This window comes from Anguilla anguilla, chromosome 7 (genome assembly GCF_013347855.1).
Source record: "Anguilla anguilla isolate fAngAng1 chromosome 7, fAngAng1.pri, whole genome shotgun sequence".
Classification (NCBI taxonomy): domain Eukaryota; kingdom Metazoa; phylum Chordata; class Actinopteri; order Anguilliformes; family Anguillidae; genus Anguilla; species Anguilla anguilla.
The window spans coordinates 37,063,873-37,208,051 of NC_049207.1; the positions used below are offsets into that span (position 1 = coordinate 37,063,873).

The following is a 144,179-nucleotide window of genomic DNA, read 5'->3' on the forward strand; positions in this document are numbered from 1 at the left end:
AAATGTTTAAATTTTGAATACAAACTAAGCACTTAGGTAACACTTTTTAAACACATGGACATGTTGAAGAGAACACTGCACCGGGTGACACCATCAGAGGGGGGTGACAGCAAAATGACTGGCAATAAATTTTTTGTTCAGCGACGAGTTGAAACAGCTAGTTTCTCCGATGCAGTTTACTGCCGGTTGATTTAATTAGCGGTATTAATGTGAGGAGAAGCGCTTTGTCGTTTGAATGCATAACACGCAATTCCTTGCGCCCAATCCCACCTTTTTTTTTTGCCTCAGATTTGACATAAAACCTTTTTTTTTTTTACTTCATCAGTTGTGCGCCCTTCTCTGGATACAGCGTTCACTGAATGAGTAATAGCATCCCATGCATCTTTTTTTGGTGTTATTTTATATCCACTACTGACGCTACTAAATATGACAGGTCGTTTGCTGTTCACTTCCTGCAGCAGTACCTCCACTTCAGAACTACTGAAGTTTTTCTTACATTTGGAGTCCGGTGCTCCGCCATCTTTAGATTTTTGTTTGGGCATTCTTGACTTCTCTTTTAGGAGGACAATGGGATTCATCATTATAAGAACACGGGTGCGAACAATTCTGCGGTTTAAGAACACGTCATGAATCTGACGTAGACTTTTCTTAGGACCTTACGCAAGAACAAATTTAAGAAAAAACTTAGGAAGATATTGGTGAATGAGGCCCACTGTTCTCATTCAAACTTTGTGTCACATCAAATTGTCTAATAACAAAAGTTGCCTCATGCATGACACTTACATGACTATATGAAACTTCTGGTCAATACCTATAGAAGGGATATTCCTCCAGAAAGATATGTTTATACTTTGTTGTCAAGTTCATTTTACAAAATGTATGAGTCCTTGTATGCTTGTGATTTCAAATAAATACTGAATTTATATTCTAATCTTAATTCATCACATCAACAGAAGAGATTACTGCTCGCGGGTCTAAAAAGATGCTTGTAGATTGGTGGAATCCCCCACACTCTGTGTCCCGACAACAGTGGATCCTCACTTATCTTGATATTATTTCTATGGAGGTATCAACAGCTCGCATTCATGGAGCTAAAGGGAATACAATTGAGGCTTGGAAGGAAGCCTATCTAGCTGTCAAATCATTGGTACAACCTACAGAGTGAGACGGTTATATATTTAGCAATGCACCTTTGTTCATGTATACTAATGTACACCACTCTATACTGTTTATTGTATGCATTTAGTTTTATTATCATTGTTTTATATGCCACCATTTCAGGAGGAGGGGGCTTGTCCTCCTCTTTTTATTTTTTTTTGTTTGGGGTGTTGCGGGGTGGGGGAGAGGCACAGACATGTTATCCTATTATGAACAATTTTCTCTGTAATGTATGCCCTACCCACTCATTTTCTGAAAAAAAAAAATTGTTCACAAAAAAAAATAAACAATACTGAATTTACAATAAGTACTGTACATACATATATACACACATATTCAATACACTGGCGGACTGGGGGGGGGGGGGTTGCCCCCCTTGCTGCCCCCATGGTTGAAAAAGCGTCGCAAGAAAATTTGATAACGTGTCTTAATGAGTGCCCTTCTAATGTTGAAAACGTTATACAGTGCCCTATAACGGGCCATTACAATGGTCTACACTTGACGTTCCCTATGGGTACCCTGCCAAAGGAAAAGGGTGCCGTTATAAAGTGCCCTCTATGCCGCCCCTACATGACAGTGTCCCAAAGGGTGCCCTTTCCAGTAGAGAAAATGGGATGCAGTGATGTATAGGGTACTCCTCAGGTGAGAAAACATCATGAAGTGCCCAATTAGGTGCTCCTCTAATGGAGAAGTGCCCCTCCAGTGGATAAAATGTGATGCAGTGCTGTAAAGGGTGTCCCTACATGCGTGAGAATGTGGGGAAGTTTCCTAATGGATTCCCCTCCAGTGGAGAAAACGTGATGTGGTGGCATATAGGTGCCCTTACAATGGGATAAACTTGAGGTTCCCTACAGGTGCCTTTCTGATGAAAAAAAACTCATAAAGTGCCCTCTTAGATGCCCTTCCAAGTGAGAAAACATGATTCATCATAGATTTTTGCACGCTGGTGGGGCCCCATGTCGTGCAGTAGGTGCCCTTTTTATTTTTTCGCCCCTGCCCTTCAAACGGCCAGAGTCAGCCACTGATTCAATACTTAATTATCCCCCTGGGGACATTTCCCTAGCAGCACGTAACACATTCGTTCACATTTATAAACAGACTTTTATACCAATACACATACGATCATTCTTAAATTACATGAAAGAATTTAGGAAACATTGGGCAGCATCACTTTGGAATACAGTTTGTTTAATGTGTTTGATGCTAAGATAGCCAACATTGTTTTATGTAACTTGGCACAATTTTGATATCAATTCTTTTAATGGCAGGCCTTTAACTTAACTGGGCATTTTTGTATGTTGAAAACGGGGTTTTATGTGTTTTACTCAGCGTTGCCTGTCGCTACCGTTGCTAAATATATCGCTTGGCTGGTTGTATGGCGTGTTTTGTTGGCTCAATTAATCACAGGACACATACAAGCGCGTTACAGTCATACGTATTATCTACTATTCAGTAACGTGTTTGCTGTAAGTGGGGAGTGGGTAGTTACATGCCGGGGTCTGAAATCGTGTGGCGCACCGCTGTACACAGTTTGGTTAGCCGAAAGGCATCGGTCAGAACAACCACAGATGAAACCAGTTGCTACTTTAAAGGGACCCCGACGAGTAGCAGTTGCACGTTAAGGCTATACATTCAAGGATCATTTCAATAGTTCATAACTGAGAAATGCGTTGCGAAAGCGTTTGGTCTCGCTACTCATGAAGATTAAATAATACATCCCCTTCTGAGCGCGAAACGGAGAGAGGATGTTGATACATATCAACAGTTCTCTGTCATTGATGATAGTTTCGCTACTGAAAACAATGCGCAGGTTGAGGTACGCGTTCTGAGTCATTTATCCTTTTTATGGTTACAATAAAAATTGTAATACGGAATTATACTGCTAAAGACGATATTATTCTGCAGAACGAGCGCACGGCCTTCCGGATTCATCACAAGATTATGAATGGGTTCGTTTTTTCACGAGTATCCAACAGACTTTAATGTCGGATGTTTATTTACACTGTGAAGGTTGTGTGCAGTACGGTGATATAAGTTAATACGTATCAGTGTTGGGAAGATCATGTTATAAATTATTTTATATGTTGAATAGTTTTAGACATGCTGCCCTGTGAAATAGGCCTGCCACATTAAACGCAGTTCCGCTCTTCTGCTACAGCGGTGCGTAAAAGACACTGAGACAGTAATTTGCAACGAGAAGAATATTTCTTCGGTACATGCACATTCATTCATAATTATTTTGGTGAAGCCGAAGTACAAGCAGGGCAACCATAGATTAAATCAGTTCTTAGTTTAATGCGATGTACACAAGTACAAGCTGTGATGAATGGAGTGTACCTGCCACGCCCACGTAGTTTACCTGCCATGCCCACATAGCCTAATTTAGCGCACCTGGATGGACGCCTAACTGAGTGCACCTGACTGGACGAATTGCCCTGCAAGAGAACAGGACTGAATTAATAAAAGAGGGACTCTTTCATGAGGTGAGGGTGCGCTAAAACTGAAGAAAGCTAGGGGCTCTGCCGTTTGTGAAAAGGGGTTGCAAAGATCGTAGACTTGCACGGAGACCGAATTCCTCGAACTGCACAGATAAGTGTTCTGCGTTACCTGCCTTGAGTCGCTCAGATTGCTCTCTTCTGTTTTAATCTATTATTATGATGTTTTAGCTTAATAAACTGTATTAGCAATATCCTTATTTTAGCATTTTATTGGTCATGGTACAGCTTAGCCCTTTGGCCAGGGTTAACGGCCAGTCCCCACCCCTAGCTGCTCAACGAGGCCCATAGTTGAGGCAAAGAGGAGGAATAATTTAGGCCACCTTGATCTGCGTATTGTGTGTGTACCAAGTTGCCATCTTATAATAATAAATTATTTTGTGTATTTACTAAACTGATTGCCTGGACCTTGTATTGTTGTTCGCATCTCTCCATTGTCATAAAAGAAACGGCTCGTTGCAAAGCTTAACATTAGGACTATATACTTTCAGGGATCGTTTCTTTCGACTAGCTTATAGTTTATTACTGAGAAATGCAATTCGAAAGTGTTTGGTCTCGCTGTGTGCGATGACTAAATTATGCATCCCCTTCTGAGCGCGAAGCGGATGGAGAATATGAATATATAGGCTATCAATCGTTCTCCATCATTGATGAAGGTTCCGCTTCTGTGAAGTAGGCGGAGGAAGATGATGCGTTTTGATTGGTCAGCTTATTTATGGTTACAATGAAAAAATCATAATAGGAATAAACGAACAGATCTTTTAACAAACCGTGTTTATGAGAAAAACATACTGACTGTCAAGGCCCTTTGATTCGACTACATGGGATACATTTTTTGTGTAAATCTACTACAGCTGTGTATCGAAATCAATGTCTCCTCCCCACGTTATGATATTTACCTACAGAATATTAATTCCAAATTAATCATAAGATTATGAATGGATACTCGTGGGGAAAAAAACGAGCCAAGAGACTTCGGAGTGTAGGTAGCCAATGTCCGTTATAAAATATTTAGGCTAGATTATGGACGTTGTGTGTAGTACGGTGATACCAGCTAATAAGTACCAGCGCTGGGAAGATCGTGTTTTGAATTACTTTATATGTTAAATAGAGTTTTAGATATGCTCTGTGAAATAGGCCTGTCGAATTGCATGCAGTTTCTCTTCTACCACGGAGGTGCGTAAAAGGCACTGAGCTTTGCAACGGGAAGAATATTTCTGCGGTACATTCACATTAATTCAAAATTCGTTTGAAGTCGAAGTCCATCGTGCAGGGCAACCATAAATTAAATCAGTTCTGAGATTAATGGCGGGACGTACACAAGTACAAGTTTAAAATTAAGATTATGCTTTCGGGGATCGTTTCTATAGTTTGTAACTGAGAAATGCGTTTTGAAAGCGTTTTGCCTCGCTACCCACGACGACGAGGTCAAGCATCTCCTGTGCGCGATGTGGGTGGAGAATATTGATTTTTTTCAGCGGTTTTCTATCATTGATGACCGTTCCGCTTCTGTAAAAGAATGCGGAAGAATGGGATGCGTCCTGAGTGGTTAGGCTGTTCACGATTTAAATTAAAAAGCGAACAAGACAGGGAATATATGATCTGATGAAAACACATTTTCAACGTACAAAAATGCCAAGTTACTAACACATACAAACCACTATCTTTAAGTCATTACTTCAAATCTAGACCTGCCATTAAAAGTGTTGATATCAAAATTGTGCCAAATTACATGAAACAATTGTGCTGGTTTATCCAGGCCTTGAACTTCCCAGGTAGCCCTGATTTGTCCACTCCCGTCAGCCATGACTCCAACTCCTTGCTGGTTCTCTAGAGTGATGTGGTGTCCTTCATGGTGCAGTCAAAGACCTTGCATAGGCTCTTGAGGATCCCGTTTACAACCTCATCACATCAACTGGAGCCACTCTCTCTCCTTGTTAGCTGCAGGCCATCGTAGATAGAATCTATGCACACTAAAGAGCACACTTACGCACATTCGAGTCCTGACATGTTTGTGAAAAATAATTGGTTATTGCGTTTTATTCAATTCTACAGTTGTATAATATTATAGGTTTTAATTACAATAATATTTTGTATCATTTATAATATTTTTTTATTTTCATTATTTTACAGAGCATTAAGGTGCCAGGTTCTGCCTCAGAGGGTGGTTGCCTCAGCGGGAGTAAATGATAAAAATCAAACCATTGTAGTGACCTTATTTTTGGGGGTTTCAATTATGAAATGTTTGGTCTATACTGCAAAAGCAAATGTTTAAATTTTGAATACAAACTAAGCACTTAAGTAACACTTTTTAAACACATGGACATGTTGAAGAAGGGAACGTCACTAGGGGGTGACACCAAAATGACTGGCAAAATGCAGCGACGGGTGTACTCCGATGCAGTTTACTGCCGGTTGATTTAATTAGCGGTATTAGTGTGACGAGAAGCGCTTTGTCGTTTGAATGCATAACACGCAATTCCTTGCGCCCACTCCCACCAGTATTTTTTTTTTTTTTTTTTTTTTTTTGCCTCAGATTTGACATCAAACCATTTTTTTTATTTCATCAGTTGTGCGCCCTTCTCCGGATACAGCGTTCACTGAACGAGTAATATCATCCCATGCATTTTTTTGTGTTATTTTATATCCACTACTGACGCTACTAAATATGACAGGTCGTTTGTTGTTCACTTCCCGCAGCAAAACCTCCACTTCAGAACTACTGAAGTTTTTCTTGCGTTTGGAGTCTGGTGCTCCACCGTCTTTAGATTTTCGTTTGAGCATTATTGACTTCGTTCGCTCAACTTTTATTTTCGATTGATGTGTGTGCACACGGCCTACAGTCCAATGCCCTTTTATGGGGATTGGCGGGGCGTTTACCTATGCTAATTAGGAACAACTGGCACACGCTTTACACTTACGAGGACAATGGGATTCATCATTTTAAGAACACGTGCGAACAATTCTGCGGTTTAAGAACACGTCGTGAATCTGACATAGACTTTTCTTAGGAATTTTATCAAGAACAAATTTAAGAAAAAACTTGGGAAGATATTGGTGAATGAGGCCCAATGTTCTGACTCTGTGCTTGGGGTGGAGCCTGAGGTTCCCGGCACTGTGAGGTGACTCCAGGTCTGGCTCCTCCTGCATCTCACCAGGTATTGCTCCTGTGCGTTGCACCACTTTCTCTCCACTCAAGCATCTCATCTTGTCCAGGCGGATCTTCAGATCACGTGGGTTTTTTTCAAACTATGCCACATAAACATACGGCACTCATGGTCCATACTCTGTTATCTTGGGTCGTTGCCTGAGTGTCTGTCCAGTTGGGATGCTCATCCTCCCCCCCTCTCAGGCACCCCTGGGGGCATTTCTCTAAGGGTTTCCATAGCTTGTTTGTTGTCCTTCTCGGGAGCTGCAGTTTCTGATGCTAACCCTCCCTGCCCCGGGTGCCGTCTCTCCGAGCTGTCCGCTGTCACTCCAGCTGTCACCACATTATTCGTGGTAGTCAACCAGCCTGTTCCTGGACATCACTGGCTAAGCCAGACTGGACTAGTTCATTTCACACATTTTGCAATGCACTTGGACACATCATCAGTGATGCAACCTGGGGTCATGGGGTGTTTCAGGTCTTTCAACAATTATGCACCCTCACCCAGGTGACCCAGCCAGAGTTGATCAGGCCCAAGCTTGTGTCCATGTAGCATGTATTGTCCACGAATCCCCCCTCTTGATCCACAGCCATTTGACGCCCTCTCTGCAGCCTCAGTGGTGTTCTTGATGGCTTTCCTGCTGTGCAGTCCTGTAATGCTAAAGTGTTTGAGGGCCCTGTGGAGAGACTGGCCTGCAAAGCCTCTGCAGCCCACCTCTATGGGAACACATTGTGCCCTCCATCCCTTCCTCCGGCACACGCCAACCAGGTCCTCATACTTGGCCCTTTTCCTCTCATAGGCCTCCTCCATCTGGTCTGCCCAGGGAACAGTCAGCTCCAGCAGGACCACATGTCTTGATATTTCAGACATCAGGACCATGGGCATGCTGTCCCACCAAGGTATAACTTAGCGGGATGGCATACCTGCCACCCCAATCTATGGCTCTGGGTAAAACAACATGGAAAACAGCACTCCTCAGTGATGTCATAAGTAATCAAGCCCCATTGTGTAGGATGATTTAGCTTGGAAATCTGTCACATTAGTTATGTTTCTAATGTAGCATTGTATCAGGCTATGATTTGTCAATACAGTGGTCTATCCTCCATATAACTTCACCATTAGTCAAGAACAGTTATTGTTTTTACAGACAGGACCAATGGAACGCAGCGCTTGATGTAAGGACAGGATGTGAAAGTTACATTAAAGCTGCTTGGATGCCTAGACACGCATTCACCTCATTGTCTTCTGCTTGTATTCCCCTCCACGATTCTGCTTTCCAGCTCCACATTTCTGACCATAGGTGAAATCATGCCTGAAAATTATTTTATTTTTTCATTCGGTTAGCAAGCGCATACGGATTCTGTTAATAATCAAGGCTGAGCAGGAAAAACGGATTGTCAGAAGGTCCACTCCGGGATCTTCACTTCACCTTATTCACTTTAAATTCCCCTAGAGGGCGATGCAAGCACAGCCCTCACTTCAAGGGTGTGGGCATTGTGACATACGACAATTAATGCTAATTTATCTAAAACGTATGCTACATCTGCAAACATATGGTCAAAGAAATGCATTTTGAATTGGATGATGAAGCTGCTGAACGATTTTTATTTTATTTATTTATTGTGCATACGAATGGTTTTATCAATTATTGGAACAATAAATGTAAGAACAAACGTGACCATTTATTTCTCAGGGCAAATTAAGTTATGCATCAAATTGCGGCTACGAGAAAAAAAACTGTTGGGAATGTCGCAGAGGTTCACCCACACGATGAAAAGGGTAGTGTTCCTCCGGAATGCCTGCCCTTTTTATAAATCGTGCAGAAGTGTACGCAGTCCCGCACCCGACGCACTGAAACACCAGAGGAATTCCTTTCCAGTTGGAGCTGAATCCACGCTGCATAGCGGGTCGTCCTATTGAGATTCGGCACATCAATAAGCTACCTCAACTCCAACAACCAGTCTGAAAATTACTCGACATATGCACCGGGTTTTTATTTTATTTATTTTATTTTTTTGCTAGGTCACTGAATTTTTCCCCCCCAGAAATCTTAAGAAGAAAGAATCCGTCGTGACGGTAAGTGTTTTAGTGGTCATACAATAAACAATTGGCATAGGCTAATATGATAAAAGTGTAGGCTACTTTAAAGTAGCCTAGTTTAGTCTAAAGAAAGTCTTGTTACGAAACGGTAATAATTAAATGTAATACGTTTAATGGCAAGACCGCTGCATCACAATGTTACGGAATGACACACGTGACAAATTAGTTTTCGAGAAATTATTCTCAGTTATACACGATAAATTTCTTTCTCGCTATGCAAAACTCGCTGCTATACACAGGCGACTAAACTTTGGGAAGTTTAACAGACGGTCTTAATTATTTTGCCACAATCTGGTAAAGTTGTTCAAGTTTAGTGTGCACTTCTTGCTTAGGGCGTCGTAAACTCTAATTAATTTTAATTACGTTGAACATCGTTCTCAAGTAACACATATCACGTTTGGCTATTGTGCTTGAAATTATCATTGGGAGGTCACGTTCCTGCACTTCCTGATATCTAGTAGTGTTCATTATTAGTACCACATGTTATAGGCCTACTTACAATATTCTCACTGTTCTCCCATTCTACTTACATAGGCTACAGTTTGACGGAAAATGTGCCAGTTTTTCTGTAGCTTTAACACACACGTTATTTCTGAAATTTCAGCGTGCATAAGTGCGTTTGGTTTTGAGAAGCATTTTCCCCCAAACAACTTTACTAAAAAAAATTCTTAATCTGATTCATCTTAAATACTTAATGCTATTATGATCTAGAAGGAAAAAAATGTTCTAATGTTGACATTATAATCTTTGAAGAAGCCTTAAACAGGAATTCATTGACCAGACAGATCATCCCAGAGTTGATTTCAGCACATAATACAACCACAATTTGCCTTTGAGACCTTGCATGAACAGTATATTTGGGCCATATCAAATTACATCTGGAGGAGGCTTGAGGCTTATGAGCTCAAATATGAGGCATATTTGAGGCATCAAAAATTCTGTCTTGTTTCCGATTACTTTTTTGTTGCCATTGTTTTTGTAAAGTTGAAGAATTAAATTCTTTTGTTCTGGAAAAGTGAGACATTTGCCAGGGGTAATTGTATTAAATTTGAATTACTGCATGGATTCCATATGGAGCTATAGTCAAAGGTGACAAATGATTCTTTGTTTCAGCTGGATAGCATAATGCTTATGGTATTCCATAAGATCCAGAGATTCCAAAAATCATCAGACTATGTTTCCCACCTCCCTTTTAATCAATATGGCCCAATTCCACTGTAGGATTAAATCCACACTAGCTTTCTTATGCCCCCTTTTCTCTGGTAGTCTGTAAACAGATTAATTCATTATACCCCTTTTTCACTATAGATCTGGAACCAGGCTGACTCATTATCAACAATTCAATAGTAAAAACTGAACTAGACCAAAATCAATGTACCATTTTTTTTACTGCATTTCTATTACAGCCGAGTTAATTCCTTTTACACCTGTTCCATTATAGAGCTATTTTGCATTGAACTACATACTTGATTCCCTCTCTTGTACTTCTGCTGTACAATCATACTATTTATATACCACTACAATGTACACCTATGTTTTAATTATTAATTTTTCACATACAAGTATGTGCTGTCAGAATTTTGTTTTATATCAATTATGGCATTTAAATATGTTTCCTCATATGTAATTATGAGAGATTACTGTTCTTATTTGGGGAAGAAGTAGCTCTGATATAGACTTATATTGATTATTATTGCCAGACAGCTGATGTCACTTCTCCATAGCGGTTATTGCTCTTACCAGTCTTAATCAGCTGCTGATGTTCTCCTGGTACCAAGGGATGCATGTGATTCGACCTCTGTGGCATGGTGGTACAGGGGTGTAAATTAAACCCTCCTCCATTGAATCCTGCCAAAGTAGCATCGTGCTCCAGCTCAATTCAGCTATCCAACACTAATTTCCAGTTCAAACATTACATTCTCACAATTGCAGTAACACTGTTGTGGAGCCATGTTTATGGGCACATCATCATCACATCATAATATTGGTCAAGTATTTTGTCTCATTTGTCTTATTTTTAAATTAAAGCCAAGCTGCTTGGTATATACACGGTCTGTTTTTTATTTTTAGTATTAATATGTGAATAACAGACATCAGTAAGCTGCTCATTTCTATGTACAGTGGTCTTGATATATACATTTTTATCATCACTTTCAGAATTAATAAAGGTTCTGTTTTTATTGATTTTATATGGACTGGTCCATCCGCTGTATCAAAAGTCCCTCATGGCTGATCTTCATATGCACTGTGGTCTTTAAGACACGATGCACATTCCTTCAAGTTTTTTTTTGTAGGCCTAAAAAAAAATTAAGTTGTTTTAGTTCCACGTAGGTGTTCTAAAAGGTCAGTGTGGTCTCCAGGTCATCTCAGGAGAGTATCTTCATTAGTTTGTGGTTGTGTTGTGAGCAGGTATTACCATCCTCGGAATTTCCAGTGTCAACCTTTCTCTGCCAAGAAGTACAGGCAGTGGAAATTCTTCTTTGAAGATACCCTGGAAAAAATAATAATTCATGAGTTGTACACAAATAATGTCCAGTACACATATTTTACTTGTGCAGAGAGAAATTTAAACTAACAAAGTAAAATAATTACTAATTCAGCTAAAGTGAGTTAATTTTATCATTTCAGTTAATAGAGACAGTATTTCACTGTTGTGTACATTTTTATTTCCAGCTTGAAATTAATGTAAAAAAAAAAAATATTAGTATATATGATCAAAAAATGTGACAGACCACCTCTCATGTAACCTAAATGTGGAATCCCAGCAGACACAGTTTCAATAGGTTTTTCAAGTTCACCAAGTCTCTCATAATCACATTGGGCTCATTCACAAAACCTTTCTTAAATTATTCTTACTTTTGTTCTTAAAAATGTTCCAATAAAAACACAACATGAGATTAATGAGACATGTGCAGACCTTTGTTTTTGTGCTGTCAGCAAGGTGAGGATTAATTGAAAAATGTTTTATTTTTTTCGAAACTAAGCAGTTTTAACCATTAACACCCTCATTTGAAGTTCAGCACTTGGCATACCAAACACAAGTGCATCAACAGTTTAAACACTTGACTTATCTAACATGTAAAATATATTTATTTGATTTCATCTGGTAATTATTATCTAAGATATCAATTACCAAATGCCCACTTCCAACTGTTACAAACTTCTTCTTTCCAAGTTGCCCCCCAAAAAACTGACTGACTAAAAAAAAGGCTTCATATTTTATGTAGTGAAAAAGAGATGGGGCAGGGGCATGGACACCCCTCTGACACACAGACTCACACACACATGCAGACACACATTCACACCTCAGATGACCCCCCAGTCCCTGCCCTGTCTTATCTTCAGGTTATGCTGGCCAGGTGTTTTTAAGCTTCCTATGGCTGAGAATGGCCAAATGGTGAATTATGTGTCTGACAGTGCATATCCCAGGTGTATGAGATGATGAATGCTGGCTGTTTGTAAATTCTATACGCAATCCTGTTCATGTGATCTGTGAAACAGCCATGAACAAATACAGATGAGAAAAACATTATGAATGCTGAAATGTTCTGGGAGAAGTTCTTACACACAGTTTATGATCAAATGTGATACACATGTTTTGTGAATGAGGCCCATTGTCTGTCCACTGTCCCACTGTTCCAGGGCTGTGCACACTCAAAAGCATGGACACGAGGAGCTTGGTGTGGTGGCAGTGGTGGAATGTGGCTGTGGTGCTGTATTTATGGGTTTGGGTACCTATGTGCCTGAGCCAGGCCACCCCCTCCCCCCAACAGCAAGGTGAGAAGCTGAAGTTCCGGCTGGCAGGCTACCCCCGCAAACACAACGAAGGCCGTGTGGAGATCTTCTACAAGGGCGAGTGGGGTACCATCTGTGATGATGATTTTACCCTGGAGAATGCACGTGTGCTATGCCGACAGATGGGCTTTGTTGGTGCTACCGGTTGGAGGCACAGTGCTAAGTATGGCCCCGGGACAGGTGAGTGGGAAATGTTGGTGGGGGTTGTTGCATGTGAAAAGAGACATGCCTGATGGTGTAAGTGGAGGGATGCTGGGTGTAGGTGTAGATGGGGATGGTGTAGGTATAGTTTGCTGGACAATGGAGGGAGGAGAATGCTCGGAGGTGTAAGCAATTTACAAATGAACCATGTAACCAACATTTTGAACCAAAATACCCAAGCATCAGGATTCGGGAAGATGTAAGCAGAGGGAATACTGGGAAGTGTTGGCAGAGAGAGGACACTAGCTTTAGGTTCATCCAATCCCACCCCTTCCCAGGGAAGATCTGGCTGGATAATGTCCAGTGCAGCGGCACTGAGAAGAGCATTGAGTTCTGCCAGTCCCGAGGGTGGGGCAACAGTGACTGCACCCACGATGAGGACGCAGGTGTGATCTGCAAGGATGAAAGACTGCCAGGCTTCATCGAGTCCAACATCATTGAGGTAAGAGAAGCAGAGTGCTGGATGGTGTTTGGGCTTTTGGTGGGTGTCAGCTCCTCAAGCAGCGTTTTGCTAAAACATCCTAGGCTGAGTAACCGCTCTGTTTCACATAGCCTCAGTTTGGTTTTGATTATGGCTGGAGTCTGGAATAGTCCAAAGCTTGGTGCATGTTGTTCTGCTAAACACTTTACTGTAAAAATACAGTTTTTTTACGGTGTACTTGTGTTCTGTGGATAAGTATGAACAAGACTAAAACTGCAGTTCTAGGCAGTAGTGCACCAAATGTCCTGAAACAGGTAGTGTCCACTGGCTCTGATTCTGGTTCAGCTTGAGCTTTGTCACAACATGGTTTATCTCAGGGCAGGTTGATTATGTTCTGGCTCAAGAGGCATCCTATCTGAAAAATATACAGAAATTAAGAAACAAAATCCTGGCCAAAATTCCCAATATATTTGGTTGGCCAATTAATCGTTTTAAGAAAAGATAAAAGTTGTCAAAGAATGAAAAGCTATCTGGGAAAAGCAACTGCACTGAATTGCAACATCTGAGGTAAATTACTCCCTGTCTGCTCTTTGGAAGACCATTAAGACAATACAGACTGCTACAGTATATGCTGACTTCTGGAGTCTTCAGTGTTGTGACAACCTTTGAAGAAATCAAGGGCAAGAGTATAAACTGCAATGATTTCTCTGCCCTTCAAAATGGATTTTGGTTAAAGAAGAAATCATCCAGCTAGTGAATATCGCAATGTTATTATTGTGATTTATCAATTTCCTGCTTGGATTTATGGTCATATAAACAACATGGCCAAAAGTATGTGGACACTTGACATCCAACATCTCATCCAAAATTATGGGCATTAATATGGAATTGGTCCACCTTTTGCTGCTATAGCAACTCTTCTGGTAAGGCTTTATACTAGATGTTGGATTATTGTTGCAGAGATTTGCTTCTATTCAGCCAAAAGAACATTAGTGAGGTCGGGCACTGATTGGGAAATTACGCCTAGCTCGCAGTTGGCTTTCCCATTGATCCCAAAGGTGTTGGATGTGGTTGAGGTCAGGGCTCTGTGCAGGCCAGTCAAGTTCTTCCTCACTGTTCTCAACAAAACAATTTCTATATGGACCTCGCTGTGTGCCCGGGGCATTATTTTACTGAAACATGAAAAGGCCTTCCCAAAAGTACAGGATCTTCTAGAATGTGATTGTATGCTGTAGCATCATGATTTGCCTTTACTGGAACTAAGGGGCCTGGCCCAAACTATGAAAAACAGCCCCAGACGAAGGGGTGTCTAGATACTTTGGTCCTATAGTGTATGTATGGAGAAATTATGTACATAGCCGAGAAATCCTGTGCAGACTGAACCAGTTGCTTGCCATTGGGTGGTGTCGCCTTCATTTAGTCAACATGGATCACAAGGTATGATCTAGCAGTGTTAGGACAACACGTACATACATCAGAAAAACATACCTCGTCAGAAAAACTGATGAAGTTATACATTTTCTGATATATATATTTTGGATATTGTCTGAAGCAATTTATCTTAAATACTTTACCTTACACATGAGTACAGTGGCAGTGACAAGCCCTGAAATTAAACATTTGGCCCTTGGAATGCAACCTTGAGGTCCTGAAGTGGTATGTCACTTTATATGCAAATGCACATTAGAAATCACATGTTACGTGTGCTATATTTTATAATTGGCATTTGCGTTGTATCACTAGGGATCACAATTAATTTCTGTACTATTTCCAGGCAATGGTATGATGTCCATGTCCATTCTTAAGAATGCTTCAATACTAATATGAAGAGATGAACAAGGCTGAAGGCTGAGAATCACTAAGCAGACACTTTTCCAGACCACCCGACAGAAGCATTAGTGTTAGTGTCAGGAATTCAAAAGTGCAATATCACCTAGAAGGCACAGAAGGCCTATTTATAATTAATGTGTGTAATATATAGCATTTTATATTTGTACTATATAACACTTGTACTGTTATTCCATTCTCCATTTGACTGCCTTGTACCCATTGACCAAGCTTTCATGAGAAGCAGTGAATGGGGAAAAAAAAAGGAATTCCTTTGATTCAATTCAAGCAGCCTGCGGTCTTTTTTTGAAGGGGGTGGGGGCATGGGTAGGGTAGTCCTGTAAGATTAACTCCTCATAAATAGACAGGGCATGGGCTTGTAGGGCAAGTGTCAGACAGCACTGGGAAGATTTGATGACTAGGTAAACAGTCTGCTTCCGTGAATCAGATTTATGCTTGCCTTGGCGCAACTGCTGTGGTCAGGGCTTCCACCCTGAAAACTCTAGGAGGAGCTTGCACAGTACCTACTTATGCACTACCAACATTTGGGAATAAATTCCCTGCATTTATGTTATTTTCAAGCCATTGGCTGTGAAAACTGACTATAAAAACATGACATTTTTACTTTCAAGTTAGTTGTACTTTGTGGCTTACAGTAAGTTTCACTTTGTAGAAGGTAATCACAAATCAATATGAAGGCTTTTAGCTAAAAGCTTCTCTTCCAGTTACAGAACTTAGAGCTTGTGATATGGTTTGCTTCTGTAAAACGTTTCTACACTCGTCTACACAAAATGCGAATTTAATAGTTCGATTTTGCGAACTTATAATTTTGCTTTTTTTTTTCTTGTTTTATTGTGTTTGTTAGGAGGCTCAAGTCAAACTATGATCATTCTTGATACCTGGTGAAATGGTTACAACCTCTGATTAACCCCATTGAGAGCTGGCACAGGCAGGGCTAATGGTTAAGACTGACATTGTCCACACTGTAATTGACTGGCTCCTCCTTCTCAGATGCAGGTGGATGAGAATCGCCTGGAGGAGATTCGGCTGCGCCCTCTGTTAGACGGAACAGCAAAGAGGCTGCCCATAACAGAGGGCATTGTGGAAGTGAAGTACAAGGTGGGCTGGGCCCAGATCTGTGATGTGGGCTGGACGTCTAAGAACTCCAGAGTCATCTGTGGCATGATGGGATTCCCCAGTGAGAAGAAAACCAAGAAGAATCTGTACAAGTGAGTGGAAGAGCTGGGCATCAGAGGGGGTACATTGCAGAACATTCTGTTAACCTACCACAAACTCAGCTCTGCATTCCTTCTGTCTGGTAGGTAGAGTGTTGTTATAAGTGCATTGTAGCACTGGTATTCTATTATTTCTGTCAGTTTGGAGTATTTTTGTACTCTACCCCATGCCATGTAAGGAGAAGTGGCACTGCTGTGTGAAACACAGTTATAGGAATGCAGTGGATGGGCCTGAAGAGCATTCAAATGTGAATGGCAAGATAAACCTTGGCTTGTGATTGGTCAACTCCTTTAGTGACTGTGGTGGTCAGCTCAGGAGGAAGTCCTGACCATCTTCTGTGGAACCTGGATGCTGATATGCATATACTTTTTATGTTAAACATGCAGGAGTTTTTCCCAACTATGTAATTAGGTGTCATTTGTATAGCTTTTAAGCAGGGTTTTGCATTTGTTGTACTTTGGGTATCCATGATAGCAAATACATTTAAATATTTTAAGTGTGTTTTCGTGTTTTTCCTCATTGGGTTGTCTTGTTTTCCTTGGCCTGTGAATTCTATTGCATGCCCTTTGCTATCCATTTCTATTTTCAGTGTTAAATAAATAGGGCTAGGCTAGCTCAGATATTCTTGAGGATGTGTGCTTCTGGTAGAATATTCAGATCCAGACAGCAAACTTGATTTCTTTCTCTTCTATTTGGCAGCCAGGCAGTTATTCCCTTACATGAACTGATATGTCTAATTTGCTTCTAACCACAATGGCATTGTTTGTCTGTCTGCAAATGTCATAAATGTTTTGGTTTTCCTGGTTTTTTTGGGTAATGAAAAGGATTATTTATATAACTGTCATCACTTAAATGGTCTTTTCTAGTGAACTAGGGAAAGTGGGGAAAGCTATGTATATGAAAACCAAGATCTTGGCACGCATGATTCATTTGCTGAATTTAGGCCCAAGAGGGAGAGCTTTCACACTGAAAAAACTTCATGAATCATTTCATCATATGTAAGTAGAGATCTACTTACCTAACTTTTGAATATTCTTCCCTAAATAGTGAAAACAAATGTACTGTTATTGAAATTTCTCGATTTCTCTCAATTTCTTTTTACTTTTGAAAATAAAAATAATAATTAATTAATCAATCAATTCTCAATTCCCAAATAATATGCTCAGCTTTCTTAGCATTATTATTTTTTAATTATTTTGTTCTAATTCCTTAAAATGTTAATGGTGGTTGGAGTACATATTCTGTGTATTGACCAAATACACACACCCAGCACCCCCTTTTCCATGTCTGCGCATTTGACAACAGGAAGGAAGTGTGTATCCTGGAAGTGTGTGCATTTGTTAAAACTTTCAAGAAAAAGAATGTCTGTGGTTTTCTATACCAGTATTCATTCATACGGGTAAGCAAAGGAATGCCTCTTTATTGTCTTATGTGGTTTATTTTGGTAGTGTGAAATATTTAAAACTTAAGGGAATCAAATTTTTGGACTCACACGCGTTTCTGTATGTGACCAGGTGCTTTTAATTTTTAACACACCAGTATAGCATTCAAGTGATATATGGTGTGTCATGATGAAATTGGTGCTCAGGCCAAAAGAGACTTTCATAAAAGGCTTCTTATGCAACCAGGAATATTCAGATGTGAAACTCAGACTTATGTAACTATGGAGCTGAAAACCTTATGTGGGCTTAAAAATGGAGGCTATATACAGAACTACGAAGACTGCAGACATGCAAGCCCCCAATTCATACACTTCGTATTCTTGATCTTCTTCATCTCTATTAGAAATAAATGCTATAATATAGTGAATGAAGGTATATGCTGTTTTGTCATAGCTATGTTAGCAGACAGCCTTCCATCAGGCTTTAAATCTTTTCCATATGCTGCTGTTGATCCAGGTGCCAAAAGTAAGGAACTGAGGAACTAGTGTGAAACTGAGATGGTGTCCGGGGATGCAGAACTGTGGTCATTTTGGTCAGACATCACATTTTTGTTTTTTTTTCATTAAGATTCAAGTATTTTAGAAATGCAGTCTTTTTAACATGCACGTGAAAATTACTTGTAAACACAAATGTAATGAAACAGGGCTTGAGGAAGGGGGGGGGGGGGAGCATCTAAATGAGAGGGCTTTGAATAGTAGCATGTGACTGAGCTGTGCTTCAAACTTTGTGCATTTATTCAAGAGTATCAGACTGCCGGTAACATACACCCCTTAATATTCTATTCAAAAGCTATACAGAAGACATGATCTGTTTTTGATTTATTCATATTATATATTTCATGTTTTTTGGTTATGACAGAATCCAGACATTAATAGTATTTTTAAAAATAGTAGAAAACGGTTATACTTAAGTTATACTTAAGGCCTGAATATATTTTGTCTTTTGCATGGGAGGGCGTTCGTCCCTCCAGTAACTCCCAGCAGTTCTGTCAGCACGCTTTATTGTGGAGTATATTTATTTTTTATCATAATTTTCTCAAACCCAAACGTTTAAATAATCCAGTTACCGTATTGCAGTTCTGTTTGTGACATTTATAGTTCATTCACAGCAGAATGAGTCACCCTAGAGACTCTTCTTATGGTTTATTTTACAGCGGTTCACTTGTACAGAAATTCTATTCAGGTAGTGTTGCAATACCCTGCAGTTTACTCTGTGGCATAAAAAAAAGTTCTCTGGAAATATTTGTCATAGTCAAGCCTAGTGAATGTGTTTAGTTGCACATTATAAGCACTCATGCAGATAAAATGAAATAGGTGCCTACATCTGAAAACATTGTTATATAGCCTGTTCATTGAAAACATTTTTCATGAAGCTTATTCAGTCTTTTCTGTCGTGACAGTAATAAGGAGAAATATTTGAATATGTTTCAGATGCCTAATTCAAAACAGATCTGTCAAAACAAAGAAGGGACCATCTGTTCAAATTCTCAGATGAAAGTATAAATATTTTTGAATGTGTTAAATACATATGGATAGGGACCTTTCATACAATTTCACAATTATAAGACTAGACTGTAAATCGGTGATGCAGAGCAACAATGGGATTACCTATTAAACACTTTCTTGCTCAGCAACATACCAAGTTCTGGAAATGCAGTACAGTTATTACCATAATTAATACATTTGTGTGAGTAGGTAGTAGTGTTCGACTGCTTGACTAAAAAAAAAAAAGAAAAAATAAACAATTTTATTATTTCTTATTAATAGTCATTTAGAAGAATCCAATAATCCCAGCTGTATGTAACTGATGTAAAAGAAAAATAGTCTCATCCAAGGCTTTTGGAACCAGGGTTCTTGTTATGTGATGCTGTTGGGAGTGATATAAAATATGAAATGAATAGAAGTACAGGTCCATACAACATAGAACATGGAAGGGACCTAACAGATGTACTTCAGAGGCCGTCTCAGACAAGGATCTGGTCTTTTGGAGAGGCTCTCACTAAATGGAAAAACTTGACAGAGGGCCTGCATCTAGTACATAATGGCTAGACTGAGAGCCATGTAATTAACATTTTTACGCATCTTAAAACTCAGCAGTACCTCTGGGAAAATTGAGCAATAACCTTAGCAAACATATCCAAATGGGGGGTCCCAAATGGAAAGCCTATTTTATAGTTTAGTTATTGTTCTTTTTGTCACACCATCTTATCTTTTAAATAATTTGTCTAAATAAGTTAAAAGCCAGCACTTAACATCAGGGGGTGTATAAAGAATGCTGCTGTGACACTCTTTCAGGATTTGTGGATTTTACATATTTGTCCTTTAACCTGGATATTGGGAAATGATCTGTGTGGGAAATAAAAAAGCAATATCATAAACACTATAGAACTGCAAAGATCTGAACTCCCTTCTTGAGACACCTACTACAGCTTGAGATGGTAGAGAATGATGGGGTTATCTCAGCTGAATATTAAACATTGCTACCAACCTGAATAAAATTGTTCCAGTGAATAGGATTGTTTCAGTGAATGAATAATTTCAATTTTAGACATTTACACACTGCTCCCTTGGCTAATACTAATGAGTTTGTTTTTTGTTTTTTGCAAATATGGCTATTTCTCTCAACTCCCTGTTACTTCAGTGTACTATTATGTCCAGTTTGGGGACAATGACCCTGGAAAGTGGTAGATTTACATAGCCTCTCAGCCACTGATCCACAGTATATTAACATTCAAACGTGCATCTTGAGTGTGTCTGGATTCTGTTACAGGAATTATGCCTTTTACAGAATATCCCTAGGCCTCCATGTATCCCGTCTGCCAGACAACTGTTTTCTGAATACTCATCTGAAAGTAGACTCACACCAGCCAGATAAATGCAAGTCCTCCAGTGTGACCCAAACAATGTGTGTGTGAGAGAGAGAGATAGAGAGAGAGAGAGAGAGACAGAGAGAGAATTTTGAGAATTAAAATATGCAGGGAGAGAGGGAGACAGGGACAGAGAAATACAGAAGGCATGGGAGAAGTAAGACATAGGTGGAGAAAGACAGAGAGGAAAAGAAGCATACACTACAGAGATAAATAAAGGACAGCTGAGAAATGGAGTGCAATAGAGAGAAGGGAGTGTGCATCATAGATATCTTCCTTGGCTCTGTTAGTCGTGTAATTGTGTGCAATACCTTCTGCACTGCTCAACAGAAATACATACGCAGTCTGTAAACTCAATAGCAATTTGTCAATTCTAACAAGGCTCGCTGTCTATAACATAGTGGTTGCTAAGCAAAATTGTATTAAAATCCAATAAAATAGAATCAAATAACTATCTATTTGGCGAACCAAACATAAATCAAACAGTAATTAAATATTTTCCTGTTGTTCTATAAAGCAAGTAGCTCTAATGCCATTAACCATGGTATGAAACATCCGACAGATTAAAGCTGAAACAGCTTGATACATGCTGTTATTGTAGCCAGTTGGCACTATTTTTCTTTATTGAATCCTTATTGCTAGAAGGGAAATGACCTCATCTTGCTAATCAGTAGAGGATGCTATACAATTCCATGCTTTCATGTCTCTGGAGTACTTTAATCTAATTTTTAGAGAGGGTAACCGAGGGTTACCCTGCTGTTGTGAGTCTACTAATTTGTGTGCAGGATGCAATAAACCAACTAGTATCATCCAGGTTTACATGGTATTACACAGTCAAGAAGGCTTTTTGGGCCTTGCTGTGAACACACTGTTCTTGTGCATAGATGGGCCTGGTTTCAAATCCAGACCACATCAGTGCTGTGCAGGCTGATACACAATTGTTGTTTCTTCCCGCTTTGTACTCCGGTACATTGGATTTGAAATTAAACAGTGAATATGAGGTTAAATGCAACTTTAATTTAAGGGTATTTATGTCCATATTCACCGATCCATGTAGGAATTACAACCCTTTTCATACATAGTACCCCATTTTAGGGGACCAAAGGTACTTGGTCAAATGAACACATTCATCATTTTTAGGACTTTTTTTTTTTAGGTTGTAAATCATTTGTATTTGATGACTGCATGAAGTCTGCAACTCATGGACATCACCAGATGTTGGGTATCTTCTCTGGTGATGCTCTGCTGGGCATGTACTGCAACCATCTTCAATTCCTGTTTGTTTTGGGAGATTTTTACCTGTCCTCTTGCTTTCAGCAAGTGAAATACATGTTCAGTTGGCTTCAGGCTGGGTGATTGACTTGGCCAGTCAAGGTCATTTGGCTTGTTGGCCTTGAAAAACTCCTTGGTTGCATTAGCAGTGTGTTAGGGCTAATTGTACTGTTGCAAGGTGATGCGCTTTCTGGTGATTTTTGAGGCATTTAGTTGGAACTGAGCAGATAAGATGTTTCTGTTTCAGATTTAATCATGCTGCTGCTTTCAACTGTCACATCATCAGTAAAGACATGCCAAGCCATAACACTACCTTCACCATGTTTTACAGATATGGGGCAATGCTTTGGCTCCTGCAGTTCCTTTCTTTCTCCACAATTTCCGCATTCCATCACTTTGGCAGGTTAATACTGATCTCATCTGTCTATAAGAGTTTGTTCCAGAACTCTACTGTTGTTAATGAACTTTTCAGGGATCCCTACTGGGATCACCAGATATGGATGTAAATGTCCTGTAGTACATAGCCAAAAGAAAAGAACAAAAATTGTGTCACTGTCCCAATACTTTTGCATTTAAATATGTATTTGTGTACAGAAATATACTGTGAACTTCATAATATTTGGGGCAATGACATTTTTTTTTTCTTGATTTGGCTCTGTACTCCACAGTTTCAGATTTGTAATCAAGGAATCCACATTTGGTTAAAGTGCAGATTCTTTGCTTTTATTAAAGATAATTTTTATACACATTGGTTTCACTGTGAAGAAATTACAGAACTGTTTATATATAACCTCCGCATTTCAGGGCACTATTCTGTTTGGGATAAATTACTTCACAGGGGTTTCAGATTAGACAGGTGTGTTCAGTTGCTTCCTTAGTGTAGGTATAAATGAGATTTTAATATCTAGTCTCAGTTCTAGGCTTTTTATTGCCTGTTATTGGCGTTTGTCAACAGGTGGACCAGAGTTGTTCCAATGAAAGTCAAGGAAGTCATTATGACGCTGAGAAATAAGTGAAGTCCGTCAGAGACACTGGCCAAACCTTAGGCTCACCAAAATCAACTGTTTGGAACATCATTAAGAAGAAAGAGAGCACTGGTGAGTGCAGTAATCACAAAGTTCCTGGTAGGCTAAGGAAGATCTCTGGTTAAGTTGATGACCGATGACCCTTACTATAACCCCTGAACATCTGGCTGACAGATCTGAAACACTCATCAGGAGGCAGGCGTGAATGTGTCAGTGACTACTGTCTACAGGGTATTTCACGAGCAAAGGCAAGATGCAAAACACTAGTTAACTGCAAAAACAGGATGGCAAGGTTACAGTTTACTAAGAAGTACCTAGAAGAGCATTTATAGTTCTGGAAAATAATTATTTTTGACAGATGAGACCAAGATTCACTTGTATCAGAGTGATAGCATGAGCAAAGTGTGGAGCCCAAAAGGAACTTCCCAAGATTCAAAGCATCACCCTCATCTGTGAAACGTGGTGGTGGTGGTGTTATGGTTTGGGCATGAATGGCTACCACAGGTACTGGCTCACTTTCCTTCATTGATGATGCAACTTCTGATAGCAGCAGCAGAATGAATTCTGAAGAGTACAGATGTACCTTATCTGCTGAAGTTCAAGCAAATGCCTCCTGTAGCATCCTATAGCAAGATGATCCTAAACATACTGCTAAAGCAACAAAGGAGTTTTTCAAAGCCAAAAACTGGGAAATTATTGATTGGCCTGGTCATTCAGCAAGTCTGAATCAAATTGAACATGCATTTCATATGCTGAAGAGAGAACGTTAGTCAACCAGCCCCCGAAACAAGCTGGAGCTAAAGATGGTTGCAGTACAAGCCTGACAGGACATCACCAGAGTAGATACTCACCACCTGGTGATGTCTGTGTGTCACATATTTCTAGCAGTCATTTCATGCAATTCATTGCATTATTCCTGCTGTTCAGCATGTATCTTTTGCTACTTGTATATCAAGCCAGCTGGCATTAACATTACAAAAATAGTGAATTCATTTGTTGTATGTTTGTTCTTGTCCCTGGTGTGATTGGTCCATCACTGCATGGAAATTCCTGGATGGAATGCATGGAAACTACTTTGCCATTGGTTCACACTATTGTGAGAGGGAAAAGCCCTCTCTCTCAGCGGACTGTGAAAACTCTGTCTCTCAGGTGGAGGGGTGGAAGTTGAGGGCAGCAGACATAGCACACAGACTTTACACTGTAATTTCACTGCAGCAGTAGAGGTCTCTATAGCAGTGGTTCTCAAACGCGGTCCTGGGGGACCCCTGTGTATGCTGGTTTCCATTCCAACCTCAACAGCAATCCCAGCATTTTAGCAAGCTGTGAATTTTTTAAATTAGGTTCTTTTCATGCTTTAGAGCTGGGGTTCCAGAATGGACCAGTGTGGCTACACACACCTGATTCTGCTAATCAATCACTAGAGTCATTGCTAAGCACCTTGATTAGTAGAATCAGGATCAGGTGACCCACACTGGCCCTTTCTAGATAAGACTGGGGACCCCAGGACCGAGTTTGAGAACCACTATACCTCTATAGGAACTACTGTACAGGAAGACTCCAGGGTGTAAACCCATGTGTACCAGAAAACAGTCCAGTCAGGAGTTCAGGGAAAACATACAGATCTGTGCTCTATTTATCATGTCTGGCCTGGGTTGCTTGCTTTTTATAGCACTAGTATTTGTCTCAGTATGAATCTTCTGTCTGCAGCATTTTCTGGTGTGCAGAATGGCTCAAGTAAACCGCGAAGCACATACAGTATATGTGACTCCTATGGGAGACAAAGGAAACCTCAATATGTTTGATAGACATAACATTTATACATACACACAAAGCAGACCCTCAGAGATACAAACCTCAGAGCATTCAACCTAACATGAATGAAATGAGAAATACCATATTTATGTCATATCAGTCTCCTTATTATCCACCAAGCAAAAATGTGATCTGTAAACAGTGTCACTTATTCCTTTGACATCTATTCACCCATCCATCCATTCTCTAACCTGCTTATCCTGGTCAGGGTAGCAGGAAATGCTGGAGCCTATCCCAGCAGGCATTGGGCAAGGGACAGGAATACACCATGGACAGGTTGCCAATCTATTGCAGGGCACAACACACTATTCGCCCACACACTCATACCTATGAGCAGTTTAGAGTCTCCAATTAATCTACCTGCATGTCTTTGGACTGTGGGGGGAATCGGAGTAAGCACAGGAAACCCATGCAGATACATAAACTGCACACCAACTGGCTTCCACATGTAATAGGAATTATTATTAATTAGCATTTTTCCTTATAATTATCTATGGTTTTCTTCTAGGTTCCCTCTAACCTGTAAAACACTTTTTGTTTAGCATTTTTGCTTACCCACTGCTCATTTTGAGCATGTTAAATCCAATGTAGGATCATTTCTATGGCTTTTATTTTGGGGACAAGAGAAACTATGGCTATTCATAAGAGATTTCCTTTTAGCAAAATCAGACAGACGTAAGTTGAATGGGTGAATACTGTTGAATGATGTTGTATTATACCCTGTCACAGAGGGATATACTGAAATTGCTGATAGACTCCAAAGAATTAAGGTGACCTTTGGATAGTTTATTGGGCTCTGTGTTGTTCATGGTCGACCGTATTATTACTGCTATCGTATATACTAGGTGTTCTGAAAAACTTTTATTCAGGCTGCCAGACTTACAGAGCAAAAAGTTCATTCTCTTCTCCTGTATATTTCCTGATTCATCGGGGTATGCTTATCATTGCCTCTTAGCAGGACTCCCTGTACCGCTGCAAGGTTTTCCTGCCTTCAGATCACTCTCAAAGAACAGCTGAATTTTCTAGAGGCCAGGAATCCAAACAGGATTAAATGGAGGGCATTCTTTGATGAGTTTCACAAACAGGGCAAGAATCTCTTTCATGAGTGTGCCATGTAACAACATGGCGTGAATGCTACATTCCTAGTTTCCTAATTAGGTTGAGGCATTTTTGCAAAAGTGCTGTTTGACATCAATGTGTGTAGAGACCACATTACATTGTTTGTCAGGCTGAGGTGAACAAGACCAAGCTTAGAACATCTGAGAATTTTCTGAATATGGCTACAGACCTCCAGGATAATGAGTTTTAAATGATGCAACTCCAGTGTTTTCCTTGGAAAATAACTTGAAACAACATGCCAACTATTTTTTATTTTCTGTACAACTGCAGGAAATGGATGTCTAGAGCATTTTAAACAGTTATGTTTATATCTTAAGCTGTAAATGTACTGTGGAGACAGATAGCACCCAAAGAACTTCAACTAAGTGATCCACTAAAATAAATTACTGCATAGGGGTTATCTCACCAGCTACAGTAAATTTACATGCACAAGATGTTTTTAATTTTATTATTAATAAAGGCAGCATATAATGCTATTTTATTGCCTTTAACTAGAGGAATCCATGACACTTTTCTAGGTGACGTGTCAACTTGAACAAAAAGATACAAAACTAAAATATAACGATTGATAGCTTTTCCACGGTGTCTTTAGTGCTGTTTTATTTCACTTTTAATCATTAGAATGTCCCTTGAAAATTTACTCACAGTAATTATTCTGGTACTTTGGCCACAGTCTTGTGAAGTGATTCCCAAACTCCTGTTTGAGCCAAAAAATCTGTTATGTCTCTAAAGACTCACAAATGTGAATATTTTTGTGGATTAACGGTGGACCATCTGCTGCATTATTTTATCCTGAGACCTTCCAACTTTAATTTTATTTTAAAGCATTGCCATTATTTACACTGTCCATTTACGTTAAATACTACCAAATTTAGAACACAAAGAGAGGGTCCTGGCTAATTTGTTGCCACATTGGGAATTAGTGTTGTTCACAACACAAAGACCTATTTCCAACTCGTTTGCGGGTGCTTTTCTGATAATGTTTCTGTCTCTTTTTTGGTTGATTTTGTTTTTGGTTTCAACCAGTAACTCTGAGTGAGGTGTGGCTTACATTAGAGTGAATAATGTATACACTGACTCATTCTAATAAAATAATCACTGGCAGTCTGATGGGATCCCATTGCACACTTGCCATCCAGCCATCTGTCCTCTCAACCACCAGACAACCACACCATTAGAAATCATTTTGACGCATATTGCTGACCGTTCTTTTCTGAGGTCGCTTCATAGGAAGCATATTTGTTATTTTTTTCCATTCTAAATTCTAAATGTTCATTTGAATCATCTGCCCCTGATCTTGACATTGTCTTTGCTAAAACTGGTGAGCAGGTGCTGCACATGAAGGTAGCCTTTAAATTTTAGAGTTTGACTCTTCTGGGTAAATGCTCTGCCAGGTTACAGATTACTTACAGATTAAGGTGAGCCTGCGATATGTAGTGGTATGTCGAGCTTTTATGAATGTAGACTGTGCTTGTACTGACTGTACCCTGGAGTTCCAAAGACCAACAGTCAGCAGGAAACCCTCAGCTCATTTCTCTCAAGTGATTTTCTGTTGGGCTCCTGCAGTCTGCTTTTACACATTGATGGAACATTTTAAAATTGTATGATAAATTAGAGTAAAATAATAATTATATTAATAATGACAAAAATTCAAGACTTATGTTCTGAACATATCCTACTTGAGGTCCTGTGTGGATTTATCCCACAAGATCTGAAATATCATATTTCTCCTTAACTGAATTAATTGGAATGAGCTGCCTTGTGCTTCAGATTTTTTCTTGCATTGAGGTCAATGTCTAAGGTTTTTCTTGAATGGTTTTAAGAGTTTTCTCATTTAAACAAAAAAGAATGTTTTCATAGATGTTTTTGGCAGAACATTTATAAGATTTTCCACTTGCCTTCTTTCATTTCTGTCTGTAATCATTCATATTCTCATTGTCATGCCTGTGTGGTTTATTATTATATTTATCTGTTTAGTCATTGTCATAGTAAATAAGATGCGGTTAGTTTCATGTCCAAATCTCTATACAATGTTTACAGTGTGGGCTCACAAAGTTTCACTGTTTCACTTCTGCAGACAAATCAAAATGAGGGCTACAAAGACAAAACCCAAAGTTATTGGTTCTTCTGCTACCAGGTACTTTCTGAGGGGGAAAACTGAGACCTGTTTTCCCACTAGAGAATGTGTGTGCGTTTCTCTGCGCATGCTTGTGATTTTTGCTTTAGTCTTAACATGACTATTAGTACTAACATTGCTGACACTTTTAGTTGCATGTTTTCTCTACAATGATCTGTGTGTCCAGCATATCAGACAGAGATTTTCATTCCTCTTTCATGGCTCATTATGAATGGCAGATGCAGGCAGCAAAGAGAATGCTTTCATCTGATGCCAACTAAATCTGTGCTTTGGAATGCTTCCAAACATCATGGACAGAATATCCCAGTTGTAACTTTTGTGTGGTGAGCAAATCGACAGAAAAATGTTGAACACCACCTTTCAAAATTTTAGTCCCAACCAAAATTATTCACATTATTGATAAAGAGTGTATAAAATAAACAATACAGGCACTGAGCTAATGTCATATAATATAACAAGTTATCATTTTAGAATACCTTTGTTATACTAAACAGAGAAAAAGATTATAGTCACACTTGAAAAATAAAATTTGGCTAGCACACATCCTTTACCCAGGGCATGCTAAAAAAAATGCATTTGCATATCTCCTTTTAAAGTGGACATTTGCAAAAGTTATTCACATTAGGTGCCATGCTCAAGGAAACAAAAACCTACAGACCTATACCTACAGCCTTCTATCATTGCTGTTTATCTAAATGTTCCTCCTCACATTTCATAGAGGGTGGTCTGAAGGAGTGCAATGAATGTTAATGTCAACAGTTTAATATGGCAAATATAGCACATACTTTCAAAATATATCATCAAACCAAATACCTGTGCTTTGCTGTGGATGAGTGCCCTACGTGCATCAGTCTGATTTCGTCTTGTAAGTTTATTAACCAGAGAATAAATTGCTTACTGATTGCATATAATGCATGTTGACTAGGTACGGTGTCTTTATCCACTACAGCAGACTGATGGGCAAGTTCCATATGATGAGTTAAAAAATGGAACATTTGCATGTTGCATGTTGCATGTTTGGGTATGTTGGAATGTTCTTTCCGAGCTATAATGGCCAGATGAAAATCATATAACAGGGCCTTAGTTTAATGCATGTCAAAAAGCTATATTGTATGTGTACTTGCAACAGCTTCCATTTCTGACTTTTCCTCAAGGAAAATTATTTTGTCATTTTAAAGAACGTTTGTCTTGACATTGACTGTTACAAGGCAATCATGTTCCCTACCTACATGCAGTAAAGCTTTGTTGAAATGGGAATTCTAATTTTCTGTATGTCGGTGTGTGTTTGAAACACAGATGTTAGACACATTTCTATTTGCTGGATGCCTCCCCATGAACTCTTCACTTTAGCTGTCTTCATCAGGAAATGTTTCCTTAGTATTGTGACAGCACTTTCATATATTGCCTTTATTTTTGCTACTTTAGTATGATAAACTTGTAAAAAGCAATTTTATTGATTACTTGTTTTGGAAAATAATACATGTAAAGTAAAATATGTCTTGTCTGTAAACATATCAGTGACATTGTTCTCTAAATATGCCAATAATTTAGAAACTTTGTGGATAAATGTAGTTTGAATTGTTCTCTTGCGAGGACAAACACACAGATTCCGTCCCCATCCAAATTTCCTAATAATTTTTTACCTTTCAGGGAAAGCCCCAAACCTAACGATAGAGCTAAATCTAAGGCCCAAAAGAGAGAGTTGGGGGCAGGCAAAAGTTAATCTGCAATTATGAGACATCAGTTTACCTTGGCAGATCTCCCAGAGCACATGGCGTACTTCTGTTGGCCACTGCTTGCTTTTCCTTTTTCTTTGCTTTGGCCTTTGACCCTTCCCACAACCCCTTGTCTTTTCACCAGAGGACCCTAGAAGATTCAGGCTGGATCCCAATAATTGTTTCTTGTCTGTCCTTTTCCTTGGCCCTTACCCTCATCTACATAAAATACAAATTAAGTTAGAGGATTTGATATGCCTGTATGGATTCAAAAATATAAATAACATCAAAAACATAAATACCTGTTTCATGCATAACTTTGTGTTTTTACAAGGTATATGCTAGCACTGTTTTACATGTTGTTTGTTGCAAAAGACCATAATTTCACATCAGTTCCTGATTTGATAAATAAGATTTATAAATAAATAAATAAGCAAGACTACAAAATGAGGAGGCATACCAGGGGTGCGGGAAGATCTTTTAAAGTGGGGGTGCTGCCACAGAAGTGGTACCGGAATCTTGAATCATTCATCGTTATTTTTATATTAGTTATTTTTATTGTATTTAAATTACATTAAATAATGAAGGAAGCACTGGGTACCATTGCTTTGGATTAGAGCTTGTTTAATTTGTGTGAGTTAAGATAGACAATATTGTTTGTTGTGACTTTTGAAATCAATACTTTTAATGGCAGGCCTAAATTTATCTATTTTTAAGTAATTACTTATAGGCCTTGCATTGTATGTGAGAGTAACTTGGCATTTTTGTACATTGAAAACATGTTTTTGATGAGATTTACTTAAATGGCTATGAATGGTCAAATTGACCTTCATTTATCTTGTCTATATGATTGTATATTTTGATGGCTGCGTGTAATGTTGCAGAAGGACTCCAATATTACATAGCTGCAGACCTGCAGAACAAGCTTGTGGCTGGGTGAAGCCTGCAATTGTAGTACAAGGTTTTAGGGTCTATCTTGTAGTCATGTAGTTGTGTGAGTCGTAGTGAAACCCAGTAGCATTATGTCACCAGTTTCCATACACCTGGTAGGCTACCTGCAGGACCGAATCGCAACAGAGATTTTGGTTCTTCATTTCAGTACGATCTTCGTTTACATCAGCATTGTACAACACTATAGACCCTGTTAGTTTTCCTCTAGAAATGGAAAACTATGGTAAGAAGGGTAGAATAAATTGGTGGAAATAAACAGGGAAATGGTGATGGACAATTTGTATTGATTAGCATTTATAGTAGTTGCAAATATTTAATAAAGGATTTTATGCAGTATAATTGTGCAATTGCTCTTAATTATTGCTTAGCAGGTAATTAATAACTTACAGCCTGAAGTATGAGAAAAAACCAATTGTACTGCTGGTTTCATTGGGCTGTGCTCTTATCGCCTCTTCTCATCTCCCTCTGATGTTTTTTTTTAATTCCTGAAAAAAGCAAACAGTGGTAGAGAATGAGTGAACAAGGATATAAAGAAAGGCATTATGTATTCATATATTACAGGTTTTATTTACACAGGATCAGTAATAAAAGTTACACTTAAACTAAATCCAGGAGGAATAGTTCTGTACACTGAGACAATCTTTCATTATTTTTTAGGAATGAGAATTTGTAGCACATGAACCACAATGTGCTGCTACAAGTGAATTTAGGCTAAATGTGTTGGTCACATGGCAGCACAGTACACTCAACTGAAGCATACAATGAATTAATCTTCTTTCCACTTCAATTATTTTTAAGAATGTAGCTTGTGTTTTTACATTGCCTACTCAGTCAGAGGTGGACTGACCTGGTCTTTTTGAGCCACTGAGGTTTGTTATTACTTTGTGCTTTAGTTGATTACTCAACTGACTCACTTGACCTGGCTTCCTGAGTCTAAATTGATTTTCAAGAGAAAACAAAAACCAACATACTCTGTGGTTTTCCATGTCCTCCAGGCCTGACCATCAGGCTCTAAATGTATGCCAAAAGACGGTAATCTCCATTGCCGTCACAACAGTTTTTATAATAATAATAATAATTATTATTATTATCATCATTATTATTATTATTATTATTATTATTATAATTATTATTATTATAATTATTATTATTATTATAACAGCAACAGCAGCAACAACAACAACAGTCCGTTTTTAACAGTTGGCCCTCCTTTCATATTTTAACCGAACAGAGAGTATAACAGATAATGAAGGGATCTCAGAATGTGCCATGGTGATGGATCATACTCCCTTCCTCCTATATGGCTCGAGCGTAGGCCAAGCTACAGACTGTGCCACAAGTCTCGCCCATAGCTTGCAGTCTGACTTCTAAACCTGCCAACTTCCAGAAGTACAATTTGCAATCTAATAGAATCATTAGAAAAATAAGCATTACTTTTATTTTGTCCAAAACCATTTGTAAAATTAAAGTGTCTTTGCCACAGCCTTTGAATTGATAGTAATGCTTTAAAGACCCTGTGCAATCAAAAACATTGTTTTTAACTGTTATATTGCAGACAAAAAATACAATATTAAGCATGTTTTATTTAGTTGATATTTAAAATACATTTTGTACTGTTCAGTAAACATAGCAGTTATGCCTACATTTTAACCCATCAGCAGTAAAAGTGTTTTTGTCTTTTCCTGTTTGTACATATGAAAATGTAAGTATAAAAAGTTTTGTAGCTTCATCAACACGTGCAGGAAAAAAAGTATTTGCACTGGGTCTTTAAGAATGCAGGCCTGCAGCTCTTTGCTTTTCCTAACACGTCACAAATAAATGCCACTTTCATGACCTGCTTGCTGCTTGACATTAAAATATTATGTATAGAAGTAGTACATTTCTTAGTGTTGGCAACTAAAATCTGGTACTTATCACTTATAGATATTCATATAAGTTGGTGATAATCTTCAATAAAGAAATTATTTAAGTGTCAGAATGGCACAGCTGTTATAGAGATCCAAATACAGTGGTAATTTACCTTGAAAATTGTGAATAAAGAAGCTTTATCATTTTATTTTATGCTTCCTTCTTGTTTTTATCCATATATTTTCTTTAATAGACTCAAGAATTCCAGACAGAATTAATCAATCACTTTATGTTATGTTGTTGTCCAAACTGAATCTGATTCAGTCATAGGACATTTTATGTAGCTTAGCAGTAAATGTAGCATAAAGCATAGAAAATGCCCTGTAACAAATGAACTTATAGACCCACGTAAAGCACTATGCTTGTTATAGCTGGAGGTAAGTCATAATAAGAATCCAGTACATTTGGAATTACATCACTTAAATTTTCACTAACTGTGCAATAAGGGTGAACCAGAAGCCCCTTCTCCAGCATTGTGCCATTCGGAAACAGCCTGTTGGTGCTCTTTATAAACTCTGAACTCCTCTCCCCTATGTCCAGGATGCTCGGTGACCGAGGGCAGGTAAACTACCGCATCCACTCTGTGGCCTGCACAGGAAACGAGGTGCACCTGTCTGTCTGTTCCATGGAGTTCAGCAAAGCCAATGTCAGCGTGCCCTGTCAGGGGGGCAGGCCTGTCGTGGTCAGCTGCGTCGCAGGGCCACAGTTCTCACAGATCTCTGGAAAGAAGCCAAAGATCAAGGTATGCTACATTACATTGCATTACATTTATTTATCCAAAGCGACGTACAATAAATGCATACCGAAGTTCATTGGAAAAACTACAAAACACAGGTCCAATGAAGTACAATAATCATTATGTAACAGTTATTCATTACCATGAACACATTAAGTTCAGTTTATGCAGTAAGGCCCAGTCAGAAAGTTATGGTAAGTCAAACTGGGAGGCATGCCACAACATCAAGATAATGATACAGGTGCAATATAAGTGCTGGATGGAGGTGCAAGCGTAACATGAAAGTGCTACAGGAACAAATTAGAAGGGTACAAGTGATAAGAGCGATTCTAGATTGGGAGTGCCCTGCGGAGTAGTGATAGTCCAGGTACAGTCTGAAGAGATGTGGCGGAAGTTTGGCAATGATCGAGTGGTTCGTGGAGGAACAGAGAGTTTGTTCCACCACTGGGGAGCCAGTAGTTGGGACGAGCAAGAACCATTCACCTGGCTGGCAGGGAGTGCAAGTCCCCCTGCTGCAGCAGAACGGAGTGATAAAGTTGGCGTGTAGGATTGAATCATGTCCTGTAGGTAGGCGGAGGCTGTCCTGTTGGCTGCAGTATAGGCGAGGGTCAGAAGTATGAACCTGATGCTACACCTACACTAGTTACAGTTCAGGTCAAAAGTTTAATACATCTAGACTAAAGATATTCAAACTCAGTTTTTCACAACTCCGCACATTTCATGTTACCATACATTTCTTTTGGCAAGTCAATTAGGGCATCTACTTTGTTTACGTCAGAGGTCATTTTAAAACAATCGATTGGAAACAGATTTATTTCAGCTTTAATTCACTATATCAGAATTCCAGTGGGTCAAAAGTTTACATACACCAAGTTGACTGTCTCTTTAAACAATCTGGAAGAGTCCAGAAATTGATGTAATTTCTAGAAGCTTCTGATTGGCTAATTGTCGTAGTTAGGAGTTAATTGGAAGTTAATTGGCACATGTGGCTGTATTTAAGGGCCTGCCTTTAGAGCCACTGCCTTTTTGCCCTTGATACCATGGGAAAACCCAAGCAACTCAGCCAAGACCTCCAAAAAACATTGTGGACCTCCACAAGTCCGGTTTCTCCTTAGGAGCGATTTCCAAACAACTAAATGTACCACGAGTATCTGTACAAACAATTGTATGCAAATATTAAAATCTTGGGACCACACAGACACTGCATTCAGGAAGGTGGCACAAATTAACTCCTAGGGCTGAACAAACTTTAGTCCAAAAGGTTCAACTGAACCCCAAGACAACAACAAAGGAACTGGTGAAGGAGTTGGAGGTATCATGTACCAAAGTACATGTACTACATCCACCATTAAGAGAATCATACATCATCATGGCCTGAAAGGCTGTCGCGTAAGGAAGAAGCCCCTACTCCAAGACTGGCATAAAATATTCAGAATGAAGTTTGCAGGTGATCACCAGGACGAAGACCTAGCCTTTTGGAGGAGTGTTCTCTGGTCTGATGAAACAATAATTGAACTGTTTAGCCATAATGATCAGTGCTATGTATGGTGGAGGAAGGGTGAGGCTTTTAATCCGAAGAACACCATACCAACTGTGAAGCCTGGGGGTGGCAGCATCATGTTGTGGGGGTGTTTTGCTGGAAAAGCGACTGGAGAACTTCAGAAAATAGATGGCATCATGAGGAAGGAGGATTATCTAGAAAAACTGAAGCAGCACCTCAAGACACCAGCTAGAAAGTTAAACCTTGGTCACAACTGGGTCTTCCAGCAGGACAATGATCCTAAGCATACCTGCAAAGTTGTAACAAAATGGCTTAAAGACAACAAAGTGAAAGTGTTGGAGTGGCCATCATAAGGCCCTGGCCTGAATCCCTTAGAAAATTTGTGGACTGAACTGAAAAAGTTACACCAGTTCTTTCAGGAGGAATGGCAACGAACTCCGGCAAAGTAATGTGGAAGGCTACCCCAGGTGTTTGATTCAAGTAAAGCAATTGAAAGGCAATGCCACCAAATACAAACAAAGTGTATGTAAACTTTTGACCCACTGAAAATCTGATATAGTACATAAAAGCTGAAATAAATCTGTCCCTTAGTTATTATTTTGAAATGACCTCTTATGGAAATAAAGTAAGATGCCCCAATTGACTTAAGACAGGAAATGTATGGTAACATTTGGAATTGTGTGGAGTTGTGAAAAATTGAGTGTCTTTAGCCTAAGTGTATGTAAACATTTGGCCTCAACTGTATAGTAATAAGTACTGAGTGTTACAGTAGAGCAACTTGTTGGATTTTTACAATTTGGTAAAGTTCAAATTTGAAAGTTCTTATTTGCAGTCCTGATAAGAGCATGAATTGAATTTATTAGAGTATAGTCCCTTTGTGTGTAGTCATCAGAAAATGCACCTTCAAACCCACTGCCCTGCATCTGTCAGTCAGACCCATTGATATTTCATATTTTCTGTATATATTTATTTGGCTGTGTTTCAGACAGGGGCACTGTACAAATAGTCATTGTGCATTCAGGAGCAAAGTAGCCGTTTGGGGATTGTTGCATTCAAGTTTACGGTATGTTTTTAAGCATGTGTGACTATAACTGCATTCTGCTATAACAGCAGGTCACAGTGAGGCTGAAGGGGGGCTGGAAGGTGGGAGAAGGACGTGTGGAGGTTCTGAAGAACAACGAGTGGGGCACGGTGTGCGATGACCGCTGGAACCTGCAGTCGGCCAGCGTTGTGTGCAGGGAGCTTGGCTTCGGCACTGCCAAGGAGGCCCTGACGGGGGCACGCATGGGGCAGGGTGAGCAGGACCTGCCGTTTAAAGTGACTGCATCTGGAGAACTCTGTACTTACTGCACAAGTTACAGCATGTTTTAGACTTCTTGAATGGTCTCTGAAGGGTTGTTCAGAATGACTGACTTCAGTATCAGTACTTATAGTTTTTGATGCTGAATGAAGAGATTGATTATTATTATTATTATTGTTGTTGTTGTTAGCTAATGAGAATGCAGTATGTCTATTCTCTAACTGCTCTTGATAACCAGTCAAGTAGCCTATAAATTTAATCATTTAGCACCTCTTAAAGTTCTATGAAGCTCATAATTATCAGACTCTTTGCTAACATTTAGTTTGAGCATGTTTATAACATGCTCTTATTTGTAACTTTTAGCTAATGATTGTTTTGGCTGTAAAATATCTTGTATTGTGTTTCATAGGCCTAGTACTTTATCTTTAGTAACTTTATAGAAACTGTGTCCATATGTATAAAGAAGGCACAATGTCTTAGGATAAAATGGAAAGGGACTTGTCATTCACAAGTACAGACATCAAATGGCACAGTGAGTAGGGGTGGATAAATCTTCATTGTACTTTGAGATGCCTTCAATTTGTTTCACAAAAAAAAGTTTCCTGGGTGAAATGCTCTTTGTCCTTTGTTTGTAATATTAGTTTAAATTCTATTTAGATATAAATGTGAGATGACAGCTGTGAGGTAGAGTAGACTGAAAATAATTTTTCACAGGGCAAGTGGCAGGTGCCCATTATCTGAACCTCAGTGACATTTTGCCCCTACTTGGATTTGACTCTTGGTCCTTTGGACCATTGGCTCCACACTGTGAATCAACCACACAGCTGGGCACAGGTGGCAGGCTTCTCCAGGTGTCAGAGAGCAGAGAACAAGTCCCGTCCCTATACCTCTTTGATTTGTGCCTCAGCAGCTGTTGGAATACCATGGATATGAGAATGTGAAATACCTCACTATACGCATAGACTGGTGAGTCAGCAGTGCAAGAGGAGCACGTGGTGAAATAAAGGGGTGAATGTTACCTCAACATTACCCCATTGGACAAGGAGACAGACAGGACAAATGTGTCGATACAATTCTCAAGTTCAGGAAAGGCAGGCCGCCAGGGTCTACAGAGCTAACCATGGCTGCACAAACACTCTCAGCTACCCGTGAACAGAAGTGAAATATACAGGTATGAGTCAGAGGAGTACAGTCAAAGGTCAAACTGTTTGAAATCAGTTGTAGTTCAGTGTGTGCATTGTTTAATTTGTATATGTAAAAATGCACAATTTTGCTTGGCTTTCTTCTCACCACTTTGAATTATCAGTTGTGCCTGTGAAGTCACTGATGTACTGTCTGCGTCCTCCCAATAACATAGCAGCTCAAGCACTCATCTGTGAGCCAGTAAGCAATTTACTTACTACTGGCCACACAGTACTACACAAGAACTATGGCCAATCAGAGCAGAGGGAAATATATTACTGATTATAAGGGGTAGCCTGATGTTAATTGAGGAACTAATATAGTGTTAACCTGAGGACCACAATATATGCACAAATTATTAATCCATACAAACCAATATCCATGTGAAGCAAACCGATATACATGACAATCAAACAAATATGTGCAAATTACAAACCGATGTATGCGTAAATGACAAATCAATAAACGCACCGGTGACAAACGAATATAGGCGTAAATGACAAACCAACAGAAGCGTCAATGAAAGACCAATGCATATGCATATCAAACCAATACATATGCCAAGCAACCAATACGTTTGTACAGTATATGGATTATTTATTTCCTAAACGGCCCCTCATAACTGCGGGCAGTATAAAACAGAGCCTAGTCCATACTCCAGCTTGACATCAAGGTTATAGAGCCCAGCTTATGGTTGGAGCAAGCATTTATACTGATCAAGATATTTGGGAGCCCCTGGTTTCACTTTTTACTCTTCGGGTGACTAACAAACACTCTTAATGAAAAAGAATTATGAAGTACAGTGTGCAGTGTCTTACTGCATTGGCAGTCCTGATTCTGGGGCTCAAATTCAAGAATGAGAGTGATTGCAGTAAACAGTCTGAAAATATAAAATATAGTCAGTCAGTGCTCACCCTACAACTGTCTATCTTTAGTAAAAATCACATGTCCCTGGCCAAACATCGACATGTACATCACATATAAGTTTTCTTCCGTCAGGCAAACACTAAGTGGGTCCTGAGGTGCTGTGGGCTGTAGGTTCATCCAGGCCATTCTGAGAACCATGTTTAAAGAACATGACCTTTATGCTTTACAAAAAACATTACTGTTTCTTCCACAAGTGGAGACACTTCTCATGGAAAGCTAACCCCCAGAAACGGCATATTTCAGCTTCCTTAACCCGAGGACCGAACAAGGGGACTATTCTAAATTAAGCAGCAGCACAGAACTGGTCTGTTTTCTGCTTCCATTTATACAGACCTCTGTTTATTTGTGCGAGCATGGGGAATGGGGTCATAGATTGCAAAATGCAAAACATGAATTTTATTTTCACATAACCGTTTCTGTGCTGATACACACGCAGTGAGTACGTACTGTACATTACCTTCACTGGCTAACCCCTGTCTACATGGTCCCTTTTCCTAGTAAGAGCACCTCCCAGTAGTGAAATTAAATTCTCACAGTGGTCTGGATAGCAGAATCATCACTGGCATAGCACACACCCCTGCAGCCCTTGCTGTGTATGTGTGTGTGTGTGTGTGGGGGGGGGGGGTGGGGGGGACGACACAGATAGGCCTATAACCGTGAGCTTAGTCATGTTGCATCCAACAGCTGCATCCAAGGTTAGAAATTAGCTAAATATTTACGATATTTAAATATTTAACCAAGATATTTGAGAAAATAAATAATAAATTCAATGTTTAATCTGGGTTTTAATAAAAACCAAGATTTAAGATATAAACTTTTTCACATGGGTGAAGTGGGTGTTTGATCAAATATAATAATTATTTAAAAAATGCCTTGTTTTTCTCAGGTTCCTTGTGTGTAATATTACATCTCATAAAAAACACATTTTCAACGTAAAAAAAATGCCAAGTTACTCACACATACAAGACATACACCATCTATAACTCATTCATTCAGACTGCCAAAATCCAGGCCTGCCATTAAAAATATTGATATCAAAATGACGCCAAGTTACGGTACTTACGACAAACAATATAGGCTATTTTGCCTCACCGAAATTAAATAAGCAATGCAATGCTACCCAATATTTCCTCAATTCTTTCAGGCCATTTTGGTTATAATCTCTGTTCCATAACCATTATGTTACACTGCTGCCCTTGCATTAAAGGGGTGTGTCACCCAAGCTTGGTTCACATGACTCCAGATGATTCCAGATGACCTCTGTATAATCTTATTACTTTTTCAGATGATATTTCACATGCCTAGCCTAGTGTGTTGGGTGGGTATCAGTTCAGGGCTACTTACTCTGGATAAGCATGTACTCGTTGCAGGAAGCACAAACATTGATGGAATGCAGGTTATGGTGGGCCCACCTACTCAGAAAATAGCCTTCTCCTGAACCTTTGTCTGCTTTCCCCTGCTTCAGGTCTTAATGTCTGTGTACGTTTATCAGTCTTCATATTCAGTTTAGCTCAGTCTTTAGTCTCAGGCTTAGCTCAGTGATCTACCAAAACAGACAAAGCTATGCAGAGTTGCTCAGTTCATCTTTGGTTACAATTTTGGGACAGAGGTGACCATTTGTCCTCTATCTCAAATGTAGTTTTGGTCATATTCCTTCTGCTTCTTTCTCTCTTGGCAATTATATTTTTGTGCACTTGCCAAAGCACATTTGCTTTCCCTTTCAAGTTCTATCCATTATAACTTTGCTAATGTGTTTTCAATTAAATGTACTTTTTCAAGCGTGCTGTTACTGTTCTGGGTACTACCACTAATAACAATCTGATTCACTGATTTGCTTGAAAATAGTTTGATTAAGAACTCGAACTGCCCCCACCCCCCTAACAATGCACCAATTCCGGCTCAGCAGTGCTGACATCTGGGTTTCATCTAGCAACATTGAAGTAAATATTTAGTCTGATTGCAGAAATTTAAATCTCTGCAGATTTCTCAATGCATTTTGAACCAAATACATTATTGTTAGATAAGGAATAATGTATTCTGACAGATATCTTAAAATGCATTAAGATTTTTTAAAAACAGTAAAAACAGCACTATTTCAAATACCAGATCTTTGGTGTGACATTTTTGTCATTTCTGTGTTTGTATATGGTAATGCAGCCTACCCTTCCACTATATAGCTTTTTGGGCATGGTGTTTATTGATCATGTTCCATGCAGAGAGTTTACAGTTTTAGTTGTGTTGTGGCGGGGATGAAGTCCTGTGGAGGAATGTCTTATTTGGGTCATGTCTTAACATCTGCAGGACTGGGTCCTATCCACATGAATGAAGTCCTGTGTTCCGGGCAGGAGAAATCCCTGTGGAACTGCCCTTTCAAGAACATCACGTCTGAGAACTGCCACCATTTAGAAGACGCCTCTGTCAAGTGCAACGTGCCTTATATTGGCTTCGAGAAAACGGTCAGAGAGCCACGTCTTGCTCGTTCAGTCTTGCTGAGACTTTGACTGTTAATAGGAGTATTTTAAATGTAGAAATATAGTAGAACTTCATAAATATGAACGAATTGGGAAATTTGTCATTTGGAAATCTGAAATGTTTGTAATTTTGAAAGTTAAAATCATTTCAGTCATTTGTCAGTATGCTACTGTCATTTGAAGTAATGGACCTTAGTTTAAACTAACAGATAATCAACCAGGTAGTAACTCTCATTAGAATGTTCTTTATTTTTTATTTTGCATGGTTTTCAAAATCATGTGTCTCCTTTTCAGTGACTGGCTATCTTTGGCTTCCTTTGCAAACTATATAATCTTGTTCTGAACCTTCTGTTGGCTTTTTTAAATAGTATTTCCGGGTTGATAAGATGAATGCTACTTTCAGTTTTATACCATATGCAATTGAACAGACAGTCTGTATCTCAGAGGTTCTTACCAAGAAAGAAAGTGGGATGTATGCACTGAAGAACAATCTTTGCTTTATTGTGTTTAGCCATTTATATAATTACAAAATTTAAATTGTTTGAAAACAAGTGCATCCTGATGTTAAACCTAGAACAGTGCTAATGGCACTTCACTGCTCGTTGCTAACCTAACAGGATATCTGCAGACAGATATCATACAATAACTGAATCTCAAATGAAAGGAGTCATTTGAGTAAAGTAATCATTAGCATTTTTATATATTCATGTCAACTGGCACCAAAGATATTTGGTCTGAGCCATTCTCCAACTGTCTATATTATTGCTTATTACTGCCACTGTTTTAAAAAAGCAAGCTATAGCATATGGTAACTGCATCATATATTTTCAGGGAAACTATTTTTGTTGCTTCATTTGATTGAATGACTAGAAATGTTTTTCGTTGGACACATCAATCACATTATATACCATTGGCTTTTACATTTAGTAATAGATTACAGTTGACCATCATCCCATGAAATAACCCTGGATCTGTTTCAATTGCTTTTGGAAGCAAAGGTGGCTTTTAAATATATTTATAATGTATGACAGTGGATGTAAGTTGCTGGTTGACATGAAACTCATCTAGGATACCAGAAACGTAAGGGATCTGCATGTCATCTGTCACAGTAGTACTGACAACATGCTCAATGTACTTTTATTAACTGATTAGAGAAAACTAATACTTTGTGGCAATTGAATGGAGAAGGAGGTAACACCTGTAAGAGATGAAAGCTGGCAGTCCTCTGTAACTGTTATAGACTGCAACTGAGCCCTATTTCTCTTTCTTTGACTGTTGGTAATCATTTTCACACAGGCAAAGGTTGTTGTCAGTGCTTCTTCTAAGCTTAACTGTGCTGCATTGTGATATCCTGAGAGATTGCTCCAGTTGCCCCGTCAGTCATTGATCAACTTAATTTGATCAATTAAAAATCTGGAAGTAATGTGTAAAACCATACTGTACAAAATGCATTTTACTCACTTTTAAAAACACTGAATAACTTGATAATGATGATGGGTCACTGGAACTTTCTCCAGGAAATGAAATCAGCACCTGTAATGCATTTGGCTACCCTTCAGTCGTCAAACTGTCAAAATGTTCAGTACCATTTCCGGCTTTCCAGCTGCCTATCCAATATCAAAGTCTTATTGGATAGGCAGTCGCCAAACAGTCTACATTTGAATAACATGCTTACTGATGGTTTGATGGCACCCGTGGCTAACTCCTTCAACCCCCCCGACAGATAAACATCACAGGGGGGCGTACACGCTTTGAGGGGCGAGTGGAACTTCTGAATCCTGACGCAAACGGAACTGAAGGTTGGGGGTTGATCTGTGGAGAGGGCTGGACCACACGGGAGGCCATGGTGGTCTGCAGACAGCTGGGGCTAGGCTACGCTAACGGTGCCCTGAAAGTAGGTAGCCAGGAGTTATCCCCCAGATATTCATACTGCAGAGATTAGCGAGCCTACAGTTACAATACAATTCGGCATAACAGATTGGTACAAAGAAAATGAACCAAAATTAGTCAATATAAATTGGCCATAAATAAATTAAATAATAACTTTCACTTGAAATATCAAAAAAGTTATTTTATATAATAAAATGTGAGCCACGTAAGCCCCCAGGAAAGTGATGGCTGTAGGAGTTCGTCACATGATGTAGTGTGTAATACTTCACCTAAGACCTCAAACCTCATAAGCAGGTAGATACTAACACCTTTTCCCTGTTGGTGAGATGGAAGATCTTTCTCTCAGAGAAATAGAGAGCACATTAATGTTTTCCAGTCTTAGATGTTACAAATGCCTCCCTCAGTGAAGGCATTTTGATGACTGCTTGGCACTCATCCTGTAACTGAACGAGAAGAACTGTTTCTCCTCTGCCTTTACGATCATTATGGACTGCACCTCAGAATGCACCTCCAAGGCTTTAAGTGAGGCTTCTCAGGTGACCGGCTGGCCAAAGTGAATGTGGGGGGGGTGAGAAAGGGATGGGAGGGCTCAGGTCTTTGACACTGACGCCCCGCAGGGCCTCTCAACAGGTCCGGATTGTGGGTGGACGGACGGATTATGAGGGTCGATTGGAGGTTAAGGTGGGGTCCGGGTGGGGCACAATCTGCAGCGAGGGCTGGACCACGCGAGAGGCTATGGTAGCCTGCAGACAGCTGGGGCTTGGCTACTCCCTGCATGCAATCACTGTGAGTAATTTGTGCCCCGCATGCTATCATTGTGAGTAATCTATGTACGGAAAACCAGAAGCATTGCATTTGAATGTTGTGTATCATCACTGCATATAAAGTAGCATGACATCACTGAAAATATCAGAACATGAAATCATTGTGAATAACATACCATCTCCATACTAACATATTTTCCGTACCTGATATCACTGTGTGTACTATACTCACTGCATGACATCACTGCTGTTAAAATATTACCTGCATGCCACAATACTGTATACTTCTAGCATGATGTCACTGTGTAACATACTCCTTGCATGATATCATTGTGTAACATGGTCTCTGCATGAGGTCACTGAGTAATTTGTTGCCTGCTGCATGTCATCAACACGAGTTATCATACTCCCTGTAAAAAAAAATACTCTTCACATGCTATGACCAGAGGAAGTATACTGCCCTCATGCCAAAATAACCAATGGGAACTGCTGATCTCACTGTACTCACCCCCTCTCCAGCCCAACCCCCACGTCCCTAAAAAAATAAATATTGATAAAATTATGTATATATCAGAGTTTGCGGTCGGTTTTTAGCTGGAAAATGTATCAAGGTCTGGCAAATTCCAGTGATTTTGACAAAAGTATACAGCTAAAGAAAAGCTTAAGCTGCACTGAACCTTATAAACCATTCGATTTCAAGTCAGCAGCTGCCTACCCTGATAGACCTGTCCACCTTGGTGAATAGCAAAATTGCTTTTATTAGCCATTAGATTTTTCATCTTTATACAGTATGGGGCGATTCATCTTAATTCAGAAGAAGAATGCTTCAATGATGCAAGATCTGACAGCTGCTTCTGTTGAGAAAGGCACACACACTGCACACACATGGAATGCACGGATACAAATAGTATTTTTTTGACCTAATGCATCCTGCTGTGCAAGACACAAGCATATTTGTATATTTATATATATTAATGACAATTTTTGTTTCCAAAGACGCAAGATTATTTTGCCAGCGAATAAAAATCATGAACTCTGGTATATATCCATCATTGGGTTTGTCATGTTCCCATCCATGTCAAAACCACGATTTCTTACCATGACCTTATAGTGTAATGTCAAGGTAAAGCAATATTTGATAACATTGTGGTTTTTGTTAGATTTCATTGAGTATGTCCTTAGACTCTTAATATCAGAAATTACCTGTCAAAGATTAATCCCCTCTGACCCCCCAGTGCTTATGGTTGTCTCCAAGGAAACGTGGTACTGGGACAGCAGCAACGTGACGGATGTGGTGATGAGCGGGGTCAAGTGTGCCGGGGACGAGATGAGGATCAGCGACTGCCAGCATCACAAGAGCGTGAGCTGCAAAAAGGCTGGAACGCGCTTCGCTGCTGGTGTCATCTGCTCAGAGAGTGAGTGACCAGCCTTCGTGTTTCCATTTTCTTGGTGAAAACTGAAAAATGTCAGGGAAACACTGGGAAAACGTCACATCCGTGCGACATTTTGGTCAGAACTAATTCTGACCTCTTTCCTCTTTCTTTCTTTTCACTGCATCCCAGTCATGGTACTTGAGGGCTGCGGAGTAAGCACATTTAGCATTTTGTATATTAGAATTTTCTGTCATTGTTATGGAGGGTTTTGATTTTAGTTTTAATAAGACATCAGAGGCTAGTAGAAGACTTGAGAACCAAAATGATCTGTTCATTGCAAACATGAATAGTTCATAGTCGATTTCATAGTTTTGCCCTATTTCTCATTGCTTTGAACTTTGATCCTGTAAGTTTTTAAAACCACAAGTAATTTAGGAATGAGGGAAGGTTACAAGGAATTTGTTTACTGTGTTCAGCTGTCCTGTCTTATTTTCCCGACTTTTTACCAGGAACTTTTGACTTGAATCATTGCTGCGAGTTTTCATTTTTACAGGTGCTTCCAGATGATAATGGATTAATTCAGCAAACATATCCACTATTCCTGGATCATTGTGTGTTGGTGCTTTGGTGCTTCATTGTAAAAGAGACTCAACACAATTGCCCTCAGCCCCAGGATTGCCATGATTCCTATTTTACATTACATTATGTTACATTACATTACAGGCATTTAGCAGACGCTCTTATCCAGAGCGACGTACAACAAGTGCATCAGTTCAAAGTGCAGAGGTGCAGAAAAACACACTAGAGTGAAGTAAAGATCGTAGTGCCAGAAGTGACCACATAGATCAGGACTCCAACCCTGTAGGGTAACCTGTTCAGCAAATAAACAAAACAATCCTGCCAAGTAGAAAACTAGCACTGAAATCACATTTGCCTAATCAGAATCAAACAAAACAATCCTGCCAAATACAAAACTAACGAGATTGCATTAGCCTAACTAGGTACATTGAGGTAAATAGAGTAGAGCTAAACTAGAGGCTAGGGAGGGGTGGGGAGAGGTGCAGCCTGAAGAGATGAGTCTTTAGTCTGCGCTTGAAGGTAGTCAGATTCTCTGCTGTTCTGACCTGCACGGGAAGGTCATTCCACCAGCGAGGGGCCAGGACAGACAGCAGACGCGAACGGGAAGTACAGACACGAAGAGGGGGAGTTGCCAAGTGTCCAGAGGTGGCAGAACGGAGAGGTCTGGCTGGTGTGTAGGGTCTGATGATCCTCTGGATGTATCCTGGTGCTGACCCCTTAGCCGCCTGGTATGCAAGCACCAAAGTCTTAAATTTGATGCGAGCCATAACAGGCAGCCAGTGGAGGTCAGTGAGCAGGGTGGTGACATGGGAATATCTGGGGAGGTTGTAGACCAGACGAGCTGCAGCATTCTGGATGAGCTGCAGGGGATATTTCAAATCAGAATTAATTTTCTCTCCTTGTCTCTTTCTCTATTCCCCCCCCCCCCCCCCCCCCCGTCGTTCTGACAGCGGCCTCTGACCTGATTCTCCATGCCCCTCTGGTGGAGCAGACAGTGTACATCGAGGACCGACCCCTGCACATGCTCTACTGTGCCGCGGAGGAGGACTGCCTCTCCAAATCCGCCGCCAAGGCCAACTGGCCCTACGGCCATCGCCGCCTGCTGCGCTTCTCTTCACAGATCCACAACATCGGCCGCGCCGACTTTCGCCCCAAGGCTGGGCGCCACTCCTGGGTGTGGCACGAATGCCATAGGTAAATACGGGGCTCGGCGGTGGCTTGCGAGGGGAGCCAGGGAGGGGTGGCTAGCTTGCCTGTCCCAGCTGCCTGTTTGTGGAGGAGCACTGCATAACTCAACAGCATGACTCGCTCAAAGCATGGTCCGTCCTCTGTCCTCTTTCTGTGGCTGTGAATGTGGTTGCCAGTCAAGCATGTCAGTGAGCTGGAAAAATATCATTTTTATTGTTGTTGTTGTTGCTGTGCTAGCACTGGTGTTGCATTTCTCACTGTGTCTTGAACAGAATCTTCCCTTTGCCCCACCCCTCTTACAGTGGGAAGGGCCAGTTGCAAGAACTGTATTCACCCCCCCCCCCCCCCCATACCTACACAAACAAAAAATATCAAAATAATATCAAAAATTTACTCATATTATTATTTAATACAATACAGCAGGTAAAGAGCTGCAATTAGAAAAATTGCATGCCTGCATCAGAGTGACTACATATTAGAACTGTATATTCTGGACTGCTGGGCATTCCAAATTTAGTGGGGGAAAAAAAATATTGGTTAAAAAATAAAGAAATATATTCACTAATGTTAAAGAAAATCTAAGATGCTGAGTTGATTTCACAAGAATGAAGAGTACACTACATGGCCAAATGTGTGTGGACACCTGACTAAACTATGGCCAATAATATGGAGTTTGTCTACCCCTTGCTGCTATAACAGCCTCCACTCTTCTGGGAAGGCTTTACACTAGATATTGGAGTATTGCAGGGATTTGCTTCCATTTAGCCAGAAGCCCATTTGTGTGGATGGGTGCTGATTGGGCAATTAGGCCTGGTCTCAGTTGGCTTTCCAGTTGATCACGAAGGTGGTGGATGGGATTGAGGCCAGGTCTCTGTTCAGGCCAGTGAAGTTCTTCCACACCAATCGACAACCATTTTTATATGGACCTCGCTGTGTGCCCGGGGGAATTGTCATGCTGAAACAGGAAAGGGCCTTCCTCAAACTGTTGCTAAAAAGTTGGAAGCACAAAATTGTCTAGAATGTCATTGCATTAAGATTAACCATCATTGGAATTAAGGGGCCTAGCCCAAACCATGGAAAACAGCCCCAGACCTAGGTGTGTCCAGATAGTGTATATACAATCATTTGAAAGATTTTGACACTTTTTTGTGAGTACAAAACACACCCAAAAGAGTGCATGTCATTAGCACAGCTTTACTTTGGCAGTATCTTACCATTTGGCATTGCTGTCTTTTGTCACTCTCCCCAGGGGTCTTGTTGAGCATGCACAGTGTCTTTCTCGTCAGTGTTTTTCCCTATAGCATCTGCTGTGGTTGTCTTTCAGTGGCTCGTGTGCTTTTAATTTTCCATATCTGACTCCCCATTGTCTGTTAATGTTTCTTGGGTTTAAAATTTTGTACCTATGAGTCATTTAGACAGCTAAACAGCTTCACGTACATCATTATTGAAATTATTTGAAATGTATTTTATATAAGTGAGAACTTTTGAGTAGCTACAGAAAAATAATGCTAGTACTATTGCTGATTGTGTCCAAGGTCAATGCTGTTGAATTATGTTGAAAGCTTCACCTCAACACATCAGGTCATCATAACATTTCTATAATGTTGCGAAACATCACAGCGATGTTATGAGAACACTGTCAGCTGGACTTCCTCGAGACCCATCTGGTTTCCACTGTCAGCCAAAGTCGGCTCTTTATTTACACCATGCTTTCTGTTCACATCCTGCCTTTAATCTCATTTCATACACGTAGTCACGCTATACGCATATTGCTTATACATCAGTCAGTCTGATTTATACATTTGAAAAAGTTAATATTTGGGGACAGCATTGATTCAGTGGAACTGATTCCAAAGAAAAGATACTGGGAGGGGCTAGTCAACCTTCCTATGTTTAAGGTTTGTCCTTGTGACTAACTGAAGTTTTTATTTATTTATTTATTTATTTATTTATTTATTTACATAACCATCAAGTACGTTTTCCTTTACATTTTAGCATTTATCAGAAATGCTGATAAATGCTAAATATGCTCTTAAATATGAATGTCACCACTTAAGTCATCATGTATATTTAACTGGGAAACACATTTATTTGTAACGTAAGGACAATGGTTTAAATGCAGAACCACAAAATGGCGTCTTTGTCCCTTGCCACACTTTGCAAAGACTGTCTTGATTTGATGCATCTGAAGTTACATTTCACCACACCATTATTGTGCAGTTCGTAAATTAAGAAGACTCTTGGGTACAAACTGGTCTTATTTCTCTTCTATGATTAGTCTGGCAAGATAACATGAAAAGGCATTAGATTTTGCTGGCTTTTCAACAGTGCACAGTAGCAAAAACATATAGATCAATATCAATCAGGACATTTAATTTAAAATGCAGGTTTGCCGCCTTTAAAAAAGCCTTATGTTAAGTTATTATAAGTTATAATGTTGACAGATTACTGAATGGCTTCATGAAATGATTCAGGTAGAATCTGAAAAATGTAAGAGATCACCCTTTTTTTAGTCTTTGTGACCAGTTTTTCCGACATGCCAACCATTAATTAATTAGTTTTACTAAAGTATAAATATAAAGTACCAGTAATTATGTTTGCACAAATTATACAAACAGGTTACAGTATAGTCATATCCCAAAAACCTCATTGACGCAGTAGTCCATTGCCTGTCATTCTAAATCACTGCCCCCTTCTGCTCCTTGAAATGTCTTACAGGCTACATAATATTGTCACTATATTCATGGAAATCATTACAGAAACATTATTAGAAAATGACACGCTAACACATTCATAGGAGTAGGCCCTACTTGTAACTTCCTGTGGAATGTTTCACTGTTTGTGCATGTGTGTTTGCATGTGCGTGCGTGGATGTGTGTGTGTATGTGTGTGTGTGCGTGTGTGTACACGTTTGGTCCCTTAGGCACTATCACAGCATGGACATCTTCACCCACTATGACCTGCTGTCCATCAATGGCACTAAAGTGGCAGATGGCCACAAGGCCAGTTTCTGTCTGGAGGACACAGACTGCCATGAAGGTACTGTAGGATCCTAAGGTTGCAGTGGGGCAGAGGGGGATGTCTTGTTTCTGGAATCCTTCACAGATTGACTTGTCTTTAAATCCCATTTATAGCCCATCCCACCCACTAACGTGACCACTATAATTACATCATTATTAAACAATTCAAGATCAGTCAGTCTGTACAGAATCTACACACTAGCCTGTTGCCCAACCATTCTGTGTATTTTAGGCAGATTCACCAGTATTTATAGTATATGGATTGGCTGGCATGGTTTACTCACTAAAATACAAGCATATTATTTTTATATCAGTATATCTGCACAACCTTAGCAAAACAAAACAGCTAACTTCATAAAAAGCCCTTCAGTCAAAGTTGGAGCTGGGTAGCCTGTCAGTAAAAGTGGGATCGGTGGGACAAAATAGTTGGAGCGCCCTCTGTTGGTAAACCTATCGGAAGTGCCTGAAGTATGCTGGTAACCAAGAACTATTGCACATTTAAGCTGCAAGGAGAGAAAAAGATTTGTTACTTACACTGGGTGTAATTACATGTAAATTATATGTGCTCTGATGCCCTAGAATTGGTCCTCAAACAATTGTATTTTCTGCAATGTCTGTCGAGCCTTGACATTATAAAATCATTATTACTGATTCTGTACTTTACACAAGCTTGCTGCAATTGGATAGGTCTGTATTGATAATGAAATGTAATATCGAGTGCTTGTTTATATAGCATGGATGTAGATACATGTGTCTAAAGTGTATTGTGCCCATGTCACAGGAATTTCGAAACGCTATGAGTGCGCAAACTTTGGTGAGCAAGGCATCACAGTGGGCTGCTGGGATCAGTACCGACATGATATCGACTGCCAGTGGATCGATATTACTGATGTCAAACCAGGAAACTACATATTACAAGTAAGCACTGAGCCCAGAAATCTGATAGTGGTGCAGCAGAAAGTTTGGGGGAAAATTATATTTATACATTCTTCATATGAATACATACTAATAATTTTAATGACATCATTTGTATAGCACATTTTTAACATAGGATGCATCTCAAACTGCTTCAGTGAACATAAGTATAACACAAATGGAGCAAATGGCAGTGTAATAACAGTAAAATAATTATTCCAAAGTAATAGAATGTCAGTGCATCATTTTGTGAATGAAAATGCTGCTGAAAATTCCATCTTAAGCCTGCTTAAATAAAATTTCACTTTTATAAATGAAAGTGGCAGAAAGGCAGTGGAGTACAGCTATTGCAGTGGACTCATGGGCTTGAATCCCATGATTCCATGATCCTCTGAGTGACATTTTTACTGTGACTGGGATAACTAAAGTTACACTGACACAAACTTATCTGTGTTGATAGACTAAAGAGTGTAAATTATTACAGTCAAGGGAAAGTATAGGAGAGGAGGTATGAGATCTAGACTCAAGTACGAGATCACAGTGAGCAGAGTGTTTTTTTGCCTGGGTGTTTGCTGGTTCCCCTCACAATGCCCCTTGATTCCCCATGCTCAGGTGGTGATAAACCCCAACTTTGAAGTAGCGGAGAGTGACTTCACCAACAATGCCATGAAATGCAACTGCAAATATGATGGCCATCGTGTTTGGCTGCACAAATGCCATCTTGGTGAGTAACTTTACAGTGATGGCCAGGGAAAAAAGGGTATACAAGTGATTGAAATGTATACCATGTTAACCACCATAATGGCAATTTGCAAAGACACCGTAGACATAGAAATAGTCTTTAGGGGAAAAAAACATTTAAGAATACCATACAGGTGCCATTACATTTGTGTTGTGTCTTTTTGCAAAAATGTAAGCTGTGAAACTAATTGACCAAATTGAAACATGACAGCGCTGGCTGGAACAAAAGCAAATTTACTTGCCTACCAAATCTGCAGCTTAAGACACCAAGTTTTATTAAGCTCTGTCCAAATATTGTGAGGTTGCTTGTAAGAAAAGGGGGCCATTTCTTCTCCAGAAAATTCTGCTTGGAAGCATTGTTGATAGAAGAATCGTGTGATCATAATTACTGGCGGATGTTTTATGGGTCAAACCAGTGCAAGCCCATCTAAAACTCAATTAAATTTAGTTTAGATCAGTGTAATTCATAGAAGGGGTTCAGTGTATAGGATAATGCTTGTGTTTCACTGGACTGATCACTTGGTAAAACTGGTTCAGCGTAAAGCACACATTTAGTTGCAGCTAAAAGCTGACACTGAGTGGTCTCTTCTTTATCCGCAGGTGACTCATTCAGTGAAGAGGCAGAGAAGAAGTTTGAAAAGTATCCTGGGCAGCTAAATAACCAGATCTCTTAATTCAGCTGGACGTCTTCCTGAGTTATTCTATAGCTTGGAAGTCCGGAGTGGGCGTATTTAAGACCCAGATATGTAGTTTGTGTGGTCTGTGATAGTGCCCAACACTTATCAACTGAATTCAGTTGCACCTCCGACCTGGGACTAACAACCATCAGTCATTCAGAAGTTCAAACACAGAGCGATATAAGACTAGCTGATATGAAATTATAGTTTATTTTTTGTTCTTCTCGCTAAACATGACCCATCACAAATGCTGTGCAATTATTTCACAGTAACCATGTCAGTTATCCAAGTTGTAGTGCGACACTTTGGAATATAAAGTTTTTTTTATTTTTTTTTATATAATTGCCATGCAGCTTTGTATATTCTGAACTAGCTATGAAAAAAACCTGATTTCATAGAGTATGTTCTTATTTTTTTATGAATATTAATGCACAACCAAAATGAAGAATGTTTGTGTGTGAGTTTTATATGAGGATTTTAACCTGTTTTGATTTACAGCTGGGATTGCAATACATCCCTTGGGATACTGCAATGTATTGGAATTTACAGGGTGCATATAAGCACCTCAAGATACCCAACCAGACTGGTGCTGTTTTGTTCCTCATACTTATTTAGTTTCAACGGAGGTACCATTACTATCACGTCTTGGTATTCTGTGGTATATATGTAAACATCTATCAGAAGCTATGAGTAGATAATAAATAATCAATTCATAAATGAAGACAGCTAGTTCATTTAAAAATTTGAATGTTGGACTCAGTAGAAGCAAGACTCTGATGTTGCATTGTGAAACTTACATTCAAACTTCAAATTTGACAGCAGTTGCATTTGTAGTCATGAACACAATGAGGAAAATTACTCAAGGCAATAAGGGTACATTTTGAGACCTCGCTATTACCTTCAGATTCTGACAACACATTTTACATCAATACAGCCCTAATCTGAGCCTTGTATTAATGCTCACAAAAATGAACACGCATGCACTTACACATGCACACACACACACGTTTTCTTGATTTGGCTCTGTACTCCAGTTTCACATTCACATGCGGTTAAAGTGCAGATTCTCAGCTTTTATGAAAGGGTATACATTTTGGTTTCACTGAGTAGAAATTGCAGCACGTAGCACATAACACCCTCCCATTTCCAGGGACCATAATGTTTGGGACATATTAATGTTATGCAAATGAAAGTAGTCGTGTTTACTAATTTGCCACATATCCTTTGCATACATTGACTGCTTGAAGTCTGTGACACATAGTCATCACTAGATGTTGTGTATCTTCTCTGGCGATGCTCTGCCAGACCTGTACTGCAGCCACCTATAGCTCCTGCTTGCTTTGCGGCTAGTTGCCTTAAGTTTTCTCTTCAGCATACCTGCATATGAAGCACATGCTCAGTTATATTCAGATTGGGTGAATGAGTTGACCAGAGAAGAATTTCCAGTTTTTAGCTGCTAAATCTTTAGTTGATTTTGCAGTATGTTTGGGATCATTGTTTCGCTATATCAGATGATGCACCATCCAATGAGTTTGGAGGCATTTGCTTGAACCTGAGAAGACAAGATGATTCTACACACTGTACACATTCTAATACTGCTATCAGCAGTTACATCATCAATAAAGAGGAGTGAGCCAGGACCTGTGGCAGCCATGCATGCCCAATCTAAATACTCCCACCACCATGTTTCACAGATGAGGGGAGAGGTGCTTTTGAACTTGGGCAGTTTCTTTTGGCTTGAATACTTTGCTCTTGCCATCACTCTGATTCAAGCTAATCTTGGTCCTTTTGTCCACAAGACCTTTTTCCATCCTGTTTTACTGCTAATTAGGGGGTTTGCAGCATACAGTGTAGCCTCTGTAGTTCTGTTCATGAAGTCTTCTGCTGACAGCAGTCACTGACACATCTATGCCTGATTCCTGAAGTTTTTTCTGATCTGTCAGACAGTTGTCTGGAAGTTTTTCATCATAATGGTGAGAATTCTTCGGTCATCACCAGTAGAGGACTTTCTTGATCTACCAGGCCCTGAGCTCACCAGTACTCTCATTCTTCTTAACGACAATCCAAACATTAATTTTGGTAAACCTAAGGTTTAGCCTATGTCTCTGGTTATTTATTTTTTATTTCTCAGCCTTATAATGGCTTCCTTAACTTTCATTGGCACAATAACTCTGATCCTCATGTTGACAAATGCCAATAAGTCTCCAAAGGCAATCAAAAGTCTAGAATCAAGGCTAGATACCAAAAGCTCTCTTATACCTGCACTAAGGAATCAATTGTACCGACTTAACTAAGGCAGAAACACGTGAATCCATTTGTCCCAAACATTATGATGCCTTAAAATGGGGGGCTGTGTACAGTAAAAAAAAACATGCTGTAATTTCTACATAGTGAAAGCAAAATGTATAAATACACTTCATTAAATGCTGAGAATCTGCATTTTAATCATATGTGAATTGATTGATCACAAATCTAAAATTGTGTATCCTCCTGAGACCCATAGTAGAATATTTGTTTTTTGAAATTAAGACCAGAGACTCATATCCCCTACAGGGTACAAAAAATGAATTGCTGGGTCTTATATAAATTTTGATTATCCAACAGATTCATTGAATGAGTAGCGTACATTTTACATTCTATTGCTCTCTCTAAATGTAGTTTGATGTCATTTTACCTCATTTTCTGTAGTAGTGTTCCTTTTTGAACTTGAATATCAGTCTTGAATGTCATCCTGTGATTAGTTTCATATCACATTTTGACACACAATACTTGTTTTGGTGTCTTGAGGAAATGTCTCCCATGAAGACGGGAGAACTACCATGGGTGACAAAAGCATCCTACCTTATTTTGTTTGAAAGAGAAAAACAAAACAAAATGATTTGATGAGAATTGTAGCATAGCAGGCCTTTGTAATGTGGAAAAGTCCACTCTGAAATAGTCCATGGTCATTGTATACTTAAGCAGGAATTAAGCTAAATAGCTTCAGTATGTTATATATCCAATAGAACAGATTAATGTAAAGAGAAAGGTAAGCATTGTTAACCACACTGATATTTTAAGAAAATAATATGAAAAAAATCTTGTGATTATGCCACTGCTCATGTTTACCATGAAGTGACTGGTGCTGAGTGGTCTCTGATTACAATACTGTTGTCAGGATTCACTACAAGGAAACTGGGTTGTAAAGAATAATATAATTATATTTTGTTATATTATTATATTATTTTCATTAATGAATGTGGCTAAAGAATCCATTTTTATGCTACTTTTTCGGTGCACGACTTTCAGCTTTGTGAGACCTTAGCATTTATATGAAGTTGATCATTCAGGAAGATGCTAATTCCTTGTCTAAATGTGCATTAAGGCAAATGGAAACAGCTGCAATTTGCACAAAACCTAACTTGGATCTTAGCTGCATTAAAAAGCAATAATTTGGAGTGTCCTGCTGTGTGTCCTTGCTCAGTTTATGTGACATTTTTCAAACAAAAGCAATTTGGATACCCAGTCTTGATGGGTCTTTTGCACTGTTAACATAAATGTGTTTAGCACCACAATGTTAAGTAAATTCACTGCAATATTCTAATGGAAGCATAACCACTCACAACAAAATTCTGAGTGGTATTCAAGCTTCATTATTGCTTTACCTTACATTTTGGTCAGAAAAGGTGGTGCTATGCTATTGTAATCTCAGGTGATCCCAAGCAGAGAGACGTGTGCCCTGTGTAATGTGGAGAATCAGTAACTCGGTAATAAATTGTTCAGTTTGTTCCCCTGGAGAGGTTTACTTCTTTTTACTTTAAAAATCAACAAAACATGCGGTTTGACCACAGGTGCCCAAAAGTTTGCATACTACTGTATGTGCTTGAACAGAAAATGAGCAGATTGAGCAAATATGACATTAAACATAAGCCTTTTTGTTTAAAGAACAAGCTTTATTTGAGATTTCAGTATTTTATTTTTCAATCTATATATCTAGTTTTGCATTGCACCAGTGTGTACAAGGACAGTACAATAAAGCGATACAGGTTAAAGATATGTGCAGTAGCAGAGCAATTTAGCATGGAGTGAAAGGAGAAGTCAAAAAAGTGGCTCACATGATCACTTATTCTGTAAGCATAAGAGATGCCTAACTGGAGCACATCAAATAGGATTTTATGGATATTGTGCACTATCAGGTTTAAGCAATACATTGTGGGAAAGAAATGTATTTAAGATGACAAGCCATCACCACCGTGATGGATCATGTTATTAACAGAGGAAGTACGTGTAGAACTAACAAAGGCCTGACCTTGGCCAAAGTATTACTAATCTGTAGAAGTGTGCACTAAATATAAAACACAAGCAGTAAAAATCTATACACAATGTAAACACAGCTTCTGCCATGCAAACTAGGCCTTTCACAGACGTGTCGCTAAGAATAAAATCCAGCAGGAATTTGGGGAGTTGAATACATGTTTCGTGGCAAAGAAGGGGCGGGACTTAGATGGGAGAAGGGAGTACCTATTTTAATTAAAGAAAGGAAGGGGCTAGGAAATAATGGTTTCTGAGAGTTGGGAGATAATGGTGTCAAGAATAGAACCTAAGAAACCAAAGCGAACAGGTGGGAAGTACCTAAGTTAAGCTCCACAACAGGAGGAGCTGTCAAAAATGGATAAAAAGGAGATGGAAACCCCCGGGGTTTTCAGAGTGTTTGGGGAATGATTGGATGTCTTGTCTTTGAGTTATGAACGATTGTTGTTTGTATTGATCTGTGCAGATCAGCCCAAGTTCCTGTATGTAATTTTTGATTCACCTACAATAAATCCAGTTGCATCAGACTCTGGATTGTGCATAATTTTGAAGAAGCATTCAACAGTGTGGAAGAGAGCGACCCCGGCGTTTTTGGCCCAGGGCGAGGCCTGTTTTTCTCCCCCACAACATGCCTACCAATAAGATCTGATGTGATGTGCAGCTAGTGACAGCTAAAGTGTGTGTAGACAGCATCAGTTCCATGAACTGCCAATGGCCATGCTACAGCACATAAAAAAGATCTGCAAACCCATGTAAAAACCACAGCATTTCACTCAGGTAAGCAGATTTCTGCACTAACGTACCCACAGTGACAAAAAACATCAAATATGAATATCAAAATGTTTATAGTTCACACATAATGCGTTTGTAATACATTGTTTCACAAGCATGCAAATGAGGGGTAAAAAGGCAGCCTTTTTAGGTACAGAATATAAAATTTTACTGTGACTCATACCAGCATCACTTAAAATGTGCAATCTGTTTCAAAATTATGTTATGTATATTCATGTATTTATTTTATTTACAAGTCCATTAGTGTTTAAATTTTTATCCAGTACAAAAAGCCACATTTGCAAAATATTAAAAATGTACTCTCTTCTGTCAATATAATTAAATGTTTTTAGTCAATCAAAAGCTTACAAATCTCCAGTTTCCACACCAATTAATATTAAAGCAATTAGTAGCTGATTATCACGCCAATGTTAGAATAGTGCATTGAAACTGAGTAACGAAAATTCCTGAGGTGCCTAGGTTTAACGGTCAGATTCATCTCAAGCATCTCACTTGAGGAATGTCTCAACACAAGGCCTGATAGTAGTCATTGACAGCAAACTCAAGGCCCACAGCTGGGGCTCATTCAAGAAGCCACAGTAAGTAAATGTATATAAATATCAACAAATATATAAATATCCAGAATCCACTTCCCCTCAGCCTTTTTGATCCACCCTTGTGGAAAGAACATGGTAGAGACAAGTGGCTCAGATATTTGCAGATACTATTTATCAAGCCATTGTCGTTATCCTGTCACTTGATTACAACCCCTATGCATCTGAAGAGGTAGGAAATTGCGTTTCCACTGGAAATACATGAAAACTAAGAAACCAGATGATTTTCAGAAATTTGGTATTGTTAGGCAAGGTCACAGATAAGATACAGAAATGTCAATATCGTCTGTCTTGGTTGCTAATAATATCTGTGAATTAGCACATGCTGTTACTTTTTAAATTATTTGGTAGCTCACTAGTTTGCTGGGAAAATTAGAATAATTTTACAATTAAATGAAACAGGATAAGTAGTTAAAAATCCAGTACTTGACAACCAAATCTGCTTATTCATCCCACAGAATTGCAAATTATACCTCAGAACCGAAGAATGTGTTGTTATGGAATTGGTCACCCTTAATAGACACCGAAAATGGACTGCATACAGACACTACTTCTGTAATACATCTTTTCAGTAAATGAACGCCCAGCACAGATATCAATGCCCACATGGAACACACATCATCTCCAAGATGATTTTTTTGTGTGCAAAGTACTCTTAACGAAAAACACAGGCTGCCTGGATATCTCTGTTATTCTCTGGCCCACTGGCTTCTCTTTTGCCCCATCTTGTTCCCACATTCTTGTCATCTCTCGTGTCACTCAGTCAACTCTGGGGTCATGTGCAGCCTGAGTAGCTCGCAACCTCTCCTCACCACCATGCCAAGGCTGTCGCTGCTTCGCACTGCGCGGTAGACCTCCTCTGCCGTCCGCACCACCGCGTTGTTGATCTCCACCACGACATCACCCGGTTTCATCCCCGCCCTGAAACAAAGGTTCAACACACAGGAGTAATTTCTGAAGTTAGAAATATGAGTCATTCTATAGGTCAGACCTCATATACAGGGGTGGCAGGTGTGATGCATCAGACATACTTCCATAAAAGGAGGAGACGTGTCTCCTCCTGTTGACATAACCCCATTCAGTAGTGCTAGCTTAGCATTTTATGATATGTTGCGCGTTACGGTTCAGGTCCTAACTCAGAGATAAGTTTTTTTAAGCAAAGATTTTGTCTTAGTTTAGTTTACGATAATAACCGTGGTTGTAGCTAATGCTAACACCTGATCAGCTTCTGCTAGAACTGTCTCTGGATGCACCAAATTCACACACGGCCCAAAAGAGGAATGCCACAAAAAACAGACCATGAACTAAACAATACTGATAAACTGTATCCTGAAAATGTAAACACCTGAAAAAACAACACCGTATTGACAACAAAACAGAGGGAACAATGAGGTCTGGAAAATGTAGTAGTCCAGTCCTGCTTGAATTGAACAGAAAAGATACAAGTTGGCACTTTATCTGTCCAATACAAGCGCTGACACTGTAACGCACCGATCGGCCGGGGAGCCCATGATGATCCGGTGGATGAGAATCCCATGGAGGATGTCTGGAAAGGCGGGGTCACGCAGTTTCAGCTCCGAAATGATGCTGGGGAGAAGCAATGGGAAACAAATGGTCACTTCACTGTCTAAACATTGCCCAGATATCTGGATACCAGATCACAATGGAAGACAGCAATGTCACCCCCAGGAGGCATGAGTGTACTTCAAAACTGTGACGTGTCTGACCAATGTTTAGTTGTCAAAACAGAAGCAGAGATGGGAGAAATACATTTTGTGAATGCCAAAATAGGTGGAGCTACCATGCGTTATCTGTGACTCACTGATTTGAACCAATCACTGCTTGCGTAAGAAAGACAAACTCTTTTGAATAGAAAAAGTAGAAAACAGTCAGCATACAGTTGCTTGAACTGCTTTGGGCTTAATGACGCTTTATTCTCCCATCCTCCATCCCTCATTCTACACAGGTCTGCTGCACAAGGGAACTGAACATGACAAACTCCAGCGGGCACCTGTGTCGTTCATAGCAGCTCTCTCTCTTTCTCTCTCTCTCTCTTTCTCTCTCTCTCTCTCTCTCTCACACACACACACACACACACACAAAGACTAAACCAAATGAGATCCACCTGGGTGTAAGCGTCAGCATCATCACTCCAATGTACCGTCGCTTTGCTGCAGACTCTCCCAAGTGAGACTCTAGGTGGTAGTGCGGTGGGGAGGAAAGACAAAAAAATCTTAGTCAACTTTACAAACACAAACAGCATACAATTTAATCCTGCCACACTTTTCTGAACAGATTCCTATTGGAGAATAAAGTATGCTATTCAACAGCAGGATTCCTGACTCCTCTCATGGGGCAGGTAATAATTATATTAAACCCTACCCGCTGTGGGCCCCTTGTGCTGGGATGTCAACATCTCAATTTTCTATAGCAGTGCAACTGAACACCAGGTGCTGCTGACTGCATGTTCTGCAAGTATTTGCTCCGTCCTTGCACTACACCACCAGATTTCACAAATGAGATTACTTCCTGAGTGGCGGTTGCTGAGCAGAAAATAGACAGGGCAGAAGCTCTCCCTTTAAACTGATCATTGGTCTCAACCTGTTTTCATTCATTTTCATTGATTAACAAGTGTGCCACTGATAAATTAAATTCAGGAAAATCAGTTTTAATCACTAAGTACATGTAAGAAAAAAATATACCCACTCTTAAAGACCGTGTTTGCTTTCAATACAACCTTCAATAAAGGATACAAAACCAGCACTTCAAGATTTAAATGACAAAACATTTCATAAATAGTCTCCGAATGAGGGTGCAGAGAACGAAGAAAACATGCATTCGCAATCTTGAATAATGTCAATAAAATGTGCACAATTTTGCAAAGCAAATAAAAATTATTTTATCATTCACCTAATACAAGACTATAAAAAGTTACATTTTATTTGTTTATTCTTTTACAGCAGCAGGAAACAAGACACAGAAACATTTCACACAAATGTTCCCCTGCTGCTGTAAGAGAATAAATACGTGTGGGAACCATGTATTCTGGACAAAATGATGGTATCAGTTTCTCAGTTTATTACCTGCCTAATAGCCTAATTCAGGAGAACTGGCTATATCTGATGATATTGAGTATTTTGGGAATAAATAGCTGTATTGTTAAGGAAATGGAATGGAAAAGACTGAAAACAGATTGAGACCAATGATCAGTTTAAAAGAAAGCTCAGTAACAGCCACTGCTTCCTGGACGAAGGTGGTAAAATAATGAAGAAAGAAACTAGGTGGTGTAGTGCATGGCTGAAGTAAATACGACACTCTGGCCCACAGGACCTGGAGTTGAGTTGCACTGTTTTACATTATTCATATTTCTCTGAAGTGGGCCAAAGTAAATAGGGTTAAACAATAAATGATATTCCATAATCTGACAGTCACTGGGGAAATTAAAAAGTATTAAATCTTTACTGTATTTCCTTACAATTTCTATACATAACATAAAGGGCCTTTCTACATCCTAATATTATTTTGTTATTATAATATCATTACAAAAACAACTAAAATAAGTACTTAGTAAACAGCATAAATCTAGAGCATTAGTAAAAAGATTCATTGTTGTAAACTTTGTTTTAGTTTGAGCAAGTTTACCTGACTTTTTAAAGACTTTATCTGACTATTTTCTATGGCTTTCAAGGATACAGTCACAAAAGCTTTTTGTTCTGCTGTCTACATGAGGGCTATATCCAGGGGTTAAAATTGGGATTTGGGAGGTGGGTGGACCCTGAGATCCGGTGGGAGGTGGGTGAAAAAAGGTACAAACCAATGAATGCCTCAGCTCAAAATAGTTGTATCTTTAATGTATTGTGCACATAATTGTAATTAAGGAAAACAATGTTTTAAAAAGAATGTATACTATTGATGCAAGCTTTTACATAATATATTTCAAGTTTACTGAGTGTCATTAATGCTGAGAATTTTTTTTTACCCACGAAAATAATCGGTCATCCTCCTCTTGTCCTCACTTTTTTCCTCCTTTATCCATCTTTCTTAAACTGGTGAGGCGCAAAACTTTAAACTAATCATTGGTCTCAAACTGTTTCAATTAATTTTCAGTCATTAACAAGCATGCAAACATCTGACTAATCAATTGGAAAGGGAGACAGCTTCTTTGCATTGTGTTAGGGAGATTAAACGAAAAATGCGATTTAGAAAAATCCGTTTTAATCGCTAAGCCGTGGCGGAATCGTCCCCTGATTGTCCTTGAGTATCAATACAATTAATCCACAAAATAGGCTACTCAATACAGCAGTTTTAGCGAGTAGCCTAGGCCATATAGCCTACATTTATTTTCATTTGCAGTACGAAATTGTGCACATTTTTAATCAACATTATTTGCGGATAAATGCACTTATTTCTCCGCAGTCGTATTCATGGCAAATATCTGAAATGCGTAGGCTAGATTGTAAACAAAATTGAAGTGCAGGCTTTGTTTTTGCTGGTTATTCTGAGAGCTAACACGGTAGATAACAGACTGGTGTAACTTGTTTGTTAAGTGTAGACTACTTGTTGATTAAAATGGATTTTTAACGGATAAATTGAATTTATGACTTAATCCCCCTAACATGGTATGAAGACGCTGTGTGTTAGGCTACTTGCCATTTGATTAATCCGATCGTCGGCACATTTGATTATAAAGGAAAATTACTAATGAAAACAGGTTGAGATCAATGATTAGTTTTAAGGAAAGATTTGCGCCCCACCTATTTTCAGCTCACCAGTCGCCGCTGAATAAAACGTTATGTATGTGGGAAATATTCAATCCTAGCTTAGCTGCTGACCAGCAACCTGCTGATTTTGCTTAAGCAATCAAAGTTGCCGTTAATAATAGCCGGCGTTCGTGGGGGCTGTTTATTCACCTTTCTTTAAAATGTTGCATAGATGAAATTACATGTTAATGAAACTACCTACCGCGTCCGCTTCCAATCAATCAAGAAATCAACGATATTTTTCTTTCTTTGCCTGTCTATATAAACGACTGTTCCTCCTGAGTTTTTTTTCTTCTGATTTTGGATTGGTTGAGCGAATAACAGGCTAGAGGGAACACATGGGCTGGAGCCTAAATGGACGGGATTGTCATAGTTATTTGTAAAACTGCCAGTCAAAATTATTTATTTATTTACCAAAGGTGGGTGGACGCCATCCACCCGCGTCCACCCCCAATTTAACCCCTGGCTGTATCAGGAAAAGTGACTGTGATGGTTAGACCAAAAACAATCATAACGGAAGAATGATTGATAAGATAATGAAATGGGGGAATATTGAAGGAAGACCTCCGGGGGTCAGAGAACAAGCACTCACTCTTCCTCTCGGTAGCCCGAGCGAGGAAGTGTCGAAGGTGGTCTGAGGGAATGGCAAAGGAGATGCCTGCTGTCACCTTCATCGTGTTGATGCCAATAACCTCACCATCCTGCAACCCAGATCACACTGTCAGTTTGAGCAGGGGCTAGTGACTCCATGACTGGAGCACTGCCATTCTATATTTTTATATTTTTAAATGGTTAAAAGATAAAAACAGTTATTTAGGGCTACAACTATCCTTTTGGACTTTGGTCAAATCAGCCCTGGACTTCAACTAATAAATCTAAAATCACAAGGTGTATAATTTATGGTATCAGTATTCCTAGTCTATTGCACTTGTTGTACGTCGCTCTGGATAAGAGCGTCTGCTAAATGCCTGTAATGTAATGTAATGTAATATTTAAACAGCTGAATTGATAAATTATGGCATATTTATCACTGGAACTATGACATAAAACTTAATCATATTTTTGTGTATCCCTATTAAGAATTGTGTGAATACATGGTGCTTACCAAGTTAATAAGTGGTCCACCTGAGTTCCCAAACTGCAAAATAACACAACCAGCCATCAATTATCTGGCGCAAACACAAACAATAAAAAAGAAGAAGAAAAACACAATTTCAGACTAACAGAGAGCGTGTCAGAGGACTGGGAACATTCTTTTATTTGGTTAAAAGTTTTATTAAACTTTCACCAAAACATTTGGTATAAAGGAAGCACTCCAACATGAGGAGAGAGGCAATTGTTTGATGAATGAATAGTGGATGAGTTTACACCATAGACATGCATATGTAACTAGACAAGAGCACATGCCATCGGATAACCTAAGCTTGTGAAGCCCCGGAAGTAGGCCTGTACTGTGCATGTTATGGGAAAAACATTGAAGCTTGAATTAAAGTGAATGGGGAATATCACAGTTTTGAAGGCAAAATAAAACTTCCCCGATGGTAATTTGGGATTCATTTAACAGTCATTATGTTTCAAATGAAAAGCGGATTGTTAAAATATGTCATATGTGATAACATGTACATTTTAATAAATATTTTCCCAAAACTTCTGGACTAAAACAACCATTGTTTCACAAATAACAAAGTTTACACACTGAAATTTATGATCAGAAAAAATTGAGAAATGGTTGTTAAGAAATGTATATATTAAAGTATTCATGTACTTTAGTTCCATGGAGTCTTTCAACATCACAGTGAGTGAGTTTTATCACTCTGTTTAAGCTCAGGAACAGATTGATGAATTCACTAATTGCACACGTCTCTACGCTTTTATTTCTTTGGAAAGCACCCTCTTCTGCAGGCTTAATGTTGTAGTTTAAATCTACTACAGTATCCAGTATGAGGACATACTTGTTATGCCTTAGTTAAATGATATGACACTCACGTCAATGGCAGCATCAGTCTGGATGTAGTCCATATTGGAATTGGACAGTCCCAGCTCGCGGCTGCCCCTCTGTGTAGAACTGACAATGCCTGACGTGATGGTGTTCCGCAGGGCGAATGGGCTTCCCATGGCAACCACAAATTCACCCTGTCGCACATCTGCTGATGCTCCCAGGGGAAGTGTGGGGAGGGGGTGCTGGAATATGAGTGCATATCACCTGTTATTCAGTCTCCTCTCTAGTTCATTTTTTTCTGGTATGAAAATGTTTACCGCTTAAATCCCCGGTTACAAAACAGGCTTGCATAGCATGGGGAATTCCAGACACTATGATGTCAACCGAGGCAACACACAGGCAGTGTGAGAGTCATTCCTGCTGAGTCACTGCTTTGTGCCACAACTCAAGCAGATTCACTGTGACATTAGAGGGTTACCTAAACATCTAATCAAAATACAGTTTGTCCTGAACTTTAATTAAGAAATTTAAGCAAGGAATTTTCATTCTGATGACTGTGTAGAATAAATGTTAAATTTTTGTTTGCAACAACTTTAAATACAGAGAGTACTGCAAAGACTAAACCCGATTCCATATTTTAAGATGACACTATAAACAATCCAAACATACAGCAATAACAGTCCAAGTCAAAAATAAATTAATTTGGCTAAAAAGAGAATGAACATTCAAAAATATAAGCTACATTTATGTTAAATAGCTGAACACATTTTTTTTGCATGCTTTTTTGTAATTAAATTCCTTCTCTGTTTTAAGTGAAATCTCTACTATAGGCATTCATTGAAGGAAACTATAGTCAAATATGTTTGGCAGAGTGGCACATTCAGAGTAACAGAAAGTGAAGCATTGCCTACCTGGGCACTGATTTTGATGGTGGCAATGTCTGCAACCTGGTCTACGTCCTGTACGGTGGCATTATATGCCTCCCCATTGGCCAGCCTAACCCGAACTCCCCGTTTATTGGCCACTACATGGGCATTGGTCACAATTAGCCCATCTCTAGTGACAATGAACCCAGAGCCATTTGAGATGGGGACTTCCCGGCCAGAGAAGGGATGCCTAGCATGCAAGAACAACACCAATGCATCAATCAAATTATCTGCAATAGCATTCTTAACAGCATGAGGTAAAGTCTGCCTGATCACTTGCTGATGCTACACAACACCAACAATTACTGGGAACATCTCATCAACAGTATTTAACCATACAGTCATACAGATAGGAATCTATAAAGCAGGGTTCCTATAACCTCTTCCTGGTTTCAGTGTAACCCAGAGACTGTAAAAAATAGGTGTAACCCCTATACTGAAACGTCACAATATGAACACTATTGAGGATTGAGTGCATTTTAAGTAAGATCCTATGTAGCTTAAACATTCTATAACTACAATGTCACAGAAATTAAACAATAAACGAAAAAGCATGAAAGAATGTCGTTTTCGTGTTTACTAAAGCCGGTGTTCACTGAAATTATGTTTTGAATGCGCTTTTATTTTGAAACCCGCCCGGAAGTTACGAGTCACGTTTCACATTGCCGTTTTCTTTGTTATGGTGCTGCATCAACGTGTGTAAGATATTTATCATACATAGAAAGGAAGCCAATCGACGTGAAAAGGAGTGAACTTTCAGTTAGGTAGACTATACTCCTAGCATAGAAACGATATATAGTTGAAAGCATCACAACCCTTGGGATGGAAGTTTAATGTTGCAGCTTAGTGGCGACGCTGTCATAATTTTTTTTCCCGACCGTGAAAACTGGCTGACTTGTTTACATTTTGGACAGATGTGGCTACGGAGTAAATCTGTCGTTGTTTCCGTCGCAGCACTTTCGACACAAGTAATATCGTAAAAATCCTGAAATTTCTTTTTACCGTGAAGAGTGCCTGACCCTCAACCGTCGCGTTTTTTCCCCAAAGATGGTATTTCTAGATAAATAGCCTAAGTTTGCCGCTGTGTTAACACATTTCTACGGTTGCCGGTCAGGCACTCTTCACCGTAAGAAGAAATTTTAGGATTTTTCCGATATTACTTGTGTCGAAAGTGCTGCGACTGAACAACGATAGATTTACTCAGTAGCCACATCTCTCCAAAATGTAAACAAGTCGGCCAGTTTTCACGGTCGGGAAAATTTTTATGACAACGCAATGTAGACTGAAAAATTATAAAATATTAACAGCCCATCAAAAACATTTATCTATGTTATCTAACGTTAAGCTTACAACAGTAGTCAACTAGCTGCCTACACTTTAACTAGATGTGCACGCAGCAGCAAAATAAACCAATGGTAATATTATCGTAATGTTCTAGCTAACTTTACTTTCATATTTAATGGCCAATGTTGTTAGTCAACGTTATATTTTGTACATATTTTGGTGTACGAGATGGCGAGTCTTACCGTCCTATTATTTCGATGTACACAACTGCAGGTGCAGACTTCTCTACAGCATCTGCTATGAAGTTGTATTTGTAACGTGGACCATCGAGTTTAGCTGGGGAAGCGCACTGCGCGGTTGACAGAACCGCTCCAAGAGCAGAACTCTGAGCCGTGAACCTGGGTAGAGTTCTCCAAGTACCAGATGCGGTAGACTGTTCCCGGTCTCGTTGGGAATTTAGTAACAAAGCACCACCAATTCCAATCCCAATAGCGCATGCTGTCGTGAACAACCTGGTCCGACTTGAGCCATTATCACTATCACTTGCTGAAATCACTGGATGTAAACTGTCGTTAATTCCACCAGCTGCGATTTTACTCTCCTGATCACCATGTCCCTGAGTTCGCTGGGGGATTTGAAGCCTCCGATTCCGCGTACATGTCCTCAACAACAGACGATACGTAGAACCCGACATATTCAAAATTGTATGCAGGCTAATAGCTTGGCGCCGCATTCTCTCACTCCGCAACAGACCAGACTGTATGATGAAACCTTCTTGTGATTGGTGGTCCCGTAACGCCTCGACCAATAGCCTCGACACTGACGGTTAATAATAATTATGAGGCAGTGTTACACCCTTCTTTCGTCATGCACGAGGCAGCCAAGGGGAAAACAACGGGAAATCCGCGAAAGTCCTATTAGGGCTGGCTTTAGGCTACTCCCGTTTTCCATTTTGAGTGGAAAGCACCCAAATTTATAAAATAGCGAACCTTCTGTAAACCTCGCCTTGAGAATGGTCTTAAAACGAAAATGTAATTGGGGTGTCTTTCACGTTCACAAGTAAGTTATTACTTCGAAGATAAAAAATAAATAAAAAACATCCGTGAGTAGGCTATAGGCTTAATTACCCGATTTCCTAAACTCCCAACTTTTTTCGACGACTTAAACCTATTGATGAACCCGCTGCTAGGAACGTCGGAGGCATAGGCCGAAGTAAAGGATCAAGGCTAAGTACTGAGTAACAAACATTGATTCCTTGTGTAGAAATAGCTTAATGCGAGCTCATAAAAAGGGGTTTTAGGCAAATTTAATACATTGGCCAACCTAGGCTACTCGACGCTGAAAGGCTGATATCGTGTATGATACTTCCAAGCCAGGAAACTAAATGTTTATATTCCATTAGATAATAGTCTCTTTCCACCATAAAACCTTAAAACAAAACTGTGGAAAGAACTTTTCCTTACAGACAACAGAAATATCATCACCTTTGTGAAAAAAACCAGGAGCATACTTGGTATCCAATCTCATAACCTGCAGAACACAGGAAAACTACAAAAAATAAATACGCAGGCACTATGAAATGTATAGTTTTTATTGGACATCAATACTAGTACCCTACAGCGTGACAGCTGGTGCAACAGTGACATTGAAATAGGATAGAGGACAGTGCAAAACAACAATATTTCATGAGTGGATTGTTGGAAGTGACAGTAAGACACTGGACAGCTTATGCCAGCTCCTCTTCACCCTCTTCGAACTCCCCTTCCTCCTCAGCTGTGGCATCTTGGTACTGCTGGTACTCAGACACAAGGTCGTTCATGTTGCTCTCAGCCTCTGTGAACTCCATCTCATCCATACCTTCTCCAGTATACCAGTGCAGGAAGGCCTTACGCCTGAACATGGCGGTGAACTGCTCTGAGATGCGCTTGAACAGCTCCTGGATGGCAGTGCTATTGCCAATGAAGGTGGCAGCCATCTTAAGCCCACGAGGTGGGATGTCACAGACAGCGGTCTTCACATTATTGGGGATCCACTCCACAAAGTAACTGCTGTTCTTGTTCTGCACATTCAGCATCTGCTCGTCCACCTCCTTCATGGACATCCTGCCACGAAACACAGCAGCTACCGTGAGGTACCGCCCATGGCGTGGGTCGCACGCTGCCATCATGTTCTTGGCATCGAACATCTGTTGGGTAAGCTCGGGTACAGTGAGGGAGCGATACTGCTGGCTGCCCCTGCTTGTGAGTGGGGCGAAGCCGGGCATGAAGAAGTGCAGGCGAGGGAAGGGCACCATGTTGACGGCCAGTTTGCGCAGGTCGGCGTTCAGCTGTCCAGGGAATCGCAGGCAGGTCGTGACCCCACTCATGGTGGCGGAAACCAGGTGGTTGAGGTCCCCGTAGGTGGGCGTTGTGAGCTTTAGTGTGCGGAAGCAGATGTCATAGAGTGCCTCGTTGTCGATGCAGTAGGTTTCATCTGTGTTCTCAACCAGTTGGTGCACTGAGAGTGTGGCATTGTAGGGCTCCACCACCGTGTCTGAGACCTTGGGTGAGGGCACTACGCTGAACGTGTTCATGATGCGGTCGGGGTACTCCTCCCGGATCTTGCTGATGAGCAGGGTGCCCATGCCGGACCCTGTGCCGCCACCCAGAGAGTGGGTGAGCTGGAAGCCCTGCAGGCAATCACAGCTCTCTGCCTCCTTCCTCACCACATCCAGCACAGAGTCGACCAGCTCTGCCCCCTCAGTGTAGTGTCCCTTGGCCCAGTTGTTCCCGGCACCACTCTGGCCTGTAAATAGGTCATTTTATGGTAAGTAATTATACTGACTGTGTGAACTGTTAATTTTACAAGTACATACATTTATTGCAGAGTCAGGACTCTGAATATTTCTGAGCTGTTACTATGTAGACTAGGAGTGCTTAGAATAGGGTTTTTTTCCTTCTGGAACAAAGGTTACTTAAACTTCTCTGTCAGGCCCCAATTTATGAAACACCTACATTAGAGATGTACAGTCTACTTGTGCCTTTCATAGAAATATTTCAGAATTCTAAAATTTTCAATTTAGTTTCATAAATTAAATTAAATCATTTAGTTTCCTCTGTATTTTTCTTTGTCCATTTTGTTTTACATTTTGTGTATTTGCAAGTTAAATTGTGGGAAGTGCTATAGATGTTGTTCTGAAAAGCATTTAATGCACTTAAGTGATCTAGTATCCAGAACACAGTATATTCATTAAAATGATACAAACATTTCACAATTTGCCAAAAGGGCAAAAGCTACTATACTTCATATAGCTTTTCTGAAATTAAATAAGCACTTCGAAGAGGCGTCCAAGGATTGCTTGTAGCACAATGGGGTCAGTAGACCATGGTAAAAGTACTAAATCAATTTAAAAATTAGCACATTAACCATTTCCTTTAACGCAATCGAATGCCCAACAATGTCCTGGAAACAAAAGCCTAGGCAGGTGCAAAATTAATATAATTGTCTAAACCTGCTTTACAGCATTAACCCCACTCACTGGAACTGACTTTAATGCCACTCATTCCACATCCTAATCTGGCCAAATAAAGCCTTGGGGAAATCACTTACCAAAGACAAAGTTGTCTGGCCTGAAGATCTGTCCGAAGGGACCGGATCTCACAGAGTCCATGGTGCCAGGCTCCAGATCGACCAGAACTGCACGTGGCACATACTTTCCACCTACCAGGGCATACAAAGCATCAGAAATCATTCATAGTTAATACTTAAGCAGACATTTTTCGAATACATGCATACAGTACATGACAGTGCCTTAAAATAATTCATCAGTAACATCAAAACAGTTTTTTTATGGAATAATCGTATCCAATCTAAAAATGCTTATTGAAACTGGTGTAACTGGTCAGTCTTACGTGGAATAATTTCAAGAGCTTTAATTTGAGAAGCTGATATGGGATGAAAAACAGATCAATTTAGCAGACCCATCATTACCAAAGGTAAATTTCCCCACCTGAGGCTTCGTTGTAATACACATTGATCCTGTCCAGCTGGAGATCACTGTCGCCATGGTAACTCCCAGTGGGGTCGATACCATGCTCATCACTGATCACCTCCCAGAACTGAAACGATATGACTGGATAATTAGCATGCTGGTTACATCTAGCTATAAATCTGCAAGTCAAAAGAACAAGCTTGCAAATCATAGAATGTCAAGTAACCACAACCCCTCATTCACAGCCAGACTGGGCATGATGATTCCAGATATAGCTAGTTTCAACATTCCAGACGGAACAATATCCTGCGAAACCGATATCAATGCGCCATCTAGTATCCAAAAACGGCAACGGTTTAATTAATCCAACCACTAAACACCAATAGGCAAATAGGTTACGTCAAATTTTTATATTTGAATTCATTACAAAATTCCAATTGACTTAGGTTTTTTATTTTTTATTTTTTATTATTTAATAAAAAACATTTCTTTCGTAATCTGAATGGGACTACTTTCGCCTACGGCTAATTTAACAATGTCTTCAAGATTTTATATTCATTCATCAACTAATAAAGTATACCTACTTCCAGAATAGTAAACTGGGTAATTATTAATGTCTAGTGTCGCACTGACAAAACCCGAAGGACTATCGTATCACGGGCCCACCAGATAGTGCACCCTTCGCTGGAGAACCAGCGGCATCCAGCCGTATCACAACTCAGCGCGCGATTGTTCCAGCGCGGCCAACACCCTTGGATTTGCAGATCGCGGCGTTTCAACATTTTCACGCACTTTAAGAACTTGATACAAAGACTCGGAACGACGTGGCTGCATGAATGAAGTAAATTACCCTGCGGTGTTATTTCATTTTTTAATGATAATTTAAACACCTAATTTATACTGTCATTAACTACAAAATTGACCTACAAAAACCACACAATACATATATACGCATTTCAATTGGCATCTAAAGCATAATAAATAGAACTTTCTGGATATATAACCAGGTCAATGTTTCAATGGATTACGGTCTTCATACGTGTGATTTGAATAAACACGTTCAACAAATGTCATTTTTTAAAGATTTATAAGTACAAACCTTGGCACCAATCTGGTTTCCGCACTGGCCAGCTTGTAAATGAACGATCTCCCTCATTTTTGTTCTTTACTGTGAAAAGCGATCAAATTGTAACGAGATGTATCACCCTTTCACCGCAGCGGTCCCGGGTTTCAACTAGCCTGTAGAGCCACGCTCTTAAAAAAATCCGTTACAATGTATTTCACTAAATCTCCTGACCTCAAGAGGGGTCCCATTGGCCCACAGTTCACTGTGCCCGGTTTATCTTCATTTTAATTGGTATCTGATGAAAGTTCCTCCCCCACATCTCCAACAGGGACGATTCATTGGTTGGCGTTTCGGCAAGACCAAATGGAAGGATGTTATTGGTAGAACGCAGTCCACAAGTGCCGGGCCTGACATCGATCTTGAAAGTAAATTTGTGGCCAGACACGTTTAATGTTCGGCTATAGGGGCCTACTTACGTTCATTCTGGCCAGCTAGTCAGTGCGGAGATCTGCATAGTCTTGCTTGCTGTAACGATAGTTTGTTGAGCCCATTGTGAATGTACGCTAAATTAGGCTAGCTATCGGTAAACCCATCTCATTCAGTGATGACATGGCATTGCGATGATATCCCTTTAATGTTAAGGTAGCCTAATATTTCGGTCTTATTTTGTCGCTGCGAGGCAACACACACATGGCTTATTAGGAGGAGCTAGTCTTTGACAGTTTTTGGTGTAAGATCACAAATGAGTGATTAGATTGTTCTTAAATTAACAATCTAATAATGCTGGTATAGGCCTAACAATCACTACTGGCTGTTGAAAGCAACGGAGTTTGAGAATGCTTAGAATTTTGAAAAACATTCCAAAAACTACTTCCTGTAGCTATATCCGTCCTCCACCGATTAGGCAACGTTTCGTGAATATAATTGTATGCAGGTAGGCTAGCCTACAAAGGGCAACATGTCTGTCACATTTTTACCCATGACCGTAAGGGACATCTATTTATATATTAACAGCTATAGCCTACTGCAGTTCGTAAGTGCTCGAGTTTCAGTCCCGCATCCCTGCAAAAGGTGCAGCTTTACATGCACTGTAAACTGAGTTATGATCAAGGAAGTCTGAATGGTTCGCCCACTGTTGCAAGTGTACCATGTTCAAAGATAAAGTGGTACTACAGCCACAAAAATACGATACGGTTGTCTAACCAGGCCCTTACTGCGGCTACTGCAGTTATTCTGTAGTTCAACGGAAGCATAATGCAGTTAAACTGCAACACAAGAGTATACTTAATGAGTAGTGCATATGAAGTGAATGTGATTTGTAACTACAGTAATACTGCAATTGAAAAAAAACACGTGTACAATATTGCATAATACTGGAGTAATACGATAATAATTACAATCATTACAACTACAGATGGACTGCAGTTATTTTTTGTAAGGGGAGGTCTAAAAGACACTGAATCGCATGGGAAACTATTAAGGTACCTTGCAGTAAAACGCAGGCTCCTGGCCAATTTTAATATTGTATTTATGAATAGCTGTATTGTATGGCCAATCAGCTTCTTTGTCAACGACTTGGCAATAATAAAAGAAAAAAAAAAAAATCACAAAGAATAAACAAAGGAATTAAATGTATGTGGAAATATATTAATGGCATATTGATTTACTTGAAATTCTTTATTCACCTGAGATAATGTCCATGGGATTTAATTAAGCAGCATAGTATTTGAAACGGGCAGAGAATTAACACCTGGTTGTAAAAATGAGAGAGTCAGTTTCATGCATTTACAAATGGTTGGCTTTAATGTCTTAAAAGCTGATACTGTACTTATTCACACCCATCTTTATGACAATAAGGAACCTCAAGATGTACTCCATTCAAGATCGGCCAGGCTGAACCCTGCATATCGGTTTCACACCACTTTTGGACATTGTAAAAAATAACAAGTTTCACGGTCACTGCGTCTTAATACAAACTTACCAAAATAATCTTATTTATAGAGAGAAATGCTTAAAAAGATGCATGCATGGTAACCATGCAAGATATGAAAAAAAAGCCACTGAATTTTCCAGTAGTACAGTATCTCCCACGCACGCGCACACACACCTAACTGAGGTTTACACGAGCATTTCTGTTTGCAGGAATCTGGTCTCTCTCTCTCTCTGCACAGGGGAATGCGAATACAATTCATATCTGTGGCCGTCTTTCTGGAGAAATCCTCTTGTCCGTGCTTGCTGCAGATTCATAGGGCATTTTCCTGATTCAGTCCATGTTTCTCAATGTAACGTCTGGAAAAGATGTGGGGGAAGAACAGTGCTAGTTGAGTACAGTGTTATGGTTTCTTAGTGAGCTGCGGGCAAAATAATGTACCCATCTCTCATCATACATCATCTCAGTGGTCTCAGTGATTTAATGAGCAATTCAATATACAGTCATTGTATTTGAATTGCTTGTATTAAAAAAAAATCATTGGCACGATTGAGTGTGATTGGCACAGTAATTCCCTGGAACAGGGTATTCCCGATTTCTGACCCCCCTTCCTTTCCCAGAGTGACCCTTTTTAAACGTTCTAAAACTTGAATAAGTCTGTTCCATACCGTCGTGCATACTCATACAAGGCCTCTTTCCTCTCCTTCAGGGACATGTGTCTGTCAATGGGAGACTTCCCAAAGGTTTTAGCAGCTGGCTGTGTATAAAAACAAAGCAAAATTACTTTGTTAAACGGAGTAGAGTCAGTTCAGAGCATAGTTAACCTCGAGTAAATAAAATAAAATAAAAATTTCTGTGTGCAATGACGGATAGTTTAGATATTACAGAGGTGTCTGATGACGTGTCAGCTTTATAATGGCTGGTATAGGAGCTTTTGGGAGATCACTGTTTTGGGATATCATAGTTTAAAGCAAAAAAAAAAAAAAAAAAAGCTTGAAGCAACTCCAAAGCAGCTTGTACAGCAATATTCAACTATAATCAAACTCACGCAAGTATCCTGGGGATTGTGTAATGGTGACCCATTAAAAACTGCCTTATAGATTTCTCTACATACACTACATGGCCAAAAAGTATGTGGACACCTGACATCCAACATCTAATCCAAAATGATGGCATTAATATGGAGTTGGTCCACTCTTTGCCGCTATAACAAGCTCCACTCTTCTAAGAAGGCTTTATACTAATTATTGGAGCACTGCTGCAGGGATTTGCTTCCATTCAGCCAGAAGAGCATTAGTGAGGTTGGGTGATTAGGCCTGGCTTGCAGTTGGCTTTCCAATTGATCCCAAATGTGTTGGATGGGGTTGAAGTCAGGGTACTGTGCAGGCCAGTCAAGTTCTTCCAGGCTGATCTCGACAAAACCATTTCTGTATGGGCCGTGCTGTATGCCTAGGGTCATTGCCATGCTGAAACAGGAAAGGGCCTTCCCCAAACTGGTGGGGCACCACAGAAATGTCTATAATGTGATTGTATGCTGTAGCATTAAGTTTTGCCTTCACCGGATCTAAGGGGCCAAGCCCAAACCATAAAAGACCAAGGGGTGTCCACATACTTTTAGTCATATAGCATATACCATGTCTTTCAAGAGAATACAGCTTTCAGAGTACGTGCCAGTATGTGATTTTGGTGAACTAGAAAATGTATTACACAAAACTTTGATCAGTAACTCATGGTCCTTCTACCTAATGGGAAATGTTACAGCATTGGGAATTTCTTTAATATTTAATATCATCCATCCACAGTACAGCAATTAAAAGTGTGAAGTATCATCAGTTTCAGTCAGCTATGGAAACTGATAAGCAAAATACAAAAATGGATTTCTTTCTCAAGGAACTTTAACAGTCATTAGTAAACTACTGCAATGCAAGGTAAACCTCACCACACATTTTGCAGATGAAAAATGTATTACAATTAGTGTTGTCCAAGGAGATGGGATATTTGACAGCTGGTAAAAGGACTGTAGGCCAAGCATACGTGAGTCACCTTTATGATGGAAACAGGTGGGGCAGCAGGGGATTGAGGGCCCCAGGATAATCCTGATGGGTCCCCAGTGGAGGCTTCTTCCAGGGCCTCCTCACTGCACTCCAGCAGGTTGGTGATGGTGGTGTCCACACAATTTGTCCGAACTGCACAAAAATACAAAAACAAAAGAAGGGAATCATTTGAAGGAGCCTCCGTAGCCACCTTCCTCCAATGTTAAAGAAAACACAGTAGGACCCACAGAGCCTAACTGTTATAAAAAAAATAAAAAAAAAATAAAAAAGCCAAGCACATAGTGAATCACTAAAGCGTGGATTCTGCACATGCATCTAGTACTTGGTTTACCCGGAACCTGAGAAGAAACTGACCAAACTACCAAACCATTTACCCCTCTTTCACACATGAGAACTTACAAAACATTCCCTCACCCACTGATTGATATGGACACGTCACTGAAGGCTCAGTTAATGGGCATGGGTCTTAGATCAACACTGCTGTGAATGAGGAAAGCAAGGGGCTGGCTGTTTTTTGGGTTTATTTTCAGTTGTATTTTAGGTTTAACATGCGGTTATTCCGCTACTGAACCGTCCCAAATGACTGGCCTGAAAGTAAACTTTGAGTCACAAACAGGAAGCAGCAGTGAAAAACGGGAAACGACAAACAAATTGTATAGAGATGAAGAAACAAAGCCGTTAATACTCAGGTCCCAGACAGTGACCCTGGATCAGTTCAATGATTTTCTCAAAATGTTTAGAATTCAGCTCAAGGTTAGTCTGTTTCAACCTGACTCCAATGGAGAGCCTGAGCAAGTTTTCAATGTACATAATATTAAATTTAGTGCAGACGACCAATCACAATTACTAATCAAGTACACAGCGCACATTCTAGGGGAGCAGATCCTAGATCAGTTCAAGGATCAGAACTGGAAAAAACTGACAGGAAATGACATACCCAGGTCCCTTGTGATGATGCTGAGTGGGATATCAGGGAGCACCTCCTTCACCTGCCGAGCCATCCCGGCAATTTGGCGGTCCTCTGTCCCAGAACTGGGACCCACTGAACCCACAGGAGAGGTCCGAGGTCTAGCACCAAGATCTGGCAACCAAAGCCCACAATTAAACTCTGTCCAACAACTCTGGTAACATTTTTGTCAATGCTGGATCCAACGAAAAATGCACCTGATTAATTTAATTCAGTGATTTATCATGTATATTTCCCGAAATGGATAAAATTCCAAATGTGAGATTTAAAAAATGTAACTTTATTAAAGCATTTTCTTGGGTTGGTGGTTATAGCTAACGGGTATCCTGGGAGAAAATTTTCTGAGAAAAACTAAGTTATGTTCATATTATTACTGACCACATATTCCCATTTGAATCATGACAACACTAAGTCCAAAGGAAAAGTGCACAAAGAGTGACAAATGTATCAGTTATGTGTATGTGTAACTACACAGATTTACTAATGCAACCGATTGAAACGGCGATAGATTCAGCTTAAGACTATGTTGGATGTATAAAATACTCATAGCCCCTCCTCATTGATCCTCAACTTGGTGTAACTAAGCTGATGGTTTTTCTTCGCCACTTACTCGAGTTTGCTGCCCGAGGCATGACATGTCTTTTCCTTTTGATGTGTTCAGCTTTGTCTGCTTTGGTAAACTGTGTAGACACCACACCCAGCTCAATAGCCAGGAGCTGAAAACAAAGATATAGAGGGGAAAAAATAAAGAAAGACCACAAACCTTTTACATTTCTATAGAGTTCAAAATATAGAGCACAACAGGTGTAAACATGGTCTTCAGATGACGATAGCAAAGGGAAATTGTACAGCTATCACACTCTTGTTAAGTTAGCTGTTTAAGGGTATAACCAGGAAGCCCCCTCCGCCCCAGGCACAAAGGCAGAAATGCTGCTGGAATATTCAACAAGGACATACCTCCTGAACTCTATCGGCAAACTCTTCTGGCGACTCTGGTCGAGACACTGTAGGAAGCCATCTGCAGAGTGGTAGGACAGGGATTGAGAGAGAAAGAGGGAGAGAGAGAAGACCCTTCACCAAACGTACCATCCCCTCCACTGTCTCCCTCAATTGGCACAACAACACTACAGTATTCTCTCAACTGTCCACACTGGAACAAATGCAGGAAAAACTATGGTGTGTGCGTGTGCAGCTAAACCAGAGCACTTCCAGTTCAGACCGCTAACTGGGAGTTGGAGTTAACTGGTACCAACACTTCCTGGACATATTGATGATTAGAGGCCAGTAAGCGCTCTGCAATCTGACTGCTATGCTGCCTTGCATTTCAGCTTTGCTGTTCAGTTTGACCTTTTAGAAGCTGCACAAAAAGAGCACAGCTGAAATTTCACCATGGGAAAAACAGATTACTAACTTCTAGATGGCTATAAATTACTAGCCTGATTTTTCTTTACAAATATGGGACTGGTCAGCCAATCAGCCAGGCAATTGTTTTAGGATAAAGCTGAAATCCATAAATTAATAAAGAATAACTTAAAACAAGAGGTTTAAATGTACAATGAAGTGATTAGAGCCCAGAGAGAAGTCTTTAGTCGGTCTGCGCTTGATGTGTCCAACCAGACATTTTCTCTAGGTTTAATTTTATAGCACTTAAATTGTTCCAGGGAACAATGACACAAACTTGTTGTGTCATACAAGTTGAAAACAACATGGTGACCTACTGACATATTAACAGTGTACCTTTGGTGCAATTTAAGGGACATTATAAATAATGAGAACTGTCACCAGGAAACAAAGCCATGTATTAAAAACATTGATTGCCTTTCCAAAATGTGCTAAGGACAACTTTTTTTTGGCTGTGTCACATGTTGGAAAATGTTCACTTCCAAACAGTTTAATGAGTGACTGAGCTGATAGGATTCCTGTTTCATTCCATAAGAAAATAGAGGTGAAATGTAGGAGAATGAGGGAAGTCACCACATTAGAAAGTCATACATAAAGCAAACTACAGTGCCGTAAAAAAGTATTTGCCCTCATCCTGACTTCCTTTATTACTGCATATATGTCACACTGAATAGTTTTAGATCTTTAGACAAAATGTAATATCAGATAGAGGTTAACCTAAATAAACATAACAAATTTTGAAAATTATAATTTAATTTATTTAATGAATAAAGTAATTAAACACCCATATGCCCCTGCGTGAAAAATGCATTGCCCACCTTTGTACAAAATCAACCAATTAAACTAATTTAATTAAAAAGTAGATTCAGCCGATTGCAGTTGAATCTAAATCTCCCTCACATTGAACCTTACCATCAGAGCAAAGTAATCAGCACAAAGTTTCTACAAGCACACTAAGCCTCAATGAAAGTATGAGGAAAAAACATTTTGAAATCTATATAAATATCAGTGCGGAAAGGGCTACAATGCAATTTCTAAGGCTCTCGGGCTCCCCGAACCACAAAGAGCCATTATCTCCAAATGGAGAACACTTGGAACAGTGGTGAATCTTACCAGGAGTGGCCAGCTAGCCAAAATGTCTCTAACGGCACAGCAACAACTCATCCAGGAAGTCACAAAATATCCCACAACATCATCCAAAGAAGTGCATGCCTCTCTAGCGTCAGCGTAAGTTAAAAGTGGAACTTTTTGGATGACAGTGGTCCCATTTTGTCTGGCGTTAAGCAAATACAGCATTTCACAGTACGAACTTCATACCACCAGTCAAATATGGTGGTGGTAGTGTGATGGTGTGGGGATGCTTTGCTGTCACAGGACCGGGAAGATTTGCTATTATTGAAAGAACCATGGATTTTGATCTGTACCAGAACATTCTTAAGAAGAATGTTGAGTCATCTGTCTGTGAGCTGAAGCATAATTGGGTTACGCAGCAAATCAATGATCCAAAACAGTAAAAGCAAGTCCACACTCAAATGGGTGAAAAGAAAAAAAAAGAAAAAATTAATGAAATTTCAGTGGCCTAGTCAAAGTCCTGACTTGAACCCAATACAGATGATGTGGCAGGACCTGGAACAGTTCATGTTTAAAAACCTACCAATTTGCCTGAATTAAAGCAGTTCTGCCAAGAGTGGGTAAAAAGTTTATCCACAGCGATTTTTCGCAGTTATTGCTGCTAAAGGTGGTACAATCAGTTTGTAAGCTTCAGGAGGCAATTACTTGTTCACATGAGTGATACGATTGTTTGATAACTTTTTCATTAAATAAATGAAATAAATTTAAAAATGTGTTTTGTGTTTACTCAGGTTCCTTTTGATCTGAAACCCTCAGTGCACCAATATGCAATAATAGAGGAAATCAAGAAGGAATCAGGAATACTTTTTCATAGCTGTACTTCAGAGGTGGAAATTATAATATAGGTTTCTTCATCAATCCCCCCCTTTTTAACATTTCCTTCCAACCCAATTCCCAACAAGAGGCAGTAATAGCTAGTACCTTACTTGGTACACTGTAAACGGCACGAACAGGGTCCATAACAGTTCTGCCACCCAAGATGATTCGACTGTATTCTGCAGGAGGGAAAGACGGTTCAGACAATGTTAGAATGTCAGAAATAAAGCTAAATCTCAAACATTCCACTAGAAGGTCTTTGGGTTTATTAAAACATCTCAGCATGCTCATTTTCTTACCTTTGAGAAGCTGAATGCAGTATTTCTGATTTTAAAAATAAAACTACTAGTTTTACTAGTCCTGCTCCACACACACACACACACACGTATTCAACATCTGTGAGCCTATGGAATTTGTATAGAATCTGAAATACGACATTCTAGTTTTTTTTTTTTCTTTTACATAGTTGATTCAACGATTCAAAACTACCTCAAGGACAAGTCTTTATTTGTCTGGTCAAATTACCAACAACAGCGCACAGCATGCAGCACCCACCCAAAAATTGCAGAAGAACAACTTAAAATTTAATGAGTGAGAACATGCACAATGTAGCCACTGTACAAGTGTAAAAACAAAAACCTGTACAAACTTAACGCATCTGCTGAACGGCAAAGCCACCGTGTTGCAAAGTTAAATATTACCACGGCGAGAAGCGGCCGCTTCACAAACAAGGCCACAGGCTGTACAGATTCGGTCAGGGAGAAGGCCCAGGTGCTGTGGGGACAAGAGAGAACAGGAACAACGTTCAATAGACATTCAGAAGCTTATATGAGCTCTACCTAGGCTCTACTTTGCACTTTAATTATCTGAGCTGATTGCCTTAGTAAATGATAAGATATAGGCCTACTTCAAACACACACAGGCACACTTGCATATACACACACAAACACATATAAGTAGTGTAATAGCCCTGTATTGATACCAACAAGATTTTTCCCTGGTGCTGGTATGGACTGTCAGCGTTCGAAACCTGTTTTAATTCTGTCAAAAGGTCACATTCCCAAATCTGAGGCTGTGTACATTACAACAGGCTGTACTACAAGGATAGCAAACGCACAATGAAGGAAAATAAAAATGGTGTTAATATGCGTGATGTGAGCTCAATGAACCCAGTATGAATTCATATACAGCAAGTCCATTATTTTCTAAATGATCACCAAAATATTTCAATGGACTATTCAAGCCCCTAAATTGTTTCTTGATGTTCTTTTTCTCGTCTGTATGATTTTCAAGAATGGAAACCCTGATCATCTGAAATAGGAAAATGGAAGACCAGCACAGCTATCCACAACAAAACATGTATTTAAGTTGGCCAATAATAGTCTGAGCATGGTAGATCCACCACAGTCTCATGAATATGAAATGTACAAAGGGATGGACGTTCCACAGTATGGCCACAGTAGGATCTGCATGATCTGAGCTCCACATGTCAGACTTCTGCACTCAGGGCTGTTAAACAAAGACATAACCTGGACTGTGAAAGACACCCACAGGGGTGGCCGTGGTCATTCCTAGTAGTCTGAATATATTTACGCGCCTGTGGCTGTTGGTAGTTAGGTTACCTCAATATATGAGGAGGTGGGCATCATTACAGTCGGTTACACCACTTTACAATCAAGCACCTTCTCAGCCTCCAGAAAAACTGTGCAAGGGGGCATTTGATTTTCGGTTTAATAGTTTGGCTCACACTGAACACAGCCCAGAATTACAGAAGATGGGTGAGGTGGCAGGTAGTTATCTGAATTTCAGGGAGTCATCTCGACTGTTGGCAGTTACCTGAATTTGAGGAGGCCGACACGGCCGTTGGTAGTGTCCTCCTCAGGGAAGAGTAGAAGGGGTGGAACACCAGGGGTGGAACAGTACCTCTGCAAGGCTTCTACCAGCTCTGCCCGTCCTGTCACAGCTGCCATCTCCATGTACCCCCGTGCCCAGCACTCAAAGCCCCGCAAGCCTTCAAGCATGGGCTGGAGATGAGAAACCAAAACAAGAGGACTCCTTAGCCACAGCAATCATTTCCTCTATGCTATCATACCCATAGTTAAGTGTTGATACAATGTCTATCTGAAATGTGGACAACGCCATGCTTGCAATAGGTTCAAGGTTATGGCGGTGCTTCTCAAAATCTTTAATAACCTGCAATAAGACTAAAACTGGTCCACTCCTCAAAAACGTTCATAGCCTGTAACACACTAATCTGATCCTAACATCATAGCAATGAATAGGATTATTGATCATAAAACTGACAAAGTTTCCAATAATGCCCCACCAAACCCAAACTCACAGTGTTACAGGAAGTCAGGAGGTTGAGAATGTTGTGGTCGAACCGTGTGACATGGTTGCAGATGTAGAGTTTGACATTTCCATCCCGTAACCGGGGGTCATTCTGTTTGACGTACATACCCAGCATGGAACACATGATTCGCACGATGAATCTAAAACAAAACCAGATGAAAACTGGAGACCCCAAAATATAAAGTCCAAAAGCATACATAATTACATACACACAAGGTTTTCTGAATGAACGCAGTACAACTTTAGATTTCAAAGTTTAAAAAAACAGATAGCAGATGCACGCACATGGTTTAATTGAGGAACACTGGAAAGCACTTCGCATTAATGGATTACATATTTTACTGTAATGTAATGATGAACACCCATCAAAAAGTAAAAGGGAAAAGAGCAGGGAAAGGTGGCTAGATTTCTTTTGAGCTATGATTTAACAGAATCATCAGACAGCGCAAATATTCCACTTGCAAAAGTTAATACACCTACAATTAGGGCCAGTTTTAGTTGTTCATGCAGGAAAATATGGCATATGGAACAACTGAGACACGCATTCACACTGTCAGGTGACTCTTTATGATAAGACCACCTTCTGAGCCATGTAAAACCAGAAGGGAAATTGAGTATTCTCCTGCATTCAAAATATGTCTGGCTATATTCAGGTTTGTATGAATGGATATTACACCCAGTACAATTGCACTGAAGGTGCAAAGAACAATGTTTTAAGACATGGGTTTGGATATAGGGATCTCTCTTGCAGTGTGCAAAATGGCAATCACCTTGCTGACCACCTGGTTGTCAGAGTTTACAATACCTATAAAAAAAACTAGCTTCTGGAACAACAATTTCATCACACAGACAGAACAACAGGTGCTCAATATATGTAAAACATTCAGTCAAGTAAACAAAAAAATGTTGATGTTCTTAGTGGAGCTTTTATTTTTTCCCAGTCTAATACACTAGTCAGACATAGGGCAAGTGTGAAAGGACAAACGGTCTGTCCGTCTTCTCATACACTTGAATAAGTGTTGATTGGATGATAACCAAAATGTCTGATACAGCAAACTGAATGACTGTTTAACATAGCTTTAAATCGATGATATCAATGTCTTGGTTACAGACTGAAATACATTTTATACAACTATGGATGGTGATGACATTTTTTTTTTACAATCTGTACACATTGACGTCAATGAACGTGGAAACTTGGTTGCAATTTGCATTGATCAAAAATGTAAAACGGGGAGGTACGGGCACCAGCTAATAAGCAATAATATGTCCAGTGTTAATTCAGCTCAGAGTCTCATGAGTCCAACAGTGACCATATGTACTCTGTAAGAGTTGATATTTTAACACTTAAGTGTGGCTAGAAAAACAAGTTATGTCACAGAATTTCCATATCGTGTACCGCTTGAAAAAAAAACAAGAATTTCTCCAGGGCCTAATCATGAAGAGCACTGCAGTGAACAACACTATTTTGTAGATCTAAAGCTAAATTCAGAACTTTCTTTCAGGAAACGATGCCTGAATGACCAGTCATTCAGCCATGACTAGAACTTGAAATGGAAACGCTGCATTCTCCAAATAATCCATTTGAGTTACTCAAGTCTCCTCACATAAAACTAAGACAAAGATTACGTTTCTCAGTCACCCTAGGGAAATTAATCAATACTAGAGCGTATTTGTAGAGATGTATAGTGCATTCGCTCTCAACTAAAATAAAATGGAGAATGTTAGACATGTCATGGCAAGGCACAGAGCATTTTAATCAACAGCCTGGTATGTTGAATTTCATCTGCCTTCATCAACTGAATTGGCTAACAGGCACCGCAATTACTCAATTCCCTACAAGGGAGTGCCTTCCTGTCACTGTGCAATGTGGAGGGGAATCACCTAGGGCCTAAATGGTATTCAGAGTTTACCCTTGGGTTCTTCAGCCACGTGGGCTGCCCTGACTGAAGCAAGACCTGCCTCTGCAACAGATCTAGGGCATTTTCAGACAGGTCACATTGGTCCTGAGTTTGTCCCAGAACGTAGTTTATTTCCCTGTCACAGTTCATTCTGCCAAGTGTGAAAGCACAATCACCCTGGATTCCAAAACCTTAAACCAGGACTAAATCCACTTGGAGATCTTGTCTGTTTCTGTATACACCCAGCTGAACAGAATAGGAATGTCAAATATAAGCTATGTCCTGTAGGTTGTCTTGGATAAAGCATCTGCTGTGTAAAAAAAGGTAACAAAAAGAGTGGCAGTATTCGCACTGGTCACAAGCTAGTCTGAGCCAATTTCTCCCGGATTCCAAATAAACAACAGAGGCCAATGCGTGAGCTATAAGGGATAAAGAGTACATGAAAAACTACAATGGAAGCCCAAGGATATTCTCTATATTTGCACTGAGAGCACATTACTTAATACCTGCACAGCTGCTGCCTTAAGAAAAAAAGAAAAGAAAAAACACGTACATATACATGTTCAAGGGTTTATTTTCAAACAAGCCAGTGTGCTTTTCATACTGTGCAGCAGAAGCACAAAGGAAGAAGCACTTAAAAGCACTGTGCCTTATAATAAATGAAAGAAGCCACTAGGTATGGAGTATGAAGAGCATAACTGATGCTGATAAAGGGAAACACAGGCCATTTGGCAATCATTAACACTGAGACCTAGCATTGCAAATGCCCTGCTGAGGCAAATTTACTGAGGACGATGACACTTGATCATGAATAGAATTCCCCATATCACATTTTATAAGTAGACTGTTCTTTGGGGACAGCTGCCTTTTTTTGTGTACCTGTGTGCCCAAAACTTTGCACTGCAGCGGTAACACAATGCAGAACGTACTGCCCATGCTCTACATTTCTGAACAGTCGGATGTCAAATCTTATGCCAACTCTTCAGCCTCACAAGCACTCAATATCTATTATGCATTACGTCATGTATATTATGTATTTTATTATGATCATATTTCTGGGGGGCTGGCTGCGAACCAGAGACGCCATCAGTTTGTAGTTTGATGTTGTTTGTGCTACATGTTGGTAAAGTATTGTGTGTAAAATGAAGATTGCGGTTGGATGTATTGTCTTCGTTTGAATTTATTTCATTTGTGTTTAAAAAAAGTTTTTATATTTAATTGTATTCAAATGTATTTCTTTGTAATGTCTTTTGTAGTACCGTGCTTGTCTCTTGTGATTATATATTATATGGAACTGTTGGCACTACGACACAAGACAACTTGCTGAGTAATCAGACAAAGTATTGTATCGTATGTTATTATAGTACATTACTCTCAACACGAGTACAACACAACACATATAGAACAAAACAACATTAAGGCTCTAGGCTGGAACAAGTCTGCTTACATTTAGTGCTTTATTAATATTGCACTTAGACTCACTGGTATGGGAATGTTTTTAGCCAGGTCTGGTACTGTTTCTTATCTGTTGGATTCACTTATGTTATCTTTCATTGCAAGTCATTTTGGATTATACCACCTGCTAAATGAAAACAATGTAATGTTGATATGACAGTTCCACAACTGTATCAGATGATCAGAGCAAAGCTTCTAAATGAACTCTAAGCATGTTTTTACTGATCTAAGTTTGTAGGCCGGAAACCACACTTTTAATAGACAAGGTTGCAGAACCAGTTGTTGCATGTGATCATTTAATAGTCAACACATATATGCCAATAAAAGACCCAAGTTACAGTAATAAATGAACTGAGATGCCCCTATCAGATGAGATATTTGCTTTAGAACACAACATTACCGTACTACCATTCACCAATACCATTGCCGGGATTGAAATAGCCCTTTTGCAATCAACGTCACTTAAATGGCATGAGACGTCAAGTGACATGAAACGGATATCAACTAGCATTAGACAGCGCTAGTATCACAACACTGTCACTGCGTTGGCATGTGCAGATTCGCATTTCACTTGGCGCTCGTTCCGTGGGGGGAACCTACATTATACATGTCTATCGTGTGGGTTTTTCTGTCATGTCTACGCTTGTGCCATTGAGATCATTTCGGATGCACCAGCATGAGCGCAGCGTCCCTTACCTTCTTATTAAACTGTCTGGAAGGGCGCAGCTCACTAAAAACACGTGTACGCCGATAAAAATTCTCAACAACATCAAAGCCAGGCCAACAGGGGCGTACAACAGCAGTAGTACCAGGAGGAGTCCTTCATTTGGAAACCTGTAAATTGAAAGCAAAGGTTTCTGCATATATCACAACCATAACGAATTTTTCTTATTTCGTAAACACAGGTCGTTAGTTCAGTAAAGATCATTCCATCAGACTAGGCAACAAAATCTTTGTTGCAAACTAGCTAACGTTAATAACGATAACATTAATTACGTGGTGGATTTCAATGAAATGTATTCCCTAGCCAATTAACGTTAACGACGTTCGATACCTTGTTGATTAGCTAGCAATATCGTTAATGTCCGTGAATTTACCTGCTTTTTAAGCCTAATTTACGCTCGCTGTCGTTAACGTTAGGCGTTAAGTTAGCTAACGTAAGCTAATGTCACGAACGTACTATTCGCATTTTGTACAAGGTATTAACTGCCCTACCATTAGCCTTAAAGTACAATGTAAAGACCAACGTTTAAAAAATAACAACGATGAGTGAGATAGTACTGTGCGGTAGTCTATAAGGCTATGTTTAACAACACAGACGAGTAACAAGTCACCTCTATCAATAGACAGTCGCTAAGTAGCTAACGTAAAACGTATTAGTCGGCTAAGTAGCTAGCTAGGTATCTAGCTAAGTGAAGGAAAGCTCGGCTTATTTTGGAAACAGAAGGAATGTGTCGTATTTACCTCTGGAAGTCAAAAAGGTGCTCTATTCCTCGCGTTTCCATAATTTGTATTTCAGATTAATTCGGAGGTTGTAGACTGATTTCCAGCATGCTATTTTTATATTTTTGTTAACCTGTTACTAGCTTCTACACAAGTCTCCATACCCACTGCACTTCGACCGCCATCTTGAACAATCGTATCAGCCTGTCATTGGTTGAAAACGAGGACCTTCATTCTGTATTTGATAGCTTGCGTGTCGTGTACGTGACTGACATCTACCGCTTGGAGGACACAGCGCGTTTAAAACGGGAAAAATGTATGTAAAATCTTTGGTCTTGGATAAATTGCACCTGGCATACTGGGCAGTCAACCCGGGGCTCAATATGCGACCGCTATCACGCGCAGATCGCATCATTTTATTTATTTATTTATTTATTTATTTATTTATTTATTTATTTATATAAGACACTTCATGAAAAGTGCACAATTCGCAAAAAATAAACAATTAACATAACAAAATATGCTACAACTTAAGCATTCCGCTAACCCTCGTACAATGAAGCGTGCTGCATGTAAAGAGAAAACCACGGCTCATTTTAACCACAGAGAATCTTTCATGATTGCACGTATCTATTTGATTTTTTTTTTTTAATATTAATTTTAATATAAAGACAAAAAAAGTTTAGTTGTGTGAAATGGTTATGATACCAAATTCCTTTAGATCTATTTGAGAACTGAGAATCTTATTTCAAATCTCCCCTTCATATTGTAAATACAAGTGAAAGATGTTGTTAAGCAACTCAGTGCCTATATCTTCGTTCAATCTATATCCTTAAAACATTCCACAAGGATTTATATGAATAGTATTGATACGACATTTACAAGGTTGTAAATTATATACTACTGCCATCAGACTGCAACTCTAGCTATACTAGTGTGTCTTGACCTAAATGCAGCTTTTGACACTTTGACCATTATATCCTATTGGACATATTCCATAGCTGTATTGGACTTTGTGGACAGACAATCTTTGTTTAAACCATGCTTATGAAGTAGGACTAAATTGTTTTAACTATATCCAAAATGTATGATCTCTCAAGGGTGAAATATGATGTTCCACAGTGTCAATGCTAGGACCACTTCTCATTTCATGGCATATGTTGCCCCCTGGGAATATAGTATGGAGCTTAATTGCTATGTGGATGACACTGTTTTAAGCCTACACTTCAGTGAGTTAGTTAGCGGCATGTATTGCTGATATAAAGACCTGGATGCACTAAATTGTCTTCTCATGCTCTCAAACTTGGATTAAATGTATATGTTGGTTTTAGGTCCAATAAAACAAAAAGATTAATTAAAAAAAAGATAATTTCATCTAACCATTATTTACACCTTGATATTTCTTAGTTGTACCAAATGTGACAAAAAAAAAATTAACATTTTATCATTGACCCTGGTCTCACTTTTTATGTCCATACTAAAAGCATCTCCAGACTGGATTTCTTTTGCTTGCAGAATATTGCTAAAATCAGATACTTCTTATCGTTAGAGAATACAGGGAACATTTTTGTCATGCCCAGGCTGGATTACTGCAAATACCTGTGATATAGTTACTCTAACATGTCACTAAAGAATCTCTAGCTGGAATGAAATATAGCTGCTCATATTTTGACCACAACAAAGAAGTATGTACACATTACCCCTTTGTTAGCATTACTATGCTGGCTACCAAGTAAATAGGCTGGCTTCAAGGTTGTGCTTCTAACCTTTAAAGTGTTACATGGAATAGAACGGATATACTTCTACATTAAAAGTCTGCAAGGTTACTTTGTTTCTAATTTGCAGGTTATGCAGTAGTCGCAAGAATAAAAAAAAAAAACTTGACAGATGGTAGAACCTTTCCTTATAGAGTGCCCCTACTATGGAATAACCTTCAAAAACATACAAGGAAATGAGACACAGTTGAAATATTTAGCTTGATTCAAGTACATAAAAAATCTATTACAACTATACAGCAAAGCCTGTAATCAGTTGCTGAAGTATCGGATGGGTATAGTCTATTATGGGGTGATAAACGTTACTGTCACCTCTCAACAGCTGGTTCCCCATTTTCACAGGTAAGCTCTCAGTGGGTGGGTAGGTTTAGTGCCTTTTTCATGCCTGTGTGGATTCTCTGTTTCTGTCCTAATACTTATGCTGGGGTGAAACTCCTGGGGTGGGTTATGTGTAGCCAGCTCTAACTGGTATCCTTGTTTTCTGCCCATAGATCTTCCCATCAAAGTAGCACCTGCCCCATTTTCCGAGCTACTTCTGAACCTGCTGTTTGCCGCCTGCCTCTTCAGCACTTCAGCTTTCCACCCCACTGGAGGACCACTACCTCATACAGCCTGTCCTCAACTGATCAGATCGACTGACAATCAACCTGATCCGGTCTCATTTCTGTAAACTCACACCTGAGCTGGCCAGAGGAGGATGGGTTCCCCTATTGAGTCTGGTTCCTCTCAAGGTTTCTTCCAACATGCCATCTAGTGACTTTGTTCTTGCCATTGTCTTTCCAACTTGATTTGTGGGATTTTGGACCAGGGTATACTGTGAAGCGTATTGTGGGAAATTCTTTGTATAATTTGCAATATAAATAACATTTGATTGGTTTTAAAATATCAGCTCAATCATGCTGATTGGATGCGACATCCAACCTACACTTCACTTTTCTGTATCCCAAATGTTTACTACAGAAGAACAAATTAAGCTTACTTTTCTTTTTAAGCTCCTAGTCTGTGGAACCACCTGCTTCCACAGACAGAGATGCACCAACAATAGCTGCTTTTAAAAGTCAACTGAAATCAGTTTTTAGTTGATTTGGGTTGTGTATTTTCTTACCTTCTTTTCTTTTATCCTTCTTCAGACTGTTTAAGTAATCTGAGTACTTTATGTATTTTCATTTTTTATTTTACTGTTTTTTTTCTTTGGAACTATTTTTCACAAGGTTATATCGTCTTTGTATAATTTTCTGTTAAGCACCTTGGAATACAAATAACCTGCATGGAAGATGCTACATACCAGTGCTAGTGCTGAGTACAGTTGAAAGCCTTGCAGAACAGCACATACATGGTCATAATGACACCAAAGGCGGGTCTCAGGCAGCTGGGTGGTCCCCACTTCATTGTCAAGGGTGATTTTGTAAATTAATTTGGCACTTGTAAAGTAACTTTGCCAGCTGTGCATGAACTGCTCCTCTGATGTTGTCACTGTACAGTTCAACTGGTGTATTGCAGAATATAGAAGCTCCGGTGGCCAGGGGTGTGTGCTTTCCATGATTGACAGTGAATGTGGCAGCAATAAGACATAGCATTAGAATAGGGCACTCAAAATGGGAAGATATGAAATAAAAATACTAATAAAAAAGATTTAATAGATACAACCTTTCAGATTAAGAAATGAATACAATTTGGATTAACTCTACTTTATTATGCATCAGTTAACATGGCAGTGCATGTTTGACGATAAATGTAATTGCTTTGACAATAATAAACACATTTCAGGTTTTATTTGCAAAACATAAACCATTTTCAATATAGCTTTGCAAAGACAACAGAAGCAACAGAAGTTCTGGACTCCAAGTGTTCTCAAAGAGACAAAAAAAATGAAATGGAAAAAAATGCAACTTCTGGACATCTGCTCACTGTTGTTAAGATTCAGAATGGCTGAAATGCTGTGAAACAAGAGTCCCTTTTTTACTGGGCAATTTCCCCCAAACAGTCAGCATTTGTGGGAACTTTGTCAAGTTTGGTTGAGCTCTCCTTGCTCACTGTAGCACTGTCCGTTTCACCACTCGTCCCTCTTTGTCAATAGCAAAGTTGTAGTTAATCGGATTGTCCAGGGCTTCCTCTATGCGGTGGTCCAAGTTCTCCATGGTGATGAATGTCTTTGCATCCTCCTGTGAACAGTTTAGGCATTGCATGTTAAAACGGTGGAGCCAATCATTGTGCAGATGTTGCATGTTCAGTGGCATCAAGACAGATGAATAATGGGCTGCCTTGCAAAATAGTGGTTATGGGACACACAGGCAAGTTCACTTTCTGAGGAATCCCTATAGGTAATTCATGAAATAAATGTAAATGGTATCTGAATACAAGGAGGATATACAAGAGCTTCAGCTTTATAAACATATGAGAAAAATATAGCCATATGCTGACAGTTGTCCTGGATATGACCATCTTCCAACCAAATAATCCTATGCAATGTTCAGAGTACTACAAGATAAACTGATAAGAACACCTGACCACAAATGTTGATGGCAGCAAATGATGGGTATTCTAATCAGAACTTCCCAACTCTGTTCCTGAAGATCTGACATCCTGTACGGTTTCATTTCAACCCTAATTTGGCATACCTGATTCTATGAATTTGCAGCTCAAGAAGGTCTCTAGCTATTGAACACTGTGCTTTGTTAGGGTTGGAAACCTGCAGGACAACAGATCTCCATGAACAGGGTTGGGCAGCCCTGCTCTAAATGAAATGTTCTCATACCTCAAGTTGCAAAATCTCTTGTTCTTTCTCTTTCACAAAACTCTCCATCTTATTTTCTCTGAGGATGGCAAGGTCTGCCTCCTTCTGCTTCGCCTCTTCCTGCTCCTTCAGGACCCGGATCTCCCTGCATATTTAACAGAAGAATTAAAAACGTGAACAAAAAACAAAAACAAAAACCGCTGACATACAATGCACAAATTATTTTTTTTACCCCTGTAAGAGACATCTACAAAAACCATTTCCCCATTATTCAAGAAACAATTGTAATTGCTTTGATATTACTCTCCTTACTAAGATTATGGGTAATACAGTGGGCCAATATGACGATGCAACATACTGTATGTTGTAAATTAATTAAAGCTGCAGCAGTTAACTTTTTTTAGAAAGCCATCGAGGAATGGTCATCCTTAATTGGCAGCAATCACGGAAAGAGCCCCTGTGAGAGAAATCCAGCATCATAGGCTATATCATGTTTATAACCTCAAAATATGTGTTCTAAAACCAGGGAATTTGGGCCGAATTTTTGTTTACAAAATAAAGTGGAGTACAAAGCAAGCTAATAAAAGAGATGGGCAAGTTCACATGATGAAACAAACAACAAGATTGAACTTGCGCATTCAGATAACAGTACACTACATGCGTTGAGAAAGAAGTTTTAACAAATAATAGACAACGACTTCCTCCGGTGCTATATAATGGCAAAAGGAGGAAAACCAAAAATGGATAGAGCTTTCTCTAAAACTATAAGAAACATTTGAATACAATTCGGAAGGTGGCAGGAGCTTCGTGACCGGGTGGTGTTGAAGATGATAGGGAGCTTGCATTGTTTCTGCTGGACAGAATCTAAATTTCAACTCTAATTTACTTGGACTTGGACCAATTACGTAAATTACCTTCAATGAATTTAGCCACCGTAATTTGGTAGGTATTGTTAATACTGGTACTTAATTTCATGGATAGTTCTTCTAAGAAAGAAATGTTTTCCAAATTATCTGGGTGGTAGGTTAAAGTTAGGCAGCGGTAGGTAGGTGGTCTTCAAAGTAAAATTTGCACTCAATGCGCTCCTAGTAATAGCTTAGTTTTGAATGGCACTCTGATATGAGTGTGAAAATGAACTTTTGTGACTAGCAATCATCACAAATGTCTCAAAATCCACCAAAACTGAAAAAGGATAGCCACCTTAAAAAGTAGCCAATTTAGTCATCTGAACCTATTTTATTTCCTTTAATTTGTTATTTTTATTCACCAAACACCAAGCTCCCTGCTCAATAAAGTAAGCAAGTCAAAATATGTTATGATACAATTTGTTAAATTTTTCCATCATAAACTGATGTCTGTGCTCCCCAACTCCTTCCAGGAACGTGGAACCTTGGTTGTAGTTTGCATTTGTGCCCTACTTTAAACAGGGAGGCATTGTCTAATGTGGCTAGTCATATATATATATTTTTAATCAGCCACAGAACTGCCAAACTGCACATCTCCAGTCTTTTTGCGCATACTAGTGTTCAAGGAGGGTGAAGGCTCAAACACTTGAGGGGAGTCTCACCGGAGCTTCCTCATCCGCAGGTTCTCCGCATCATTCCAGGCCATGAGGGCACGGTGTCTGTCCGCCTCCTGTTTGGCCCGTTCTTCCGCCTGTGAACCCACCTCCTGCTCATATTTCTGTTGCAGCACTTCTTCCTTAAACTCGAAACTGCAGAGAGACAAACAAACGCCAACATGTGGCAACCTCAACCCCTTGCCAAGCCAAAATTAAAAACACATTAAACCCTGACATGATGCATCTACTACAGCTCTGTTACTAATTTATGTGGAGGAACCCATTTTTAAAAAATTGACTTTCAGAGAAAAATTACCTAGTGAGAATTAGTCATAGTGGTGTTTCATTACTTCCTAGGTTGTTCTCTTTGGGTTTTGGTTGGAGAGCTATTGCTGAGGGCACCGACTTTTATTCTAGCTATGTGACAAAGGTGTTTGCGTCTTTGCAAACAGATAAGAATTTAAAATGCAACCCTTTTCTCCACAAAACATGTCCTGAATTGTTGGAAACTGTTTTCTACTTACAAGACAAAATATTAATTCAAAAGAAACATGTTTCCTGGATCAGTTGATAGCCTATATGCTAGAGGTGCACAACAAGAGTCGATTTGTTTCATAATTTTGTGCCAACCCCTGCTATTAATTATTAAATTTGTTCAATCATATCTTGATCAGACATTTGTATAAGTACCAACTACAGACTGTAAGTGTATCCCATAGATTGTACTGTGCATCAGTACAGCATAATTTAACAGTCAGAAAAATAAATGATTGGAACAAAAACCAGCAGGCAAGTGACCCTCCAGCACCGGAGTTGTAAACCCCATACATTTTCCAGGATTATAGGTTCAGCCTTCTAACATGGATACTCAAATCTGGCCCTAGAGCCAGTAGTAATGCTGGTTTTCTTTTCTACCTGATAGTTAATCGATCGGTTAATACCACTGATAAGTTAGAGATTTAACTCACAAGGCGCCCAGGTTTAGCTAAATCAGTCCCAATTAGAGGGGAAGAATGAAAACCAGCAGTACTACTAGCCTCGAACGCCTTTTGGAGAATATTCACGCCCCCTGTACAATATTTAAGTTACCCTGATCTAATTAATTTACACTACAGAATACACCCATTTCACGCAACAAATAATGAACTAGGCTATATCGATTGTAATTTGATGAGCTATTCACATAAGCACTTAACACAATTAAGTTAGCAGCAAAAATAACTAAATACTACTAATAATAATAATTTGATCCAAAAAGAAAACAATCAATTTCGAACTTAAACTAAAATCGATCTCAAAGTTTGCCCTGCAGACCTAATCATCTTAACGTTAACTGACCGGAGCGCTCGCACGATCATGCCATACTGAGCGAATCTCTCCTTGAGGACGACCATCTCCACCGGATCGACGGGAGGTGGAACCTTCACTCTTCCAGCTTTCGACTTGGCCTTCGGGTCGGTACGAGATTTTCTTCCTCTCACCGCCATTACTAGCAGGCTAGTCCTGGGATTAAGCAGCCGACATGTCGATGTCGGGAGTCTGGAAGGAATATGAAACATAACGCCCGCAGAATCAAGATTTTCAGACTCACTGCATGTTACAAGGAAGACGCCATATTATTTCATATGAAGAGTGAGAGAAAATTGGCAAAGTACTTCCGGTTGAGAGCGGGGACCACATTCAAAATAAAAGAAATACTCTTGCCAAAGGTCTTGGCGGGACAAACCAGTTTAATTGCTGGACAAAGGCAAATATGTTTTCATAGTCACATATGGTTTACAATTATGCCTTTTGCAATTATATAGTCACATCTAATGTACATGTTCAGTGCATTTTGTTATTGGCTAAAAGTGGCCATAATGTACACTGCTTACACTTACACTGCTTATAAGCTACTGGTTTGCTTCATGCCTACAATGCGCAGCAATTTAACATGAAATGTAAAATTCAGAATGGTCAAATGACCCCATCCTACAAAGCAGACTGACAGTAGTCTACCCTTATAAATGCATAACTTGAGCTTAATTTGATCGTAAGTAATTTCAAGTTCAATATTTTCTAAACTTGAAAGCTCTGAATGTCAATCGTGTAGTCCGTACACATATTTTTTGAAAATGTGTTTTTCACAGGTGTACAGAGTGCATCGTTTTGTCTTTCACAAAGTATCGAGTCACACTCCGACACAATAGGTGGCGATAAGCGTTGTTCTCTAGCTGTAAGCGGCCAGTAAATCACCAGAAAGAACTGCGCACAGGCGCTCGTGTGTGCAAAGCACAGCGAACGCAAAGGAGCAGCATGAAGTTACTGTTATTTTCTTCAAAATACTATAACTTAGTGTAGTTATGGTTATAATTTTTAAGGGGTAAATAGTTTATACTTTCAGTTTTTAAAATATATCTATTGCATTTTACCAAAAGGCGAAATGTCTCAGCAAAAAGGCATTGTCAGTAAAGATTTTGTACCGGGTAAGAACACAAGCTATCCTTTCTGCGAGTCAGTTTTCTAACGTTAGCTCTGCTGCATTTTGGCTTTTTGTGTGATGGGCTTTTGAAAACTGAACGCCACACCACTTTTTGGTTTCACTAGCCATTCTGTGGGTTTTTCTACAGCTAAGCCCTTGATTAAGATCTTATTATTGAAATGACATCCGGTTTATCTGGAAGAACGGTACTCCAGAATGGTTATGGCCTCTTGCAGTCCAGTGTAGCAACTAACAGCCTTCGTTAAACTGCAGTCTACCATTAATTTTTGCAGCTCGCTAAATACTGGTATCAGTGGTTTTAGAAAAGCCGCCAGCTAACTAGCATAATTGCTGTTAATCTACACAACTGACTGTGTAGATTGCAGATGTTCTGTATGTGTATATTACCCGATTATTCTTCAAAAATTATGTTCAATCTGATTTTTGGTTGCAACCTTTTTCTGTTATGCATGCAACCTCAGACCGCTGCACTCGAGGAAAGAAGTACCAGCTCAATAATGAAAAGTGAAGTCACTTTTCAGAAAGTAAAACCTGTTGAACAAGAGTTAAATTTGTATGATGTAGGCTAAGTGCTAAATAACAACCAAATCCTGTAGGCTATACCCCATGGCGTTCTGGAACCAGTGATGATACTACTGTCTTTGTAGAAATTTTAGTGATCCAATACCATGGTTGTAAAAGAGAACCAACCACAAATGTGATTTATAAAAAAAAAAAGATAATAAACTTGCATAGCTTGCTTGTATAGTCACAGGTTAAATGGAGCCTAACTGCTGTAGCCTATATAAGTTGGCATAGGTTATTTAACTTTTTAAATGTCTACATTGACGGCCTAGATACATCTTTCATGCTGCTTCTTTTTTAAAGTCTCTAATCGTTGTCCAGTTCACCCTCTTATCACTGTTGTTTAAAGACAGCTACCACCAATTTAAGTAATGAGAGGTGCTGAGCATGTCTGGCAGATTGATGCTTATGCTTAGAGTTCCTGCTGCCCCCAGTTTTTTATAGTGGTGAGTTGACCCTAGCAGGTGACAATCCTAAGCCTTTATAAATTTCTCTGTCTCTACCAGGTCTGGATGATACTGCAGAATTATACGACCCACATATCATGCAGGCCTATGTGAGTCTTTGCTCGTCCTTCCGTTGTCTGGTGCTTGAATGTGTAGGGGCATGGTCTGTAGATGTGTCATTTTGTGGTTTTTCCATGTACTGTGTTCACCCAAAAAAGGCACTTCAAACCCTTTAAGTGATTAGTATTTCCCCAATGTTTAAATGTTAATGAACCTTTTTTGGAGCCTTTCAATTATTTCAACTTTAAAAGAGGAGTTAAAAGGGAAGATTTTCTGGTTTTAATCAGTGTTAACCAACCATGTTCTTGCTTCAAGCTTCTCCTTTGAAACACATGGTGTCACCAGCCTGCTTCGGTTCACATTGCAGCCCACTGCCAAGCTTGCGTAGAGTTTAGTCAGTGGAATACATCTTGTATACGGCTTCAGCGTGTGGTTGACCATCACAGGTCAATAGAGAGTGAGGAAACTATGACCCCTGACCAACTGAACCCATCTGTACCCTGGAGGACACAATCTCCAATTGCGCATCTCCCTATGGAGCTACCCACCCCAGTTGGCATTGGCACGGTCCTAATCTGATCTGTGACCATGAGGATCACCCATGCACCACAGAGTGGTGCCTTAAATGAATCGGCCACCCAGCAGCTGTCACCTTGTACCTTTTGAATGTGGCAAAGTGAATAATAGAAAGCCCTTTAAATCAGCCAGCCACTGGATCACATTGGTCCATTTTAGTCATTACATTGCAGTGGAATGATGTAATTTGTTTCAGGTGTAATTTGCATTAGTAGTACTGTTGGGTCATTTTCAAAATGAATGTCAATAGTCAGTCCAAAAGAATTGAATCTGAGCAGCAAATCGGAATTGAGCATTAAGGTGTCCAGGCTGAATGTGGACTAAATAATAGTTGTAGTTTAATAACACTCCCAAGCAGAACTGTGTACATTCTGAAGTCCTGGATTTTACTCTAACTGTGGGTGATGCATAGTTGACACATTTATTCACTGTATTTGGGTTGCATTCTTTCTCCTGCATCATTAACATTCAAAAATGTGAAATATCTTTGATGTCAGTGCCTGGCTTGTTCAAATTTTAAAAATTCTTCTGTTCCTGTAGGAAAAGATGATGGATATATTAAAGGCACAAGCTACTGGATTTAATCCTTTGCAAAGTGGATTTTTTGGTAAGTGTTCTTTAAAAACTATTCCTAATGCATTGATTTAAATCGGTTGCTGTGCAATACAAGCTGCCTTTAATTAATTTTAATAATTTGTTTCACTAGTGTCGCTGTAGCATTGTGCATGATAAGTTGCTGTAGGAATTTCATCCTTTGTTAAGTAAGATGTAGGCCTAGTAGTTCCAAAGTTTAGATCAATAACAATTTATTAAGAAAGCAAAATGGTCTCCTTTACAGTATGTCACATACAGGGTAAAAGCAAAGCAGGTCAGTACAGCATTATTCAAGCACCAGCTTTATACCCTTTTCCCAAAACAAAATGTACTAATAAGGTGACAGGAAATATTTCAGAACTGGAAAGAAAATAAGTTGTTTTTGCCTACTCATGCAGAACCTAGTGTTTTTTTGCTTGTCCTTTGAGATGGCAGCTTTCAGCTCATTTTGTAGGAGTCTTCTTTCCTCTTATTGCCCCTCATATCTCTTTGAAGGTAACATGGCAGGGTAGTAGTTAAGGATCTGGGTTTGTACAAGTTGTAGCTCAAGGGGTATTCTGAATAAAAATAGCATTCATCATGGGCTTGATGCAGGTTGTAGGTTTAAGCATTCTTAGTTGTTAGACAAAGAGAGAGCCACTACGTGGAATTTGGTCTCGGGGTACATGTCCTCTGTGGCAAGACTAGGGCCGTGTCCAAAATGGCTTACTTGCCTACTGTTGAGAATGTAAAATTGTATAGAACTTGTATACAACTTGTATACTCAATAGTAATCAAGTAAGCAGATTCTGGCATGGTATTAGTCTTAGTCAGCCTGTGGCAGCAGATGATTTTAGGCGACAGCTGGTATAACTCCCTGCCCCTCCCCCCGCCCAGCCACTTCTACAGTAAACTGTGATAACTATGTTGGCGTATGCACAAGGGTTGAGTGTGATCAGAAACGGCCAGTATGTTCACCCACCCAGTCGGCATGAGCGTCTTTTTTTCATACTTACAAGCTATTTTGAGCACATGGCTGAAGGAGGCTGACCCCACGCACAGCTGGTATGCAAGTGTGATTTACTTCCTGACCGAATGTGTGAGAAGTAGGGCTGCGCAATATGGCGAAAATATTGTATCGTATTTAGTTTTCCAAAACATGTTACACAAGAAGTAAACTGAATACTGTATCTGTAGAAAAATAAGGATCAATTCAATGCGAGAATAAATCTATTTCATTATTTTTATAAGGAACGTGGACACTGAAAGGTGTGAGAAAAAAAAAGTAAACCCTAATGTGCAACCTGCAGATGTTGGGCTACAATACAGAATATTCAAGCAAAAAACTAAAATCCAAGCGTTGAGATTTGTAATTAAATAAAAAATGTACTTCTTGGTACTTCTTTCATAATCTAGGATTATGAAATGTTTTTTTAAGATGTTAGTGTGATGCTAATCATAACGTGGCTCGTTTGAGTGTTTCTGGAAACTTCTCCGTCCCTGTTGTTCGCAACATCATGTCACATTTTTTGATGAAATGGTGCAAGATGTGGCCCTAAGGCTGAATGAGCCTTTGGCAGAATTAACGGGTGCAAGATTCAGCTTGTGAGAGCTTTTGGCTTGGGGAACTGGAAACATTGCAAAACATTTTGAAATACCCAAATCAATTCGAAAACCCAAATTTTGTTTGCATAGATCTAGTCCTCAGGTATATACGATTGTGGGAAAATACTCTGTCTCCCTACCCTAAATGCTTATAAGACTGGAAAAGAATCAAGTTCACCTTCAGCATTTAAAGCATGTGTTTTGGGCCTTATTTGAAACTACACTGAAGCCAACTCCCCCCAAATTTCCTTACAGATTTAGATTTTCCCAATGAATACTACATCGATGATGATGACTATATTGACGATGTCATCGATTATGAAGACCCGAGTGAAAGGAAAGCATATTGTGGATTCTCTCGGAATTTTCTTGACCAGACCTTGGTGAAAACCAGGAGCCCTCACCTGCCTTGTCCACCCCACCTTCCGTATGTGCCTTACTCACCAGGATTTAGAATAATTAGGCCTACAGCTGAGGTAAGCATCTGTGCCAGTGGTGTCAAACTCGTTGCCATGGAGGGCCGTGTGTATGCAGGTTTTCATTCCAGCCTCAGATCTTGATTATATAATTAGTTAAATTATTTGCTGAATTAGGGATGCAGGTTTGTGCACAATGGTGACCCGACGTCTATGGTGACCCGCATTGTCTAAATAAAAATTTTCTTATATTCTGTGCTTCAATGCAGTTAAACGCATATGGCTGAATGAGTAATTGGACTCAATTAAGGCAGCATTAATTGGTTGGAATGAAAACCTGCATACACACGGCCCTCCATGGCAACGAGTTTGACACCACTGATCTATGCTATCTTTAAACTGCTTATTTGTAGCCATTGTGGTTTTCACACATTGAATTTAGTGCTAAAAAAAAAGATCAACACACCAACTTACCACGGCTCGTGAAAGAGAAAAATATGACTGGTTGGTTCATGTAACTAGAATTAATTTTTGTTTTAAATATCCCATCCCATTTTATTTGGCTCAAGGTCTAAACAGCATAGAAATGGGGCTCCTCTGAAGGAAGCTTACATTGATAAAACCTTGACAAGATATCCAGTGATGTGACCTTTCTAAGGTGCAGTGAATAAGGTCCATAACTTGACTGCAATTTCTCATAAAGAAGCAAATGTAGCTGAGTTATAATTTGCAGCTTCACTGAATTCTTCAAGAATCTATGCAGTAGCCATGCGCCTGGAGTTGCTCATGCCATTCTGCTGTCGGGGATAGCAGCTTGCTTCAGTCTACTTTTGGCTCCGTTTCCATCGACCTGTCTCATCGGAATTTTAATTTAAACCTATGCAGGCCCAGGCCTATGCAACTAGAATGCAGGTTATTCACTGTGCTCCTTGCCTATTGCCATCTATTTCCTGTATGAAGCGTGAAGGTTCCTCAGGCAGTGACGTGAGAATACAAACACATTCTCCTGTTTATCCAGGAAGCTGAGAGGAATGCCCAGGAACTATTAGAAGAAGAAGAACGAAATAAAGAAAAGGCTGAGAAGAAAAGGCTTAAAAAAATGGTGAGCTACATGAATGGAGGAGCCGCCTCTGTATGTGGGCCCCATACCTTAAAATATTTTAACCTAACGTGTGAGATCACCAATAGATGATTAAAATGTTCTCAACTGAACATTCTAATGTTGATGTAACAATCAGTACTAGTCATTGAAAGCAATGGAGTTCTAGAACACTGGCTTTTAATTAAAATAAAAAATAAATAAAAAACACTCAAAAAAACCTACTCCTCAAAAATCGTGTGAATACATCCAGACTTCTAGTTTATATTTTCATTAATCAGTGTTTGTGGAAATTACAGTATTTCTATGGTGTCAGTATATTCATGATGAGCAACCTCAAAATTAGTTGAGCCATCTTGTGTTACTGTAACAGCAACAGTGGGAAGAAGTTATGCTAGAGTTTAGGTTTACTTTTATGATTACTTTGCTTAAAACAATTCCAATAAAAGCATTTTTAAAACCCCAATTTTTAACAAATTAAGAATTAAGAAGTATCTGCTTTAAAATGTACTTCGTATTAACTCTTTGAGCCCTCAGGAGATTTTGATAAATTTCCTGATGTGATGTCAGTGGGCTTATAGAGTACTATTTGATGGTAATTATAACTGAATTGTTGTCCTAACAAGCTCATGTATAAGCAGTTGTTTCTTTAACTTTAAGCTAAACTGGGCACCAATATTTTCATTAGTTTTAAACTAGACTGAGCTCCAATTCTGTGATTCGTTTAAACTAAACGCCAACCCTTACATTAGCATAAGATGAGCACAAAAAAAGCACAAATCCTTGTTTATGTTATGTTACTTATTCATTTGTTTTAATCATATCAACGGGGTTGTGTAGAGCCTGGAGCCTATTCCAGCAGACATTGAGCACAGGGGTGTAGCACGAAATTCGGGGCCCTGTGCGAATGCAGTCTCTGTGAAACCCTTAAAATTGTAGAGCAAAGTAAACTTTTTTTAGTCCAGGCCTTTTGAGACCTTCTCACCAAATATGCATTTGGGATTGGCCCAACATCTAAACACGATAGTGAAACCTTTGTTGTGAATCTTAGAACTTGGCCTCATCCAGAACACAAGTAACTGTTTAAACACCCTCTTCTGTCATGTGTTCTTTGACCTACAGAAACAGAAAGAAAGAAAACGACAAGAAAAATGTAAAAAAGAAAATGTCATTAAAAATAAAGATGTAAAGGTAAGTGTATGACCATAAATGTTATTCAGGCAGTTTAGGAACATTGTTTTTCAAGTCAGTACTACAACTATGCATGTAAGAATGCAAACTGAAATAAGTCCAGCTGAATTTTGACTTGCAGTTTCTGCTTGCTATGAGCCATATTCAGTTCAAGTTATTTTAAGCTTTTTATGTTACTTAGTTGACCTTTTTTCAGGCATTATGAAGGGGCCATTGGACGTGTAGTGCAATGCACATTTAGGTGGCTATGTTCTCCTTAGGTTTAGAAGTGTCTAAGCTACAATTTATTCATTATATAACTTAATTGTATAACTTCATAGTTAATAAGTGCAACATATGTGAATGTGCAATTAATTTCAGCCCCCAAGTTTTACAATTGATTACATATTTATTGCAAGCTAAAGCTCTAAAGGCATAATCCGGCCGTTCAAGCAGTTTTAGCCAAACTGCAAAATATTATATATCTTGTGTGGTGTATTTTATTTTTTTGTATTTTTTTTCAAACATTTATGTATCACTGCACTATGTTTGTGCAGGAGGATCCTAAAGTGGAGGATTCCAGTATGAAGCCTGCGGATGGTGTAAATCTTAAATTTAATAAGCAGGATATTAATCGGCCTGTGGATTCATGTCCCCAGTTACAGAAGAGTGAAGCCCCGCCCATAGAGAATCAGGACAACAGTAAGGACCCCAGTGAGGAAGAGGAGAGCGAAGCGGAGAGCATTCCTAGCCAACCAGAGGCACGTGCCACCAAGACCGCAAGGAAATGAATTCTGACTAAAGTGTTTTGCTGAACACAAGTGTGTATGAACTCACTGAACACCAGCTATGCACCTTCTCTAGATTTCAAGTTCTAATGTCTCTCAGCTCTTGTTCAGGAAAATTCATTAGAAGTTTCACTAAAGTATATAGCATGTGCTAAATTACAGTTACATGTACAGAAATGGGGCTTTTTGGAATGCTTTCAGTTGACTGTTAGGTCCTACCATTCTGTTAGCATTATCATCACTGAATATGAGTGGATTTCATTGTTTTCCTATAGGAGCTGGACATGACCAGCTGCTTTGTTTCCAAAGCTGCCTTCATTGCAAAACGTAAACTAGAGCTCAGAAGTAAACCGGAGAAAAAAGAGAAGAAGAAATCTACTGTGGATCAGTCAAAGGAGAAGCCCAAAGTGGCACAGGAGGACCAGCTGCAGGTGAGGAAATCTGAACTACCGATTGGGCAGCAAGGCATGATGAACAGTGGTTGGAGCCATTGTGACCACAGATGGTATTTCCACCCAAATGGGATTGATGAATTTCTAGACCCCTGGTACTCAAATCACAACCCTTGGGGTCCGAGACCTGCTGATTCTCCACCCTCCCTTTACCGGGGAGTCAGGTGTGAATACAGTCTGGCCAATCAGTAGCACTAATTGTTTAGTTAATTAACTGGGGGGAAAGAAAACCAGGACCGGATTCAGATTTGAGGTCCAGATGGTATTTCCACCCAAATGGGATTGATGAAGTTCTAGACCCCTGGTACTCAAATCGCGGCCCTTGGGGTCCGAGACCTGCTGATTCTCCACCCTCCCTTTACCTGGGAGTCAGGTGTGAATACAGGCTGTCCAATCAGTAGCACTAATTGTTTAGTTAATTAACTGGGGGGAAAGAAAACCAGGACCGGATTCAGATTTGAGGTCCAGATTTGGGTATCGATGTTCTAGACCGTAAATATGGCCAATGTTGATCCTGGAGAGCTGCTGCGTTTGCAGATTAGTTTTCCCCTTAAAAATCAGTAACTAGTTTAGACTCAGGTTAATTTAATAACTGCTGTAGTTAATCAATGAATGACAATGAAATGCAAAAACAGGCATTCCGTGACCCTTCTCCAGGATCCAATTGTGGACATCTGAGAACAAGACTTATGTCCAGATCAGACCTGGGTCAAATACGTATTTGTTTTGGATTCAAATACTTTTCTACGCTTTACTGATCTTGTCTGGTGTACTGGAACCAATTAAGTACTCTCAAAAATGGCAAACCCCACCTTCTGGTCATATTGTCAGGCTCTATTACACCAGGCAAGATCAATAGAGCGCAGAAAAGTATTTGAATCCAAAACAAATACGTATTTGACCCAGGTCTGGTCCAGATTGAGTCAGTTCGCAGACAATGTACTGAGTTAGTACAGAATTGTGTACATTAAAGCACACCGTTAGTGCATAAACGGCAGAAACAGTAACTGAGTATGTGAGAATGGGCCTTTCAGCCTACCTAGGCTCAAAATTTTTCCTTGTACTATCTAATTAGTATCCCAGCACCCTATCCTGGTCTGGGAATACCTCCAGTCTAATGGCACTGTATTTTCCTGGAAATAAACAACGCTAATACCATAATTCATAATCATAGACAAAGTGGTGTAATGCACCTGGTCATCATTTGGCAAGAGAAGTCTTTGTCTCCTAAAATATACTGGTATCCTGTTCATAGCCTCTGGACAGGACAATAGTAAGACTTGCACTGGAACAGAACTCTTTGTTGAATCTTTTCACAGAATGGTGCTGTGCGTAAGGTTGAGGATGCTATTCTGAAGAGCATTGAGCTGGCTGGTGAGTGTTCATTCCTGCTTGTAATAACATCCTTCCCCATGTGATAGCAGTACTAATGCAGTACTAGTGCTGATTATGGAAACGCTGCTTAAATAAGTTTAGTACTCCTAAAACTTACCTGTGCCCTTTCTTCTGTTGTTTCTCTGAGCCATTTCTCTCTGAAAAGGTGTATGAATTGGTCTTCTTGACCATGAGTGGTAACTACATTATGTGACTATCAGTAATTTTAAATGAAGTATATAAGCAAAAAAAAAAAAAAAAAGACAGTTTTTTTTGCATGAATCTTATTTTATGTAGACAAATCCTGGACAAATAAATTAATGTTCAAGCTGATTATAAGATTTCTAACAGTAAGATACATTAGCCTGCTTAGTTATGTAGCTATGGGCTTATACATACAGTGGTTGTGTTAGCCAATGGAATGCTGCTTTTTTGAAACAAGGAAATTTAAAAATCTGTTTTTTACACTAATTCACTTGTTCTGATAAAAATATTTATTTTTACCACAATATGCCAATTCAAAATCATAACAATAATTTTAAAAACCGCACATCCTGACCCTGACCAAGATACCAAGGGATCAAAACGTTGTCTGTAATGGGGCTCATGAGTATTGCGAGCTTACTTGCATAACTCACAATAATAATGCGATAAATGTATGTCATTCATCATTTTATTATGACACCTGTAACTGGAGTCGGATGGAATAACCTACAAATAATGTTTTTGCATTCTGATCAAAATTTGTTTTTGCCACACAGGCCAAGTATAATTTTAAAAACCTTAGGAGCAATATCTGTTTGAATTTAATCCTGATGAGCAAGCTACATATAGTGACATCTCATTTTCTACTTTTCATTCAAATTAAGCATTTTCTACTTTAGAATCAAATTAAGCACTCTCACAATGCTAGCGATGACTGTGTATGTATTTATGATCAATAAAAAAACACGATGTCAGTCATCGGAAGAAGCAGCAGTTTTCAGCTTTAGGTCTGGGTTGTCTCCCGTTATAATAAAAAAATATAAAAAGACCTTGGAATATCTGCATTTATAGAATACAGTGCATTTATCCCCCTGCATTTCGGTTTTTTAGTCTGAATAAAAATGCAGAATCATCCTGCGTTTACGTGGCCACTGATATTGGAAGGTGTAAGGATTATAATTTGTTTAACTTGAATGCTCATTATTAATTCATTTTTGTTTTATGTTGATCTTACATTTATTATGTAAAAAGAGATATTGTTGCAAAATATTGCATTAATTGTCAAACTATTTATATATGAAGTGTTTCCATAATTTGTTCCAGTACTATTATGTACAATACAGTTGGGTGTATGTGTCTCCTGGAGTTTTCAGTTTCTCTGGGGAAAATGGCGGTACCGTAATTAATTTATGAATACGAAAAAAAAGCAGACCAAATCTCCATATGCCATTGCAGCACAGTGTCTGATGAGGAGCATATAAAATACAATACGCCACAGAACCAAAAGTGGCTTCTGGCTTGGGGAGCCAGAACTTCAAATTGGGAAGGAGATACTATGTAGTGAAGAATTTGTCTAACAATGTCTGGTAATGTTTAAATATTTATGGAGGATTCTAAAGTCTAACTAAATTCTTGTCATTCATGTGTATAAAAAATTGTCTATTCTGAAGTATGTGCTACCTGTTATTTTCAGTTTTTAGGATATGCACTAAATGTCCTGCCATGATAGCCTTTTAAGCCAAAAAGAAGAATGTGCCATTTTCCTCTGGGAGGTCTAGAAGTGTAACTATTTGCAAAGTTAGTTGTGAGGAACCATTAGTCACAAAGTGAAGTCTTTTCTTTATGTCTTTACCTCTTTGATATTTCTCTTCACAGTTATCGGTAATAAGTTGGCAAGCACTGGATGTTTTGAACTGGCCGTGCGGTATTTTACGGACGCAATCAAGTGCAACCCTAAAGAATTTCGGTAGGAAACCACCTTTGCTGTTATAGGGATATGGCTGTACCCTGGATGTTGGGTTCTTGTGTACATCTTTGCATAGCTTGCATCAGATACCCCATAAAACCTTTATACGTTTGGGTTGCATTCAAACCCATATGCTCTATTCAGAAATGCACAAATAATTGGTCCTAGACAGATATTTCTTATTCGTGATGTTGACCAATGGTATTCAAAGATAAGATTTGCAGAAAATGAGCATTAAACAGAAAATTAAACAAAAGTATGTTTTTTGTGTTGTCTTGTGCACAATAGAATGCATTTTAATGCATGTTTAAACACACTGGCAGATGCATTTATGAAATGACTGCAAGACCAAAAGTTACCACTGTGATCAATATCCAGCAGTCTATGAAAAGGTGAAAGCTTTTTGTGTAGCCATAATTATTCCATAGAAGGAAAGTCTGTGTATAACTATTTAAAATTCAGTGTCAGCTGTCTGTTTCTGTTTTCCAAATCCCTGTCATAAATTTACATTGTGAAAGCTGGATTTTCAGTAGAAAATGTCTTGTACTCAAGTGTTAGTAGAACACTGCTGTACAGATAATTAGACATTTCAATAGCATCTCTCTCTCTCTTTCTTTCTCAGGCTGTTTGGAAATCGTTCCTTCTGTTATGAAAAGATGCAGATGTATGATAAGTCATTAACAGATGCTGAGATTTCGCTCTCCATGTGCCCTAACTGGATCAAAGGCCTATACAGGAAAGGGAGGGCACTGGCTGGCTTGAAGGTAACCCTGCACTGTATCGCTCTAACATTGGAGCCATGCTGCTGCCCTCAAAATGCTAGGTCATTCGAAGTGTTCAGCCAAGTATTCCATAGTTTGTCATTTATTTGTTTTTCCTTAATTAATAAAGAATATTCCAACAAACACCAATATTCACTCCTTGTCATATTATGAATTATTACCTGGAAGAGTCAGTAAAAGCAGGGTTCAGTTATTTGAATATTGAATCTTGAGTATGCCTTCAGTTTCCAATATTTATGTATCTAAATGTTGCAACCTTCCAACATGGCAGGGAAGATAGAATGTATTGCTGTCATATACTGATAGTTGACACTGGTAGCAATGGTTTAACTGGAGCTGGTGTTGTCAATGAATATTGTGAAGCAATGAGGTAGTAAATGAGTGCCTTACATAACATGCATTTAGCAGACGCTCTTATCCAGAGCAACTTGCACAATTTTTTACATAGCATTTACATTGTATCCAATTATATCTTTGGTTACAAGACCAACTCCTTACCCCTTATACTACACCTTCCCTCCCTCTCTCTGGCTCTCTCTCACTCTCTCTGGTGTTCTTATTCCCTGTCCAATTTTTCAGAGATACCGTGAGGCTGCCACAGCATTTAGAGAGTTGTTAAAAGTTGACAGTACCTGCATAGATGCTGCCCAGGAGCTGATGGCGGTGCAGATCATACAGCTCATGGTACGTGAGTCTTAGAGTCTTCTCCTGCTTCAATTACGCTGCTTTTAGCTCATTTGTATTTTATCTCATTACCTTTAGACTTCGCCTCTTTTGTGTAGTATTTTATTGTTCTTATCTGTGCATCATGTTCGTAATTTGCATTGCCCAATGGGGTACACCTTAATGTAGCTCTTCTCAGTTTTTTTTGTCTAGACTGTGCTGTTCAGTGACTTCAGCTTGGGCAAATGTTTGCTTGGTAAAATCTTTTTCCATTCTGTCGTGAAAGTGATCCTGTGTTCAGAGCATGTATATTAGGGCTGTTGGGTCTCAGATGACCTCAGCTGGTCAGATGAGTCTGTGCACCCAATTCAATCGTGCAAGCGGTTTTATTTTGTGTGCAAGTGGGAGCACCGGCACCGCACTCACAGAACATTCAGTAAAACATTCCTTTATAAGTTTAATATGGGTCATGTGACCTTTTGATAAGGAGGTTATGCCAGTGGTCATTGCTTATGTGTGCCCTTAGATAAAACAGCTTGGAATGATAATTAAGCATACGACACATTTTTCTCATTAACGTTGTTCACGATCAGATCATTCTCAACTTAATAATTAAGCATCAACACACTGCTGTAACAAAACACACTACAATCAACTAACACACACTTATTGCATAATTAGTTGCACACTCTTACCCATCAGGTTCCATCTATGACTTAGTTGGAACTACTTACTCCTCTTGTTGCAGGACCTGGGACTTACCAGAGAACAAAGCTCAAATGCGTTAATAATCCATGGGACAGTGGAGAAAGCCCTGGAAGCTCTGTCTAATATTCCGGGTAAGATTTGGGCCTAGATGTGCATCTTTTCTTCATTGACTACTTTTGAATTTATTGATAAATTGTAATGTCGTTTTTAATGGTAATTCATTGGTAGTTCAATTAGTCAGTCCCAGAATCACTGTTGGCAGATCCTTCTCCCAGTTCTTTTTCTGAGCAGAATTGCAGTGTTATTCCTATGCGTTAAAGCCAAACTTAACATCCATTTCTAACCCAGACTCTTTTGTCCTTATAGATATGAAGCTCCTCGGTCACAGTCTCCCTGCTGTTAGTGCCAGCCAGTCAGCAGCTATGGAGAAGAAGGACCCACCCAAACCCAGCACCCTCATGAAGTCCAGCCCCCCAAAAACTGAACCACAACTGTGAGTGACACTAAAGGCTTCCACGTGCTTTATACAATTTGGTTTGTAGGACGTGTTGTACGACTATGTCGGGCAGTGTTACTTTTCCAAAATACCTTTTTTCGAAGGTGGGGTGAGAAAATGTCCATCATAGTGAGGGATGCGATTTTATTGAAGAATTCAGTGACTTATGTCGCTTTAGAATCACGATATGAAGAGTCATACAAATTGACAAACACGGTCACATTTTTTCTTTGAAGGTGTTAGCGGTGTAGTTCAGCTTCTTCTTCAGGCCTGTTTAGTTGGTTGGCAGCATACTGGCACGGAAACATTGTCTTTATCAAACTCTCAACAAATGTGTGGTCTTCCATTTTATTTATTTTAAGGTTAGGTAAATGAGTAAGGTAAGGTTAGTTGAAGGTGATGGAGGCAAATTGTTCGGTCGTTGCAACTGACCATTAAATGTGATCTCCAGTGGCAACGATCATATATTGGCAAACTGTAAACTGCTCTTTCTTCTTATACAACTTGCTAACTAACTTGCTAACTAGCTATCTAAAACTAAAAGGGTTGCCAAACAACATTTCAAAATACGTAAACAAAATTTGAGAATTTTCTGACCTCCTGAAACCCTGCCTAGTGCACAATGCCCAATCGCTGCAGAAAGTGGGCTTGTACTTTGGAATGTCAGTTTCGGAAAGTTACAAAAAAGTTTGGACACAGAACCCCCTTACCGAACGTCAGAAAGGAGAACAAATCCTGCTTTGTATGTTCAAACTCCCAGATGATTAGGCAATGATTTATATTATTTCAGAAGATTTTGTGCTCAAATCATAAATGGTAAGCCTGTTTACTGTATACTACTGAGATTACTGCTCAGTTACATACAGTGCCCACTATATAGACCACGGGCTGATTATTTTGTTTAACCCATATCCATGTGCCCACTTAGGCATGCTTTGCTAACATTAGTGAAGAAACAAGTGTTACTGTTTTTTTTTTCTTTTTTAAAATAAAAGAATATAAAAGCCAAATGGTGGCTCAAAAATCAAGTTTTGAACTGAACCTTGGATTTGGAGAACAGATACACCCCTAGTAGTTAATGCCAGTTGGTTCAAAGGTCTGTCCCCATTTATGTAAAGAACATGCAAATCTTTTTTAAATTTTACTGCTGATACTTGTATTCTTAAGTAGGTTTATTATTTTTAACATTTTAAAATGGTTCTCTGTATTGTTTAGTACTCTGTATTGTTTGTAAATAGCTTTTTGTTAACCTATTTCTAACCAAAAACTAAAAAATAAATAGATAAATATACAGCAGCCTTCCACTGAATGTGAACTATGATTTTACACCGACAGAGTGCTGTACCCTGTCTGGGTGGGAAATCTGGCTCCTACTATTTCGGAGAAGATGATTCGCAACATATTCAGCGCGTGAGTGGCCCCAGCACATCCTCTTAAGCATTGGTTGGTATAGCAGTCTGGTGTTGGGTAGTGTGTATAGAGAAGTCTAATAGACTAGTGTTTTTCCATCTTATTTCATATATATTTGGATATCATGAAAAATCATTTTAATACAAGTTAGTATGAAGTGATAATATATGGTCTCCCCTGTCCTGTCCTGTCTTGCTCCTCTCCATACAGTGCTGGAGAAATATACAGTTTTAAAGTGTTGCGGGCCAGACGATGTGCCTTTATCAACTACACCAGGGACGAGTATTGCCAGAAGGCCATCACTGACATACATGTAAGTGTGTAGTGTGCGTGATTTGAAGCTCATCTCTGTTTTATTTCAGTCATATAACTAACGGGAATGAATAGAATGCTTGTTCAGATAGGCATTTTGACCAGCTGCTTATGCAGAATTTGTTTCCAGTCAGTTTGTGAGCTCAGACTGACTTAAAACTAAATTCTGATCTTGAGCAAGGCTAAATTAGATTGTGTAAGAGAAACCTACAGGTGCAGAAGTGCTGTAGCTAAGTCTGTTTGTGTTTGTCCCAGCTGTTGCTGCTTGCTTTAATGGAAAAAAAATGGAAATTACATCCAGAAGACAAAGAAAGCAAAACACTCATTTATCATTATGAGAAATAAATCTGTCAGAATAGAATAGTCAAATAAAACTCTAAAACCGAATCTGGCTGCTCTATGGACCTGATTTACTAAGACCCTTAGTATGTGCAAAACATTTTAGCACATACGAAACTAATAGAAAAACCAGTGATTGGTTCAAAACTAATACCATGACCAATCATTGGACACATTACTGGTTTTGCGTGTGCTAGAAGGTTTTGCGCATGCTGAAGGTTTTAGGAAATCAGGCCGTTTTCTGGACTTTTCCTGTAGGGAATGGAGGTGGAGGGGGCCAATCTCATAGTGCGCTACCCCGACCGCCTGCACACGCACCTGGGAATGTCGCGGTCCGCCCACCAGGCCGCCGAGCCGCCCAAGACCGCGTGAGTAGCAGCCGCACGCAGACACCCAGAATGCACTGGGCTCGGACTGCCTCCAGGAGGGGTTCTTTCACTGCTCTCTTAGGACACTAGGGTTCAAATCCCTCCACTGCCTCCTTTATGTTGCGGCCTGTCAGTCACAGCCTCAGCATAGTGGAGACACGCAACAAGTTTCATAAAAAACTAATACCAGTTTATTAAGAATATAAGGAAAAAGATTTGCAGTAAAAAAGGGGGTGGGGGGTGGAAGGAACATTTAACGAGTGTCAGCCCAGCGATTTAACCTTGTCCTGGAGGAAGAAATTACTCCTGTATTTTTATTTTTTATTACATTTTTAAGTGACCTTGGGGTCTGGAAATGTGCTATATAAATGTAATTTATTATTGTTGTTACTATTATAATATTGCAGCATTTTTGTATTGCGCATGTGTTTTTCTCATAACTGTGCTTGTATTTGATTTTTTTTTTTTTTTGCATTGGCTCACTTTCATTGTGAGAAATGCTTGCAAGGTCCAACTGCCAGCTGTGCATGCTTGTGTAATTTCTGAATATTTTGTGCAATCGTTAAAGACAGTGTGTAGGCATAAATGGGTCCCTTCCTCATAAATGTGGTCATCTTTCTGTTTTGGTTTTCACTCATTCGTCCTTCTGTTTGTCCACAGACAAAAGTCAACAGGGGAGTGTTTCTTCTGGAGGAACAACGGGTGCGTTAAAAAGAACTGCATCTACAGGCATGTCCCGGAGCATAAGGGCATCGACAAGAGGAAGGGTCAAACTTCAGCCCCCTGTCTTTCCCCACCCCATCCCACCACAGGAGATTCTGAATAACCACTCCGTATTCACCTGCGCACTGGCGCCTCCTCCTGGCTCCGATAGATCATGGTTCCCCTGTACCAAGGACCGCAGAAATGAAAGGATGGGTCAGACGGCTACTGGAAGAATGTCTGGTATTTAAATTGTCGCTTTGTTTTTTTTTTTTTAAGATAAATTTGGTGGCCAACGTGGGACTGAGCATGTCCAGTTCCCGCCACAATTTGGCCAATGGTCTGCAGCCCCAGACATATTCTTGCGTGAACCCTACTGCCAGTTTGGGCTGTAGACTACCACAGTTCTCTGAAAAACTTGTGGCCAGCTGCTTCTTTTCACACCATAGGTCACAGCTAAGCTCGCATAGGGAGAAGTCGGATGAAGACCTTGCGTTTGCGGCTTTAGCGTGCACTAAGTCACTAAGTAGCGATGAACGCAGACCCCTAACCGTCGGAAATCCCCAACATCCTGGGCGATGCAGTCGGCCAGTGAGCACTGGCATGGTCCGGATTTGATTTCTTCTACAGAGATCTCCAGCTTTCTAGCCCATTCTTTCATTATAGTTCCTGTGGTGTATTATTTTTAAGTGCTGTGTCCTGCCAACACCTCTGAATGCAGAAATTCCAGTAGTTGTAATGTTGCATTACAAAATTAATCCATGGTTACACAGACCGCAAGCAGATAAAGCAACAGTCTCCTTTGGAGTAGGATTTTACTTATTTGATTTAATAGTATTTTGGTTGAATAAGCATATAAGCAATAAGTATTAAGTTTATCCTACCACAGAAATGCTTTACATAGGCATGGTATTTTATGAACAGAGTATTGAAATCTATGCGTGTTGTTTCAGTTGCTGGATGCCATAACTTTGAATTCATTTTCAAAACTCAGCATAGTCACCTCACCTTCTGAGCATAAGAATGCCAGTGCAAGAAAAACAAATAAGCTTTAAGGTTAGTTCAAGGATTTGAAGGGAAATTATTTAAGAAGTGTCCCTATTTAAAAAAAAAAAAACTAGTGTGAAATTGGAGCAGTTTATGGTACCTTTTAGCTTTTTAAAAAACATTTTCATGAAAAATGCCAAATTGCTTTATCTTAGTAAATTAGTAGTTTTACAAACAAAAAAAAATGAAATGTATGTTTCCACTTACCCGGAATACTATCTATCTATCCAGATAGTTTCACTGAGATTTGGCAAGTTTTCTAGATATCTGCTGCAGCTCACCCTGATACAATGGACCTCAATTTTTGTTCATGCAAACCCAAGCAAGCCAGAATTCTGGGGCAGAGTGTCAACAATGTTAAAACAGATATGGCATCTTTTTGTTGGCCAGCCTGGAAGTTTCTTCCATCATGGATTTCCTCGGCAGATTTGAAATGTAATTAATTTCGTAGAGCAAAAACCGCAAAACTCCCTTTGGCTTATGTTAACTACAGATGTTATTTTCTGTATAAATTGAAAAACCATATGGGAAAATAGCATTGGAAATCTGCCAGGGTAGCCCATAGGTCAAAAAGGCTAACTCACTTCTGGGTTTTAGGACTACAAACTAACATTATATTGGCATGCTTTTAAATATGAAAAGGAAATATGCGCTGCTTAGCACAAAAATGCATGTGCACACTAATGAATGTAACTTTCTATTATAATCATTTTCCATTTAGCAGAAAAGGTAACTGGAGTTATTCACTAGTTTGCTAGCATGCTACACAACCCCCAGTGAAATGCTGCCAACGAGTTGGCATGAAGGCATATGCCTAGCTGTTCCTCACTAAGAAATTGTGCATGCGCATTTGCTAGCCTTATAAACAAGCTATTGGGCATAGCGTACACATTTTTACACATTACGTAACATTCACACATTTTATGGGGAGAAATCTCTGGTGATTTGAAGGCTTCATTAACCTCCTGGGCAAGGTCGGAGGATCTCCTGTCATCAGTAACGGATTTGAACCAGCCATGTAAAGTTTTATTGTGGGGACAAATATTTTTTGACTGGGGGGGGGGGGGGGGGGGGAAGCCAACTTTAGTTAACGGACACACCTTAGCTCCTTGGGAATCTTGGATATTCAAACCTTGGCATACTTGTGGGCTGCCATTATTGTTTTAAAGTGATTGGCGTTCAATTGATGCTGGCCAAATTTAGAGGGAGTTTACTACTTGTAGTCAACTTGAAATTTATATGCATTTCTTTTCATATAGTTTTGATTTCTGTAGCCACATCCATTTCTCTACAAGTAATTGAAAATATTAAAATGGTAGGATCTTTATAAATGTCCACTGCACATAAAGGAAGACTTGATTATAAAATACCCTATGGTTTCAGCAATGTGGAACCTTGGTCAATTTTGTTCCCCTTCATTTGGCTGAGACTCCCTAGACCAGCAAATGGAAAACACTTTAGGGCAGTGGTAACCAGTCTTGCCCCTGGAGATCAGTGGTCCTATAGGTTTTCACTGCAACCCTAAGAAAGCGCACCTCATTCATCAGCTAGAGATCTTGAGCTGCTAATTAGTTGAGTTAGATGTGCCAAATTAGGGTTGAAGTGAAAACCTTCAGGATAATGGATTTCCAGGAACAGGGTTTAGGGGATGGTGCCGGTACTGAAATATGCTCACCATATGAGGATATGTAGAAGCCAAAATATGTAGTTTTAATATAGGTTGTTAAGCTTGCACTGTGTGTAGAGAAAAATATACCTAGGAATACTGTAGGTCTAACTGCAAATTTTGTGTTTATTGTTCACGTGCAAATATCAGCCTGTCGTGAGCTGCATTTACAGGCAATGAAAGTGCAACTAAGCCTTTTGGTAAGGACATGAAATAGTGTTTCAGCTATAACAAGTTGTGCCTGGGATGGTGATGAGTTATCATCTTTGGATAATTGATAATGTTATTCAAAGAAACAGAATCTTTCCTTTAGCCAGTTCCAGAGACTTCCTGTTGTATTTTATTTATGGTATATCAGTGAGCCTAAAGTATGTTCCCATACCAAAAAGTGTTCTTTCTTGCCAATAAATTGCATAATAAAATAAAAGCTTCTGAATGACTTTGTTATACTTCTCTATGGTTATAATTATTAATCTAATTTAATAATTTTTTAATCATTTTACAATTTTTGGTTTTGGAGTTCTCCCATCAGCATTGGAATGGGTTTTATATTGATCATTCACATACACTGAAATATTCAAAGGGTTATTGACTTGTATGAATGTTTGAAAAGTAATGAGAATGGACCATTTTGTTTCAGTTCTCCAACAGATGGCACTGTTGTCCCAGTTTATCATTTCAGAACCTTCAACATGTGAACTCCACACATTCTAGACCATCTCATTTTCATCATTATTCAGTTTGACTCAAAGCTGTAATCTAAGGTTTTATAGCTCATGTAATAACTTTGTTTTGGTTTGAGTTGCACATCTTGATATTAACAAAACGATAATTTCAGGCTGGACGGATACTTGGTGAAGGAACTAGGCATCTAGCTAGATAGTAACTGGTTTGATTTTTAGGTGGAGCATTACTGTTGTGTCGCTGTTGCGTATTGATACTGTAAATACCCATTCAGTGCCAGTCAGTGTCTTCTTTGTCTTGCTGTTGAGTGTTACTGTATGACATGAATGACTTGTGTTTCAACCTCATATTGATATTTCTGTATCATTATATTGCCTCACAGACTACAATGGCCTTGATTGCATGCATGAAATCATACATTTGAAATAGTGTAGTTGCACAATGGTATTATGGGGGGAGAGGGGAGGGGGGGATTGCTGGAGTCCTATCCCAGGATACATTAGGCTAGGCAGGAATGCACTCTGGACAGATAGCCAGTTCATTGCAGGGCATGCACACACTCACGCACTCATACCTATGGGAAACTTGGACTGTCCAATTATTGTCTTTGTTGGAGGAAGCCAGAGTCCCCAGAGGAGACCCACATGGATGCAGGGACAATATACACACACCAAACTTCCAAATATAATCATTGCTGTTTAAATTACCATTCAGTGGAATGTGGTCACCTCTAGCGCATCTGTTTTAGGACATATTCTGGTGACTTGTCTCTTGGCCACCTTATCATGGGTGCTGGACTGAAAACACAAACAATAAGAAGGAATAAAGTTCTAATGCAAGCATTTTCCTGATAAATTCCTGTGCAAACGCTGGACAGTGTGATGACTTGATTCGAGACATCCAAGTTTGTGAAAATAAAAATAAGCCATAAGTGAACAGAGCCTTTCCATGGGAAGGCAGGCATCTCTAAGGCCACGATGACATGTCCACATCCACTATATCCACATCTCACTGTAGTCCGGTGAGGTTACAATTATGGTTAATTTGTTGTGTGTTTTTAGATTGGGATTGCGCTCTGATGTAATGTGCCTGCACAAATGATTAAGACCCAGACAGGCTCAGCAAAAAAAGCTATGAAGACATCTAGCTGATTCAGCGTGCACAGCTATTGTAGTTTATTCACTATATGAGTGAAAGTATCTGGACACCCTTTGCTCTGAGGCTGTTTTTCATGATTTGGGCTGAGCCCCTTAGTTCCATTGAAGACAAGTCTTAATGCTACAGCATACAGTCACATTCTAGAAGATTCTGTACATTCCCAACAGTTTTGGGAAGGCCCTTTGTTGTTTCAGAATGACAATCCCCCCGGGCACACAGAAATATAGAAATGGTTTTGTCAAGAACGGTGTGGAAGAACTTGACTTGCCTGGACAGAGCCCTGTCCTCAACCGCATCCAACACCTTTGGGGTCATTTGGAAAGCCAACTGTGAACCTGCAGCAAGAAAGCCTTCCCAGAAGAGTGGAGGTTGTTACAACAGCAAAGGCTGGACCCACTCCATATTAATGCCCATACTTTTGGATGAGATGTAGGATGTCAGGTGCCATGTAGTGTATGTCAGTTTATGCTTTGTGTAATGAAATGTATACCCTGGTATGGTGCCGTTTGGTGTCTCAAAATTATTTTGTGGAACATTTGAGGTGGATAAAATATGAAAATTCTGAGGTTTGTATTGTATGAAAAACACTGACTGCCTTCTGTAAGCTCATTCTTTCAGCTTTGATAAACATACTGTGTGGAGTAATCAAGGGCTCTGATTCGAATGACTGAAAATCACCAGAAACAAACCTAAGTTCCCCAATATCACTCTCCTAAAGATTTCGAAATTTCTGTGAAAATACAAAGTGTTTTCCTTGATAATGGATACTTTGGTTACATGTGGGGAAAGGATAGCTGCCTGTAGCACCAGAAGTTCAACTGAGAACCCTCTTGCGCTCTGAAAACTAAAATGCAAAGCTCCCCAAAATAAAAATGTATAAAAATCTGATGGACTATGAAATAAATGACCAGAAATTGTATTGTGGTATGTTAAACTGATCACTGAGTATTCTAGTATTGGCTCTGTGTTCACGCCTCTGCTGCTCCCTGGTTGCTCAACCTCAAAAATCCAATTTTACATCGCACTACTCATTTCTGAGTCTTTCTGCTGCAGCAGATTAAAGAGCACAGTGAATTATTCATTTTGGAGATCGTTATAAAAATCTGATCAGAGGTACGAGGTAAGGCGATAAAATCCAGCCAGTGAAGTTTTTGGTTAGAAACCTCACTTAGTTCCTCTCAGTTCCACAGTGCACATAGGGACTGTCACTTTAAAAAGGTTGCTATCCATTTAATGTAGGGTCATATGGACTACAGCCTGTGAAACGATACACTGGAGGTTATAGTGGGGTAATGTCTGCAGCCTAGCACAGATCAGGGACACAGACCAATATGACAGTGTGTCAGTCAAGTATTCCAATGGGATGAGGCATGGAATAAGTTTAGGACATGGCGGATGAACTGCAAGTTTCTCCAAAACTATTTGATGTTTCGGACCATGAACAATGCAGAGATTCTCAAAGGCACTTCATTTTATGGGAAGCAGCATCTGAATTGTGGGGGGATTTGTGCCTTGATTTAGACCGGGGGCACTAACCGACTTGACCCGACTCAATTACTGCCAAGCCTTCCAGGACCATAGTAACCCACACACCAGAAAAAAGGGGCCTTTGTTGATAAAAGTTGTGGGAAGCCCCGCAGGCTCGGGGAGTGCACTTCTGTCATGCAGCTGTCTGAGTCTCTCCGGTGGGCAACGTGTGCTGGGTTCGCCAGTGTTTCCTCACAAGCGTTTCCCATAAACCAACTCCCCTGAGTCTTCTTGATGGGAACTGAGGTCTGTTTTCATGACGAGCCTGGATACTCTGCTCCAGTATGACCTTGTTGACAAAATACAGCACTGGTGAGCTCTTACTCTTTCCCTAACACACACATGCACATGCACACATACAGTAAAATGCTAAAAATATTGGTACAATGATACCATTTTTTGTTGGTTTGACTCCAGCACATTGGATTTGAAATAAAACAATAAATATGAGGATAAATTGCAGACTCTCAGCTTTAATTTGACTGTATTTACATCCATATTGTATGATCCGTGTAGGAATTGCAGCCTTTCTGTACGGTCTCCCCGTTTCTGTGTATCACAATGGGGGGACAGATGTTCGTAGCGTGTGCACCCAAGTGTGAGCATGTCCACATCTGGCGGAATGAGATTTGCTGTTCTCACACACGCACATCCACATTTAGCTGATTGGCAACAGGCTTGGATATCTTTGCATGTGCATTCGACTGTGAGAAAAGCCATGCACGTGTCAAAATAGCATACGAGTTCTCTGTACCAGCTTCTATTGACAAAATGGAGAAAGGAGGAGGTGGGGGGAATGAAGAAATCTGTAGATAAAAATCAAATCTTCAGCAAAGGATTGTGGGAGCTTTATTTATTTATTTATTTATTTATTTATTGGCATCAGGGAATCAGAGGCAGGTTACTGGATACAGATGGCAATAACATAACATCTGTGCACTGGGGAATAGACAGAACAAAGAAATGGGGCAAAGTGTTCTGTTCTGTATTATTTTCAATTGTATTCTATTCTAGCTTATTTCTGTTTTTCTAATTTTTTTCTGAGGAACCTTGGGTTGAAAAGTTTTACGTATGTATTTATTTGCTTGCTACCTAACTATGAACTTACTCACTTTGTAAGTCATACTTAAACTCAAGTTCCCAGAATAAAGGAGACACTATAACATAATTATATTTGTACCAGTAACCCGAGAGTTGCTAGTTAAAATCTTTAAAAGTTTAACTCTGCTGCTGTACCATTGTACGAAGTGCTGTGTAACTTCACAGTGTCAAATGAGCCAATTTCAATCACAGTGTCAATTTCTCATTTTCTCAGGATAAATTAGCATATGCCAATCAGATGATGATTATGATGATGATGACAATAATAATCATAATTGCGTAAGCATAAATAGTTTCAGACATTGATTATGTGGGCAAAACTCTGAAGGCCATAAAATGAGCAGGAAATATTTACAAAAACAATCAGTATTTATACATTTTAGTGGCACCATGTAAATTACAGCACTTTCTAAACATAGTCTCCCCCATTTCAGGGCCCCCTAATATTTGGGACAAGTGGCTTCACAGGTGGTACTGATTAGTCAGGTGTGTTCAATTGCTTCCTTAATGCAGATATAAAAGAGCCAATGAAATTCAAGGTAGCCATTATGAGGCAGAAAAAAGAACAGTCAAGAGACATAGTGCAAACCTTAGGCTTACCAAAATCAACTGTTTAGAGCATCTTTAAGAAGAAAGAGAGCACTGATGAGCCCAGTAATTGGGCCTAGTAGGCCAAGGACGACCTCTACAGTTGATGACCAAAAAATTCTCACCATAATGAAGAAAACGTTCCAAGCACTTGTCTGACAGATCAGACACTCTACACTCTACAGGCAGTCATGGAAGTGTCAGTGACTACTATCTTCAGAAGACTTCATGAACAGAACTACAGAGGCTACACTGCAAGATGCAAAGCACTTGTATGTACTTCTTAGTTACAGTTTGCTAAGAAGTACATACAAGAGCCTGCAGAGTTCTGGAAAAATTCTTGTGGACAGATGAAACCAAGGTTCTCTTGTATCAGTGATGGCAAGAGCAAAGTGTGGAGGCCGAAAGGAACCGCCCAAGGACCAAAGCACCCCCTTCCTCATCTGTGACTGAATGGCTGCCACAGGTACTGTCTCCTACTTGTCTTCATTGCTGATGTAACTGCTGATACCAGCAGCAGAATGAATTATGAAGTGTAAAGAAGCATCTTATGTGCTCAAGTTCAACCAACTGCCTCCAAACTCATTGGATGCTTCATCCTACCACAGGTCAGTGATTCCAAACATGCTGCTAAGGCAACAAAGGAGTTTTTCAAAGCCAAAACTGGAAAATTCTTGACTGGCCAAGTCATTCACCTGATCTGAATCCAGCTGAACATCCAGTTGAATGTGCATTTCATATGCTGAAGGGATAACTTGAAGGGATAACTTAAAGCAAGTAGCCCTGAAAACAAGCAGGGGTTGAAGATGGCTGCAGTACGGGCCTGGCAGAGCATCACAGAGAAGATACTCAGTACCTGGTGATGTCTATGGGTCACAGACTTGAAGCAGTCATTGCATGCAAAGGATATGCGGCAAAGTGCAAAACATGACTATGTTCAGTTACATAACATTACTATGTCCCAAACATAATGGTGCCCTGAAATAGGGGGGCTATGTATAAAGTGCTGTGATTTCTTTATGGTGAATCCAAAGTGTATAAAATCACCCTTAAATTAATGTGCACTTTAACCACATGCGAACTGTTTGATTACAAATCTAAAATTGTGGAGTGCAGAAAAGTAAACAAAAAATATATCTTTGTCCCAAACATTAGTTAATTGTATATTGGTCTTATGCCAAGTACATTAAGGGAACATCTCCAAAAATCTGCAAACGACACTCCTGGCTCTGTCATTTGGGCATACTCGTGTCTGGACACCCGCTCCCCCCCCCCACACCTTGTCATGCCCCCGCCATGCATCTTCACTCCTTTTTTGCACCTTATAACGGCCCCTCAATGCAACAACGCTTCCTTCCACTGCTTTCACTCACGTGTCTAACCCACAGCAGTCATGATTTATAGTCCTATAAAGAAGGCTGGGGGCCCAGAGAGTGATTACGAATAGGCAGCTTGGAGTGGTAGGGAGCATTTGGAGTGTGCTGACTGCTACACCTTTGGCATTGATCCCTTAAGTGGGGAGGGACGAGCCACGTCCTGATGCTTGTCAGCTCCCTGAGCGATGAGGCTGTTGAACAGAGTTCTCGCCATTCATCCGCAGCCCTGGAAACTCTACAGAAAGCGAACTCCTTTCTTTACGCGGAACTTCATAGAATTACCCGGTGCTTTCAGCTGTGTCAATGGGTTCAGCTCACATTTTTTGAAAGCATGACTTGGGCCTCGTACTATATTTTGGTGAGTTGCTAATAGCAGCAAGGTTTGCAATTGCTGGTTTTTCATTATCAGGACTTCTTTCTTTTTTAAAGTGGACAGTCCACCCTCCTTATCTGGCATGTGCACAGATAGACACCAACATAGGCAGCAGCATATGACCCCCAACCCCACCACCCCAGCCCACAAATGCTATCAGCCCATAAAGGCTTCACTTGCGCCTGATTTTGCAAACAGCCTATGCGCGGCTCTGATCCTTATGCTCTTCTATCACTTTTATTCAGATGGGAGGAGAGCAGAGAGGTTTCCAGGTAGAAATGGGATCACAGCACAGAATGCTCCATCTCCAGGTATCAAACCCCCGCAAAGTAAAATGTTCAGTGTTAAATCAACTCTTACAGAGTACATGTGGTCCCTATTGGACTGATATGTATTCCATTAGAGTTGAATTAACACTGCACATTCTAAAGTGCAGCTGCATGGGGGATTTGTATATGGGTTGATAGTCAGCTCAACGGACTCCACCCCATGATCTTGCCAGTAATTGGGAAGTTTAAAGGCACTTCATACCTTGGCATTGGAATCCAATGAGTTAGTTATGGCATTGAATCTATGGAAATGATTAATTCAATTTAAAACTACTTACTGATAGCTGCCATCAAGTCTTTGAAATGTCCATTTAGCCCTTCATTAAAACAAGAAACCAAAAAGTTACTGCTGCTACTTGTACTACAACAATAAAGGTTATCTCTGCAATGTATGCCTAAGCTCTTGACTCAGATACCAACACGTACACATGTGCGCACATTTACAAATGCACACAAAGGTAGTTAATTTCATGAACAGGTTTTACAGATTCATAAAAAATTGAAAGGAGGGCTACTTTTAAAAGCTTGATTTGTTATGCATTGCCTCGGGTCAGATCCAGCCAGTTATGGGAAGAAATGATTAAGCTCAGGCTTTGGGTGTGTTAGAAGACTTAACTGGGTTAGGGCGAGGTTCTCCAGATTTCCAGGAGATGGATTCCACAATATTTTATTGTGGAATCCACCTTCCTTTGGCACATTGTATGAGGAAGCTCAGTACTGGAATCTCCATCACATCTCTCCATCTCAGTACTGGAATCTCCATCTCGTCTTTTCCATTCCCACTCAAGGGAATGAAGCTTCATTCCCTACTTTTTATTTATTTATTTATTGACAAGTATTTCAAAATCCCAGAGCAGCTGACACTCTCTTGAATAAATCTCTTCTGTGAGAATGTATACTTATTTTCCAGTATTTCTGGCTGGCTGAAGCCTGGAAATTGTACAGCTGTGAAGAAAATTTCACAGAACATTTATCTGCAGTTTTCACACTGTCACTAATACCTATTTTAAATTTCAGCAATTAATTACAGTAAATTAAAAATACTACAGCTCAGAAAATCGCAGACACTTGGTCTAAATGAACACTAAGGCAAACTGAAACAGTTGCAATTCTCAGGGGCCAATGAAGAAGTAAGTATACTGACCACAGTATGTGGGGATTTTTTTTATTGTGACCATGTAATTTGATACTGCTCAGAAAAAAAGGAATTTGGAAAAATACTTTTCTTTGTGGCTGTTTCACTCACAAGCAATGTTGACTATTTGTAGTCTGTATGGTTTATTCACTAAAATGGAAAATACAGCAGAAAAAATACTATATATTAAAATGAAAATGTAGTGAGAAAGGTAAAGCACAATCTGACATAATTCATCATGGCAGAAGCAGAAAAACATTAGCCTATGTGAACCATAGCACATTGTGTGCCTTGCTCTTGGTAATATGATATGAGCGATTAGGCTTTGGAAAAAAATCTATACAGTAAACAGTGCTCAGAAGTAATGAATGCTTGGGTGCACCTTGAAGAGTGGGTACACAAAGACTTTTTTCTTTTGAGCTGTAGAATTAAATTATACGAATGTGCTTTTTGTCTGCCTTCAATACTCTGATCAAAAGGATAAAGGTCAGGCTGTTTCCAGAGCAGAAACCAGCAGCCTTATGAAATTGCAGAGGTTGCAGGCTTGGCCTCTGGGGATTTGAAATAGCACCAGCCAAAGATGAAATCCAATAAAAAAATATATATATATTTTCTCACAATCTTGAGGTATTTGTACATTTGTATGGAAACAAACGGGACAAATGCAAGGTATAAAATATAGAAAAAATTGTAATGATGGGAGTTGATGGTTGAAACTTAAAGTAGACTAGATTTTGTCAGCATATTGCCAAATGATAGATTAAAAACAATCTTTGAAGGTTTTATTTCAGTTTATTGTCTCACCAGCTCACTAAAAATCCAGCTGTTAACCTAAGCATACAGTCATGCAATTTCCCAGTTGAATACAATATATGGGAATATGTCAAATAATAAGAGCATATTTCAAAAGGGGAATACTCACAGTCTAAACACAATAGGAAAGTGTACTCAGATATGAGATATTCCCTAAACTGTGAAATTTCATAACTCTATTTCTGTTTGCTAAATTTGCAGGGTTGGGGGAAAATACCACTGCTCCAGTCTAGTACGTGGCATGCTTACCATTGTGCTTGCTCAGAGAACCCCTGAACAAATAGGATTTACTGTACTTGGATCAGATTGGAATGAAAATTAACTGCAACAGCCAAAGAAGGGGATTTTTCCTGACAGTCAGAGGGAGAGTGGGAGAGTGGAAAGCAATCACTGAAACTATGCAGCTCTGCTAGTTCTTAGCAAGGCCACAGTTCAACACAATGGTCGATTTCAAGCGATCGGTGTGTCCTGAGGAATTTAATTAAAGTAATTTCCACAGTGCATGCAGTGCATGACTGGTCTGATAAAGAAAGGAAAGGGTTCAACAATGGACCTACACTAAGCCAGTGCAATAAGGAGTCACTTATTTATTGTTATACTTAAGGCCTCTTCTGCAGTTACCATTTGGAACAAATGAACATCTTGAGCTGCCAAAAGACCTGACCTCGCTCGTGTAGAATTCCAACACTCTTAATTTTATTTGATTCACTGCCCTCTTTGCTTAAAAAATAGTTTAGGTTCACAAACCTTGCTTTGTTTTTTAATTTTTTATTTATTAGACTCTTTTTTTTAGCTTAGCTAGTATAGCTAAAAGTATTTTTCTTGATAGAACAATAGAAGATCATGATTTTATCTCTTCTATTAATAATAGCTAAGTCATTTCTAGGGCACAGCAAAACTAGTGCTAGAAAAACAGCTTGCTCACTGATGGTCAAAATAATTGAAATAGTTATCTTAGTTAATCTAAGTCTATGTAGCTAAGTTATTTATTTATTTATTTTTGTTGGGATGATACAAGACTGTTATTAATTTGTAACTATCATCTCTTATTGTGATTCATTAGCTGGTGACAGAATAATGGCAATTCTTGCTAGCTAGCTTGCAATTTCCATTATTTTTCCTTTTCAGTGAAATGTTTGAGCTATTGTGAAGAGAGCTCTGAAATAGAAATAGAGCTGATGTTAGCCTTAAACCAAACAGAAAATAATAGGTTGAAAATAAATTGTGAAATCTCATTCTGAATCACTTCATACATAGTGGGATATACTTTGTTCTTCAACTAGTGTCTTTAAACTTGCAAGGTTCCCAACCCAGGAATTACCAACACTAAAAGATAGTTACTGTTTCCTAGGGCCTTGATAGCTTGTGACGCAACATGGGAAATTGAGGGCCACTGCCTGATGAATAATTGGCATTGGGAAGCATATTACATCACCATAGCTAACTCATCAAAGTGCAAGTCTCTCTGTATGAAAACTTATACACAATACAATGAAATACAGGTCTACAAAAGGGAAACACATTTTGACATGCATTTTCACTCCACAATCATCCACCACCATTCATATCAAGCAAGTGGTTCTTTACCACATGCTGGAAGTGCCCAAAGTGCCCTATTATTGGCTGGTAAGGAAATCTTTCTTTTCAATGTGCTCTCCATCTGACAAAGGTGCACAGGAGCTTTTACTCAAGTACCATGGTGAGTACTGATGGAGCAGCTATTAAATAAGCAGTTACTCGGATGGCATGGGCCACACAAGCTGGTTTGACGCATCATGGGTAAGGAAGCTCTCTCAGTTTGAGGATTATATACTGTAAGAATAATTAAGACCTGCACTGTCGGCCATAATTGCATTGTGTGCAATGAAATACGCAAGTCAAAATGGTTAGGAGTGTAAGGACAATAAGATGTACTGTGTATCAACACATTGAACTGAGCCTCAAGCTGCACAAGGGCAGTGTTGCTCAGGTCCTGGGGAGCACTGTGTGCTGGTTTTACTTCTGACAAGTCTCAATTAATTAATTTTGATTTAGAATTTATTTCAATACAATTGGACATCAATTTGACAGTTGTCTACTTTGATGGTTATTTGAGGGAAATCGGTGGCGTGGGATATGGAAACAGACCATCGGTAATCTTACCCGTCAACACATGATTACTCTGGACCTGTTTCCATTTACATTTCTTGATTGTAAGCAATATAGCAATAATATAGCCATTAACTGAATAACAAATATTAATAAATATAGCTATATATATTTTTTTCTGTTAGCATTTTCTTTGTGTCATAAAATCATGAAGCATTTACCGTTTTTCTCAATTGCTTAAATGTAATCCTCAATTGACTCCCTACATTCTTGAAACAGTGTGTCAAAACCCCATAGCAATAACTCATTTGCCCAGAACACAATATAATTTATAATTGCTGCCACACAAAATGTTAATGTAAAGCAAATCTTTGCAAACTAGTAGCCACACATATCAAAAATTGACATCAATCAAGTAAATCTTCCAATTCAAAACTGATTATACCATTTTTCCTTTGACTGCACTCCCACATACATTTATACACATGTTCCTTGTGCATATCCTTACATGAAAAACAGTACAAACAACCACAAATTCATGATTTCCTTATGAAAATACAAATGTCTGCAATGGACCCAAAATTCAGGGGAATCTTGTAATCCACTTAATTTGCTTGCACTTCAAAGCAACCAATCACACAGGTACAATTCTTGAACAATAAGTTCAATCAGCACACATATACGCCTTGTTACTCTCCCATGAATCCAATATTTACCCAGTCTCTTTCTTATTGTGGAGTTATGAACACTGACCATAGCTGAGGTTAGAGTGGCCTGCAGTTCTTTGAATGTTCTTTTGGGATCTTTTGTGACTTCCTGGATAAGTTGCCACTGTGCCCTTGGAGAAATGTTGGCAGGCTAGCTACTCCTGGAGATTCCCCACTCTTCTAAGTGGCTCTCAATAACTCTTCCAAGACTGATATACTATTTCTGGAGTTTCCTTTGATCATGGCATAGTGGTCTTGCAGAAACTTTGTGGGGAATATTTCAGTATGATGGTAAGGTTCAATATGAGTGAATTTTAGGTTCAACAGGGCTGGCTGCAATGAAGCCTGGCTGTGTTCAATCAGCTGAATCTACACTTATGAATTAAATTTGATTAATTAATTGACTGAGTAACTAAGGGGACAATTAATTATTCACGTGTGCTATGGGTGTAAATGGGTAAAAAATGTGTTTTGTGTTCACTCAATTTTCCTTAGTCTAATATTACATTTTGTCTAAAGATCTGAAACCATTCAATATGACAAATAAGCAATAATAGAGGAAATCCGGCAAATAGGTTTTCATGGCACTGTACAGCAGCAGTATTTGGTAAAGTTAAAGCAACATTAATTCAGGGTTTATCCTGCTATATTAACGCTGAAACTTAGTATATTGTGTGCCTTTGCTTATGCACTGAAAGAGATATATTAGTTTGGTGTAATTTTTTATGCATTGACAGAATTATTAACTTTCAAAATGAGTTAAACATTTTGAATGTTTGTTGCAGGTGAAATATAGTCCTGTGCTCAACACTTTAACTGTTGTGGGGCTAGCACTTACAGTTTTGAAAATGCAGTTAATGTTTCAGGAGTTGTGTTTAAGAAATTGAGAAAGAGCTATAAATATATTAAACCAATTTTTTATCATGATAAAATATAAAAATAAAGGTATTTTACAGTATAAAACAAACTAGTGAATGCAGAGGCCCTTCAAACATATAAAGAATGTGAACATTAGAATGGTTTAAGGGTCCACAATACACAGATGAGTCATAGTTCATGTGGTCATCAACACTGATAGTGACAAAAAGTGCAGCCAAAAGGAACAGTTTCAGAACAGTTGAAGAAACTGTGTTAAAAGGCGGCGAGCAAAAGGCGAAGCCAGCACGCCACTTTCCAAATATAGAAACCCACAGACCCTCAGGACAGCACTCAAAGGGCACTGTTCAACAACAGTACATGCTGTGGGAAATTTATGAGATGGGAAATTCAGCAATTACACAACTCTGAGGGAGAGGGGCTCAGTTAACAGCAGCTGCCACTAACAAAAACACATCGCAGATGCATCCAGTCCCAGAGCACCCAGTTTAACCCTGAGGCTAATCCAAACCCTGGCTGCAATGCAGAAATACCACAAAGATAGGAGATGGAACTTCTACAGGAACTGTAGTCAATAAAATTGTATTTCATGTATTTATGGGAAAGCCCCTGCCAACTTTGCAAGTTACACAATCAATAGTCCAATCGGAGCAGAGGGGGAAAACAAATTCCTCTCACCAGACATTACAGGATGCAGGAGATGAGTTATAGATTACCTCCATCACAGTTAAAGGATTCATGTCAGCAAGACATTAAGGAGTGTTGGCTTAAGATTTTACCATGATACGTGTGACAGAATCAATCAGGCCTCAGTTGTTACTGATTGTCAATGGCTGCTGGCTTCAGCTGATATTTGACTATTGGACAGTCTTTGACCACTAGTAAAGGATGAAGGCAGCTAATTTCCTCAGAGGTGGCTGCCTTTGGATTTGACAGTCAACTGTCTGTCACTGGGAACATCAATGAATGAGATTAATGTGAAGGCATCCATCAATTGCCCAGAATAACCACCATCTCTCCGCAACATGGTAAATGGACTGCATTTATATAGCGCTTTTATCCAAAGCGCTCTACAATTGATGCCGCTCATTCACCCATTCACACACACACTCACACACCAACGGTGAGAGGCTGCCATGCAAGGTACCACTCAGCTTGTTGGGAGTTTTTTGATTCCAATTTGGTTTGAATGTTTTTATGTCACAGTGCATGTGCATGCTTACATGGATACCTGGGGAACATCAGTGTGTGAACAAACATAAGGACGGCTGTAATGCTGACTACATGAAAGGGGTTGACCCAAGACAGTAGCCTGCACAGAACCGATGTGTCAGAATACGTTGAGCTTTCCACCCAGAAGGATTGAATGCAACTGCCTTCAGTGTCTTCATTGTTTTGGTTATATTGTTATTTAGATATTATTACTATTATTATGAATAATAATAATGTGATGTGCAGTGATGTCATCTTCTTGTTGTTGTCCATTGTTCTTGATGATGAATTGTATTGAGTAAATGAATGATAATATGTTGTGTTTAAATTAAGATGCTAAGATGCTATTATGATTTCATATTTTTTGACTACATTGTTATTTTGATATTGCAATAAAAATGTTATCGTAGTAGGCCTATTTCTGTCTTTGTGTAATGATGATAATACCTTGAAAACATTCTAAGATAACCACGCTAAGACATATCAGCACTGGAAATCTGTTTTTATGCATATCTTGTCAAGTTTGTGCACCTTTACTTGTATTTGTTATTCTAATATGTGTTTGGGACGTTTCTGGGCACGGCGCTCTTTTCTGTGAGAGGAGGGGTGGGTGTGACAGACATGTTTCGGCCTAAGCTGTCCTCACTGAGGGCGGCTTAGGCCGAAACATGTCTGTCTCTTTGTCCAAATAGGAATAAAAATGAAAATGATTTTGTTCATAATCTATATCTATTCATTAAGAGTGCGGGCTCCCGTCTTTCCTTTCTATGATTATCTGTGAGAAGCCAACGCACCATTTATTTATATAGCCTAATTTGTTAAAAACTTCTTTGAGCGCATGGGTTGGTAATTCTTTTTTTGTATATTGCAAAGATGACAATTATATAAATAGTATAAGCACAAAAATGTGTAGGGAAAAGGGGTGACCATTAAATCGGCATGAAATCCAGCAGAGTCCGTGGCATCCACTGAAAAATTATTGACTTTGTATTTTTACTGTATTGTTACTACTGATTTACATTGAAACAGATGGCTGAAACACCTGTCCTGGAGCCAACTGCACTGGCACCAGTAAAGGTGGAAGTGACCAAGAACACTGTGCTTCAAGAACAAAGTCTGGCTTTGGCCGCTTGCTTGTAAGATTTGTCTCTCTATTGAGTGTGCCTCTCAGTGACATCTCTGCACTACATTTACCGGTTCACCATGATGCTTCATGTTTAGGTACCCAGTGCATGCTCTGGTGCCAAAAAAGCCCCATAGTAAAACACGGCAGCCTCCATGAACTGGCTTTTTGTGCCACTGAGCAGCTCCCATAGGAATCAATGGAACCGAAAGCTGTCTACAGTTCTTGTATATCTCAATGGGCTGAACAGAGGAAAGAAGGTATGGCAGGGAGAGGTAACAGATAATGCAAGTGATGTTTAAAAACAAACTAACAAGAAATACATTCATTAAATCAATTCCAAAAAAAAAATTGTTTAGTTAAAAACATTAGTTAAAGAGCTAAGTTATTGCTTGTAGGCCTCCTGACAAATACTCAGCAGCGACAGGAAAACAAGCAAAATAACACAACAACCATCTAAGCAATTTACAGACACCTCTAATTGACGACAAAATGTAATATAATAGAGAATGACTGTGAATGCAGGTGTCTATATAGGTGTGCCTGGGAGTATTATACTACAGGGGATGGAGTAGCCCCATGACAGAATGCATCAAGACCTGAGCTGACTTTTCAGAAAGGGTGCTTGGGAGAGGAAGGTGCCCGGTGGAAGTGATTAATCTGGGGCACTTAAACAGTATGGTAAAATGGCAATAACTGTTTAACAACAGTAAGTGCACAGGGTGAAGGAGGGTCTGAGGAGTGTTCCATTTGAGCTGGGACATAAGTGTTGCATTAGGGAAACATTAATGGGCAGTGGGGGGGCCATGAACACAGCTTAGCAACCTTGCAAGTGTTTTTAAATTGCCATCTTTAGTTGGCATGTAGACTGATAAATTCAATATACATGTACTGGGTGGGGGATGGAGGGCCGTGGAAAGGTTTTATAATCTTTCCAGAAGATACTGACAAACACCAGTTCTAAAACTGAGCTGCCTAATTTTCCAAATATTATTCATTATTTGGCCTATAAAGCAGTGGCAGCAATTTACCAATCACAGTAGAGTAGCTATGTGCACATCCAACCTGTTTTGAGGCCAGGTGCAGGATAAAAGTACATGTGAAGATTGAAGGAAAATGGATATATAATTCACTTGGACAGTGACAGTGGTGACAAACATTCTAATGTACTTTCTTTTGCCTTTCAACCATTGCAAACTTTAAAGAACACGTTATCTGTGAGTATTTAGACACAATACACTAGACCACTTTCACCCTATTATCACCCCATTTCGAGTACCAGGAATGACTATTTCTGATATTAAATTACAGTGTTCCACCTTTGGAGTTGACTGAAAGGACTGTTGTTAGTACATTGCTGATTGAAGGAAAATGGATATCCGCACACTGGATTACAGCTCCCAATACTTTATTGACTAAAAAAGTATTGGGAGCTGTAATCCAGCGCGCGGATATCATTTTCCTTCAATCTTCACAGATTAGTAGCCCCAATCCCATTTGAGACTACAAGTCATGGTCTTCCTCTCTGTAGTATTCCACCACACATGCATACTCCTTCCAATCAGTTAACAGAGTGAAATGCCAAGAAAACCAATATTTCCTCCAGAGATATTAGATTAATTTGTAGTCAGCAAATTTAGATGAGCTTGTTAGCACAGGTGTATGTGAGTGTGTGCATGTGTGTGTGTTTAGTGCTTACATTATGCTTAATTTTAAACCAAATGTATGGGAATATATATGGCCAAATTTGAAACAGGAGATAATTCAGCATGTCACCCCAGGGTTTCAGGACATAGTTTCCTGTTGCCCACTAGAGGGCACTGCCTCATTAGTTTACAGCATTAGATAGTGAAAACACCTCTATTGTTCTGTACTGCCAGTGGTTTATAGTAGCCCTACTTATTCTGAGGAGCTTTTTGTTTTGTTTCTGTTGTGTAAGATTTCTAATTCAGTTAAATATTTCAATGACCACAATAATAAAAAGACAAAATAAAATGCATAGCATTTATTTACAAGATAAATGCATTTAAAATAACTTACACATATTCCACTGGAAATATGAATACCATATTTTCAAACAAAAGTAATGTGGAGCTTGTAACTGTAAGCATTCTGGATGGAAGGATAACTAAAACTACGACCTGAAGATCACAATTTTTCATTTTCTTTGATCACAAACAGTACATGGTTCAACTGTAGGCATTGAAGACACTCCCATGTTACACTATTAAGTCCTCATCACTTTTCCTCATTCTTTCCCTTCTCTCATTCCCGTTCTAAATCTCCTCCCTTTTCCAGCTTTCTCAGTCTCTTACCTTCTCCATCCCCTGCTGCTCACTCTCACCCTTTTCTCTCTGTCTTTCTCTCATAACCTTGCTTCTTTCAAATTCAAATTTGAAATTCAAATTTGCTTTAGTGGCATGACAAATACACACAGTATGTCGCTGAAGCACATTATGAAATAACAAATAGCAAATGGAACAAAATAGAAAGATATATTTACATAAAGATAATAATGTAAAATGAATGAATTGGGCCTTCGTGTGCGTGTTTTTTTTTTTTAACTTGCATTACTTTCCTTCAAATTGTGCTGCCATGTCACACATTCCCTTCTTTATCTGTAAAAGAATGGCAGCCTTTCTACCCCTGAGATGCTCTCAAAACTGGGGCATATGTTCTTTATTTTGAAGACGTGTATGCTCTTACGCCCAAGACATGCTCAATGCATATGCACCTACAAATATTTGCTAATGCTCAATGTGCTTCAATGAATCTTCTTAATTAATATTATGTGAAAACATAATTTTACCTTGCAATTTTCCCCCCATGTTTATTTCAGCTATTTCCTTTTTTTAAACCACAATTCTGATTTGTATTTTTTTCAACACTATTAAAAATGAAACTAGGGGCCTACCCTATAATATAAATAGTTAGAAAGCTACCATTGAGCTTCTTGCTAGCTTTGAACAATGACATTTCCTTTTTATCCAACTTTAAATATACACAGATAACTTCTGTGAGATAGAAATCTAACTTCAGAGATTTTTTATTGTTTCTTTTGGTTTCCTTTATGCCAAATACCACTTTAACTACAGCAATGCAGTGCAATGCACACCACAATTTTACCTCTCAATTGCATAATTACTAAATCTGAACACACTATTTCTCAGTGTGCATGATGACCCTGTAAGAGTTCACTGTATTCTCTAATGGTTTCATGAAATGCTTGCACTGACTGTGTATCAGCCTTTACACAGAATATTTTTTCATGGATTGTTCCTGTTGCCAGGGCCTGATTCTGACAGTAGCCCTCCAGCAGATACAAACTCCTTGGAAAATATTTTTCAATGGGAAAGACTAGAACCAGGTAATCTGCAGTAAAAATATGAATTCTTCTTCAATTACAGTGAGCCCAGGAACAGCAGACTATTGCATACACTATTACCAATTGATAGATATATACTTTGAAAACTGTCAGACTGGTACAGCCTGGCCATTCTGTCTCACCTCTGCTTTTCCTCTCTGTCCCTTTCTATTTCACTGAGTAGCCTGCTTTATCCTGCTTAAGCTCGCTCATCTTTTTTGTGCAGTACAGTTCTTTGTTTGCCATTAAAGGACCAAAGGGAAATTCTCTACCTTTTCCACAAGAGAGGGTATTTTTGTAGCTTTTCTGTCTCTAAAAAACAAATCTAATATTTGATATGAAGATTAAATAGGAAGGAGCTCTGCTGGAGTGGGTGCCACATTATGAGAGAGGTGTTGAAGGTGCCCTTTGGAAAGGGTCCATTCAATTAGTTAATCTTAAAATATATCACCAAGGCATTCATTTCAAAAAGAAAAAAAATGCATTCATTTATACTACATATTCAATGGAGAGACATATAACTGTTCAACAAATGAATTGGTGCAACTGTTTTTTTTAGTAATACTTCCTCAGTAAAAATACTGATGAAGGTATTTCTAAGTGTTTGAACTATACAGAGTGTCTTGTCAACAAAGCGTCTTGACTTTTTAAAGATTAACTAATTTATGATACTGAGATAAGGACACGTCTCTTCCCGAAGATCTACTTAAAGAGCAGTTGATCCACACAGGTGTGGTTACAGAGTTAAGCGATTAATATCCCAGCATGTTTACAGTTGTGTACAAATATACTGGACAGGCCTGGTTACCTATGATTATGGTTAGCATGATAAGAAGACGAGACTATGAGAAAGAAAGACAGCTTCACGTCAGACTCTGTATTCTTAATATTTGTACCTGACAAACTTCACACTAAGACTTTGGAGATGTGCTGTTAATACAATGGAGTGTCAATACTTATGATGAATCATGATATTGTGTGAAGTGGTAGTCTAACTGGAGGCAGTGATTCAAAGCTGGAACATTCTCTGGAGGTACTCTCTTTGTCCTTACTTGCAACTTGCAGCTGCTTCCAGATTGATAAGGGTACTAACAACATTATGCATACAGTAAATGTTATCAATTTAGGAAATATGATGAAACACACAGGGAGAATGGTTGTTTTGTAGACTGCTGCAGTTACACAGAGCCCAATGACATCATCACACTTTGCCTTAAATCAGTGGTCAGAATATAGGCGAACAGACTTTTAGAGAAAAAAAGGTAGCTTGCTAGCTTGCTGCAAGGAATTGATAGCATACAGTTCTTGTAGCTGCTTTGCATTTTATATTTCATACAGGTTTACATACAACAAGCAGCAATGTACATAGGTACTGTATATAATAACATTAGATGGCTAGATACATGTGTGGCAAATCAGCCTTTTTGACAAAAAATAATTCACAGCAATTGGCTGAAATTGAAATTTTAATAACTATAGATAGATACTGCAATTCAACTAATGTATTGGGGTGACACTGGTTGATTTTAAGCCCCAAGAAAAAAGCAATAAATTCTGTAATTCACAGCCACTTCTAGACTAAGCAAGTTAAACACCACTGAGGTCGATGTCACTAATCCTATGATATTAAAAGGCGAAACAAATTAATTCATAAATACAATTTAATGGTGACTGTGAGGAATTTGATTCACCCATTTCTCAGCATGGAGTGGAAGAAGTGTTAGCTAGCTAGATCCAGGGCCGTCGTTTAGGGATGAAAGGTGATGGCAATTCTAGGGGCCCACAACCCTTGGGGGGTCCCACAAAAACCCCAGTAGCCTATTATGTAGGCCCCCCTTTCTATGACTAAATTATTATGCATAGGCCTAACTAATACCCATAATAATGCATCAGAGTTAAAACAAAGACACAAAATCATGCAGTATTGATGAAAGAAGTTTCTATTTTCCTAGCATTAACCCCCTTCTTTTAAAAAATGGATTGGTCCATGGTTCGCTCCTCTTTTGAGAATTTGCGCATAACATTATTGCTCCTGAACTGCAGCAGCAGCCAGCAGGTTATTAATAGAGAAGCGCAATGCCGAAACAGAAACATAAATCGGGATGCCAAAAAAGAGTGGAGAAGAAGGAAAGAGAGGCCAGGAGCAAATCAGGAGCCCAGAATATAACAGATATTTTTTGAAGAAAGTATTAAGCTAGCTGTACAGGTGCCCTGTGACTGCCTGGGGCTTAGCCAGCTACTAACGTTACTACGTTAACCGAATGACACTAACGTTTAACATTGCGTGCGATCAGCGGTGTAAAATAATCGCCTGACAAGGCTGACATTACTAAATTATCCACTAAATATCATCCACAGAAAAGATCAGTAAGGTTATAATTCGCCAAATGATATGCTGTCAAAAAAAATCCAGTAGCAGCAGGACACATTTTTCCATTCTTACATGAGTGTTTACTAAAACTGAACTGCTACGTTAGCCTGTTGACACGAGTCTTGTTATCGTTAAGCAGGGACTAATCTTACAGCTTGCCCTCCTCATACAATAATAAAGTGAAGCTTCTTGCATAGAGCTATGGCATTGATAAGCCAATTTAAATTTTTTTGATGTTAATGCCAAGACTAGGTAGGTTAGTCCTTCATCAGTTGTTCCATAAAACATAACCATAAATGTGTACAAAAGCAAGATGAAATTGAACAATTAAACCTTTATGTGCTGCTACTCTAGATCGTTAACTTGTCAAGCACCATGACAGCTGTATAGCTTATAATGATAATATACTGACTCTTTAAAAAACTAGATTGCTTGGCTAGCTAACTTGCAGCAGAAGTTGGACGATAAATTGCCAGATCATTAGCTAGCCAAACAAGCTAGATAGAAAGCATGCTTTACAAGTGAGTCCATAAGCCAGTCATGCATGGCTGATCCACAAAAGCATCTGATCATTGAGGCACATTTTCAGTGAATAGTTCAATTATTATTAGCTTCCTGAGGAATGATGCTTACAGTGATGTCAGAATGGACCTTTGAAAGACATCATGAACAAAGAGTAACTGGTTGAAAATGCACATTCCTGGATTGTGATGTTTGTGCATTAGTTTGAGGTGCTAAACTATAGTAAAAAGGAAAGGTACTCTAAAAAAAAGTAAAAGCAAATCTACATAGGGAGTGGGAAGTTTAATCAAGAGCACTCCATAGAAGTCCACACAGAACAGGATACCATAATTGAGTTGCAGTGCACAAAGCACTCATTCCATATAGAAATGCATGTTTTAAAGTGCAGTGGTGCAAAGAGCACAGGTGGTGGAATAACAGGTTGAGAACTGTGATACGGTCAGACGAAACATCCCTCTCCATGTTCTTGACAAACAAACAAGGGCATGTGTGGCGCACTCCTAAAGAAGCCTGCAGGCCTGAGTGCTTGGATCCAACAGTGAAGGGTTCTGGCAGATCTGTAATGGGTGCATTTTCCTGGCATAGCTTGGGTATATTTATCCCCTTAGAATGTAAGGTCAATGATAATTTTCATTCCAAATTACATGTCTTTCCTGCCAGGAGGAGTGTTATCCAGGATGCTAATAGACCCATCCGCTGAGCATGTGTAATCACCAAGTGGTTTGATGATCATGACAACGATGTGATCCAAATACCTCGACCTTCTCAGTCATCAGATCGAAACCAATCAAGCATTTTCTGGTGATTCTGGAATTACCGAGAAAGCAGTTCTCTACCTCCATAAACAAGGCATGTGCAGATTGATTTTGCCTTGGAATAATTGTGCTGCATCCCTCCTGCAGCATTCCAGATGCTGGCAGATTATATGCCATGGTGGACATGTGCTGTTCTGGTGGTAGTGGCCCAATGCCCTACTTCATACTGGTGGTTCCCTACCTGTGTGTTTGTGTGCTGTACAGACTGGCCAACCAGACTTGAAACTTGTTGGGCAGTCTGTAAATTATTTCCTAGTAGCTCTGTACAGTTTTTAATGTACAATTAACTTAAATAGACTGAAGCTAATAAAACTCACCTGAGCTAGAAATTAGCAATTTAGCTACTCCATGGTTGAGCCTGGGAAATGTTTGCCCAAAAGAAGGGCTGTATATGTGTGCAATACTAACTGGTCTGTCTGTGTGGTTAGCTGGGCTGAAAAGGCTTGAGGTTGGTCTAATTTGCTAGCCAGAAAAAGTCCCATCCCCCTTCATGTGAGTCTGTTGTGATATAAATATTTTTGTATCAGTTGCTTCAGCAACAAGGTCATGATAAATCACTGCCAAACATCATGACCATTTACAAATGTAGCTGGATCCACAAAATATGAGTCCCAAATGTAATTCTACTTGCAAAAACAGATTTGACAGCTGTTGTGAAATATGCATGCCAAATGTTTTATTTAAAAACCCATGCGGCATTTCCTTGCTAATTATCATTTTGCATCATTTTGACTGTGATATAAAATTTGAAAGTTGTATATATTTACAGCGTATTATAGCTATTTTGGCAGTGTAGATGCAGTAAATCTCCAAAAATGCCAAAAATGACTTTCTCAAATATCTGCATCCAAAAAATGAGTAGAATGTCTGTGTGTACCTATATATTTGGTAAGTACATAGAATAACTACATCCCTTCACATGACACAAATGGTCAAGAAATAAAAGGTGTGTCCCTACTTGCCTTCCACACTTGCGTTGTTCTGAGTGAAGACCAAATAACTGGTTTGTTACAGCCGGTAAACATCAACTAAAACTTCGCACCCATTGACTATTGAGCTAGATGCTGAGTCCTAATCGATGGGTAACTGATAAAGAAGTGCAATCTGAATGTTCATGTTTTACAGTGCAGTGGCTGCGAGCTGTCGTCTTCTAATGCCCACGTGAAACTGCCCGTGTTATTTTATTCAAAGATCAATTTCCCCACTACGTGATGGGTTATCACAATAGAATGGAGCTATCGATTAGCACGTAAAACTTGGGCACAGAGGCAAATTGGTTCGCCACACGCACACAACCTCTTCTTTTACATTACATTACATTACATTACACTGCCATTTCAGAATTTTTTTAGTTTTCTGTGATTTTTAACAACTTTGTCGTGACTGATCCGTGACCTTAGCCAATATTGTCTATGACAAACAATTATTTTTACATTTGCAATAACAATTATTATGACAAATAAGTTATTGACTGGCTTCTTAACCTAACCCTTTTATAGTTTCTTGCTTGGGGAGTTGAAACTGAGTGATTCTTGTTGTAAAGATTATCTCAGTGCATCTTCAATGCCTAAACCTGTGTCTTAAACTTTTTTTTTGCACCTATATTTAAGCCTGCTCTTCAGAAGTGGATACATTTAATTCAAAAATTGACCTTTGTTAATTGCATGAACTTCAAACATGCATGAACAAATTCAACAGAATACATAATCAGCCAGACTTATAATATTTCTGACTGTTATTTGTGTGATCCTCCCTTAAATGCATACGCATGGAGGAGAGGAGCACACCTTGTGATGACTCACATAGATGAAATGCGAACTGTGCTTACAGCACCATGCACATGTTTGATACATAAGATGCATGTTTCTGGAGCAGAATGCATCGTATCTGCACCCTAAACTAGTTATGAATGTATATGTAAATCCGGACCATAATGTTTTGTACCATCAAAATGTTCAGGGACAGAATTCTGAAATTAGCATGTTAAGCTAAATGTATGGCAATGAATCTTGGTGTCCTTTTAACACATTTCTGCAGGACAGATAAGGACAACTATTCATATTCTTTAAAAAAAAAATCTATAAGGCAGTTCACAGCACACTAATTATGCTACTTGAAATTAAACATTGCTGAGCCTACCAACACAACAAAAAATGGAAATGGTCCCAGTATGCACAGTTGAGATTTTTGTTTATGTCGCGTTGTGCTGTGTTCTCTGCGACTTTTTCTCTGTTCCAGAGAGGAATGGAAACCTAGGCCCTAGGAAAGGCCACTGCCACCTCATCTCCTCTGTGCCCTCCCTCTCTCAAATGTCCCAATACTGGAGGAGATGTGTGAAGCGGCCTCAAACTCGACTCCTTGCCTCCTGCTAGCAAAGGATACATTGAAACAATTCACGTGTTAAAGTTCAGATTCTCATACATTTTGGTTTCACCACATAACAATTATAGCACATTTTGTACATAGATGTGTCAAATGGCTTCACATGTGTTTCTGATTAACCAGGTGTGTTCTATTGCTTCATTAATGCAGGTATAAGACAGCCAATGAAATCAAGGAAGCCATTATGACGCTGAAAACTGAGAAAAAAACAGTCAGAGACAAACTATTTGGAACTTAATTGAGAAGAAAGAGAGCACTGGTGAGCTCACTATTTGCAGAGGGCCTGATAGGCCAATGAAGATCTCTACAGTTGATGACATACGTACTGAAGAAAAAGGCCCAAACACCTGCCTGGCAGATCAGAAACACTCTTCCAGAAGCAGGTGTGGATGTGTCAGTGCCTACTGTCTGCAGAAGACTTCATGAACAGATCTACAGAGGGTACACTGCAAAATGCAAACCACTAGCTATCTGCAAAAACAGGATAGCCAGGATACATCTTGCTAAGAAGTACATAAAAAATATCAGATATGTAAATATTTTCAATGAGATATGTAATATTGTAAACATATTTCACATAAACACCATTGTTCACCTTGAGATCACATATTTTATTGTTCTTCTAGGAGTTACATAATTACCATTGCAACTGACAATGGAAAATATCAAACAAAATACACAATAAACAGAAAATAAAAGATGAACAAATACATAGACCTATTGCCTATTTAAGAAACAAACCTCAGATTATTTCTGCGATAAGTGCATATTTTTATATTCTCATACACACGTCAGAATCTTGCTTACTCACAAATGTTCCTTTGCTGTTTTTCATTTCAGAGGCATCAGTTTATCTTTTCAGTGTTGTCTTCTGCTGGATGTGCTTGCTCTCTGTGTCACACCACACTAAATTTATATACTGTTCTTGCACTTACATGCAGAGCTCCATCAAGGGAATCGGGGAAAGTCAAATGTAATCCGTTGGAGGCAATTTAAATCAGGGAGACATTTTCCTTTCTCTTTTTTGTCTTCTTTGATCCTCCTTATCCTGCTACCGCTCTGGGAAATGAAGGATTTTTTGTATTTAGCGTTTCCAAGGTGACACGCTTTCATGTCAGGGCTCATCCAATGGCACTGGTGCCGAATGAGCACTTTGGGCAAATTGTTTACTCATGGTAGACTATGAACTTTTAAATCACAAAAAAAAAACATGCTCTGCGAGGCAGTAGGATGAGCTTCCAGCTTTTATTGGGGTGGGTCACCATGGTGCACAAAGCTGTTCTGTGGAGAAATGTGATGTAATAGTTAATAACACTAATCTCATGGGGTAAAATCCCAGCCATAACACTGGTATTATACCCATAAGCTTGATCTCAGTAACTCCACTCACTCCAGTTTCCTCTTGATAAGGGCACAGAACTGCAACATCTCTGCTATTTAGATTTATTTTTTATTTCATTCTACATTGACAGGCATTTAAATGCAGTACGAGGAATGTCTACTTAGTTGTATACAGAATATGTTCATACTAATTTTCATACCACATACATACAAAGTATTGCTTGGCAGCAACCTTCTGCCTGATTTTTAGCTCAGTTTCAAAAGCATAGTGATTGGTACACAGCCTGACATATGTGGGCAATTATAAAAATAAGAGCGTCTAATTGAAAAAACAGTTTTGCAAAGTAAATCTTTTCAAAATGGCACATTGCCAGGGCCACAGATGGGGGAGGGGACAACTGGAACACTTTGTCCCGGGCCTGGGCCCGAGGGAGGCCCAGGCTATGGTGTGTCAGTATTTTTAATTTGTTACCAAATATATTGGGGAGGGACTCTCCCAATATTTTGTCCCGGGCCAGAGAACTCATGGCTGTGGCCCTGCACATTACTGTCACATCTCATTAATGTTATTTGCTGTTCTGTTTGTTTGTTTTTTGGGTTTCAGTTAGGGGGAATAACTAGACTGTGCAGAACCAGACTGTAACAGAATCATTTCTGTGACCAGCTTGTTAAGCTGTGGCTTTTCCTCAAAACTCACAAAGCAATCCTTTAAATGTTAGTATACTACTGTTTAATATGAGCATTATGTAGTGTATGCTTTTGAATGTGTGTCAGAGATCATTTATGTCTGCATTTGCATGGAAACATTAAAAAAGCTGAACATGCAGCAGGAACAAGAGCAGAAAACTGTTAACACCGTTGTTTTTCACTTGAAAAATAGCTCCCCCAGCCATGATCTTGGCCTGACAACCTAAACAAGGCTACCCGGGACCGGGGAATCTGAATGGTGGGGTGTTCATTTGCAGAAAAATTGCCCCGAAATTAGGTTAAGGCCAAGTAAATTATATAATTGGAACACTGCTTTGCCGGAAGGAAATCATCAGAACACAATTCTCTTCTCTCCTAACCCCTCCTGGAAACACCTGCATAAATTTGAACACCCTTCAATTCCTTGTACACTTTGCCTTTAGGTCTTTGCCAGCTTGCTCCCTCAGCTCTTCCCACCCAAGTGATCTGTAAATCTCAAGGCTTTTTTTTTGGACAACTCTCTATCATTCCAAAAGTGTGGCTCTGTGACAGAATCCAAATATAAATATAATTTGGGCCTTTTACCTGATGCGTGCTTATCGTGTCCAACAAAAGGCATGTGATGGGATTATAAATAGGCCTGTACCAATTCAAAGGAACTTTAGATTACAGTAGGTGAGCTTTAATTTCTCCTGTATACATGCATTATGCAAACAAGTTTGAATTGCCTTTGTATCGTCAAGCAAGGTACGGTATGAATGTATTATATGTATTTAAATTAATGAAAGGACAATATGATAAGTAAAAATAAGGACGTTGGGTATTTAGCCCTGGATATGGGTCATGCAAAGGGAATGCACATAATTGGGGCTTTAACGATAACTTCACAGTAAAGTATTGATTGTCTTTTTGGGAAGGAGCCAACTGTGTCCTTTTCATATGGATGGGAGTGTTGTAGATGGATTACTCTATCACTTCTTTCACTTTGGAAGCTTAGTGTGAGTTGTTTTTCCATAACCGAGAAAAAGATCTTACATTATCGGTGGATTTCTGCTGTGCACGAAGGCTTCCATACAATCTTCATAAAGGAGGCTGGAAAAAATCCCTGCTTGGAGATCATCAAGATTAAATCGTCGGCTGATTTGAATATATTAGCATACCGTAATGGGGAGTGTGATTAGGGATGATTCCCTCATGAAACATTGAGATGTTGTGCTTGGATCAGACAGATCAGGGTAGTCAATTACCAGAAGCTCTCATAATCAGTTTATTTAATCCATTACTTAGTGGCAGAATGGATTGGGGCACACGGTAATTGCCTCACTGTGACCCAGACCCTCGGGCTCAAGGGCACAGTGTTGACTTTAATGGGCCCTTTTTCAGCGGGGAACAGTCATCAAAGGATCTGTCAATCAAAAGCACAGCTAATTGAATAAAATGCCATCAGACACAAACTGACAGGATCTTGGTGTGATCCGAGTTTCTAATGAATGAACTGTCATGGTCCAAACTGAATCTCAAAAGCAATCAACTTGTGCCATTTCCTCATCACCTAACTGGTCAGCTGAACTGGGTATTAGGCTGGATGTAGCATATGGTTTTGTGCCTTATCAAGCTAAAGAATAAACTGTATTTGATATGAAGAAGAGTGACAAGAAAAAAACATCTTGCAAACAGTGGATAAGATATCAGATCACTGAAAAGCAGATAAATGCATGCATTTTCTAACGAGATCATGATCAAATTTAGGCATTTGGTAGATGCTCTTATTCAGAGTGACTTATGCAAGTGCATTAATGGGCGTTTAAATGAGTAGGCCAGGTGCCAATAACTTTCACTACTGATGATAATAGTTAATAAATGAATGTATAATGTGAAGTTAAGTGCCGTAGTGGGTGCAAGAAAAAGATTAAGAATGCTTTAAAGTTGCGGGATGTAAGTTTGTTTTAGAACACTTTTGTTAAATTTCCTCCACATCTCAACAGATATCAGTCAATTAAAAGTTCTAAGAAAAAACAAACTGGTCTCTCTGACTGCCCACTCAGAAATCAGCCACTTCATATTTCACCACATGTGAATCTTAGCATCCAATCAGGACAGCTCTTTGCAAGGATGCTTCCTTACCTGCCTGTCAATCCTGTTGCACGTCCACACTGCTACCAGAGCAGGCAGGGTGGGACTACACAGATAAGAGCAGAGATATTTCTAAAGCTAGCTAGCTTGTAGGAAACAATAGGTTGAGATATTCTAGACGTCTACATTACTACAAGAAGAATGGCAGAGAAAAATCTACTAGCAAGCTACTACTAGCTATCAGCTAGGTAACTTAGTTACTTGCAGCTTCTTTGTTGACAAACGTTATGGGTGGAATGTGCTGTAGCAAAAATAATATTTAATTCAAAATAAAGTTTGGCTTGTGCAGTATCGCTAACTATCATGCTTTTTATTTTGTAGCTTTGTTACTGGAGCCAGCTAATCTACCTCAACCTAGCCAGCAATACTGCGTAAAACTCTTATTTTCGCCA

The 144,179-nt window shown here is 39.3% G+C and overlaps 6 protein-coding genes, 2 non-coding genes and 1 pseudogene across 13 annotated transcripts; 5 read left to right on the forward strand and 4 right to left on the reverse strand.

The window, feature by feature from the left end:
- The first annotated feature begins 2,778 nt into the window (after positions 1 to 2,778).
- Positions 2,779 to 2,992, forward strand: LOC118232660. Its single transcript, XR_004766366.1, has one exon. It is a non-coding gene; the product is annotated as a small nucleolar RNA U3 (small nucleolar RNA).
- Positions 2,993 to 4,128: 1,136 nt separating this feature from the next.
- LOC118232662 lies at positions 4,129 to 4,358 on the forward strand (annotated as a pseudogene).
- A 634-nt stretch (positions 4,359 to 4,992) lies between these two features.
- On the forward strand, positions 4,993 to 5,203 carry LOC118232659. Its single transcript, XR_004766365.1, has one exon. It is a non-coding gene; the product is annotated as a small nucleolar RNA U3 (small nucleolar RNA).
- Positions 5,204 to 8,312: 3,109 nt separating this feature from the next.
- LOC118231740 (lysyl oxidase homolog 3A-like) lies at positions 8,313 to 56,710 on the forward strand. Of its 5 annotated transcripts, XM_035425894.1 has the most exons (16): positions 8,313 to 8,878; positions 12,545 to 12,877; positions 13,177 to 13,340; positions 16,158 to 16,375; positions 27,996 to 28,055; positions 33,170 to 33,371; positions 35,977 to 36,160; positions 40,577 to 40,731; positions 42,470 to 42,640; positions 43,267 to 43,422; positions 44,656 to 44,815; positions 46,303 to 46,546; positions 49,464 to 49,579; positions 50,342 to 50,478; positions 51,088 to 51,199; positions 51,817 to 56,710. In XM_035425894.1, exons 2-16 carry the CDS (start codon positions 12,565 to 12,567, stop codon positions 51,888 to 51,890), a joined length of 2,466 nt encoding a protein of 821 aa, XP_035281785.1. In that variant the 5' UTR covers positions 8,313 to 8,878; positions 12,545 to 12,564; the 3' UTR covers positions 51,891 to 56,710. The 5 variants fall into 5 exon arrangements, with proteins under 5 accessions (XP_035281785.1, XP_035281783.1, XP_035281786.1 ...); XM_035425892.1 differs by lacking the exon at positions 42,470 to 42,640; XM_035425891.1 differs by lacking the exon at positions 43,267 to 43,422 and having other exon boundaries at positions 8,582 to 8,878.
- A 299-nt stretch (positions 56,711 to 57,009) lies between these two features.
- On the reverse strand, positions 57,010 to 67,281 carry LOC118231742 (serine protease HTRA2, mitochondrial-like). The gene is made up of 8 exons (XM_035425897.1): positions 66,720 to 67,281; positions 65,179 to 65,383; positions 64,315 to 64,509; positions 63,434 to 63,466; positions 62,921 to 63,029; positions 59,694 to 59,763; positions 59,060 to 59,155; positions 57,010 to 58,489 (listed from the first exon to the last, which is right to left on the reverse strand). The coding sequence occupies exons 1-8, from the start codon at positions 67,208 to 67,210 to the stop codon at positions 58,324 to 58,326; spliced, it is 1,365 nt and encodes a 454-aa protein (XP_035281788.1). The 5' UTR covers positions 67,211 to 67,281; the 3' UTR covers positions 57,010 to 58,323.
- Positions 67,282 to 68,050: 769 nt separating this feature from the next.
- On the reverse strand, positions 68,051 to 71,718 carry LOC118231743 (tubulin beta-4 chain-like). The gene is made up of 4 exons (XM_035425898.1): positions 71,547 to 71,718; positions 70,466 to 70,574; positions 70,066 to 70,176; positions 68,051 to 69,261 (listed from the first exon to the last, which is right to left on the reverse strand). The coding sequence occupies exons 1-4, from the start codon at positions 71,601 to 71,603 to the stop codon at positions 68,204 to 68,206; spliced, it is 1,335 nt and encodes a 444-aa protein (XP_035281789.1). The 5' UTR covers positions 71,604 to 71,718; the 3' UTR covers positions 68,051 to 68,203.
- Positions 71,719 to 73,288: 1,570 nt separating this feature from the next.
- aup1 (AUP1 lipid droplet regulating VLDL assembly factor) lies at positions 73,289 to 87,173 on the reverse strand. 2 transcript variants are annotated; one of them, XM_035425900.1, is made up of 12 exons: positions 86,985 to 87,173; positions 86,217 to 86,354; positions 82,154 to 82,304; positions 81,649 to 81,836; positions 80,514 to 80,586; positions 79,918 to 79,991; positions 77,422 to 77,482; positions 77,075 to 77,180; positions 76,435 to 76,578; positions 75,487 to 75,629; positions 74,112 to 74,200; positions 73,289 to 73,802 (listed from the first exon to the last, which is right to left on the reverse strand). In XM_035425900.1, exons 1-12 carry the CDS (start codon positions 87,023 to 87,025, stop codon positions 73,757 to 73,759), a joined length of 1,254 nt encoding a protein of 417 aa, XP_035281791.1. In that variant the 5' UTR covers positions 87,026 to 87,173; the 3' UTR covers positions 73,289 to 73,756. The 2 variants fall into 2 exon arrangements, with proteins under 2 accessions (XP_035281791.1, XP_035281790.1); XM_035425899.1 differs by having other exon boundaries at positions 79,923 to 79,991; positions 80,467 to 80,586.
- A 3,237-nt stretch (positions 87,174 to 90,410) lies between these two features.
- mrps26 (mitochondrial ribosomal protein S26) lies at positions 90,411 to 94,675 on the reverse strand. Its single transcript, XM_035425901.1, has 4 exons — positions 94,372 to 94,675; positions 93,040 to 93,186; positions 91,494 to 91,617; positions 90,411 to 90,900 (listed from the first exon to the last, which is right to left on the reverse strand). Exons 1-4 carry the CDS (start codon positions 94,590 to 94,592, stop codon positions 90,769 to 90,771), a joined length of 624 nt encoding a protein of 207 aa, XP_035281792.1. The 5' UTR covers positions 94,593 to 94,675; the 3' UTR covers positions 90,411 to 90,768.
- Positions 94,676 to 95,276: 601 nt separating this feature from the next.
- LOC118231741 (tetratricopeptide repeat protein 31-like) lies at positions 95,277 to 115,526 on the forward strand. Its single transcript, XM_035425896.1, has 18 exons — positions 95,277 to 95,498; positions 96,586 to 96,635; positions 97,702 to 97,768; positions 99,595 to 99,815; positions 100,774 to 100,857; positions 101,977 to 102,045; positions 102,684 to 102,785; positions 103,088 to 103,243; positions 104,584 to 104,638; positions 106,499 to 106,589; positions 107,212 to 107,353; positions 107,951 to 108,055; positions 108,783 to 108,873; positions 109,109 to 109,235; positions 110,574 to 110,648; positions 110,859 to 110,961; positions 111,558 to 111,667; positions 112,328 to 115,526. The coding sequence occupies exons 1-18, from the start codon at positions 95,456 to 95,458 to the stop codon at positions 112,491 to 112,493; spliced, it is 1,857 nt and encodes a 618-aa protein (XP_035281787.1). The 5' UTR covers positions 95,277 to 95,455; the 3' UTR covers positions 112,494 to 115,526.
- Positions 115,527 to 144,179: the final 28,653 nt, after the last annotated feature.

Bases quoted from the DNA above. Each gene is read 5' to 3' on its own strand.
- LOC118231742 (XM_035425897.1), bottom strand. From the start codon at position 67,210: ATGCGGCGCCAAGCTATTAGCCTGCATACAATTTTGAATATGTCGGGT. The intron at 59,156-59,693 runs GTGGATCTCATT...GCTTCTCCCCAG, and splicing joins ATGCTGACGCTTACACCCAG to CATCATTTCGGAGCTGAAAC. The intron at 58,490-59,059 runs GTGCGTTACAGT...CCTTTGTTTCAG, and splicing joins ATGGGCTCCCCGGCCGATCG to GGCGGGGATGAAACCGGGTG.
- LOC118231740 (XM_035425894.1), top strand. From the start codon at position 12,565: ATGGACACGAGGAGCTTGGTGTGGTGGCAGTGGTGGAATGTGGCTGTG. The intron at 12,878-13,176 runs GTGAGTGGGAAA...ACCCCTTCCCAG, and splicing joins TAAGTATGGCCCCGGGACAG to GGAAGATCTGGCTGGATAAT. The intron at 46,547-49,463 runs GTAAATACGGGG...TTGGTCCCTTAG, and splicing joins GTGTGGCACGAATGCCATAG to GCACTATCACAGCATGGACA.
- LOC118231743 (XM_035425898.1), bottom strand. From the start codon at position 71,603: ATGAGGGAGATCGTTCATTTACAAGCTGGCCAGTGCGGAAACCAGATT. The intron at 70,575-71,546 runs GTTTGTACTTAT...ATATCGTTTCAG, and splicing joins GAAACCAGATTGGTGCCAAG to TTCTGGGAGGTGATCAGTGA. The intron at 70,177-70,465 runs GTGGGGAAATTT...ATGCCCTGGTAG, and splicing joins GTATTACAACGAAGCCTCAG to GTGGAAAGTATGTGCCACGT.
- mrps26 (XM_035425901.1), bottom strand. From the start codon at position 94,592: ATGTTTCATATTCCTTCCAGACTCCCGACATCGACATGTCGGCTGCTT. The intron at 91,618-93,039 runs GTGAGACTCCCC...TTAAATATGCAG, and splicing joins CTGCGGATGAGGAAGCTCCG to GGAGATCCGGGTCCTGAAGG. The intron at 90,901-91,493 runs GTATGAGAACAT...AACTGTTCACAG, and splicing joins AAGAGATTTTGCAACTTGAG to GAGGATGCAAAGACATTCAT.
- aup1 (XM_035425899.1), bottom strand. From the start codon at position 87,025: ATGGAAACGCGAGGAATAGAGCACCTTTTTGACTTCCAGAG. The intron at 76,579-77,074 runs GTAAGTGGCGAA...TTTGGTTGCCAG, and splicing joins GCCTCGGGCAGCAAACTCGA to ATCTTGGTGCTAGACCTCGG. The intron at 74,201-75,486 runs GTGACTCACGTA...TTTTATACACAG, and splicing joins CACCTGTTTCCATCATAAAG to CCAGCTGCTAAAACCTTTGG.
- LOC118231741 (XM_035425896.1), top strand. From the start codon at position 95,456: ATGTCTCAGCAAAAAGGCATTGTCAGTAAAGATTTTGTACCGG. The intron at 96,636-97,701 runs GTGAGTCTTTGC...CTGTTCCTGTAG, and splicing joins CACATATCATGCAGGCCTAT to GAAAAGATGATGGATATATT. The intron at 108,056-108,782 runs GTACGTGAGTCT...CTCTTGTTGCAG, and splicing joins TGCAGATCATACAGCTCATG to GACCTGGGACTTACCAGAGA.